The sequence below is a fragment of the Poecile atricapillus genome, chromosome 35 (assembly GCF_030490865.1).
Source record: "Poecile atricapillus isolate bPoeAtr1 chromosome 35, bPoeAtr1.hap1, whole genome shotgun sequence".
Lineage (NCBI taxonomy): Eukaryota > Metazoa > Chordata > Aves > Passeriformes > Paridae > Poecile > Poecile atricapillus.
In genome coordinates, this window is record NC_081283.1 from 748,591 (window position 1) to 880,965 (window position 132,375).

Here is a 132,375-nt window from a genome sequence, read left to right on the forward strand (position 1 = left end):
CCTAGTGCAAGATGATCCAGAGGCTGATGACGCCAAAGGAATTAAGTCCCTATGGTAATGGCACATGATAATGAAACATAACTCCCTAGAAAAAGTTAGTGCCAAAGCTGTTAAGGGGATGCTCAAGAAGCTCAGTAGGCCTAGAGAAGGAAGCGATGACTGCCAGGTGACCGTGGCAATAGCTCCGGACTGGAAGGCCGGCTCCTCGGGCAAAAATCATTTGGAGGTTCTCTCCTAAATTTGCCCTAAACCAGGACACCACGCCTATACCTTAAGCTTGCACCCACCTGGACTCTGGCATCCTGGGCCAGGATATTTGTCAAGTGGACCATCTAAAATAAAAAAAAAACCAACAGGGGATCCCATGCCCCTCCTTCTGGTTCCCACACTCTGGAAACTGGAAGTGACAGGCTTGGAAGCCAGAACTCAGAACTGGTTGATATTCCCCTCTTTGCACCAGTGAGTTTTCATGGCAGGGGAGGGAGGTACCATGAATGGGAACCCTTCTCCTTCCAAACCAAGAGGGAACTGTGCAAAGCTCAGAAAGAGTTTGGGAGAAGGAGTGACTATTTTAAAGGCTTGCTGAAAGCTACCTTCTCTACAAACGAGATGGTCCCCTCCGACCTAAAAGAATTGTTTTCCTGCCTCCTTTCCTCAGCTGAGTTTAAGCTGTGGAAACAGGGGTGGAAGAGGGCGTTACAGACCATGCTTCCTGAGCTATTGCACAATGAAGATACTGCAGCTGACGCAGATGAAAACCCCCTCACTTTAGATCACCTGTGTGGCAAAGGGAATTGGGCTAAACCTGAAGAACAGGCCAGAGGTTTGCCTCGGTCTGTTCTCATTAAGATCGCGGAGGCCACCGAGAAGGCTCTTAATTCAATGCCTGAGGAAGAACCACAGGCAAGCTTCCTGTCAATTAAACAATTCCTCAATGAACCCTTTGTTAAGTTTATGTAAAGGCTGCAAACACAGGTGGAGAGACAGATAGAAAGACCTGTGCTACAAGAGAACATGCTTTTAGAAGTAGCGAAGAACAACGCGAATGAAGTGTGCCGCAAGATCATCCTCAGTCTGTCTCTCCATCTGCCTCCCACCTTAGAGATGATCATAAAAGCTTGCACCAAGAAAGCTCCAGTGGTGGGACTCAGCCAGACAGCACCAGCATCGGCACCAAGGAGGACACCAGCTGCAGCTGCGATACAGTGGACACTGCTAAGCCAGCTGCAGTGTTACCGCTCTGGACAATTGGGACATTTGGCAAGGGAGTGTCCAGCTTTAGGAGCGCAGTGCGAACCTGTCCCGTGTGAAGCGACAAATGGGACAGGTCTCGCGGGGGGGCGGGGAGCTCAAAATACCAAAACATGGCCTATTAACCAGACGCGACATCTACCTAACATCACAGACATCTTCTTCCGGTCCCAGCACTGGAAGGTAGTTGCTGGACGACACTTTGATGGATTCAGGACCAGCCTGTAAGTACATTTCCTTTGGGGACACTAGACACACACCCCCAGAGATTGAGATCTCTCCGATCACCTTTCCGGGGGGTCTGGAGAACCTCACTCTCTTGGCACGCTGCACTCACCCACCCTTCTTTTTGGCAAAAGGCCAAATTATTGCACAAGTAATACCTGTCCCAGAAGAAATCTCAGTAGATGACCATGCGCCAGGCGTCTACTGGGTGGAAGTTGTGGGTGAGAACAAACCTATCATCAACTGCAGCATCAAGCAGGGTGCAGAATCATTAAATATGAAGCGTCTGCTTGACACAGGAGCAGATGTGACGATCATCCCCAAAAGGAGGTGGCCGTCACATTGGGAGTTGCAACCCGTGGCCGGCAAGATTCAGGGTATAGGGGACACACAATTGGCACGAGTCTCCAAGAGCGTGGTACAAATTGCGGGGCCAGATGGGCAATTGGCAAATTTACGCCCATTTGTTGCGGACTATCAGGTTCCCCTGTGGGGGAGAGATCTCATGTCCCAATGGGGGGTGAAAATAGAGATCCCAAAAACCCCTCGGGATTTTTAGAGGCGGCCACTGTGGAGCGCCCTTTCCAGAAATTAGATTGGACAATGGATACAGCGGTCTGGATTGATCAGTGGCCGCTAAAAAAAGACAAATTAAAGGTGCTCAATGAACTCGTGGAGGAGCAATTAGCTAAAGGGAACATAGTTGAGACAACCAGCCCTTGGAATTCCCCAGTCTTTGTAATCCGTAAGCCGGGGAAAGACAAGAGGCGGCTCCTTCACGACCTTCGTGAAATCAACAAAGTCATTGTAGACATGGGACCTCTCCAACCTGGGATGCCTACCCCAACCATGCTCCCACGAAATTGGAAATTGGCAATTATTGATATTAAAGATTGTTTTTTTCAAATTCCCTTACAGCCTGACGATGCCCCACGGTTTGCCTTCTCAGTGCCCACCCTTAACCGAGAAGCTCCAATGAGGAGATTCCACTGGCGAGTGTTGCCACAAGGCATGAAGAACTCGCCCACCATTTGCCAGTGGTATGTTTCCTCATTGCTGTCTCCCGTCCGCGCCAAAGTGGGGGAGGTCATCATCCACCATTACATGGATGATGTCCTGGTGTGTGCCCCCCATGACAATCTACTGGAACGTGCGCTTGACCTGGTGGTTGAAGTTCTAACCTCCGCAGGATTTCAACTCCAGGAAGAGAAAGTTCAAAGGATGCCACCCTGGAAGTATCTGGGCCTACAGATCGCTGAGAGGACCATTGTTCCTCAAAAATTGGCTATTAACAGCGATCCAAAAAACCTGGCGGATCTCCACTCCCTGTGTGGGACTTTGAACTGGGTCAGGCCTTGGCTGGGCCTCACTACTGAGGACCTAGCCCCCCTCTTCATATTACTGAAGGGGGAGAAAGAGCTGAGTTCTCCCAGGTCTCTGACCCCAGAGGCATGGAAAGCCCTGGAAAAGGTACAGGATGCATTAGTAGAGAGACAGGCACATAGGTACAAGCTGGACCTGCCATTCGAATTTATTGTACTGGGAAATCTGCCACACCTGTTTGGGCTCATTTATCAGTGGGACCAAGACTCAAGGGATCCACTCTTGATCATAGAGTGGGTTTTCCTAAGTCATCAGAGGTCCAAAAGTATCACGAGGCCGCAGGAGTTGATGGCTCAGCTTATTAGGAAAGCTAGGGCAAGGCTTCAGGAGACGTTTGGGTGTGACTTCACATGCATATGGGTACCGGTCAGTCTGTCTCAGACAGAGCGTCCCCAGATAAACTGACCAAGGAGATGTTTAACCAATTGCTGCAGGAAAATGAGACTCTCCAAATTGCTTTGGATAGCTACAGTGGACAGGTTTCAGTCCACACCCCTGTTCACAAATTATTTAATTCAAAGTTCAATGTGATTCCTAAAGAGGTCAGGAGCAGAAAACCTCTCAAGGCAGTGACAGTTTTCACTGACGCATCCGGAGCATCCCACAAGTCAGTAATGACTTGGATGGATCCTCAGACTCAGCAGTGGGAAACGGATGTTAAGTATGTGAAGGGATTTCCACAAGTTGCTGAGTTGGATGCTGTTGCCAGGGCCTTTGAGAGGTTCCCCGAACCATTTAATTTGGTGACTAATTCGGCCTATGTAGCAGGAGTAGTAGCAAGAGCAGAAAATGCAGCATTGAAGGAAGTCTCAAATCCTCAGCTTTTTGAGCTGCTTTGGAAACTGATATATGCTGTTTCTCACCGAAAGCAGCCTTTCTTTGTTATGCATGTACAATCACACACGGAGCTCCCTGGCCCGGTAGCCGAGGGAAATGAAAGAGCGGATTCCCTCGCTGCCCCTGTTGGAATGGCCCAACTTCCTGATGTGTTCCAACAGGCTAAACTGAGTCACCAAATGTTCCGTCAGAATGTGCCTGGTTTGGTCCATCAGTTCCATCTAAGGCGAGATCAAGCCAGAGCCGTTATCGCCACATGCCCACAATGCCAGTCATCGGCAATGCCATCCCTAGGCTTGGGAGTCAACCCCAGGGGTTTGGGTAGCTGTGAGGTGTGGCAAATGGATGTCACGCAAATCCCAGAGTTTGGTAGGTTCAAGTATGTGCACCTCTCTATTGATACCTTTTCTGGTGCAGTCCATGCCTCTGTCCATGCAGGAGAGAAAACTGAGCATGTCTGCAAACACCTCATGCAGGCTTTCTCTGTGCTGGGGGTTCCCAGGGAAATCAAAACAGATAACGGTCCAGCATATGTCTCCAGGAAGCTGGAAGATTTCCTGCAGGAGTGGGGAGTGGAACATAAAAGAGGCATCCCCCATTCCCCCACAGGCCAAGCTATCATTGAGCGAGCCCATCAATCACTCAAAATGGTCCTGGCCCATCAAAGAGAGAGCATGAAAGGCTGCACGCCTCAAGATCGGCTGTGCAAAGCCTTGTTTACCATCAACTTTTTGAACTGCTCTTTTGACAACCCAAACCCTCCAGTGGTACGCCACTTTCAGTCTACCAACTACAAGCTGCAAGAACATCCTCCAGTGCTGGTACAGGACCCAGAGTCCCAGAAAATCTTGAGACCCTTTAAATTAGTGACCTGGGGGCAGGGTTACGCTTGTGTCTCCTTGCCCCAGGGACTGAGGTGGATCCCACAACGGTGGGTGAAACCTTACGTCCCAAAACACCCTAACAGGCCACCAGAAAAGAAAACAGTTGATGTCATGCTTCAAAAGGCTCCTACCAAACCCCAACTAGGAGGAGGAGGAAACCCCGAGTTCCCTTTTTTACTTTGATTTACCTTTCATATATATGTTCATCCATAAATACTGATATATATTTTCCTTTTATTTTAGAAGAAGGATATTATCATATCCTGATAATGAAAGCCCTGATCATCCTCTGCCTACTACTCCTGGTGACCCAGAAAGCAGCATGGATTGTGCCCCAACCCAAGCAAAATGTCTGGGTGACTTTGGCGAAATCCCTGCACCGTGACGACCTGTGCCTTTCCACCAGAGCATCAGGAAATCCGATGGCTACCTGCCTGGTGGGGATACCTTTGAAGCCCACAGAATTTCCTGATGCCATGATCTCCTTATTTAAAGATATCAATCAAGGAAAGCCAGCTCATCACGTTGCCCGATCCTCCCCTGCCTACAAAGTAAGGAGACCAGTCAAAAACCCTCTCCTCCTCTGGAGAGACTGGCAGGAGAAACTGGAAAAGGCAGCCAATGAGCCACAAGAATTTGATTTGCTTAATTCTTCCCCCGCATGCTTTTGTGTTCATTTTAAGTATCAACCCCCTGACCCTGTCCCCTATTCCCAAGTAATACAGGTCAACAAGCAGTTTCAAGCTGCACAGTGGTGCCAAAACATCACCCACGTAAAAATGGCCTCCACCCTTGATTCTGCCCCCTGAAAATTAGAAAAAGGTTTATTTTTGATTCGTGGAGACCAGGCATGGGCAGGCATCCCCTCTCGCCTCTTAGGAGGGCCATGCACTTTAGACCGGTTTGTCCCTGTTCTCAGTCAATGTGACTCAAATTGACAATTGGACTACAAAAAACAATTAGGCTATCAAAAAGCGCAGCATTGAAGACCTAGACCCAGACTGCGACTCTGAAATTTTTCATTGGAACAAGCTAAAACGAGCTGCAGTATCGTCATTTTTGCCCTGGGTGGCCGCTGCAAAAGCTCTGGGAGAATTGGGACAGTTAGAGTGTTGGGTGGTTAAACAGGCCAATTTAACGTCAACCGCGCTAAGCTACCTCCTCGAAGACGAGGAGCTTACCAGGCGAGCCACACTGCAGAATCGTGCAGCCATCGATTTCTTGTTGCTCCTGCACAACCACGAGTGCAGGGAATTTGAAAGGCTATGCTGCCTGAACCTATCCTCCAAGAGCCCCAGCATCCACCAGACAATCAATGAAATGAAAGGCATGATCCACCAAATCAGGCAAGAATCAGAAGACTGGGTCACCAACATTTTCTCCGGCTGGGGAATGTCAGGATGGCTCTCCTCGATTATTAAGTCTATCTTATGGGTTATCTTCGTTATTTTTATGGTATTAGTTACGTTTGCATTATTGCAAAGATGTTTAGTCCAATATGTTTTCAGTCTTTTTTCTGCCCCACCACAAGTCAATAGTATTAATTTAAATCCTTCCTCCTCCTCACCTCCTCCCCCATCAACCTGTGAAGATTGGTTTTTAAAGGAGACTGTGCCCTCTGCCCCCCCAGACCCTACACCCTGTTCCTCCTCTTTCTAAAAAAGAAAGGGGGGGATGTTGTGGTTCGTTTATTTTATTTTGTTAAAAATGTGTTAAAATTTGTTGGTACGTTCTTGTTTCCCCCCTGTTGAGTGTAATGGTCTAGCCCCAGTTGTCTATCATATAAACCCCTCCCCTTTTTCCTGAATGTTCCCCGTCAATCACCTTTACCCTGCCCCATCTCCCCATCCATCATCCCCATCCCACCTCTCCTTCCAGCTCCTTCTATGTACCTCATCCCTTCCTCGATGTGTTATTGGTTATTGTGTTATGCTCCCGCCTTCTTTGTATCCCCATTGGTCCCTGATATTGTAGCCTCCTCCCCTTACTCCTCCCTCTGTGAACCCTGATTGGACCCTGGACTGTGCCCACCCCTAAATAAAACCCAGTGCACAGAGGTGCTCTGGGCTTTCCTGTTCTGTTTTGTCCCAGTCCACATCCTTGTAGCCATCCCTTCGCCCAAATAAACTTGTTCCTGGGAAGTACAGCGGATTGAGCCTCCTCCGTCCTTTCACCACTACCCACGACACCTGAATTGGCAGAGCCCGGCAGGGGTCAGGGCTCTGTATGTTCTGCAGTGGGGTCGCCTTTCCCCTGCAGTTCCTCACTCCTGGCAGCTGCCCGTGCCGGAGTGGCACCACAGAGCTAGCCCAGAGCTCCGGTGCGGCCAAGGAGCAGCGTCACCCCTGGTGCCAATACTCAGCTGTGCCAAACGCTTTTCATCTTCAAAATTAAGTGAAAAGCTGAACAATAAGGGAAACATAGAGAAGAAAGTCAGGCCGTAGCTCAGACTTGGGGTGCCAACTCTCCTTGTTGCCATATTCCTCTGGCTTCCTGCATTCGTATTGGGTTTACTAGGTTCCTATCCCTCTGCAAAAAGATTTGTCAAAGTCATTCAGATGCACAAGGAAAACAACCTTTCCAAAGTTCTCATTTCTCAAAGCAAACTGCCTAGAGTCTCACAACAGCGGGCATTAAGACAAATGACTAGAAAACTGTGAGACACCTTTGTACTGCTCCCACTGTCTCTGCCTGACTCTGGACAGACCAGCCACAGTCGCTCTGTCTGAGGTGTGGCTCTGGTAGCTAAGCAAAACAAAACATTACCTGTAAAGTCTTCTTTCTGCTCCATCTACCCCCCAATCTATTCCACAGGACAGAGTAGTTCCAGGCTAAACACAAACAACATATTACACTACAAAGAGTATGACACAAGGATAGTAGAAAAAGAGATCCCAGCAAAAAGAATAACGCCAAGGAGTGAGACAACACCAAAAGAGATGGCCAATGGTATGGCGATGGTGGATGGAGGAGGCTCTAAGGAGCTGAATAAAAGACTTCAACAGAGTGACAGTTAAAAATAACTGTTGGTCACGATGATCAAGATCTACATTCTACATTTAGAATGCTCCTCATATCCATACAATCTTAAAAGTCTGTGATGGAAGAAAACAAAGAGAAACACCTGAGGAAGTTAAAGCTGCTGGAGGCTGATGGGAGTTTTTCTCCTGGCCAATAACTGGCCATTTCTGAGAATTGACAGTAATTTTGACCATTGAAAAGTGAGATCAACCTTTCAACACCACCTTAAGACCTAAGCCCAGGAATTTCTTTGTCTTTTTGTTTCCGGCTTTGAAAGGCAGCAGAACTCCATCTGGCTCCCACGCCCTCCCCAGGCCGTGCATCCCAAGCAGGGGCTGGGCTGGGTCTGCAGTCCCTGGGCAGGAGATGGGGCCTGCAGGGTTTCCCCCAAGCCCAGACTGGGGTCAGGCTCTGCTGCAGCCTCCCGGGTGGCTGAAGCTTTTCCCAGGGGGGCCCCGGCTCTAAGCACCACTGAGCTGAAACCTGGCAGCATGGACACCTACAGCTTGAGCAAGATTTTAACCCTTTTCCCACCCAGACGAGACTTGCAGATTCAATCCTTTTGCCAGGAAGAAGGCAAGAAAAAGTGATCAACAGGTAAAGAGACAACATAAACTATCAAAGACAGTGAAGAAAGGAATTAAGCTTCAGATGGGGAGAGAAGTAAGGAGATGCTTTAATAAGCTGAAATACTCTTTTGTTAAAGCTATGGAGATGGACAATAATGTTCTGAAAAACTTTAATTCATGAGAGGGTATTTTGGGGGTAATAGAGTATTTCAAAGTGTGGATTGGAGCAAAAGTAATTCATTGATAAAGCTGAGTAAATGGTGAAGTAGTTGTGATCTTACGTGATGGCTGGAACAGGAAAGGAGAAGTGAGAGTTGTTGAAAATTTGTGGCCTTTAAGAGGCAAAGAGGAAACTTCTGTTTCCAGAGATGCTCACAGAGACAGATGAAGAGAACTTTTGCCTTTGAATAACTCATCCTTAAAATGACACCCCTTGCCTTCATGGCCCAAAAAACACACCTCAGAGTGGTGTGAAATGGGAGGAAAGAACTGATGACAGAGTTTCTGGGCAGCTGGCATCAGAAAAATAGAAAGCCATAAGAAAATGGTTTTCTTGTGAAAAACTCCATAGTTTGGCAGAAGATAAGAGTCTTTTTCTCTACAAAGACTGATGAAAAGACTATAGCAAAGTTAAGACTGTTTTAACCACCAGGTTTTTTTGTCTCTATGTTGTCATGTGAACAAGAGAATGGTTGGGTAGTGGGGAAAAAGGATTTCTGCAAGTTTTATCCTGGTTTCTTTTTCTTGTAGTTTTGTTAATAACTTTCTTTATTCCTTTTAAGTTTTAAGTCTGTTTTGTTCTTCTTCTAATCTATATCTCACAGCAAGAAATGAGTAAGTTTTCTAGTGATTTTTTTAGCTAGTGCTTTAAAACCACAGCAAAGTCCCACGATGTTACAGCACATGGCTGGAAAGGATGGATGGTGATACAGCTGGGAACGAGGCCTCAAAAGATGTCTGACTCAATGTTTCTGAGATGAGACCCCGAGACCAGGCTGAAAAAGAATGAAAAGGAACAAACGATACCGACGTGGTGCTGAGAAACATGAATGTTCAGGAATTTAGAGATGATGGCTGATGGTTGTGATAAGATCCTCCAGGGGAAAAGGCAGAGATATCTGATCTGAGGGATCCCAAAGACACGCTAGACAACACAACACAGACTGGACAGACTGGAACTGCTTTGAGCTGCACACCCTTCACCAGCAATCAAAGTAGAGCCATTTCCTTTAGCTGTCCTAAGAGGCCCCTTAAAGGATATCCCTTTCCCTTTTGCTAATTTTCAAACCTGTCCCAAGAATTTCCAACCCGCTATCCTATTATCATCCTATCTCCAGGCCATGGCCCCCGATTTACCTTTTGGATGACGGCAACATGAATCCATGTTAGACCTGAAATGAGTCTGCCTCGGAAGGTGCTATGATTGCTGGTTAGCCTCTTAGTCAGCTACAAGAAAGAAAACCAAAATCAATAGATGAGTTTAGTGGCATATGGGCTCAATACCAACAAGCTGGCTACCTGCCCTCTCCTAAGTGTGCCTAGGTCCTAGAGTCTAAGATTATGGCTGTTACTATGATTCACAACTGGGTTAGTGAGAGGCAAAGTTACATGGCATTTCTTTGAGTGCTGTGGATGCACTTGTGTGCTGTGAAATGTGTAAACGCATCTACTGTGGTTGTGAAAAGCCTTAGGGGGTCCTCAAATGGACACCATTTCCCACTGTGCTGCCTTCAAACCTGCCCAACAGTAACTCCTAACCAGGTGCCCCACTCACCCTCCCTCTCCTGGTAACAATTCTCAACTTACTCCTCTAAAGCCTTAATTTCAAACTGTGGGTACGGAGGAGCCCGCTGGGCCCGAGATACTGGCCCTCCCCTGGAGAGGAGATACTTCTCTGTAAGAGCGACACAATGTCGCTCCCAGGGGTCTTTGAGTTAGTTATGTTAAACTGTTGTGTTTCATTGGTGTTCCCCCCTGCTGTCCCACCCCGATACAGGTATCTCGGGCTTCCCCCCGCCCCTCTCCTTCCCCATAAATATCCCGGGTTTTCCTCTGTTCGGGAGATTCGCTGTTACCAGCACCCTTTGCCGAAGCTTTGCCTGAATAAAGGCTTGTGCCTCGGTGGAACGCTGGACCAGCTGTCTCGTCCCTGCTTCCTGTGTTGCCTGCCGCCGCCGCCACCGAGCTGAGCTGAGCTGAAATCACTATACTATTACTGAGCTGAGCTGGAATCACTGGACTGCTCGAAGCTGCTCGCATGCGCTTCGGGCCAGCCTTTCTCAAGGCTGCTTCTGGAGAAGTCGCGGTGTTCCGGGCTTTCCGCCGCCGCGGCAAGTGGCGCCCGACCGTGGGGCTTTGAAGAAGCCCTGAAGAAGCGTCCGCCCGCACCTTCAGCTGCGAGGCGAGCCGCCGTTGGAGCCGCCGCCCCTCGAGGAAGCTTGCTTGCGTTCTAGCAAGAAGCGATCCAAGAGGCTGCGACCGGGACCCTCGCTGACCATCTGGGGCAAGGGAAAGCCCCTGAGGACCGGTCGTCAGGTGACCACCCACCCAGCAGCTTTGTTTTCGCCCGCCGGCATCTGCCGAAGAGAAATTGTAAGTGTATCCCGTGAAAGGTTTTTTCTTCGGGCTTTTTTTCTTTTTTTTGCTGTTTTACTGTTGGGTGGGGAGTGAAAAAGGATGGGGAATGAGTCCTCTGTATTGAGGCTGACCCCACCTGAGAGGGACTTTTATATCCAAGTTGTAACTACCTTAAAAGTGGGAAATTTTAAGTTTTCTAAAGGGGATTTAAAAAGATTTATTCATTGGGTTTTTAAGCATTTTAAGATTAATTCGGACTCTGCTAAATCAGGAATTTTTTGGGATAATGTGGGGAGAAAGTTATATACAGTTCAAGCTAAAGGGGATTTTTCTGTTGCAAAGTTCTTTCCTGTGTTTCAAAATATTATTTTCTCATTGGAAAAAGAGGGAAAAAAAGAAGAGGGAGTTTTGGGTCCCCAGTTAAATCCCCCAACCCCGTCAGCCCCTCCAGGTGTCCCTGAACCCCTTTCCCTATCTGAGAGCCAGTCGGCGGGTGGACATTGCCCCCAGGCACAGGGCTGCTGCCGTCTCCCTGACACCCCCCCACCGTCTCTCTACCCGTACCAGGGTGGCAATGGCCATGCCGCTCTGGGTCTTTCCTCTACCCTTTCTCCTATGCCCTCACACCCGGTTGTGTCCCCCCCAGTTCCTAGCGTTAGCACAGATGGCGCCGGCAGCGTGGCCAGCCCCGCCATTTTGTCCCATTCACACCCCGGTTTTCCCGCCCTCGATGCCCAAAATGGCCGCTTTCCCACCTTCACCCCTTCTCTTCCTGCCGCGTCCTGCTCCTCCTCCCCCCCCACTGCGTCGTTGGGTGTAACCGCGTCGGGCCCTCCCCCATCCATCGGGAAACCCCTCCCCATCGCGGACCCCGGTCCTGTCCCTTTGTGCCGGGGCCCCGTCCCCAGCGGCGCGCCCGCTCCAGGGTCCCAGTGCCCCGGAGGTCGGGACGGCTCCGGCCGGAGAGGGGCCACCCCCGCTTCCCCACGCAGCCACAAAAGGGCCAGCTCTAGACACCCGAGCCGGCCCCGCGCTGCCAGCAAGCACCCCCCATCTCCACTAGGAGATGAGAGCAGTGAATCTTCTTATTCAGATTCTGAGTATGAAGATCACTGGGCTGAGGTGCAGAGGGAAGCCACACGGGCGGGGAACTCAGCTCTGTCCCAGAAAATACTTGCCTTTCCTGTAATAATGAGGAGAGACAGGACAGGGGCACAGGTTGCTGCATGGGAATCCCTTCACTATAGGGAACTGCAGGAACTTTGCAAAGCTGCCGAGGAACATGGCAGGAGTTCACATTTTTTTAAACACTTGTTGGAAGCCTCCTTCTCTGCCCACGTCATGGTCCCTCATGACATCAAAAATATTATGAACTGCCTCCTCTCTCCAGCAGAATACATGTTGTGGGAGAGGCAGTGGAAAAAACATTTAAAGCAATTGGCAGATGTTTATGCAAGAGATGCTAACAGACCCAATTTTACTTTAGAGCAATTAGCAGGAGAAGGAGATTTCCAAAAGCCCCGAGATCAGGCCAGGGATCTGCCTGAAGCAGCTTTACAGGATATAGCTAATGCTGCTAAGATATCTCTTTTTACCACCCCTGATGATAAAGTGCCAACGCAGTGCTTCACCAATATTAAGCAGGGGGCAACTGAGTCTTTTATTAAGTATATTGATAAGTTAAAAATAGCCATTGAAAAACAGATAGAGAGCCCTCAGGCACAAAAGGAATTATTAGTAAAAATAGCAATGGCCAATGCTAATCAGGAGTGCAAAGCAGTTTTGCGAGCCCTCCCTCTGGACCCCGAACCAACCATAGATCAGATAGTTGAAGCCTGCACCAAACACTCCTCTGCCTCAAGTGAGAATACAGTGGCACTTGCAGTGGCTAAAGGAGTGGCAGAGGCGATATCTGGAGCTTATGCTGCAGACCCCAATAGAAATTGTTGTTTTAATTGTGGTGAGCCTGGACATTTTTTCAAAGACTGTCCGGAGAGACATTCTATACAACCGCCAGCCCACCAACGATTCCCCAGACAGAACTGGCATTCGGGAAACTTCAAGCAGAGCGCGGGACGGCCCCGCACTTTGACATCAAATCAAATGCCGCACCGCTCCACCCCTCCTGCCAAACCCACCATCCTGCCTCCACGGGGACCCCAATATTAAACCCAGCAGGTGGAGCGCTTCAGATGGGAACCCGCCGTCAACTGGTAACTAGACTCTCTTTATATATGAAAGGTGACTGTGTTTACAAAGTCCCCACAGGGAAACGTGGACCACCAGGCGGTCCCTCCAACATCTTAATACTTGGGGATCCAACTAACTGTCCAGGACAAATTCATGCTGTTCCTGAAGTCCAGACTATATACCCTGGAGATGAAATTTCCATCTCTTTGACCTGCATAGACCCTCCTTATTATTTAAAGGAACAGACTCCTGTGGCACAGGCCTTTTTACTTCCCAGTGACTGCCCAGATCATGTTCCCCTCAACCCCAGTGCTATGTGGACACAGGTTGTGGGCTCCTGCAAACCCATTGTGGACTGTAGCCTGTTTTGTTATGGGGAAAGGATTCAGCGCCCAGGAATGCTAGACACTGGAGCAGATGTTACCATCATCGCCCGCTCCGAGTGGCCAGACAATTGGGAATTACAACCTGTAGCAGGCATGATTTCAGGAATTGGAGGGATGATAGCCTCCATGAGGAGCAAACGGAATATTGTCATCGAAGGACCTGAGGGACAAATGGCAACCATCAGGCCATTTGTGGTGAGAGCACCAATCACCCTCTGGGGACGGGATCTCCTGTCCCAATGGGGAGCTTCTCTGAGGATTCCCAGCAGGGATTTTTAGTGGGGATCACTGAGAAGCGCGCCATGCCTACCATCCCCCAACTCACCTGGAAACAGCACCATCCAGTGTGGGTTGATCAGTGGCCCCTATCTGAGACCAAACTGCACGCACTGGAAGCCCTCGTAGAAGAGCAGCTTGCCAAGGGCCACATCACTGAGACCAATAGCCCTTGGAACTCCCCTGTCTTTGTCCTACGCAAACCAGGCAAAGACAGGTGGAGACTCCTTCAGGACCTCCGGAAGATCAATGATGTCATTGAAGACATGGGCCCCCTCCAGCCTGGCATGCCCTCCCCTTCAATGCTCCCCCGAGATTGGAAGCTGGCTGTCATTGACATAAAGGACTGTTTTTTCAACATACCCCTCCACCCTCAGGACGCCCCCAGATTTGCGTTCTCGGTTCCCTCTCCAAACAGACAAGCACCTTTAAAGAGATACCATTGGCTAGTCCTTCCTCAGGGGATGAAAAATTCTCCTACCATCTGCCAATGGTACGTGGCCCGCATCCTGTCACCTGTGAGGACCCTGTTCCCAGATGCCGTCATCCTCCACTACATGGATGACATCCTGGTTTGTGCTGCTGACGATGACTATCTGCACCGGACTTTACAAAAAACTATCCAGACAATCGAAGACGCTGGATTTGAGATCCGTGAGGACAAGATCCAGCACACCTGCCCGTGGACCTACCTGGGACTCCAGATCCGTGAGCGGACCATCGTGCCCCAGCAGCTGAGCATCAAAGACGACCCCAAGACCCTGCGGGACTTGCATCAGTTCTGCGGGTCCATCAACTGGATACGCCCTCTGCTTGGGGTAACAACAGAAGTCCTTGCACCCCTCTTCAACCTGCTCCGTGGCAGTGAGGCCCTCGATTCACCACGCTCCCTCACGCCGGAGGCTCGAGAATCCATCACCAAGGTCCAGGAGGCCCTGTCTTCACGGCAAGCCCACCGGTATGAGCCCAGCCTGCCCTTCCAGCTGGTTGTCCTGGGTAAGGCCCCGCGCTTACACGCACTCATCTTTCAATGGGACACTGCATTGAAGGATCCTCTCCTTATCATCGAGTGGATCTTTACACATAACCAGCCCACTAAGACTATCACCACTCCACAAGAAATCATGGCTGAACTCATTAAAAGAGCTAGAGTCCGTCTCCGCACTCTCACAGCCTGTGAGTTCACCTGCATCTTCCTCCCATTGGCAACTGGAAGTTTGGAGCCTTTGCTCCAAACCAATGAGAGCCTTCAGTTCGCTCTCGATAGCTATTCAGGCCAAATTTCTATACACCCACCTGGCCACAGACTTTTCAAAACCACATTTAATCTGGTCCCCAAATCATTACAGAGCAAAACACCGCTCCAGGCCCTGACGGTTTTCACAGATGGCTCAGGGAAATCCCACAAGTCAGTCATGACTTGGAAAGACCCCAGGACACAGAAATGGGAGTCTGATGTCCAAGTGGTCGAGGGATCACCACAAATTGCTGAATTAGCAGCTGTTGTCAGAGCTTTTGAAAAATTCCAAGAACCTTTCAATCTCGTGACTGATTCGGCTTATGTGGCTGGAATAGCTATGAGAGCAGAACATGCATTTCTAAAAGAAGTCTCTAACCCAAATTTATACAAATTGCTTTCTGAATTAGTATATCTTATCTCCCACAGAAAGCAACCTTACTATGTCATGCATGTGAGGGCGCACACCGACCTCCCAGGTGCCATTGCCGAAGGAAACAGGAGGGCAGACGCCTTAGCCATGCCTGCTGCAGCAGCCAATGTCCCTGACATTTTCGCACAAGCGAAATTGTCCCACCAGTTCTTCCACCAAAACGTGCCTGCACTGATGAGAATGTTCAGACTACCCAGAGACCAAGCTAGGGCAATAGTTGCCACCTGTCCTAATTGCCAATCATTCCAAATACCGGTCGTTAACTCCGGGGTTAACCCCCGAGGACTTAACAGCTGCCAGATATGGCAAACCGATGTCACTCACGTCCCGTCCTTCGGGAGAGTCAAATATGTACATGTCTCCGTAGACACCTTCTCTGGTGCAGTGTTTGCCTCAGCCCATGCAGGAGAAAATGCCAAGCACACCATCCGACATTTTCTCCTTGCTTTTGCTACCCTGGGAGTCCCAGAACAAATTAAAACAGACAATGGACCTGCTTACACCTCTCACAAATTAAGAGACTTTTTCAATGAGTGGGGGGTGAAACACACCACGGGCATTCCTCATTCCCCTACAGGGCAATCAATAGTAGAAAGAACCCACCAAAACCTAAAAAGAGTCCTTGATCACCAGCGAGGAGGAACAGAGATCATTCCTCCCATTGAGAGGCTCTGTAAGGCTCTATATGTCATGAACTTTCTAAATTGCTCGCCTACAGAGCCTGACCCCCCTGTAATACGGCACTTCTCTAACTCAACTCATGCCAAACTCACAGAGAAACCGCCAGTGCTGATCAAGGATCCTGAATCACAACGGACATCAGGACCCTTCCCACTGATTACCTGGGGGAGAGGGTATGCGTGTGTGTCCACACCATCAGGACCTAAGTGGCTCCCAGGGAAAAATGTAAAACCTTACTTAGGCCCTACAAACCCTGCACCAGATTCAGAATGTTCAAAGTCTCCTGAGACCCACACAGGTCCAGAAAAACAGCAGCCCACTGCAGCCTGGAAGCGGAGACGTCGTCGGAGTCCACAGAACCGACCTGCCACCAGACCAACAACCAGACAGAGGCCAAACCGTCCTGCTACCAGAGCTGCAACGAGACGACTGCCAACGTCACGCCTGACACCGTGACAGTACGCAAATCTTCTTAACTCCCTCCCCCTTCCCCTTCTTGCCCTCGTTGCCTAGCCCAAATTGCCAGCTTACACCCAAGTGCACCTCTGCTGCTGCTGGTGTCGAGTCTTGTGTCCCCAATACACAGAATAACCTTGCTTATAATTGTTTAGTTTTTTGTTTTTGTTTTTTTTTTAAAGAGGGGGGAGACGGGAGAGGAAAGGGAGAAAGAAAACAGCTCCCCCCCTCTCCAAAAATTAGAGCTAATCTTCTATGTCCTGTTGTAGAAAATGGAGAGCAAAACCATCCTTGAGTTCCTGATGTCCCTGATTATCTGGATGCTCCTGAAAACATCAGCTGTGGATGCCTGGCTAGTAGCACAGCCCCAGGAGAACGTGTGGATCACCCTCGCAAAGACACTCCAACAAGAACACATGTGCTTGTCCACGGGCAGTGCCACCAACCCTCTAGACCTTTTGCTCCTGGCCCATGGACATGGCTGTGAGGAGTTTAACGGACTGTGCTGCTTTGACCTCTCCAGCCCCAGTGAAGGCATCCACGCCCGCATCCAGAGACTCCAACACACGGTCCAGGAACTCCAAACTGAAAAAGAGCCCCAGTGGCTTGAGGACCTTTTTGGGAACTAAGGGCTCAAAGGATGGGTTGCCTCCCTCCTCAAAAATATTTTTTTTTCTTGGGTTTTCCTAGTTGTTATTATCTTCCTAAGTATGTTTTCATGTTTTAAGAAGCTATCAGCTAACTCTCTAGGGGATGCCTTTTTAATAAATAAAGAAGTGGGAGTTGTGGGTACGGAGGAGCCCGCTGGGCCCGAGATACTGGCCCTCCCCTGGAGAGGAGATACTTCTCTGTAAGAGCGACACAATGTCGCTCCCAGGGGTCTTTGAGTTAGTTATGTTAAACTGTTGTGTTTCATTGGTGTTCCCCCCTGCTGTCCCACCCCGATACAGGTATCTCGGGCTTCCCCCCGCCCCTCTCCTTCCCCATAAATATCCCGGGTTTTCCTCTGTTCAGGAGATTCGCTGTTACCGGCACCCTTTGCCGAAGCTTTGCCTGAATAAAGGCTTGTGCCTCGGTGGAACGCTGGACCAGCTGTCTCGTCCCTGCTTCCTGTGTTGCCTGCCGCCGCCGCTGCCGAACTGAGCTGAGCTGAAATCACTATACTATTACTGAGCTGAGCTGGAATCACTCGACTGCTCGAAGCTGCTCGCATGCGCTTCGGGCCAGCCTTTCTCAAGGCTGCTTCTGGAGAAGTCGCGGTGTTCTGGGCTTTCCGCCGCCACGGCATCAAACGTTATCTTTGACACCAGGCAGATCCTTTTCGTGACACGATGAATCTGCTGAAAAAAATCAGAAGTGTCATACTCAACACAACCTAGAATTTCAAGAAGCTGCACTCCAAAAAAAAAAAAAAAAACCAAACAAAAAAACAAAAAAACCAACAAAACCAGAAATTATAAAAGCACCTTACCACCCCTAAACACACAACCCAAAATCGTGAATTTAAATACTCCCTGTGTACAATACCCTTTTCTTTACAGTCTCTTCAAAGCCTTTGTTGCTTTAGATGCCAAAAAGCATCTGCTAAAAACAAGTTGGGATAAGCCAAAAGAATGTCTTCACTGAAATGAGAGGAGAGCTCTTACCCCAGCTGATCCCAAAGAGGGAATGAAGCCCCTTAGCAAAGGCTGGGGTCAATATACCCCTAATTGAGCCCACCTCTCATTCCCACCGTGCCCAGGAAAAGGGAGGAGACAAATCCCACAAGGTATAAAAGCCTGCAGATGAGATGCAGCTGTTTGGCTCCTCTGACTTAATTTCAAGGTGAGTAAAGGGCTTCGTATAGAAGAAAACTATAACCCTAAACTTCTTCTGTGAAAGAGCAATACTTTCTTTTTTGCTACAAATACTTTGAGCAAAAAACCAGAAAACTGGTAAGAAATAAAACTTTGTTTTGGTAGTAGAGCTAGGTAAATCGGACAATTTGTTGTTAACTTACATAATTGTTCCTTAATGACCACTAAGCAGAACTCCACATGTGACTAAGTAGAATGGAGAAGAATAGTAATGATATGAAGGGTGTACGGTGACCTCTTATCTGTATTATAAATATAATATAATATCTCTATTATAAATAAAAATAAGAAAAATAATACACTCCTGGGTGGTGTTATTGTTATATACATGCCAGGCTTACTTTCATCTGAGATATTTGCTCCTGGGACATGAGTAGAAGTGCCCTGAAATGCAGTTTTAAACCCTTAAAATGCTAAAAAAGGCAGAGCTTCCTTTAAGTGAATCCCTTAAAATGAGGAAATGGGGCAGTTACCTCCACTTAAACTGATGCAATGTCAAATAAATGGCTTCTCCCCTATAATTTAATCCCCTAAAATACTGGGAAGATAAGGGTTTTCCTCACTTTAAATCTCCTGTGATGGAAAAAGGGGGGGTTTTCCTCTCAATCCAAACCCTTAAAAATGAGGGACAGTTTAAACCCTAGGACAATGAAAGGGGGGGAGTTACTCTTAATTCAAAGGCATGAAAAAGCATGGCCAAGGTTTTCCCCTTCTATTTAAATTGGAAAATAATGGAAAAAGGGGATTCCCTGTCCATTAATGCCCATAAAAGCATAGAAAAGGCAGGCTTTCCTTGCATTGAGACAAATAAAATTGCAAGGAAAGTGGATTTCCCCACAATTTGCACACAATTATGGAAAAGGAAGATTTTTTCCCCTCAATTTAGCCCCCTTTTCTCCTAATAAGCCCTCTCTTTTCAGGGAACGCTATAAAGTCCCCCTGTCAAGGGACTGACAAGATAAAAGGGGAAAGTTGAAAAGCTCTCCCCTGGGACCCCGCATGCTGCCCTGCCTGCTCAGGTGCTTCCCATTGGATTAAGGGGTTTCCCTCGGCATTTTCTTGAAGCAGTGCTCCATGCTGGGTGCATGCAGCTGCTTCCCAGCCCCTGTTGGGTGCTCTAAACGTGGTTCCGGGAGGAACATTCAAGAAGACCCTATTGGACCCCCTGGAATAGGAGCTCCCTCTGCAGGTATGCACTGGTTGATCCTCGGAAAAGAGATGGACACGCCTGGAGGTGCTGCACCTTGCAGAGAGGGGAAGAAAGATCCTGCCATGTGATTCCATCCCCTGCCCAGCCCTTTGTCTGCCCCAGAAATACTGGGGTGCCTTGCTTCCCCCATCCAAAAGTTGGGCTGCCCTTGAAGTGCCAAGTACCTCTGACAAACGGACATCAGGAACCTGGGGGGTGAGTTTTCTTTCCCATGGAAAAGGGATGCAATTTGTGTCCAGGACCCCAGTGGCCTGAAGCAGGCTTCTGCCTCCGAAAATTACGAACAGAACAGGATTCCTCCCGGACACAAGCTGCTCCCACCTATAACCTGGGCTGCCCTTGGAGTGCCAAACGCCTCTGACAAACTGCCATCAGGAACCTGAGGGGTGAGTTTTCATTCCCACAGAAAAAGGGCAGCTGTTCATGTCCAGGGGCCGCGAGCAGGCTTCTGCCTCTGATAATTACGGATGGAGCAGGATTCCTCACGGATACAAGCTGCCCCTACCTAGAATTTGGGCTGTACCTGTAGTGCCAAACGCCTCTGAGCAGCTGACCTCAGGATCCTGGAGGGGGTGAGTTTTGTTTCCCATGGAAAAGGGCAGCTGTTCGTGTCCAGGGACCCGTGGCCGCAAGCAGGATTCTGCCTCTGAGAATTACGAACAGAGCAGGATTCCTCCCGGACCCAAGCTGCCCCCTCCTAGAACTCGGCCGGCCAAATGCCTCTGAAAAACTGACATCAGGAACCTTGCGAGGGGCGAGTTCAGCTTCCTATGGAAAAGAGCACGCCTCCGACTCCCCCCGCGTCCGCCCAGGGCGCCCCTCCCCCCCAAAAAACCCTCCCCCGGGAAGGAGCCCACCCCCCAAAAAAATTAGGGAGGGACAATAAGGACCTCTCACCATGAGTGGTGAGGTGGACTTGGGGGAGTCGGGGGGGGTGTCCAGGTCAGTCTGGTTTGGGGGAACACTGTGGGGGGGATATTTTAGGGAGGTTGTGGTTCAGGGACGCTGGTGAGTTTGTGGGATACACGGCGATATGGGGGCTACTGGGCGATTGGGCGATACTGGGGTGACTGCGGAGACTGGGGGATATTGGGGTGTCAGTGATAATGGAGAGGATGGGGAATTGGGGGAGTCTGTGTGGGCTGGGGAAACTGGAGGTTAATGGGAGGATTGGGAAGTACTGGGGGAACTGGGGAGACTGGGGAATTAGGGGGACACTAGTGGGCCTGGGTGGTACTGGAGGATGCTGGAGGACCGGGGGGTGCTGGGGGATACTGCAGAGAGGGACTGTGGAATTGCAGAGATTATGGAGGGGTTACTCAGGTTTACTGGGGGGAACTGGGCGAATGGAGGGACTGGAGAATACTGGGAGGGACTGGACCACTGGAAGAACTGGGGGCACCAGGGGATTAGGGGTTAATGGGAGTGACTGGGGAATACCGGAGGTTTGAGGGATTGAGGGTTACTGGGGGGACTGAGAGACTTGGGGGTACTGGAAGTGACTGAATGATTGGGGGGCGGATCGAAGATTATTGGGGGATTCTGGGGGGACTTGGGGCACTCTAGTCTAGGCAGTGGGCCCAAGACTCACTCCCCACACCCCCGAACCGCCCCCGAAGCTCCCAAACGATTCCCGGAGCCCGCCGCGCTCGGCCCCAGGCCGCGCCCCTTCAAGCGGAGGCGCGCCCCGGGCAGGACACGCCCCCTCCCTTCAAACCAAGCCCCGCCCCCGTTGCCAAGGCAGCCGCTGTGGCGGGAGCAGAGGCCACGCCCCCCGGCCGGGGCCGCTGCGCCGCTCCCCAGCCCGGAACCGCCTTGGCGGGAGCACAGCGCGGTGAGAGCGGGGCGGGGGCGCGGGAGAGAACGGGGTCTAGGGGGAAGAACGGTGGGGATCCGGGCTAGGGGGGCACCGAGGGCACCGCGAGACCGTGGGGACCCGGAACAAAGGGCAGTAGCCACACGGCGGGGACATCGGGAGGGACATCGTGGGGATCCAGGACAGAGTGGGGGCACTGGGGTGACACTTGGGAGTGTAAGGCCCAGGGCGGGGTGGGGTGCTCTAGGGGGACACTGGGAGGGCTCAGTCCCGAGGCAGGGTGGGGACACCGGAGGCACCTCGGTGACCCATCTACCTCCAGTTTGTGGAGCACAAAGTGACCCCTTTCCACCCCCACCCCGAATTTTTGGGGCCCAGGGGTGGCCCTCTTTTTTCTCCACTTTTTGGGCTGCGTGGTGACCCCTCTCTCCCAACCGTTGTGTCCTAGGAGTGACCCTACTTCCCTGCGAGATTTTTTGCCCTGATGGCAAAGGACGAGCGAGGGACGCTGCTGGAGGTGCACCAAGCTCTCCCGGAGGAGCAATTTGAGACCCTCAAGTTCCTGATGGAAGGGCAGGTTCCTGCCGGGCTTTTGCGCTCAGCATCGCGCCCTGAGTTGTGCCGCATCCTCCTCCAGCGTTTCCCGGGGAATTCCCTGCGTGTAACCGCCGGGTTCCTGCGGCAGCTTGGCCGCCTCGACCTCATCCAGCGCTTCCAGCTGCCCCTGGAAGAGCAAATCCCGGAGGAAACTCCCTGGGAGCCTAACGGGGACACCCCCAAGGTGAGGGGGGACCCCACTTCAGGACGTCTTCCTGGTGGGATTCCAGCTCCACCTATGAATCCCCGGCGCTTGACGGAGAAGGAATTGATGCTAGTCGCCAAAAGACTGGGAAAAGAGTGGCAGGAAGTAGGAATTCTGCATCTAGGGCTGGAGCAGAGCCGGCTGGAGCAGATCCAGGAGGAAAATCCCGGCAATCCCGTCCTCTGGAATTTTGAGATGCTGCGGGAGTGGTGGCGGCGGGAGCGACAGGAGGCCACGGTGTCCCGGCTCCTATCCTGCCTTGAGCACGCCCGGCTTAATCCTGGAATTCTCGACTTCCTCCAGAGCCTCCAGGGGGATTGAGGGACCTTCAAACCCCATTCTGTGGGGAGAGTGGTGTGATATCAAATTAATGTAAAATTGGGACCATTAAATGCTGTTTTATTCCATGAATGTGGAATTTTGGGATCAAGCGCTGATTTATTCCTGATTTAAAAATTCCAGAAGGAAGTCTAGGCTCTGCTCCACTTCCTCAGGGATGGAGGCAGCAAGTTTTGCGGTACTCTCCCAAGAGTTTTCTGGGTGCTGACAGATCCCCTTCCATACAAATTCCAACCTCTGTAGCTTCAAGAAGTCATGGGAATTTCAAGAGAGTCACAAGGCCACAACATCCTGATTCCAGAATCCACAACCCCCTCCGGAGCTTCCAGGGGAATTGAGGGACCCCCCCTACACCCCAAACCCCATTTTGGGTCGGGGAGTTCAATTATTATCAGATCAGGACCATAAAATGCTGGTGTATTCCATAAGTGTGGAATTTTGGGGACATTTCCATTTTGGAATATGGGGAGATAATCAAGACTCTGCTCCCCTCTTCCTCAGGGATGGTGGGCAGGTTTGGGGGTCTTTCATTGGAGTTTTTGGGAGTGCTCACAGATCCCATCCCAATTCCTGGATCTCATCCAGGAAGAAGTCCAGGTCCTGGCGGGTGACAGCAGGATTGGTGATAATTTGTCGGAAAAAGTTGACCCGGGATCCATGAGGTTGGTATCCCACCATCATGGAGCCCCTCCGGATCATCTTTTCCTTGATGGCTGGGGCCACCTAGGGGGAAGCACCATTTCAGGAGGATTTTGGTTTTATTTTTGGGTGATTTTTTTGCAGGATTTGGAGGGCTGTTGTGGAGGGGAATTTGGAATTCTGAGCTCACCTTTCCCAGTTTGTCCCAGAATTCCGGAGAGCTTTCTTGGCCCCGCAGGCTGGGTGGGATGAACCAGAAGCAGAGGTTGATGAATTCCGGCTGCGGGGAGAGGAAGAGGAAGGAGATCATGGCCAATCACCCAATTCCCAGAATTTGATGGGGAATCAGAACTCCAGGAATTCAGCCATGTGTATGTAATTGTCTGGGACGAACCTGCAGGATTTAATCCTCCAGGATTTAAAACTCCAAAAGGGAATCTTCCAGGATGATTTAAAACTCCAGGATTATTTAAATCTCTGGGATTTAAATTTGAGGATTTAAATCTCCAGGGTTTCAGCCTCTGGGGTTAATCCTCAGGGATTCAAACTTCTGGAGAATGATTTAAAACCTCCAGGATTTAAACCTCTGGGATTTCAACCCCTGGGGTTATTTAAACCTCTGGAATTCCAATCTGCAGGATTTCAGACTCTAGGATTTAAACTTCTGGGATTTGTCCTCAGGGATTTAAACCTCCAAGATTTTAACTTCTGGGACAATTCAAATATCTGAGATTTCAGCCTCTGGGATTGAAAACTCTAGGATTTAAGCCTTGTGGATTCAAATCTTCAGGATTAATCCCCTGGGAGTTAAACCTCCAGGATGATTCAGACCTGTGGCATTCCAGCCTCCAGGACTCTTGGGTGTCCACATCCCATATTCTAGCATCATCCCTACCTCTGTCACCAGCTGGAATCCCTCCCTCCTCTTCACCTGCTCCAGCAGATACCTGGGGGGGAAAAAAGGGGTGAAGCCCAGTTTGAGAGGTGGAGGGTCCCCCCGATCCCAGGGCTCACCGAGTAGCAGCAAATGCCCGCTCCACACGCTGTCCCAGTCCCCAGGTTCCCACGGCTTTCCAGAGGATCCAGAGCTTGAGGCCGTCGGCGCGGCGGCCACACTGGGGGCTCTTGTCCCCTGTGTCCAGGGACACATCATAGAACTTGTCCCGCTGGAACAGGTACGAGGCCCCCACACCGTGGCAGCGCTGCAGGAGCCCCTGGGAGGGGCAGGGGGCACCAAAATTAATGAGGGGGCCCAGGGAGGCATCCCAGAGGCAGGAATTCAAGATGGGGGGCACCTACAGAGCTGTCACGGAGCAGGAATGCTGAGCACTGCAGCCCCACCATCAACAGCTTGTGGGGGTTCCAGGTCACTGAGTCGGCTCTGGTGAGGGGAAAACAACAGAGTTTGGGGGGGGCCTGTGGGGAAAAGGGCATCCCCAAAAACTCAGAGGGGGAAGCATGGGAGCCTTTTTTGGGGGCAGGGGGAGGGACAAACCTGTGGATGCCAGCAAGAAGGTGACGGAGTTGGGGGGAGAGGAGGGCACTGCCCCCCCATGCCGCCTGCAGGGAAAGCGGGATCAGCACCCACAAGGGGATCCTCGGGCACCCCACAACCAGAGACCCCTCCTGAACTCACATCCACGTGCAGCCACAGCCCATGGCGGGCACAGACGTCGGCGATGGCGTCCAGCGGGTCGAAGGCACCCAGGACAGTGGTGCCACTTGTGGCACACACGAAGAGGGGCTCTGAGCCCTGGGGAGCATTAGGGAGGGGTCTGGGGGTGTTGGGGGGTGCAGGAGGCATGGAAGGGGGTAGAAGGCAGTGGGGTACAGGGAGTTGAAGGTGGCCAGGATGGTGGCACAGACAAAGGGGCTCCATGTCCTGGGAGGGGCCATTTGATTTGGGAGGGTTTGGGGGGAATCTAAGAGGGTTTGAGGGGGATTTGCAGAGGATCTGAGGGGGTTTGGGGGGGACCTGGGGAGGCTTGAGGGGGATTTCAGGGACAGGGGGACACAGAGGGTTGAAGGTAGCCAGGATGGTGGCACAGACAAAGAAGGAGGTCTGAGTCCTGAGGGAGCATTTGGGCAAGCTTTGGGGGTGATTTGAAGGGGATCTGGAGGGGTTTTGGTTGACCTAGGAAGGCTTGGGGGGATTTGGGCAATAGGGGACAGCGGGGCACAGAGGGTCAAAGGTGGCCAGGATGGTGGCACAGAAAAAGAAGGGGCTCTGAGCCCTGGGTGGGCATTTGGGGGGACTTTGAGGAGTCTCAGGAGGTAGATTGGGGGGATCGGAGGATACTGGGGGACATTGGGGGTGCAAGAAACAGGATTCAGAGGACTTTGGGGCAGATAGAGGACTTCAAGGGGGGACAGGAGGCCTGGGAGGACAGGGGACATTGGGTGCATTGGAGAGTTGAAAGGACGGGAGGGGGGAATTGGAGGAGATTCAGGTTATTTGGGGAGATATTGGGGGAACATGGGGGGGTTTTGTGGACATGGAAATGGCTTTGGGAACACTGGAGAGGCTTTGGGGACTTAGAGGGGTATACATGGACATTGAAGGAGCTTTGGGAATACTGTGAAGGCCATTGGGAATACTGGGGAGGCACTGAGGAGTTTGACGGACTTTGGGGACACGGGGGGGTGCAGCCTCTCCTGACCTCAGCTTTCACCCTCTGGATCTCCTTCTCCAGCTCTTCTGGGATCATCTTCCCCCTGAGGGGAAGGGAGATGGATGGAGACAAGGAGGGACCCCTTGACCTGGGGCCCCCCAGGACCTCCCAGCACCCACCTCTCATCTGTCCGCACCAGGTGAACATTGTCTGTGCCAATTCCCAGGAGAGCAGCTCCTTTCAGGATGGAATAATGGCTCTGGACAGGAAAACAGGACCAGGATTGGGGGGACCCAGCAACCAGATATTGAGTAACCTCAGGGACCAGACTTGGGGTAACCCCAGATTTTGGGTAATCTCAGGGACCAGACTTGGAATGACCCCATGGATCAGATTTCGAGGTGACCCCAGGGACCAGGTTTTGGGGTGACCCTATGGATCAGGTTTAGGGCAACCTCCAAGGATCAGCTTTGGGGTGACACTAGGATCAGGTTTTGGGATGACCCCAGATGAACCTCTGGATCAGGTTTTGGAAGGGGGAATCTCAGGGATCAGGTTCAGTGTGACTTCAGGGGCCACATTTGGGATGACCCCAGGGACCAGGTTTGGGGTGACCTCATGGATCCAAATTAAGATGATCCTGAGGATCAGGTTTTGGGGTGACCTGGAACCCCCCACTCCCACCTCCTGGGATGCAAACAGGCCCAAGCGAGGCAGGTCCCAGTTCCCTCTGCTCCGGCTCTCTGGGAAACGCTGGAATCGCGCCACGTTCATGGCCAACATGTTGGACATAGAGCCCCCTGCCCAGGGACAGGGACCTCTATGTCATCCGTGGGGCACCATGGACAGGCTGCCAGGGGTAGAGGGTGGACAGGGATAACCCTCAGGAAGGGTCTGAGATACCGGGAGCAAAGATCCCATCACCGCTGCTCCACCCCACAAGTTCTCGGAGCTTGGCCAGGACCTGCTCCTCCATCAGCACCAGCACTGGGGCCACCTCATATGTGTATCTGGAAGGGCCCAGCAGCAGTCAGAGGGTTCCCCTCCACCTGAAACCTCAGAACTCCAAACACCTCCCCCCAGAGCCTCAGCACCCCAAAACACAGCACCCAAAACCCTCTCCCCAGAACTCCCCCTCCATCAGCACCAGCACTGGGGGCTAGATCAAGGGAGTCAGGACAGGGTTTTGGAGGTCCCTCTCATCTGGGCTCCTCAACACCCCCAAAATCCTCCCCCCAGCACCTCCCACTCCATCAGCACCAGGGGCTCCTCATGGGTGGATCCGGGGGAGGGGGGAGTCCCCCCACATGCCAGCCCCCACTTGGGGGTGTCGGGAGCTCACGGGCTCGTGTTGAGGGTCTCGGTGAGGAACCGCCCAGCCAGGGCGTGGTGGTCCAGCCCTGAGAAAAGCTGGTTGAAGAACCGGGGGTGACCTGGGGGGACATGGGGTGGTCAAGGGAGAACATGGGGGGGACAGAGAGAGATATGGGAGGAGATAGGGGGAAATGGGGGGGAACATGAGAGGGTTGGGGATGGCACATGGGGGGTGGGACACAGGAAGGTAAGGGAAGGACCTGGGAGGTTCAGAGGGTGTATAGGGGGGTCATAGGGAGACTGGGGAGGTGGGGAGGGGATATGGAGGGCAGAATGGGAGGTGGGAGGAAATGGGAAAATTGGGGGGCAGGGGGGATATAGGAGAATTGGGGGAGACCAGGAGACACATGGAGGTCACATGGGAGGATCAGGCGTGGCTGGGAGGGAACAGAAGGGACACGGGGGGACATGGTGGGGGGTTCAAGGAGTGGATGTGGGCGGAAATGGGGGGGCACAGGAACGGTCAAGGGAGACACGGAAGATCAGGGGGGATATGGCAGGCACCACAATGTTTGACACTGGGTGGCACCGCGGGCCAACACTGGGAACCGCTGCGGCTGAAACAGGACCGGCTGGGCTGAAGTGGGAGGTGCCTTGCCAAACTGGGAGTTTGTGCAGGGCTGAACTGGGAGACACCGGGCCTGCCCTGGGACTGTACTATTGTGTACTGGGAGCGCACCGGTGCGGACGCTGAGGCGCAGCACGTCCCGGCAGCGCTGCAGGAGCCGCTCCCGCCCCTCCCCGTCGCTCCGGAGCTCCAGATCCAGCAACTCCCGCAGCTCTTGCGGCTCCTTCCAGTCACACACCTGGGAATGCGCTGGGAATGACTAGGAGGGACTGGGAACGGGACTGGAAACCGCAGAGGAAATGGGCTGGGAATGGCGTTGAGAATGGGACTGGGAATGGAAACAAGATTGGGAATGGGATCGGGACTGGAACCGGCTGCCAGAATGGGAATGGAACTGGCACCGGGACTGCGAACAGAATGGGGAATGGGAATGAGAATGGGGCTGGAAGTGGGATTGCAAATGGGACTGGAAATGAAAACAAGATTGGGAATGAGACTGGAAATGAGAATGCAAGTGCAACTGGGACTTACTCCCAACTCCAGTCCCACTCCCAATCCTGTTCAGAGTATAAAACTGGGAATGGAACTGGGAATGGGACTGAGAACAGGATTGGAAATGGGACTGGCTATTGGAGCAGCACTGGAAGTGGGACTTCTGTTAGGAACAGGATTGGGAATGGGACTGGAACTGGGATTCAGAATAGGAATGGGAAAGGAGCAATGTTGTGACCCCTACCCCCTTCCATGTCTGCTTCCAGTCACATGCCTGGGAATGACTGGGAGCTGGATTGGAAATGACCAGGAATGAGAATGGGATTGGGACAGGGAATGACTGTAAATAGTACAGGCAATAAGGAGGGATTGGGGACCCCACCCCCTCCCAGGGGGCTCGTTCCAGTCACACACCTGTGGGGACAGGAATGGGATTGGAACTGGGATTGAGAATGGGACTGGGAATGGGATTGGGACTGGAAATGGGAATGTGATGGGGTGGTACTGAGGACCCCAGCCCCCCGAGTGCTCCGGTATCCCAACCTTCTGTGTCACGTCCATGCTCTTCCGCACGCCCTCCTCCAACAGGATCTGGAACACTTCCTGCAGGAATTCCTCCCCAGCGGCGATGTCCAGACCGGGATCATCCAATGGGATGCTGTCCCCAATCCCAGAGGGCTCAGCCATGGCAGGAGAACACAGGGACACCCTGAAATGCACCAGGAGGGACCCTGGCCCTGAGATTAGCAGAAGGTATTGGGATGGGGGGGTCCCAGGATGAGCTTCTCCTAGAAGGAGATAATTCTGGGATAAAGATCTCCTGGGATCTCCCTGGATGAGCTTCTCCCTGGAAGGATATGCTCTTGGGATAAGGTTCTCTCAGGATCAAATTCTCCTGGAATAAGGTGATTCCAGAATTCTGTTATTGTGGGACAAGATGATCGCAAAATTAGTTGTTCCCAGGATGGCTTTCTCCAAAGATCAGGCTCTCTGGACTCAGGTGCTCCCAGCTCCTCTCACCTCTGCCAGCTGGAATTTTCCAGGATCAGGTGCTGCCAGGACCAGGTTCTCCTGGGATGAGGTGATCCTGGGACCAGGTGGTCTCAGAATTAGGTGCTCCCAGGAGAAGCTTTTCCTGGGATCAGGATCACCTGGATCAAGCTCTCCCAGGGTTAGACTCTCCCAGCTCCTCTCTCTCCCCTCCGCAGAATGGAATTTTCCTCTGGCCTTATCGCCAAGGGACAAGGAGCAAAGTCCAGGACTCAAGAAGGGGCCCGGAGGGTTCTGGGGACAGGGGGCAGAGTCAGGACTGTGTCCCCAGATCCATGGTAAGAGGGAAGAGTGGTGACCCCATATGTTCTCCAATTCCCAGTGTCCCCACAACCCATTCCCAGTGTGACCCCCACCGATTCCCAGGGTCCCCAAACGTATTCCCATCGTCCCTGCTGTCCCCAGTGTATCTACCCCTATCTCTGGTGTATCCCCCCAGCCTGTCTCCCCCACCACTATTTGGTGTCCCCCTTGTCCCCAGTGTCCCCATTCCCTCCCAGAGCCCTTCATTCCCAGTGTGCCCCCAGTCCCAGCGCTCCATTTCCAGTATCCCCCTCAATTCCCAGACATCACGAGGAGGGCCAGTACCTGCCCCGGGGGGCAATAAAGGGGTACAGAGAAAAGGAGGAGAGCAGCCCTCAAAAGGAGTCGCGGGGGAGACCCCAAAGGGAGGGATGAGAGTGAGGAGGGGCCCAAAGGGGGGTTGTAGTAGGGGGTCCCCAAGAGTGGGTCGCGAGTAGGGGCAGCGGAGGGGGGCGCCGGGAGAGGATTGTCGGGTAGGACGGTATCGTTGCCGCTCCCGGGAGGTGGGGTCGGGCCGTAGTCAGTCCCGCTCTCGGTGAGTCAGGGGGGATGCAGGGGGTGGGTTCCTCTCCTGGGGGTGGGTCGGGGAGGGTCGGGGGCTCTCGGAGGGGGTCCAGGCCGTGCCGTTGCCATGGCAACTGCCCTCACCCACGATGGCGGCGCAATGCTCGGCGTCCCGCCTCCTCTGTGGGCATGCGCACTCCTGCCTTCACGTCCGCCTGGCGCCCGTCGGTCCCGGAAGCGGCGGCGGGGGCGGGGGTTTCCGGTTCCGGGTGGCGGCGGCGGCGGCGGGGGGGCGGTGGGGCTGGGCTCGGGCGGTCGGAGCGCGGAGGGGCTGCGGCAGGTACGGACCGGTCCCCCATGACACCCCCCGCGGGACCCTCCGGCACCCTCGCGGCGACCCAGGCCCCGCCCAGCACCGGGGGGCTGTTCCCACCGGGGATGAGGGGAGGGGAACGGGCTAGGGGTGGGAGGGGGATGGGGAGGGATTGGGAGGAGTTGTCGAACGAGAGAGGCGACCCCGATCCCCGCTGTGGCCCCTCCCGGTGTGACCCTTCCCAGGTCTTTCCCTGGTTGTGACCCGTCCCCGGGACACCGCCGCTGGGACCCCCTGGTAACTCCCCCCTTCCCTCCCTGAGATCTCCCCGATGTGACGCCCCCTGTGCCCTCCCCCTCCCCGGTCACTCCCGGTCTGACCCCTCGGAGACTCCTCGCTTTGGTGACCCCCCCGTGTTACCCCCCGACCCCCGCAAGCCCCGCCGATAACAGAGTCCGCCGGGATCCCCCAAAATCGTCCCCAACCCCACCTCCCCCTCCCCTGGGACCGCCCCCCCGGAGTCACCCACCCCCGGGACCCGCTTTCGCCCCGTTCCGCAGGGACACCCCTTGTTCTTGGGATTTCCCCCCCAGTGTCATCCTGTCCTGGGACACCCCCCCCCAAATTACCCCAAATAAGAAATCTGTTCCCCCGCTATCCCCCACTCTGAGATACTTCCCTTTGGGCCCCCTTTGACCCTCCCTTTTCCCATTGTTTTTCCCTCAGGCGGATCCCCCTGGATTCTGCTCCATCCCTGCAGATCCAGCGCCCGCCCAGCTCGGGGGGTCCCGGCTTTGGGGGGGGGGGGCCCTGCCCTGTGTCCCCCCCCTTCCTGCCCCAGTGGCCCCCCCAGGAGGAGGAAGAAGAGGAGGAAGAGGAGGAGGAAAGGAGGAGGAGAAGGAATGGCGGCACCGTGGCGGGTACTGGAGCCCGCCCAAAAATCCATAAAAATTTACTGATCCCACCTTTTCTTACCCCAAACGAGCTTTACCTGGGCGAGAAGTAAGGCCAAAGGCTCCCACAGCATGGCTCAGGTAATGAGCCCCCACCCCCTGCATCCTGACACCCCCAGGCCCAGGAATTTGGGGGAACAACAGCCCCAAAAAAATGGGGAAAGGGAAAGAAGAGGGGAGGGAGCCGGAGCTTCCCTCCCCCTGCACCAGGGTGGGGGGTGCCTCCCCATCCCCCCATCCTGCTCCAGGAAGATATTCAGGGATTATTGCCATTTTCCCCAAGATTATCCTGATTTTCCCCAGAAATATCCTGAATTTTCCCCCTAGCCCAGAGGGCCTGTCAAGCCTCAAAAAAGGAGGTTCAAGCTGCCCCTCCATACTTGGGGTTGTTCCCAGTCTTCTCAGGATTATCCCAAAATTTTCACAGTATTATCCCAAATTTTTCCCAGTATTACCCAGTTTTACCCAAGATTTCCCAAATTTTCCCGGTAGCTTTTAGGGTCCCAGGAAAGGTGGGTCAGTAGTTTAGTAGGCAGTTTGGGGGTGTCTTTACCTCCCCCCATCTTCCCCTCCCCACTTTCGGGGTTTTTCCAGAGTTATTCCTGAATTCTCCCACTTTCCGCTGGAATTGTCACAGTTTTCCCTGAAATAATCCAAATTTTCCCCAGGATTATCTTGAAATTTCCTGTTATCCATTAGATCCTTTCTAGGCTGGAAGAAGGGGTTTCAAACCCCAAACACACCTTGGGGTCTTCCCAGAGTTACCCCAGGATTATCCCAGTTTTCTCCAGCATTCCCCAAATTTCCCTGGTAGCCTTTAGGTCCCATCAGGCCTCAGATAAGGGGTTCAGCCCCCACAAACTCTCCTTCTTTGGGGTTCTTCCCAAAATTATTGGGGAATGATCCCAAATTTTCCCCATAATTCCCCGTTTTTTCCCTGGGATTATCCCCTCATTGTGGTTATTTCCCATTAACCGTTAGGTCCCAACAGGCCTCAGAAAAGGAGATTCAGCCTCCTCCATTCCCAGTTTTGGGGTCTTCCCATTTTCCCTTGGGTTTATCCCACTTTTCAATAGGCTTATCCCAAAGTTGGTGCACAATTCCCTTGAATTTTCCCATTTGACCTTAAATCCTCATTGGGCTGAAAGAAGAGGGTTCAACCCCCTCTGTTCCACTTCAGGGTCGTCCCAGAATTATTCTAGGATCATCCCAAATTTTCCATGACATCATCCCAAAGTTTTCTCAGGATTATCGCAAATCTCCCTCGAGATCATCTCAAAGATTCCCCAGATTATCCCTAATTTCCCATCAGGGCCCAGAAGCAGGGGGGTCCTGCCCCACTCCCCACTCCAAGGGGCACCCCAGCATTCCTGGGCTGTGGGGCTGATCCCAGGGGTCCCTTCCTGTTCCAGGCGAGTCTCCTGGCCTGCGAGGGGCTCTCGGGCGTCTGCCTCGTCCCCACCGTCGCCAGCAAGAAGATGATGCCCAAATCCGGCGGGAAACAGGATGGGAGCCGGGAACGGGGCTCCAGCCCTGACCTCCTGGTACGGAGTGGGAACCCCTGGCTGGGATCTGGCACCTTCCACTGGGTGATCCTACCTTTAATTGGGGAATTCCACCCTTTAATTTGGGGGTTTATGCCTGTAGTTGGCTTTTCCAACTTTTAATTTGGAGGTTTCCAGCTTTCATTTCCTTTTACTACCTTTAGTTTCTTTTTTTTCTTGCTTTTATTTGGGGGTTTTGGACTGGTTTTTTCCCTGCTTTAATTTGGGCTATTCTGCCCCAAATTTGGCATTTTCCACCTGTAATTTGCCTCTTCCTCCTCAAATTTCAATTTTTTCTCCCCGTATTTATCCTTTTGCATTTTTTTTTTACCTTTTCCAGTTCTAATTTTGCTTTTTCCTGCTTTAATTTGGCTTTTTCCTCCTTTAGTTTTCCTGCTTTAGTTTGATTTTCTCACTTCTCATTTGACCTTTTCCTGCTTTGAGTTTTTTGTCCTTTCATTTCCCATTTCTTTGCCTTACTTGATTTTCCTTCTTTCACTCACCCTTTCCTGTCTTTAATTGGACTTTTGCTCCTTAATTTGGATTTTTCCTCCTTTATTTGGCCTTTTCCTATCTTGGATTTTCCTGTTCTAATTCTATTGTTTCCCTTTCAATTCCATCCCCTTATTATCCCCCAACCTCCCCATTCCCTGCTCATCCTGAACCCCCCTCTCCAATTTCCTGCTCCTGTTTAACCTCCCCAATCCCCCCCCCCCAATTTCTGCCCCCCCAATTTCTGCTTGCCCAATCCCCCCTTCCCAATCCCTCCTCCCCAATTCCTGCCCCCTTCCCAATCCCTCACAATTCCTGGTCCCCCAATCTGCCCTGCAAATTCCTTTCCCCTTCCCAAACCTCTCCCTGCCAATTCCTGATCCCATAATCCCCCCTTCCCAATCCCCCTTCCCCAATTCCTGCCCCTCCCACTTTCTGTCCCCCAATCCTCCCTTTCCAAACCCCACCCCAATTCCTGCCCCCACCAGTCCCTCCGCCAGGATCCTGACAAGCCCCGTGCCCACAAGGACGACGATGCTCCTGAGGCCTCCAACCCCAAGAAATCCATGAAAAAGGCAGGTTCCCTCCCCCAGCGGGGGGGTCCCCCCTCGATTTTGGGGTCGGGGGGGGGTCAGGGGGCCATCTCGGGGGCCGCTGACACCCCCTCGCCCCCCCCGGCAGCGCCGCAAGCGGGTTCCCGGCGCCGAGGGACTGCAGAGCTCCTCCCGCCGAGGATCCCAGGTTTGCCGCCGCGCCGCACGAGGAGGAGGAGGAGGAAGACAATCTCCCAAACTCCGGCAGGCGCAGGACGGCCGGGGGGGGGGGAAATTTGGGGGCTGCTGGGGGTCCCCCCGGCTCTGAACCCCGAAATCCCCCCCATTTCAGATGGTGGTGATTGAGCAAAACGGCTCCTTCCAGCTCAAGAATTTCATCTGTGACCACTGTTTTGGCGCTTTCCGGAGCAGTTACCACCTCAAACGGCACATCCTCATCCACACTGGTAATGACCCCTCGTTAATGAACAGCCCCTCCCCCCAGCCCCCCGCGCTAATTCCCGCCCCTCTCCCCGGCGCTAATTCCCGCCCGGAATTCCAGGGGAGAAGCCATTCGAGTGCGACATGTGCGACATGCGCTTCATCCAGAAGTACCACCTGGAGCGGCACAAGCGGGTGCACAGTGGGGAGAAGCCCTACCAGTGCGAGCGCTGCATGCAGGTATTCCCGAGAGAATTCCTGTGGGAATGTACGGGGCACCTCTGGGATCCACAGCACCAGCCCCAGAACCGACCCCCTCCTTGTCCTCGCAGAGCTTCTCCCGCACGGACCGGCTGCTCCGACACAAGCGCATGTGCCAAGGCTGCCAGACCAAGACCCCTCCCGACTCCCAGCTCTTGCTGTGAAAATCGGGAAGTTCAGGGGGTGTGGGAGGGGGGTGTTTCCTCCCACACCCCCCCACATCACCATGCTCTGCCTCACCTGGATTTCTCAGCCCCTCTAAGGATGGGGAAGAACCCAAGTGCTGCCAGTGTGGAAAAACTTGGATCGTTCCTGCCCTCCGGCCTAAAAACTTGGATTATGATCCCAAAAATCCTCTTGGAATCTTCGAGTGCCCCCCCCCTACCATCATTATACCCCTGAATCCACCCCTCCCCCTCTTAGGAAGGACTGGAAACCCCCAAACTGCCCAAAGTCCCGTCGGATCTGGGATACCTGTGCACAGGTAGGAGGGTCCCACTGGGAATAGCAGCATCAATCCCTGTCTTCTTTGGGAAAAGGAGGAAAACTGAAGATGTTGGGGGTGCTTCAGCTTGGGGGGGCACCCCCATTTTTTGTTTTTGGAAAATAGGAAAAAGGAATTCGGGGGCTCCCTTTGAGCAGTGCATCCTGTGGGATGCTCAGCGGTACTTCCCATTTCATCTGGAACTCCTTCAGATTTTGGGGGGGTTTCTCCTACTTCTGTGTGGTTTTGGGGTGCTGCCTATGTCCCCCCATGCTGGGAGGTTTACACCCTGGGGCAACAGAAGGGTAACTTTGAGGGCCCCCCCAGTTTCCTGGCAAATGCCTGGATCAGGGGCTGGGGGGGGGGGGGGGGGGGGGGCAGGAGCAGCCACAAGCCCCAAAAAACACGAGGGGTGTCCCTGTTCCCCCCATCACATACTGCTCCAAGGGGCAAGAGAGATATTTGTGCCCTCCCCATTTTTGTGACCTGAACCCCCTTTCAAAACTGTGGGAGTTTTTGGGGGACCCAAATTTCTGGGACCTCCCCCAGTGATACTTCAAGAAGGACTTTGGCTCTGCTTAGCCTATTTCCCCAAATTTGTGGGGCCCAGGGGGGGCAGTTTGGGGGCTCTGGCAGGGGCTGGGGTGCTGCAGGGGATTGGGAAATTCAGCGGGGGGGGGGGGGGGTTGGGGCACTCCAGGGCCCCCCACCCGTGAGGGCTCCCAGTGCTGTTACACACACCCCCCATCCAGCTTCATTTTTGGGGTGTTGGGATTTAGGGTTTAATACAGTTATTTTGCTAAGGGGAGGGGGGGCACCAGGGTGTAGCCCTGGGGGGGGGGGGGGTGGGGGTGGGTGTCACTTTTAAATCGTAGTTTTTTCTAAGGGTCCCCAAATTTTGTGTCCCCCCATTCCACTGTGTCCCCCCAGTGTTTCCCCCCCCCCCCCACTGTGTGTCCTTCCCCCTCCTTTAGGGTTTATTTAAATAAAAATTTGGGTTTTTGCTTTTTTTAACCACAAATTTGGGTCCTTTGGGGGAGTGAGAGAGGACCCCAGAACCCACTCACACCAAAGTGGGAAGGCTTACATTGGGAATATGGGGGCTTTTAAACTGGGGAGGGGCCCAGAGGTGCCCCCCCCCCCTTTATTGCTGGGGGGATACCCTCAATTTGGGCAGGGTCCCCAAGTACCCCCCTTATCCCTGGAGGGGTCCCTAAGTTGGGGGTCCCCAAGTACCCCCCACGTACCCCAGAGGTGCCCCCTCGCTTCGGGGGGAATCCCAGGGTTCCCCTCTTCCCCCCAAGTCCCTTCTACAGCCCCCTTCCAAATTCACGACCTGCCCAAAATTTCCATAACTTTATTTTGCAAAAATAGAAAAGTCCCGTGTCCTCTCCCCAGGATGGGAGGAGGTGGGTGGGCTGTAAACATGGCAGGGGGGCCCCCCAGGAAGGGGGGAGTTAGCAGGGGAGCAGCAGCGGGGAGGGCCCCCTTTCAGTGGGGACCCCGATGTAAACGCAGAGGAATAAATAGGGGTGAAAGTGCAGCCCCAGGGGGGATACCCCTCTGTCTAGTGTAACAGGCTCCCCCTGAGGGCTCTGCACCCCCAAATTCAGGGAGGACAATGTAGGGGGAGCAGTTGTAGGGAGAGCCAGTAAGGCCAGACCTCATCATCCAGCCAAGCTGGGGGTAACAGATTAGGGAGGGCAGTTGGGTCTGGGTAGAACCCCAGGATTTTAGGGTCACCCTATGGCTTGAGCCCCCACCCTGAAATGGGGGGGGGGTTGTGGGGGCAACTGTGTCCCCCATCTTTGGTCTCTGTAGTGTTTGGGGAGGGGCACTGGGCGAGGGCAATTTTGGGGTATCCCTCCCCACCCCAACAGCATCAAAAAGTAAAACCCATGAACAGGCCCCCCCCCATATAAACGGGGTCCCCCCAGGCTGGGGGGGCTAGCATGTCCCACAGGGGAATGGGGGTGTCCCCCACCCCAAATCCACCCTGTGTCAAATAAAACCATGGGAGGGGCACCCCAGGAGTGTCAGGCATTAATCTGGGGAGTAGGGGCTGGGCCCCCAAACTCCCCTCATGTCCTTCCCAGTACAAGGGGGGGTGGCAGCAGAGTCTGAGGGGGCTTTGGCGTGAAGCTGAGGTTTGGGGGGGTGCCCCCAGACCCCCTCAGTTTAAGGCAATAGCTTTGTTCTGTCAGTCTCTGTCCCCTTTCCCCAAATTCGGGGGGGGGCACTCTGGGGAGTTCTCCCTCCTCAGAGCAAAAGGGGGTGCCCTGGAAGGCAGCTCTGAATGTTCCACCCCATTGGGGAGGGGCATTCGAGATCCCCCCTGAGCTGGGGGGGGGGGGGGGGGGCTATGGGGATTTAGGGGGGCCAGGGGGACTGTCCTGGGCGGCAGGGGGGTCTGGGGGTGGGGGGACGCCATCCCCCCCCACCTCAGTGAAGATTTCGGGGTTCTCCAGCATCTCCCGGATCAGGGGGGGCATCGGCCCTGGGATCTCTGTGCGCAGGGTGATGGCACGCTCTGCCCCTGGGGGAGCCAAAATGTCAACACCCCCTGAACTCAGGCCCCCCTCAGGGCCCTAAGCCCCTCCTGAGAGCTGGACCCCCCCTCCAAAAAAAGCTTCAACACCCCCTCAAATTCCAACACCCCCCAAAACCCTGAACCCCCAAAACCCTGGACCTCTCCAAGACCTTGAACTCCCCCAAAATGAACTTCAATCACTCCAAAACCTTGACACCTCCCCAAGAGGCCTTGAATCCCACACAAAAACGAGCTTCAATGCCTTCCCAAGTTCCAACAGTCCCCAACTTTCAAAACCCTGCAAAAGCTTCGGTGCTTTCAAAACCTTGAACCTCCCCAGATAACCTTGAACACAACCAAAATGAGCTTCAACCCACCCCCCATCAAAACTTTGAAACACCCCCAGAACCTTCAACTGTCCCACCCTGAGAGTTTCAACTCTCCTGGTGCCAGGGGCAGGTTTGGGGGTGTCCTGGAGGCTTGAGGTGTCCTGGGAGAGTTTGGGGTTCACCCTCTTTGGTGGTGACTTTGAACAGCATTCGGGAAGATCACTGTGGCTAGGGGGGTTTGGGGGCTTCTGGGGTCCTGGTGGGATTGCTGTGGTTTGGAGGGTTCCCAGGGATCTGGGGGTTCCTCACCCTTGGTGCTGATGCCACGCAGGTCAGTGATTTTGAGCAGCATCCGGGGAAAACGCTGTGGCTGCCGTGGGCGCCGGCGCCGGGCATAGACCCGGAGAGCCTCGAGCAGTGGCTCCTGCAGCCGCTCCACATGCCGGGGCTGCTCCAGCTCCATCCGGTCTGGGAAGAGAGGGAGAGATCACCTGGATAGACACAGTCCCCGTGTCTCCACATGCCCATCTTCTGCCCTAGAAATCCCCATGTCCCCCTGCTATCACCTCGTGTCCCCACCTCTGCAGCTAAGTGGCCACAACTCTGTCCCTTGCCCCCCATAACCCTGATATGTCCCATGTCCCCCTGATGGCCCCCATATCCTCCCCCACAGATGAGGCAGATGACACTGAGCAGCCCTGTCCCATGTCCCCATGCCCCGCACGTCCCTCTGATGTCCCGCATGTCCCCACCCCCACAGATGAGGCAGATGGCACTGAGCAGCCCAGTCTCGGTGTCATCGAGCTGCAGCGGCAGAAGCTGCCCCGCGAAGGCAAACACAAGGTCAGTGAGTGGCCCAAATCCCGCGTTGTGCATCTGGGTCCGGGTCAGTGTCAGCCCATCCGAGAACGTCATCGTGTCCTGCTCTGGTGTGTAGCGGGTGCAGATCCGCAGCATCTGCAGGGCAGGGACCCAGAATCACCAAGGGGCACCAGAATACATCCCGGGGCACCAAAAATCCACCCAGAGTTAGCCCATCCCATCACTGTGTCCTGCTCTGGAATGCAGCCAGTGCAGATCCACAGCATCTGCAGGGCAAGGATCCCAAAATCCACCCAGGATCTGCCCATCCTGGAGGACTATCATGTCCTGTTCCAGCTCTGCCACAGGACAGACACAGCACCGGGGGGAGGCTGGGGTCAGGGACGCCCCAATATAGTCCAAAAGCATCTTATGGGCCCCAAATTTTCCCACCAAGCAGTCCCGAAACCCACACAGGCCATCCCAGGAGACCTCCCAGCCCCTCTCCAGGACATCGGTCTGTGGGGTGGTGAGGTCAGAACCACCATGGGCCACCCCAAGCCCCTTCAAGGAGGCCCCAACCCCCCTGAGGAGCCCCCAAACATCCTGAGGAGCTCACCCAACCCCTGGAGATGCCCAGCCCTCACCAGGATGTCAAGGCAGGCAGCCTTGAGCAGAGTGATCTGGTCAGCCATGCTGAGCCCTGTGAAGCCCGGGAGCCGCTTCGCAAACTCCACGATCTTGATGATGCACTTGGTGGCCAATTCGCTGAACTTGTCCCACAGCCCCAGGTCCAGCTGTACCCGGTGGTCAGCGCTTGAGTTCTGGGAGCACAGAGGTGGCCCCAGCTCTGTTACGGGGATTGTTCAGGAGCCCCTGGGACCTCCTGCAACCTCACCACCCTGAACTTGTCCCACAGCCCCAGGTTCAGCTGCAGCCAGTGGTCAGTGCTAGAGTTTTGGAGGGCATGGGCTCAGTTACAGGGGTTCAAGGTGTACTGGGACTCCCTGAGACCACTGGTACACTGTGAGACCCTGGTCTCAGTAGCCCACAAGTCCAGCTGCCATGTGGTCAGTGCTCATTTTATGGGGGACACAGGCTCAGTTATGGGGGTTCAGGACCTGCTGGGAACCCCTCTTCAGTGATCCCCAGGCCCTGGACTCAATGCCAGCCCCAGGTCCAGCTGTCCCCTTACTCAGCACTTGAGTTTTTGGGGGTCAGGGAGTGCAGAGACCCTGCTCTGGGCTCCAGGGTCAGCATCACTCCCATCAGTAACCCCCCAAATACCCCCCATAACCCCAGTGCTCAGTCGCAGTGCACCCCTCCCCCTGAACTTGTCCCCCAGCCCACCCAGTGCTCAGCACTCGTGTTTTGAAGGAGTCAGGAGGGAACAGGGACCCAACTATAGGTCTGAAGGTTGGGGTCCCCCCCAAAGGGACCCCCCCAAGACCACCTGGGGACAGAAACCCGGTGCCCCACTCTCCCGCAGCCCCAGCTGTCCCCAGCGCTCATGTTTGGGGGGGATCAGGACAGAGCAGTGACCCTGCCCAGATCCGAGAGTTGGAAAGAGGGTTGGGGTCTCCCCTCAGTCCCCCCAGACCCCCAGCCCTGCTCACCGTGGTGTACTTGCCCAGCTGGCCCAGAGAGGGGAAGGTCTCCTGGTGGGCTCTGCTGACCCTCCGCACCAGCTCAGCCAGCTCAGGGCTCAGCTCATCCCCCCCCAAATCCTCCTTCATCTCCTTCTTCCTCTTGTTCCGGTCATTCTGCACAGCTGGGGGGTGGGATTTGGGGGTCAGAGGCATTGGTAGAGCCCCTTAGATCCCTCCCAGGTGGGGTTTCCTCCCCCCTCTCCCAAAAACCTCCCCAAGGGACAGGAACATCCCCACCCTGAGCATCCCCAGGACCCTGAGACCCCTGAGTGAAGCTTTGAGGGGACCTCAGTTTTAGGGGACTCCCCTGCAGGACCAAGAAGGGGGAACCCTCACACCCAGCAGTCCCCTTCACAGCCCCAAACCCCTCCCAGGAACATCCCCAGGTCCACTGAGACACCACCAGAGCCCCTCAGTGATGCTTTGGGGGACTCCCCAACTTCGGGGAACCCCAGCCCAGACCCCCTCGCACCTTCCTTGGACATTCCGACCTGGAAGCACTTCTGGAGGCGGCAGAACTGGCACCGGTTCCGGGTGACCTTGTCAATCTGGCAGTTCCGCTCCCGGTGACACGTGTACACCATGTTCTTCTGGATGCTCCGCCTGAAAAAACCCTGGAGTGGGAAAACGGGGTGTCAGAGGGGGCCAGGGCATCCCCAAATGGGGGGCACCAGTATCACATCCCCAGGGATCCCAGTAAGGCAGGATGGAGTTAGGTGGAGTTCCCCAGTGGCTCCCCAGTATCCTAAGGTGGGGCACAGGGCTTGGGGGGCTCCCATTGTCCCTGAGAGGTCCCCAGTGCCTGGGAAGGGGTCCCCATCCCCCAGGGGTGGTCCCACTCATCCCACAGGGTCTGTGATATCCCCAAGTACCCCCATTACATCTCCCCAGTGCTTGGAGAAATCCCACTCCCCCAAGGGGTCCCTATTCCTTGATTAGGTCCCCACTGCCTGGGGGTTCACCTTTTCTTGGGGCAGATCCCCAGTGTCCCCGGGACCCTCCAGGGCCTCCTCCAAGTGCTGGGTCCCCACTTCCCTCACTCTCCTCCGCTTCCATCACAGGGTCCCCACTGTTCCCCCCCCACCAGGGTTTCCACTGTCTCAGGGGCGTCCCCCTGCCTCACTGAGCCCCTGGCCCCCACACACCTTGCAGCCCTCGCAGGAGCTCACTCCGTAGTGGTACCCAGAGCTGCGATCGCTGCACACAAAGCAAGGCTTGTGCACACGGGGGGGAGGCAGTGGTGAGGGGGGGGCCGTGTCCCCCAAAACTTGCCCAGAGGAGGGCTCCAGGGCTGGGGAGGAAAAAGGCAGGAGTTAAACAGTCCCTCTCAACCCCTCTCCAAAGGGACCCCAGACCTGTCAGGTCTGGGAGAAACAAAAGTGGGGGTGGGGGAGGGAGGAATGTGATTAGGGGGGTTTCACTGTCACCTCCACGGCCCTAAAACCTGCATTGCAAACGTCCAAAATCGGGGGCTGGAATCCAGGGGTGCCACCATGGGGGGAGGAGAACTTATTAGTGTGCCCCCCCCCTCCCCTCTGACCCCTACCCAAATCCGAAAACCTGGGGTGGGGATGTCCCCAGCTTCCCCAAAACCCAAAATTATGGAGAAGGAGAGTCCCTAGTCCCCTTAAATCCCCCCCTGCGCAGTGCCGGGGGGTAACACGCGGGGGAGGGAGGAGCCCCTCCCGTACGCAGTCCGGGCGGCACCGGGGGAGGGGCAGCTGGTTTCAGATTTTTTTTTGGGGGTGGATTTTGTGTGTTTTGCTAAAAAAAAAAAACAACCAAAATTGCTAAAATCGAGGAAATTCCTGCCTCGAGCAGCGCGTTTGTAACCGCGGGGGAGAGGGGCAGCAAGGGGGACTCCGCCCAGCGCGTGCCACGGGCACCCCAAAATAACCCGGAGGAGCGGGAGAGACTCCCCACCCTAAAAACGGAGCCGAAATTGGGGACCACACTCCGCCCCTCGGCACAGGGACCCACCCGTCCATACCCCAGGTTTGGGGAGGGCTGGTTGTGACTCCCCCATCAATCCTGGCGATTCCCCGCGGAGGGTTGGGGCTGAGGGGGGTTTCATTTGGGGGGTGCGGGCACATTTGGGGAACCCCACTGTGCGTGTTTTCTCTTAAGGTTTGATTTTTTAAGGGGGATGAACCCAAATTAAAGCATAAACCCCCAAAACAAAGCACCCCAAAACTATCCGGGGGGAGCCACGACGCTGTGGGCCCCCGCAATGTTTTGTGCCCGCGGTGCCCCCTCGGGCCTTAAATTGGGGGAGGGCGGCGGGAAAGCTCCTTCGCCCAGGGCGGAATTTGGGGGGGGCGGGGGGGGGGGGGCACGGCGGTTCCCCCTCCAAAACCCGGGGGATGACCCCCCCACCGCCCTGCAGAAAAGGGGCTCTCCCCACCCCGCTCCAAGGGGGCTTCGGGCGGTTTTGGGGCAGCCCCGCAGGGGTTAAAGTGCCACATTGGCAGCGCGGGGGGGGGGCGGGCGCGGCCCCGACTGGAACCAGTTGGGCCGAGGAACTGGGAGGGGGGAGGACACGGGAGGGGGCAACGAACCACGGCCATAGGGGAAAGGGGAGGATTTAGGTGGATTCTCTCCACTCTCATCCTGTTTGTACCTAGATTTGCACTGTGGAATCCCCAGGACACGCCTCGTGCCCCTCCCCAAAACCGGGTGCCTCTTTCTACCCCCACAAAGGAGTCTGCGTCCCCCCCAAAAAAACAAGGTTCGGGGCCCCCGAGCCCCCCAAAAGGGCTCCTGTGTGGTCCACGTCCCTGTGCCCCTGTGTCACTGACTCCCAAAAAACGGGTCCCTATTTCTGCCCCCTCAAAGTGCCACGGGACACCGCGACCTCTCCCCAAAACAGGGTCCAGGTCGCTTGATCCCCCCAAAAGTGTTCACGGTCGGCCCAGTGCGGTCCCCACGTCCCTGGGTCCCCCGCAAAATGGGTCTGGGACCCTGCCCCCCTCGCAAAACCGGCCCCCCACAATCCAGGACCCTCCCGAGGAGAATTTGGGGACGTCGCCCCCTTACACATGGCCCCCCCACCGCGCACACGTCCCCCGGACATCCCCTCGCGTCATTCCCATACACGCTCAGGTCGGTCCAGCACCCACGCGCGTCACTCTCCCCACCCCCCGCGTCACCCCCGAGGTCACCCCCGGCCCCCCGGATCACCGTCACCCTCCTGTCACGGGCGTTTACACACTCGGACACGCTCTCCACCCCAGCTCCTGGCACACCCACGCACCCACTCGCCGACACGGAGCCGCCCCCACGCCCGCACCGACCGGCCCACCCACTGCCACTGCCACTCTCCCTTACACTCATTTGCGCACTCGGGTTCATTCTCGGAGACCCCTCCCCATGGCCCCGACCCCCCCACGCACTCCCCACACCCACTCGTAGACGCGCGCCCGGCCCTCTCGTGCGGTTCCCCCCGCGCTGCCACAACCCCCGCACGCTCACACTCACTTGCACACTCATTTGAACACCCAGAGGGGCTTCCTGCCACCCCTCGCACCCACTCGCGACACGAACACCCCTCACGCACCCACCGCACACTCGCACTCACACCCATTTGCACACTCAGTTCACACCTGAACGCGCTTCCCCACCCCCTCTCACCCCCACACCCACTCGCGAACACTCGGACCCCTCGGGCGCTCCCGAACCCCCTCATCTCCCCCCCCCGGTACCTCTGCGGGCGGGGCCGCCGCAGCCGGCGGGCACCGGGACCCTGCGTAGAGCGCAGCCCCCGCGGTTCGTCACGTCGTGCAGCCGCCGAGGCGCCGCCGCCGCCGCCTCCACACAGCCGAACATGGCGGCCCCGGCCCCCCCCCCACCCGCCCGGACCCCCTCGGCCTCGCCGCGGTTGGCCCCGGTCGCGATCGGCCCCGAGCGGCCCCGGAGGGTGCGGCTGCGGGGGCGGGGCCGGTGGGGGGCGGGGCCTGCCCGGGGGCGGGGCATGGGCACGCTGAGGCCGAAGAGGCGGGAACGGGACGCGGCCTGGTCGAGGGGTGGGAGCTTGGGTGGGAGGAGGCGAACGGGGAGGGGAAAAGGGGCGGGGCTTGGATGGGCGGGGCTACAGTGAGAGCTGGCCCGGCGGAGAGGGCGGGGCTCGGAAGAGGCGGGGCCTTGCGTGGCTGGGCTTAGTACGAACGGAGCTTGGCCTCGGGCCGGGCACGGGGCAGGGTTTGAAGGGCTGGACTAAATTTGAAAGGGGCGTGGTCCGAGCGAGGGGCGGGATTCATGGGCGGGGCTTAACGGTGACTGGGCGGGGATTGAGAGAGTGGGCGGGGCCTGGGGGCGCGGACACGCGGTGCCGTGTACACACGTGTCAAATGTGTCACACTGTATCAGACCTGTGTGTCCCCTCCGTGTGTCCCTCCTCCCTGGGGGACCACCAGCCCCTCCCAGTCCTCATGTCAGTCCTCCCAAGTCCCCGCGTCACCCTCTTCCGTATTCCACCCAGTGCAGTCCCAGTCCTCATGTCACCACCCGTCTCCCCAGTCCTCCCAGTTCTTCCAGTCCTGTCCCGTTCCCCATCACCTCCCCAGCCCTTTCCAGTCTCCTTGTCACCCCTCAATCCTTCCCAGTCCTACCAGTTCTCCCAGTCCCCCACGTCATCTCCCCAGTCCTTCCCAGTCCCTTTCAATCCCCTTTTCACTTCCTTCAGTGTGTCATTGTGCACAGCTGTGTGTCGGCATGTCTAGGTGTGTCCAGGTGTGTGTGAGCATATCCAGGTGTGCATAGGTGTGTGTGTGTGAGTGTGTGCAGCCGTGTCTGGGTGTCCCTGGACGTCTCCGAGTGTGCGAGGGCTGTGCTAGCACCACCTGCCCGACTGCATTCCTGGGGATCTGCATGAGTAACACACCTGTACACGGGATCATTGCACAAGTCACACACTTTAACACGGGGTGTTCACGTGTCACTGCATGTGTCACACACCCTTACACAGCCTCCAGCGTGCACACACATGTCTGGGCACAGGGACAAGTGTGCGGGGTGTGTCCCTGCATATCAAACACACACGCACGCATCCCCATGCCCTGACACTCGTGTAAACGGCCCCCCCTCCGCCGTGCTGCAGTTTCCCGAAAGGAGGGGTTGGAGTGGGGGAGGCGGGAATGGGCTAATGGAAAAAGTTTGGGTGGAAATTCCTCTCCCCGCCCCTCCCCCACTGCGGCTCAATGGCCCCTTTGTACGGCCCTGGCCCCTCTCCCGCCACGCTGGGACCCGGCTGTGTGTCTGCCCCGATCCCTGTGTCCCCCCCATGTCTCCTCACAGCCCCTATATCCTCATAATTCCCTGTGAGCCCAAATCGCGTCCCCACCACGTTCCCCCGTGTCCCGCAAGTCTCCAACCTATGTCCCGCCAGCTAGCATCCCCCCGTAATCCCTCTGCCCCCCAAGTCCCCATAACCCCGGGTCCATCCCAATCATGTCTCCCCATTTGCACACTCAGTTCACACCATGTCTTTTGTGTCCCCAGTGACCTCCATAACCCCATGACCCCAATGTCCCCCATGTTCCTTATGCTGCCCCATGTCCCCATCCCCCCTCCAGCCGTGTCCCCCCGGTGTCCCCTGTCCCCCACGTCCCCATAATCCCGTGTCCCCAGTCGTGTTCCCTATGTCCCCTGTGCACCCCTATGTCCCCTGTGTCCCCTGTCCCAAATATCCCCCATGTCACCACACATCCCCATATTCCCTATGTTCTCCATGTCCCTAGCATCCCCTATGCCCTCCCATGTCCCTGTGTCCTTGCATCCCTCCCACCTGTGCTCCTCATGTCCCCCGTTCCCAATTTCCTCCATGTCCGCTCCATGTCTCCCGTGTCCCCCATGCCCCACTATGTCCCCTGTGGCCCCACCGTGTCCCCCGTGCTCTCCCGTGCCTCCCGCCCCATTGCATCCCCCTCATTCCCCGTTCTGTATTCCTCCCCACGTCCTCTGTGTCCCCCCACACTCCATGTTTCCCACGTCCCCGGTGACCCCATGTCCCCTGTGTCCTCATGTCTCCATGTCCCTCACCCACGGGTGCCGCCACGTGTCCCCCCCCCCGCTCCACCCGTTCAGCCGCTTTGACCGGTAAATCCCCGGGAGGGGGCGGGGGTGACCGTGGGGTGCGGGGAGGGCGGCTCGGCCATGGGGCTGGGCTGGCCGCGACCCCGGCCCCGTCGGCGCGGGGGAACCTCCCCGCGCTGTCACCCCCCATGTCACCTCCCCCCGTGCTGCACCCCCGCCTTCTGCTCGCCTCCCTGCCCCTTCTGCTTACTCCCCCCCTGCTGCCCCCAGTGCCACCCGCCCCTCTGCCCCCCGCCCTGCTGCGCCCCCCCCTGCTGCCCCCTGCCCTGTCACCCCCTCTGCCGTCCCGCCTGGTGCTCCCCAGTCCCCTGTCCCCAGTGTCACCCCCCACCTCCGTTTTCCCAGTGCTACCCCCTGCCCTACTGCCCCCAGTGTCCCCCCCCGCCCTCACACCCCCCTCCCTGCTGCCCCCAATATTACCCCCCATCCTGTCGCCCCCCCTGCTGCTCCCCATTTTGCGTCCCCCCCGCCTGCCCCCAGTGCCACCCCCCGTCCTGTTCCCCCCTGTGTCACCCCCGCCCGTGTCCCCAGTGCCGCCCCCCCTCTCGATGCTGTCCCCCCCCGCGCCGCGCCCCCCCCCGGCCCCGCCTGAGCATCAAGTGAGGGGGGTCCGGCCATCTCCGCGCCCCACCAGGAACCCCCGGAGGCAGTGGTGAGTGAGGGGCGATGAGGGGGACCCCCCCTCTTTAACGAGCCTGCAGAAACTGAGTCACGGAAAGGGAGGTTTCACAGTGGGGGTACTGGAAGGGTGGGTCACCAGGGGGATTTTGCGCGGGGGGATTTTCTCGAGGGTCTTTGCACGAGGCCTCTGAGGGCGGGGGTCCCCACAAATGCCCCATGGTGTGTCTGGGGGCGTTCCTTTGGGGTGGGGATGCCGAAAACCCCCCGTGGGGGGGTACTCTGGAGGGTACTTGGGGGTCTCCCATAATCCTCCGTGGCTTGTCTGGGGGATGCCTGTGGCAGGGTGTCTCCGGAACTCCCCGCGGCGCCCCCGGGGCTCTCTTTGGACACCTGTGGGGAGGGGTCCGTGTGTGGGGGCGGGGGGCGGGGGGGGGGGGTGTGCTGCTCTGTGTCACGTGACACGCGCCAAGATGGCGGCGTCCATGGGGACAGGAAGCGGAAGTGGCTCCGCGGAGGCGCCGTGGGGCATCTGCGACGCCGCTGGGGACCGGGGGTACGGAGTCCCTGAGGGGGCCGGGGGTACGGGGTCCCTGAGGGGGCCGGGGGTACGGGGTCCCTGAGGGGGCCGGGGGTACGGGGTCCCTGAGGGGGCCGGGGGTACGGGGTCCCTGAGGGGGCCGGGAGTTGCCGGAAGGGGTGGAAGGGCTTTGGAGAGTCTGAGACGTGTCTGGGGCGTCCTACGGGCCAACTCTGGGGTCGGGGAAGGCTATGAGGAGTGGAGGGGGGCTGTGTGGGGCTGTAGGTGGTATATGGGGGGCTTAAAGAGGATCTGCGGGGGCGAGGGTACTATGGGGGCTGCGGGGGCTCTATGAGGGTCCCATGGGAAGTCTGTGGAGATCCTGTGTGAGGCCTGTGGAGGATCTGGAGCGTTGCATGTGGGTCCTCTTGGTCCCTCTATGGGGGTCTCTGGCAGGTTGTGGGGAACTGGTGGGGTTTTGGGGTCCATGGGGGTTCTGTGGGGCTGGGTGGTGTCTGTGTGGGCTTGGGAGGGGTGGTGTGGACTATGGAGGAGTTGTGGGGGATTGTGTGGTGTATCTGTGGTGCTGGGGGTCCATAATACTTACCATGGTTTGTTTTAGGGGCTGGGGGTCCTTATAACCCTCCATGGATCCTCCTTTTTCCTTCCCCAGGCCCTTCTGAGCCCCCTCCCCACCATGTTTCTGCTTCCTTGCTCTGCCCTTGCCCTCCTCCTGCTTACCTTCCTGGCTCTGGAGCCACCCCCACGCCGCCCCTCACCCTCCAACCCTGCATTCTGCCGCTTCCAGCGGGAATTCCTGCTGGGATATCTCCCGGCGCTGGCTGCGGACTGGCTGCAGGGCCCACTGCTGTTCCAGCTGCTGCATAGCCGAGGCTTCCTGCGCAGCCAGATCGCTGCGCTCTACTCCTGCGGCTTTGCCTCCAACGTCACCTTTGGCCTTGTCTCTGGAGTTTTTGTGGATCGGCTTGGCCGGAAAAAGTCCTGTGTGTTGTCCTTGGGGCTGTGCTCCGTGTCGTGCCTGCTGCAGCTCTCCCGGGATTTCCTGGCACTGGCAGCTGGCCGGGTCCTGGCGGGGCTCGGCACCTCTCTGCTCTTCTCTGCCTTTGAGTCGTGGTACATCCATGAGCACCTGGAGCGCCATGACTTCCCAGCCGAGTGGATTCCCAACACCTTCTCCCGCGTGGCCCTCTGGAACAGTGGCCTGGCCATGGCAGCTGGCCTGGTAGCCGAGCTGGTGGCTGAGGGGCTGGCGCTGGGCCCTGTGGCCCCATTCCTGGTGGCTGTGCCCTTCCTGGCGCTCTCAGGGATCTTTGCTGGGAAAAACTGGGATGAGAACTATGGGAAGAGCCGGCCCTGCGGTAAGGCCTGTGGAGAAGGCCTTCGGGGCCTCCTATCTGACCCACGGGTGCTGCTCCTGGGGCTGGTCCAGGCCCTCGTGGAGAGCATCCTCCTCATCTTTGCCTTCCTTTGGACACCTGTCCTGGAGCCGCATGGGATCCCACTGGGAATTGCCTTCTCGGGATTCATGGCTGCCAGTGCTGTGGGCTCAGCCCTGTTCCGGCGCGGAGTCACTGGGAGGCTCCGGCTGCAGCCGCTGCAGCTCCTGCCCAGCTCTGTTCTACTCCTGGGGCTGGCTCTTCTGGTCCTGGCACTGCCACTGTACCCCCCCTGTGACTTCCTTGCCGTGCTTGTGCTCCAGCTCTCCTGTGGGATTTACTTCCCAGCCATGGCATTCCTGCGGCGCCGGATGGAGCGGGGAGGGGATGCGGCAGGAGGAGCACGGTGGCTGCGGATGCCCCTTGGCCTGGGGGTGTCACTGGTGCTGCCAGCACTGCCTGGGGACCCCATGGGGACACGGGGGGTGTTTGGGGCCGCGGCCCTAGCGGCACTGGTGGCACTGGGGGCAGCTGGGGGGGTCCTGGGCACCACCCGTGGGGATGAGGGGCTGAAGGTAGGGGACGAGGGGCTGCTTGAGGGGGACACTGGGGAGTGATGAGGACACTAGGACAGGGACACTGGGACAGCTCAGCTGGGATGTGATGGGGACACTGGGACAGTTTGAGGATGTGACAAGAACACTGGGGGTGATGGGGACACTGGGACACTGGGACACTGGGACAGTTTGAGGATGTGACAGGAACACTGGGGGTGATGGGGACACTGGGACACTGGGACAGTTTGAGGATGTGACAGGAACACTGGGGGTGATGGGGACATGGACACTGGGACAGCTCAATGAGGACACCGGGGTGTGACTGGGACAGCTTGACAGGAACATAGGGGTGTAATGGGGATGTTGGGGTGTGATAGGAACAGGGACACCAGGATGTGACTGGGATACCAGGACAGCTTGATGGGGACACTGGGGTGTGGTAGGAATGGGGATGCTGGGGTGGCACAGGGACACCAGGACAGCTCAGTGAGGACACCAAGGTGTGACAGGGAGACCAGAATGCGACAAGGACAGAGACACTGGGATGTGACAGTGGCAGAAGCACCAAGACAGCTGTATAGGGACACAGGGACAGCTTGATGGAACACTGGGATTTGACAGGGACAAGGACAGTAATACCTGGCTGGGACAGGAATACTGGGATAGCTCAACAGGAACACCAGGGTGTGACAGGGTCAGGGACATGGGAAGAGCCCATAGGGTCACCAGGCAGTGATGGGGTCACAGTGTCACCCCCATGCTGAGCTGTGAGTGACACAAACTGAGACAGCCAGTGGGGACACTGAGCTGTGGTGGGTCACAGTGTCACCCCCATAGTGGACTGTGGGTGACTGGGACGCCTCTTTAGGCCACTGAACTGCGATGGGTCATGGTGTCACTCCACAATGGACTTTGGGTGACAAGACACTGCGGCACCCCACTGGTGACATTAAGCTGTGACAGGTCACAGTGTCACCCCGATAATGAAGTGTAGGTGACAGTGACACTGGGACACCCCAATGGTGACCTATTGTCACCCCCACAATGAACTCTGGGTGACAACATGGGGACACCGCAAGGTGACACTGAGCTGTGACAGATCACGGTGTCACCCCCATAACAAGGTGACACCCCCAGGTGACACCCAGGCTGTAAGAGGTCACAGTGCCACCTCCCCCAAAGTGCAGCAGGGGGGACAGGTGTGGCCTGTGACTGACCCCGTGTGGTGTCATGGGGGGAGGGATGTGTGTATTAATTACTTAATTTCTAATAAACCCACCCAATAGAGGTGTTTGTGAAGTCGTCCCCCAGCCCCCCAACCCCCAAACCTGGGTCTGGGGGACACTGAAACCCTCTGAAACTGGGGGTGCCCCCAGTTCAAACCAGTGACTCCTAATCCATCCATGTCCCCAGTGTGACCCTCGTGCTGGTTTGACCCCAATCTAAGCCCCCTCAGTGCCTCCAGTATCCTCCAATTCCCCCCAGTCCTCCCAGAAGCCCCCCATTCCCCCTATTTTCCAAGTCTCCCCAGCTCCCCCTCCGTTCCTCACACTTCCCCCGGTGCCCCCAGGAACTCCTGGCCCCCGAATTCTCCCCAGTTGCTCCCACTGCCTGTAGTGTCCTCCGGGGGGCGCCATTGCTCCTCGTGGCCCCATGCCCGCCGCGTCACGTGATCATGACGCACGCGCATTCCCCGCAAGGCTCCGCCTCCTGCCCTCTTCAGCTTCCAATTGGCTGAGGGAGCCGTCAGTCGGTGGCGCAGATGACGCCGATTGGTCCGCGGGGCGCAGTGGGCGGGCACAGGGAGGTGGAAGCGAGCGGGACCCGGATGTGAGCGCGGCCCATGGAGGGGGTGGGACCCCTGGTAAAGCGGCATTGGGGGGCCGGGGGGGGCGCTCTGGGGAGACTGGGAGGTGTGGGGGCGTCTGGAGGACATTAGGACGGGTCCTGAGGAGTCGGGGGGACGGGGAGACTCCGATAAAGGGAATGCGGGAGGGATTTGGGGGTCCTGAGGGGAATTCGGGAAGTCTGGGGGGGTCCCGTGGTGGGGGAGCGGTCGCGGTGCGGGGGAAATGGGGGGCCTGGGGGGGTTCTGGGGAAGGGAGACCCCTGGAATGGGGGGTCCTTGGTGTGTGGGGGCGTGCCAGGGTTGGGATTGGAGGTCAGTTTTGGGCTGGCATGTGTGATTTGGGTGTGCCAGGTGTGGGTTTTGGAGGGTCAGGTGTGTGTTGAGTGGCAGCTTTGGCGGATCGCAGGTGTGATTTGGGGGTGTTGGGGGGGGGGGTGTTCAGGTGAGTGTTTGGGAGGACAGTTTTGCAGGTCTCCAGTGGGTTTTTTGGGTTCAGGTTTGTTTTGGGGGTCCAGGTGTGTTTGGAGGGCCCGACGGTTTTTGGGCGGTTACGTGTATTTTAGGGAGTCAGGTGTGTTTAGGGGGCTTAGGTGTACTTTGGAGCACCACGTGTGTTTTGTGGGTTAATTTTGAGAGTTCAGGTGTATTTTGGGGAGTTAGGTATGTTTAAAGGATTCAGATATGATTTGGAGGATTGGTTGTGTTTTGGGGGAAGTTTGTGGGTTCAGGTGCGTTTGGGAGGACAATTGTGGGGTGTCAGGTGTGTGTTTAGGGTGTCAGGTGTGTGTTTGGGGCTCAGTTTTGGGGGATCCCGGGTTTTGGGAGAGGTTCGTGTCTCATTCGGGGTGTCAGTTTCGGGTGTGTGGGCTCCGGGCCCCCCGTCCTTTCGGAGGTCCCAGCGTTGCCTCCCCGCAGGAGCACCCCCGCCATGGATGACCTGAACCTGCACTTCAGGTTCCTCAACTGGCGCCGGCGGATCCGGGAGATCCGGGAGGTGCGGGAGGGCCGGGACCGGGACCGGGACCGGGGCCTGCGCTGCCAGGAACGCGCCCGACACATCCTGGTGGACGGGGACACCCTCAGGTACCCTGGGGGGGAGCGGGGGCAACCGCAAAAGGCGGCTGGAGGGCTCCGGGGAGCGAGTGAGGGGATGGGGGAGGCCTGGGGGCACATGGAGGCATGGAGGTGGCTGGGGGGCGGGCAAGGAGGTGGAGGAGGCATCCAGGAGGGTAGGAGGGGCTGGGGGTTCCCTCTGGGGAGGGGGCTGGACCCACGGAGAGGGGGCTAGGGGTGCCAACGGGATCTGGAAGCATCCCCAGATTTGGGGAGGGGGGGTCTGGGGGTGTCTCAGCCCCCCCCGCCCCCCGCAGCTACCGCGGCCCCTCGGGCGAGGTCGGCTGTTACGTGGCCCCGCGGCCACTGACCCGTGACAACAACTACTTCGAGGTGAGCCTGGGGGTCCGGGGGGCGTGGGCTGTCCCGGGGGGGGTCCAGAGCCCTGACCCCACCGCCCCGTGCCCAGGTGTCCATCGTGGACAGCGGGGTCCGCGGCACCATCGCCGTGGGGCTGGTCCCGCACTGCCACAGCCTCGAGCACCCCCCGGGATGGGGGCCTGGCTCTGTCGCCTACCACGCCGATGATGGAAAGTGAGTGTAAGGATAGTGGGGATTGTTGGGATAGTGGGGAATGTCGCGATAGCAGGGAGGTGTTGGGGTAATTGCGAGTGCTGAAGAATTTCATGATGTTGGGAGATGTCGTGATATTGGATAGTGAGATGAAGGATAAGATGCTTTTGGATATCGGGGTCCCAGAATAGTAAGGGGATGTCAGGATATTGAGGGTTTGGGACCTCGGGCATGTCGGGATATTGGGGGGAGCCGCGGGGGCAGCAGGACTGGGAGGTGTTGGGAGCTCTGGGGCCTGTCACGATATTTGGAGTCTGCTCCAGGTTTGGGGTCTCCCATTACTGACACCCGCTCTCCCATTCTGAACCTCTCATTTTCGGGGTGCCCCCCATTTTTGGCGTACTCCAGGCTCTACAGTGGCCGGGCCAAGGGGCGCCAGTTCGGCTCCAAGTGCAGTTCTGGGGACCGGATCGGCTGCGGCGTCGAGAGGGGCTCGTTTGGGGCACCCCCAGCCCAGGTTTTCTTCACCAAGAATGGCCAGAGGGTGAGGGGACCCCCACCCTGCCCCAGAGCACCCTCAAAATTCACCTGGGCACCCCTAAACCTCCCAGAACCCCCCAAACAGGGCATTCTTTTGCCCCTTCCCCAGCTACTCATTACAAAGAATGGACAGGAGATGGGGGAACCCCCAAATTTTCTGAAACCCAAAAGCCTCTAGAGATCCCCACTTCCCACTTTGGTGTTTCCCTGAATCCCAAATGGGGGGACCTGGGGGGTGCCCTTGTTCCTGAGTCCCCTGCACCCCCCTGACTCCCCTTAATTGCAGGTGGGAGGTCTGGGGGTGCCACTGTCGCCCCCGGGGCTGTTCCCAGCTGTGGGGCTGCACTCGCTGGGGGAGGAGGTTCGGCTGCATCTGCCACCACCCGGTCCCCCCGAGGATGAGGGGGGCGCGATGCTGGTGGACAGCCTGGAGGAGGAGTGGGGGAGGCTCCATGACGTGCGGCTCTGCGGCTCCGTGAGCACCCGGAAACTCGGGGGTTTCGAGGGGGTCAGGGGGCCGGGAGAGGGAAAAAGTGGGGCTGGAGCCTCTCCCAGGTCTGGGGGTGGCCCAGGGAAGTAAGAAGGGAGCTCAGAATGAGGACTGAGGGGGGGAGTCCGTTGGAAGAGGTTGGATCCCCTCCCTGGGCGCAGAGGTCAGAAATTTATGAAAATTTATGGGGTTATGGGGTGGGGAAAATTTGGGCCTGGGAGTTCGGGTAAGGACAGTTTTGGGGAGGGGACAAGAGTTGTCCCCAGTCCTGGGGAGGGTGAAATGGGGGGCCATGACAGGGGGGCGGGGTAAAGGAGGTCACAGCAGCGACATTGGGACTCGAGGGGTTCTTGGGTGCCCCTCAAATCCCCTGTGTGTGCCCCCCTCATGACCCCCCCTCAGTCTTTGTGATCCCCCAGATTCCCCCGGGACCCCCTAAACCCACCCAGGTGTTGTTATTAGGTAGAGATGGGGATGAATTTCACGGATCTGGGGCTGGTCCGGATTAGGAGGTGCCCCTTTTTCCCCCCGTCTGAACCCGCTCCGCGCCCCCCCCAGGTGTTGGAATACGTGGGGAAAGGGAAGAGCATCGTGGATGTGGGGCTGGCCCAGACCCGGCGGCCGCTCAGCCCCCGCAGCCACTACTTCGAGCTGGAGATCCTGGACCCGGGCGAGAAGTGCTACATCGCCTTGGGCGTGGCCAGGAAGGTGCGCGGGGGGCTCGGAATTGGAGTCGGGGGGCTGGGGTGGGTGGAGATAACTACGGAGCTGGGAGGGGCGGGGAAGTGGGGTGGTGGCCCGGGGGCTTACAGGGGGAGTAAAGGGCGGATGGAGCCTCCTTAAGGGTTGAGAGTGGCCAGTGAAGGTGGGGAGGGGGCTCAGATTTGGGGGACCGGGGTTGGGGGGAGGGGGCTAGACCTCTCCACGGGTTCGGGGCTGGATGGAAAGATGGGGAGGTGTCAAAAATGAGAGTTTGGGGGGAAAAATTGGGGCCCACAGGTTTGGGGTGGCTGGGCCCCCCACATTGCCCTCACCTCCCTCCCCTGTGCCCCCCCAGGATTACCCCAAAAATCGTCACCCCGGCTGGAGCAGGGGCTCGGTGGCCTATCATGCGGGTGAGCCCCCCAAAAGTGGGGGAGACCCCCAAAATGGGCGGGACCCCCCCCCCCAAATGCAGGACCCCAATAGTGGGACCTCCTTCTACTCTTTCTCCCCCTGAAAGCCCCTTTCCCATTTTTACCCCGTATTTTGAGTTGCAGCCCTATAATGAGGGTCTGGGGATCTCCCCCGTGACCTTGAGGGTCCCCCTTAACTTGGGGGATCCCCATGACCCCTCCTCTTCCCTTCTCCCTTCCTCCATCTTTTTTTCCTTCATCCTCTTTCTTTCCCAGCCCAGTTTCCTCCTTTTTTTTTGGGGTGCACTCCCACCAAGAGTCTGAGGGGTGGCTTCCAGCCCCTTGGGGGGGTCCCCATGGCCTCTCCCTTTCCCCCCTTTTCCCTCCTTTCTCCCCCTTTGCCCTTTCATGCCCTTTGCCCTCTTCTTCCTTCGGCTTTTCTCAGGCCTATTCTCCTCCTTTTTTTGGGGTGCACTCCCATGGGAGGGGTCCCCCTCATGATCTGAGGAGTCCCTCCTGATTTGGGGGTCCCTTTGTGCACCCCCTCATCCCCAGTTGTCGCCTTCTCCTCTTCCTTCTCTACCTGTAACCCCTTTCTTTGCCCATTTCTTCTCCTTTTTTGGGGTGCACCCCCGTGGAGAGTTTCTGGGGGTTTCCCCCATGAACTGCAGGATCCCCCTAATTCGGGGTCTCCCCCCAGATGACGGAAAGCTGTTCCATGGCAGCGGGGTGGGGGATCCCTTTGGCCCCCGCTGCTACAAGGGCGACGTGATGGGCTGTGGGATCATGTTCCCTCGGGATTACGGCCGGGACAGCGAAGGTATCGTGGGGCTGGGACCCCCAAAGTCTGGGTGGGCCCTGGGGGGGGTCCCTCACCCTTTTCCCCACCCCAGGTGACAGCGATGATGCCTCGGAGCCCCCTGAGGTGAAGGTGAAGGTGCGCAATGTGATGTACCTGGAGGAGGAGGAGGAGGAAGAGGAAGAGGAGGAGGAAGAAGAGGATGGGGAGGACATGGAGCAGGAAGGCAGGAAAGTCGTGGTAAGGGTGGGGACACCTCGCCAAAAAAAAACCTGTACCCTGAAAAACTCTTCCACCCCAAAATTCTTCTTTGTCCTCCATTGGGATCCTTTTGAATCAGTCTGGGGGCTCCAGCAGCCGGATTTTGGGAGGTTGGGGGTGTCCCGCCCCCACTCATATTTTAGGATGACCCCCTGTTTGTCTATGATCCTCACATGTATTTGTGTTCCACCCCTGGACCCTCCATCACCCCAAAATCTCCCCCACAACCCCCACTGGCTTCTCTTTACTGTGACTCATCACTTTGCCCCCACTTTTGTGGAGATTGGCTTCTCCCCGCTCTCCCCTTGTAGTTTGGGGTGACCCCCAGCATGTCTTGGTGCACCCTCAAAAACTCTCCCCAAAATTCCCCCTTCACCCCACTTTTGGCTCATCTTTCCTTGCCTTATTCCCCCCTGTACCCCTGGTTTTTTTGGGGGCATGGGGTTTCCCTGGCCCCCTCCAAATATAGGGGTGACCCTCCCAATTTGTGCCCCCCCAGGTGTTCTTCACGCGGAATGGGACAGTCGTGGGGCGTAGGGAGGTTGGGGTCCCCCCTGGGGGTCTCTTCCCCACCGTGGGGATGCTCAGCACTGGCGAGAGGGTCAAGGTGGACCTGCACCCTCTGAGCGGATAAAGTGGGGGCCAGCGTGGGACTCCCAAAACCTGAAACCCTCTGGTGCTCCCAGACCCACCCTGGGCTCCACCAGTGCACTTTAGGGTGTTTCCACAACAATGGAGACCCCCCCAAGGTGGTATTTGGGGGTTTCACTCCTGCCCCCGCCCCCATGATTTTGCCCTTTGGGGACTCTTTGGGGGAGGTTCCCCTAATTTAATCCCTCCATTGGCCCCTCAAAAGTACCCCACTGTTGCCCCCCCAAGGTGGTTTTTGGGGGTCTCAACCATGGCCTCTGCCATATTTTTGGGGAGCCCATTCCTGCCCCATCCCCATGTTTTTGGGGGACTCAATCCTGCCCCCCCAATTATCCCAATGACTGCTTCAGGTGGCTTTGGGGGTCTCAGTCCTGTCCCTTCCACCACTGGTGAACCTTGTGCGCCCCCCAGAACCCCCCAAATCACCCTTTTGACCCTCGCCAGTTACCCCAACCCCTTCCACTCCACTGACTCTCCAGTGCCCCCCCAGATCACACCTGTGCCCCACCATCTCTTCCAGCGCTCCACATTCTTGGGGGGCTCCAGGGGGCAGAATTAGGGGTTTTCCCCCCCCATCATGAATGTAACCTGGCCCTTCCGATCCCATGGGACCCCCCAGACCCCCAGTTCTTTGGTGGGGGCCGGGCTGGTCTTGGGGTCCCCTTTGACGTTTGCACATGGAGGGGGGGGGGTGTCCCCACGCCCCGCCTCATTAAATAAACTCATTTCTTACACCAAAATAAATGTGGATTTATTTGGGTTCTCCCAAATAGCAGGGACGTCCCTGTGCCCCCTTTTCTACCAGCCCTCCTCTCTTGAGAGGGCAGTTCAGGGGGTGCAGTAGGTTTTGGGGGACCTCCAAGAGAGGGTGGGAGGGTCTGGGGAGTGTTTTTGAGAGGTTGGGGGAAGGGTCTCGGGGGAAGTCTGGGGAGAAATGCAGTAGGACTGGTGATGAAGATGGTGGTGAGGGAGATTATGGGCATCCCCTTGTGCTCCCCAAATCGGGGGTGTCTAGGAGAGTTTGGGAGGTCCAGGGATGATTTTGGGGAAGCCTCAGGGGGGTTTGGGGGTGTTCAGGACCTTGGTGATGGTGCTGATTATGGCGGGGGGCTTGGTTATGTGTGTCCCCCCGTCCACCCCTTGGAATGGGGGACTCTGGGGGTTTTGGGCATCCCCAGACGTTTTTGGAGGTCTCAGGGGGTTCTGGGGGTCCCTCAAGGTTGTGTCCCCAGCAGGACCTCGGTGAAGATGGGGCAGAGTCCTACTGGGTTTTGAGGGTGCCCCTGAGGACCCCTGCCTCGGGGGACTTCGGTAGTCCCCAGATGGTTTCTGGGGTCCCAGGGAGGTCCCTGGGGTCTCAGTTCCGCGTTCCCAGCAGGACTTTGGTGACGAAGGTGACGATGGCCCCCGCCGGCTGCTCGGGGTCCAGCTCCGCAAACACATGACACGCATTGCCCCCCCCCGGTGCTCCTGCCTGCTTGGCCACAAACCCGAAAATCCTGGGGGGGCAAGTAGGGAGGAAGGGGCAAGGCCAGAGTCAGATCTGTGCCGCCCTCCTTTCTGGGGGATTCTGTTCTGGGGGTCTCTCCATGTACCTGGCTGTGGTCCCGTCGGGGTTCGTCCACCTGGGGGGTTAAAGGTGTTGGGAGGTCTGGGAGGGTTTGGATGATTGGGGGTCCCCCTGTGCCCCCCGTGTGCCCCCCCCTCACCTGCGGTCCTGGGGGTCAGTGCCGCAGTGGGTGATGCTGCTCACAGGGTAGTGCCGGCGGAAAAAGAGTCTGGGGGTGGTGGGCACAGGGTGAGGGGGGGGTTTGGCGGGGGCGGGGGGGGCAGGGCAGGTTTCTGGGCCAGGGTCGGTGAATGCCGAGGGGTTTGGGGGGAAGGTCGGGGTTGGTTTTGGGAGATGTCAAGGTTTGGGCGATCAGTTGCTTGGAGGATTAAAGGTTTAGTGGGCTTGGAGGTTCAGGGGTGGGGGTTTGGGGGCATTTGAGAGGGTTTGAGGTGCTGGTGTTTGGGGGTTGGGAGGTTTTGAGGAATTGGTGGTTTTTGTGCGTTTGTTTAGAGGGTCGGTGTATGAGGGGATTTTGGTTTGAAGAGCTCTGGATGTAGGGGTTGGGTGGTTTGGGGAGGGTTGGGGGACAGGGGTGATTGGGGGGTTAGAGGGGTCTGGGTTTGGAGGGTTTTTTGGCTTGGGGGTTCAGGGGTCCCTCACTTGCGCTGCCGGTCCGTCAGGGTGATCCCCTGTGTTGACACCTTGAAGTGCACGGGGCTGGAGGGGGGCTGGGGAGACCCCCCCGCACTCGCGATCCCCTCCAGGAGGGACCCCACCGCCTTGGCCACAGCCTGGGGCCCAGTCAGGGCCTCGGTTCCCACCGAGCCCAGGAACAGCACAGAGCAGGCTGGGGGGTCAACGGGGAGGAAGCTGCCCAAAACTGGGACAGCCTCCCCAAAACCGAGCCCAGCTCCCGCAGTGCTCGCAGTCCCGATGCCAACCCCACACAAATGACCCAATTTCAGTGCCTGCACCATCCCAGTAACTCCCCCCCATCCCAGTGCCCCCCACTCCAGCATTCCCAGTACCACCCCCAGTGCCCCTGGTACACTCCAGTGTCCCAAATCCCATCTGCCCCAGTGTGCCCAGTTGCCCCAGTACCCCCAGTCCCACCTGCCCCCTGCCTCAGGAGGGCTCCGGCCGTGCTGACATTGGGGGGTCCGGGGGGGTCCGGGGCCCCCTCCTGCAGCTCTGCGGAAGGAGGGCACAAGGTTGGGGGGCAGCCGGGACTACCCGGTGCCCCACCAGGAACTGTCCAGAACCCTCTGGCAGAGAAAATTAGGGGGCTGGGGGAAGTTGGGAGAGATTTAGGGGGCTGGAGGAGTGTCTAGGGGGTTCTGTCTGCTTTCTGGGGGGGTCCCCACCGTTTAGGAGTGTCCCCACAATTTTGTGGGTTCCCGTGGTTTTGGAGCTCCCGTGGTATTGGGATTTTACGATTTTGGGGTATCCTTGCGCTTTTGGGGTGTGCCAGCAGGTGTTCAGGAATGTCCCCGCAGGGATTTTGGGGTGTCCCCACTGTTTTTGAGGTGTTCCTTCTTGGATTTTGGGGGTTTCCCTGGGGAGCTTTTGGGGGAGCTCCCAGGGTCTTTTGGGGTGTCCCCGCGGGGTTTTGGGGATGTCACATGGGAGTTTTGGGTTGTCAGTTTTTGGGTGTTCCCGCAGTTTTTGGGGTGCCCACCTGCGTGGGGGATGCGGAGGGTGCAGGGTAGTGAGATGGGCGTGATGGAGTGCTGCAGCACCAGCGCCGGGAGGCTCCCTGTGGAGAACAGGGGTCAGGGCACCCCAAAACTCCCGCTGATTCCCCGAAGCCGCCACAGATCCTCCCGGATCCCAACCCTCCCCCGACCCCTCTAAGCCCTGAATCCCCTTGAGACCCCACTGACCCCCATAGCCCCTCCCACTGACTTCCCCCCTCACCCCCTCCGACCCTCAGAGACCCCTCCAGATTCCCCTCGAGCCCCCCTCACCAAAGTAAGGCTCCTCGGGGCACCCCCGGATTTTGACCCCTCGCGGGCCCGTCTCGATCAGGAAGTGCCGGACCAGCTGCTCCTGAGGGTCCCCTGGGGGGCCGTGGGGAGTCAGACGCCAGGGAGACCCTTGAGACCCCCACCCCACCCCCCACGGCATCCCCCGATGCCTATGGGGCATTTGAGGGGTGTCCATGGGGGGATCTGGGAGGGTTCTTGGTGTGTCCAGGATGTCCAGCCTCACCTGGCAGACCCCCCCCCACCCCCCACGAGCCCAAACACTGCATGGGGATGGTCTATGGGTGGTTTTGGGGGCAGCTGGTGGGGAATCTGGGGTGGTTTTCAGGGGTCCCTGGGGTGTTGGGGGCGTCAGAGCGCTGCGAAGATGCCCGAGATCCCACCCCCGCCCCCAAATATTCTATAGCGGGGGAGGTGGATCTGGGGCATGCCGGGGGTGTTTATGGAACTGGAGAGGTCTGTGGGGTTCGGGAGAGATTCGGGAGGGTTCATACCCGCTCTGGCGGTGGCGCGGGGGGGCGGGACCCCCACCCTGAGCGCAAGCCCGAACGCCCCTGGAAAGCTGCTGCTGCGGCGGACGAGGAACGAGCCGGGAGGGGCCGCCTTGAGCAGGGACACGGCTGGGGGGCACGCGGGGGTCACACGGAGGGGAGGGGGCACACGGGGGACCCACTGACTCCCGCCACCCATAGACCTCACCCGGCACTCCCCCATAAATCCCACCCCGATCCCCACCGTTCTCCCCCCCAGCCCCCCATAGCCCCCTCGACCTCCCTCCATGTTCCCTTGATCCCACTCAAACACCCCCCCAGGCCCTCAATACCCCCTAATAACCCCCAAGACGCCCCAAACCCCATCCCTTCCAAAACCCCCTAGGAGTTTCCGGCCCCCATGGCCCCCCCACAATCCCCCGGGCATCCCCAGCGCCCCGTTCCCCCCACCCCCCCCCGTACCTTCCTCCCGGGACAGCCCCGGTTTGTACCAGAACTTGGTCGTGTCTTGCACGAAGGTGCCCCCGGGAGGGGTCCCGCCCGGCCCCGCCCCAGCCGAGGGGTGTCCCTGGGCCCCCCCCGGGCTGCGCTGGGGTGAGGAGGGGTCCCGGGGTCCCCCCGGGGCCGGGGGATGTCGCTTCTCGGGCAGGGGCGGTTGCGGGGGCGGGGGGGACCCGGGGGTGCCGGTGCCGGGGGAGGGGGCCCGGGGAGACTCGGGGAGGGCGCCGGGGGCGTCCGTCCAGGGGAGCCCCTCAATGGGGCTGCGTCGCCCTGGGATCACAGAGAGAGAGGAGTTCGACCCCCGGAAGTTCTTTTTGAGGGGGCCTCCAAAAACCTCCCTCCAGTGGCTCCTTTGCCCCCTGCCGCTCCCCAACACCCCCCGGTTCCCCCAATCACCCCTTTAATCCCGCCAAACTCCCCCGAATCTCCCTCAGTTCATGCCTCAGCTCCCCCAAGGCGCCCCCAGCCCCTCTGTGGCCACGAACCCTCCCCAGAAGCACCCCAACCCCTTTTGACCCCACTCAATCTGCCCAACACCCTTCTAGACCCCCTCCAGGAACCCTTTTACCTCCCACAGATCCCCCCCCCATGACCCCCCAATAGCCCCTTCAATGCCCTATAACCCCCCCAAGAAGCCCCCACAGCCCTTTTACATCTCCGTGTCCCTAATACCGCCCAGGACCCCCATTAATCCTTTTGCCCTCCCATCTTTACCTGTTGGCTCCTGGAGCTCCCCCATGGCGGGAGGATCGTAGCCCCCTTTTCCGGGCGGGTGTCCCCGCTCCAGCCCCAACCCGGGGCGGCCGCAATGGGGGCAACTTGGGGGCTCCAGAGGGGGCGCGGGGGGTCCCTCCCAGCCATGCCTGCCATACATTGGGCGGGTGGGGAGCGGGGAGACGCCCCCCCAGCCCTGGCAGTCCTGGCAGGGGCAGAGGGGCGAGAGCCCCCCCAAAAGCAGGTACCCCCCCGCCACTGGGCGCCCGTAGCCCCCCCACGGGGGGAACCCCTCGGACAGCGAGCGCTGCACCCCTCGTTTTGGGGAGTCCCGGGGGGAGGCCAGGCTGGCTCGTCGGCACAGCGGGGGGCACGGGGGGACCCAGGGGCTGGGGGGGGCCCAAGGGCTCGGGGGACTGTGGGGTACTGGGAGGCTGTGAGGTGCGGTGGGGCTGTGGGATATCTGGATCCCATGGGATGCTGTGGGGCTGTGAAGTGAGGGGATCCCGTGAACTACTGGGGGGCTGCAGGATGCCGGGGGGCCATGGGAAATCAGGGTCCCATGGGGGGCTGGGAGTGCCTCGGATATTGGGGTGATGTGGGAGATTGGGACCCCAGGGGATACTGGAGCACCATGGGGTTTTGGGGGGCTGTAAGATGTTGGGGGGCTGTGGGGGGCTGAGGTCTCCTGGGATGTAGGGGTCCCATAGGGTGTCAGGGTCTCATGGATTACTGGGGTCCTGTGGGATATTGGGGGGCTATAGGATGTTGGGGGCTTCTGGGCTGGTGGGGGGCTATGGGGAGTGTGAGGGCCCTGGGATGTTGGGGATCCATGAGATGATGGGGTCCCATAGGGTGATGGGGAACCATGGGATGTTGGGGTCCCATATGGAGTTGGGGTCTCCAGGGATGTTGGGGTCCCAGCTGGGGGGCTGTAGGGTATCGGTGACCCCTGGAATATCAAGGTCCCCTGGGATACTGGGGTGCTGTTGGGCAACAAGGTGTTCTGGGACAGTGAGGTGCCATGGAATGTCGGGGATCCCCGGGATATTGGGGTCCTGTGGGATACTGGGGTCCCATAGGGTGCTGTGACCCCATGGAGTGTTGGAGTCCCGGGGGATACTGGGGAGCCACGGGGTGCTGGGGTCCCGTAGGAAGTTGGGGACCCCTGGGATGCTGGGGGGCCATGGAGTGTCAGGGTCACGTGGGGCACCAGGGTCCCGTAGGGTTTTGGGGTGTCATAGGGTGTGGGGGACCCCTGGGATTTTGGGGCCCCATAGGATGTGGGGAAGCTGTGGGGTGTTAGGGTCCCGCAGGATGTGAGGGGGCTGTGGGGAGTAGGGGTCCCCTGGGAGGGGGAGGTCTTATGGGATATTGGGGTCTCATGGAATGTGGGGGTGCCGTGGGTTATCGGGGTTCCAAGGGATATTGGGGTCCCGTAGGATGTGGGATTCCTGTAGGGTGCTGAGGTCCCGAGTGGTTCGGGGGTCCCATAGACTGTGGGGGTCCTGAGTGGTTCAGGTGTGTCAGGGGGCTCCTCCCCTGGGCCGGGGGTCTTGCGGCCCCCCTGCACCCCGAACCCCCCCAGCAGCTGCTCCAACTCCCGACGCTCAGCAGCCGTGGGGGGTGGGGGGCGGCCATGGGGGGCTCCAGGTGGGGGCGGGGAGTCAGAGTCCCCCCCGGGTGGGGAAGGTCCCCCCTTCTTCTGCACACGGGCGTAGGGGCTCCCATCCAGGGGACCCCAAGTGTGGGAGAGCTCTGGGGGGCGGAAAGGGCTGTCAAAACCCCTCTCCCCGCACCCCCGAAACCCAACCCGGAACACCCCGGGACCCCCTGTCTCCTCCCCCATCCCCTTCAGGCCACGGGGACCCCTCCCGTATGCCCATATTGCCCCCCAAAACCCCCTGTGCTCCCCCAGTTCCTCGTATTTTCTCCAGGCCTTCAACTCCTCCGTTGAAGATGGGGACCCCCCCCCCCGGCCTCCCCCAAATCCCTGCCCTCCCATATCGCGGGGCTTCCCTGAAACCCCCGAACACCCTCAGTCCCCCCAGCCCCTCAAATCGCCCCAGCCACCCCTGACACTCCAGGTCACCCCAACACCCTCCAGCACCCTGAGACCCGCCCCGAGTGCCCCAAACCCCAGGCTATGGGGTCCCTCTTCCGCCCCCCATGCCTTGGGGACCCCGCCGACCCCCTCTTACCCTCGGGGCTGTCCCAGTGCCCATCGTAGGAGTCACGCCGAACCGCGGGGTCTTGCACCCCGTAATCGATGGGGGAGGCGGGGGGGCCGCGTGGGGGGACCCAGCCTTGGGGGAGGAGGGAAGGAGGGGTGGGCAGTGAAAAGGGGGCCCGGCGGGGTATCCCCGGGCGTCTCCGCCCCCCAAAACTCACCTTCGACCCTCTCGGGGCCTGAGGAGAAGATGAACTCGACGGTGGCGTCAGGAGGGAAGCGCTGGTCTGGGGAGGCATGACGGGCGGTTTGGCGGGGCGTGGGGGCGTCCCCATAATCTGCATCCCCAAATCCCCCCGTATCCCCCCAGTCGCCCATTCCCAGCTCTCATCTGCCTCTGCACACCCAAATTCCCCCAGGTCTGCACTCCTTGTTCTCGTCTGGGGGGGCACAGGGGAACTGGGGCGTGTCCCCGTAATCTGTGCCCCCAAATCCCCCTGTGTCCCCTCTCCTGGCACCCTCCGAGTCACCCCAGGACTCTCCCCCCAACCCCCCCCAGCCCCCTAAGCATCCCCAAACTCTCCCCGTCCTCTCGTGCCCCCTCAAAACCCGAAGCCACGCAAAGCCCGCAGTTGCCCCAGCTCCCTCTGATCCTCCCAGCCCCTCGCACTCCCCCGCGGCCCCACCTTGCCAGGCCAGGTCGAGCTCGTCCCGGCGCAGCCTCAGGCGGGGCCCGCGCAGGGTCCCCGTGTGGAACTGAACCCCAAAAACCGCCTCGCGCCCCCCCCGCCGCCGGTGGTAACAGCGCACCTGGGGGGACACGGACAGGTGAGTTGGGGGGAGCCACACACACAAAGGTCAGGGGTGGTCGTGCCTTCCCCGCACGCCACCCGCGAGCTGCCCCACGACCCTCTGAGAACCCCCCGGCCTCCCCCCCTCGTCCTCCGACACCCCCCCCTCACCATCACGTCCCCCTTGAGCAGCAGCGCCGGTTCCAGGGTGACACAGAGCGACTGCGAGGGGGGGGCGCTGCTGGGGGAAGAAAGGGGGGGGCATTTGGGGGGGTTAAAGTTTGGGGAGCAGGCTTGGGGCAGTCAGTTTTGGAGGGCTGTCACGATTAGGGGTACTCCCTGAAACCCCAGCACCCGCAGAGCACTTGGGGAAACTGGAGGGAGTCCCTGGACCCCTCCAAAGAGGGGGTCGAGGTTCGCATTCTGACATGGAGGTTTGGGGGGTGGGGTTGTAAATTTTGGGAGCGCCCCGGGACCCCTCAATGGGGGGGATGTGAGGTTTGGGGGAGGGGCCGGGACGCCCCCAACAGGGACAGCAGGAGGGAGTGAGGTTTGGGAGGCCTCGGGGACCTCCCGAGGTGCAGGGGAGGTCAGATTTGGGGTGGGGGAGGGTGTTACTCACTAGACCCCCGAGGTGTAGACGAGCTGCAGTGATTGGTAGATCTTGAGGAAGGGGCGGCAACCTTGGGGGAGACACGGGGGTATCACTGGGGGGCCCTGGGGGGGTTCTGGGGTACCCCCCCGCCCCAAACTGACCATCAGGGGGGTCGTAGGCGGGCAGGGGGGGCAGCAGGACGTGGTGCAGGAACTGGGGGGAGCTGTTCAGGCGGAGTCGCCCCGAGAGCAGTGCCCCAAAATCCTCTGTGTACCTGCGTGGGGGCAGGAGTGGAACCCCAAATCGCCCCAAAACCACTCCAAAAATCCCCTCAAAATGACCCCAAACACCAACTGAAACCACACCAAAAATCACCTCAAAACCACCCCAAAGAATCACCCCAAAACCATCCCTGAAACCACCCTAAACCCACACCAAAAGTTACCCCTAGAATACCCTAAAAGCATCCCAAAAAATCACTCCAAAACCACCCAAAAATCGCCCTAAGAAACACTCCAAAAATAACCCCAAAACAACCCTCAAAAACCATTCCCCAAAATCACCCCCCAAAACACCCCAACTCCCCCAAATCCCTTCATGACCTCCCCTGACACCCCCTCCCCCCAGACCCCATAACCTCACCACTGTCCCCAGGACCTCTAAAGCCACCCGGGACCCGTCCCCCTTAAATCCCCCGACCTGCGCTGGGAGGGCTGCAGGACGTCCCCCAATTTCTCCTCACAGAACCTCCTCATACTCAGCGCGTTCAGCTCCTGCTCGGGGCTGGGGGGCCAAAAGTGGGGGTCAGGGTACCCCCAAAGCCCCCGCGACCCCCCGGGACCCCTAAGACTCCCCCAAGCCCCGCTTAATTTCTCCATAGCCCAAATCCTCCCCATGACCCCCTTAAACCCCCCATGACCCCCCTCAGCCTCCCCATAGCTCCCCCACCCCTGACCCCCCTGGGCCACCCTTGAAGGCAAAAATTCTCCTTTCGACCCCCACTCTGCCCCCCCAACCCTCCATAAACTCATATAAACCCCCCCAGCCCCCCAATAACCCCCTTAAACCCTCCAAGCCCCCCCCTTAATCTCTCCGATTACCCGAAGACCCCCGGTGCCCCCTCACCTGCCCCAGACGTTGCTGTAGTGCAGAAATGCCCCCACTACCACCCCGACCGGGGCCTTGCTGCCCTGGGGGAGGGTGGGGGGACGGGTGAGGACCCCCAGTACCCCCCCGTACCATTTCATATCTCCGAGGGCCCCCCAAATGTCACCCAGAGCCTCCCCAGTACCACCCAGTGCCCCCCCCACAGCCCCAAGTACCCCCCAGTGCTTCTCGGTGTCACCCCCACTGACACCCCCATTGACACCCCCGTGCCCTGCAGTACCACCCAGTGTCCCCCACAGCCCCGAGTGCATCCCAGTAACCCCCAGTACCCTCTCCAGTGTCCTCACCAGTGCCCCTCCCTGCCCCCCAGTACCACCCAGTGCCCGCCCAATTGCCCCGAAGACCCCTCCCCATTGTCCCCAGCCCTCAAACTCCACGGAAAGCCCCCTCAGAGGCTCTCAAACCCCCCCGGCCACGCCACCTTGCAGAGCAGCACGGCCACGTTGCGGGGGTGCCCCCCCAGACACCCTTCGAGCGCTTTACAGACGGAGCAGAGCAGCTCCAGAGGAGGGGCGAGAAGCTCCGGCCACCCGAAATCCAGCACCTGGGGGGGACCTCAGAGCCGGAACCCCAAACACCGCGGGGGGACCCCAAACCCACCAGGATACCCACAAACCTCTCAGGATGCCCCCGGAACCCTCAACCTTCCCAGGACATCCCCTCCCGAGACACTCCCAACCCCGCAGGGACCCCCCCAGGAACCCCCGCACCCCCTGAGACTCCCGCAACCCCCAGGACAACTCCCCCATCCCCCGGCACCCTCCCAACCCCGCGGGACCTGCCCCGGAACCCCCAAAACCGAGCGGAGGATCTCCCAAACCCGCGAGACCCATCCCCGGGACCCCTCCGAGAGCCCCGATGCCCCAGGATGCCCCAAATCTCCCGGGGGGACCCTCCTACCCCCCAAGATACTCCCGGATCCCCCCTCACTTTGGGGTTCAGGCGCGTGAGGTCGCGGCGCTTTCCGGACAGGTTGAAGATCTGGGGGGGCACGGGGGGGTCGGGGAGAGCCCGGACCCACCGAGGCAACCCTGAAACTGCCCTCGGACCCCCCGTCCACCCCTGGAACCCCCAAAATCCCAGCCCCCTGCCACCCCCGGGTCCCTCGTGTCTTGTCCCCCGCCCAAGGGTCCCAGTGGCCCCCGCAACCCCCCTCGACCTCCCCCAGTGCTCCCAACAGCCCCCCCAGTGCCCTCCACAGCCCTCCCGGACCCCTCCAGTTGCCCTCATTGCCCGCACCGTGTAGTTGGGGCCGTGCCGCGCCCCCAGGAGCTTCGCCAGGTGCCGCAGGTGCTTCCCGGGACCCCCCTCGCCGCTCCCCGGGACCCCCACGCTCAGGATCCGCTCGGTCACGAACGTCAGGTCCAGGGGGGGGAACGGGGAGACCTCGGGGCTGGGGGCGCGAGGAGTCCTGGGGGGAAGGAGGGGCTGAGAACTGGGGGCGGCACCCCCAGAACCCAATGGAGAGAATTTGACGCTCTCAGCACTCTTACGCCCCCCTCAACACCCCAACCCTCCCCGAGATCCCCCAGCACCCCAAAACCTCTTGGGATCTCCCCCAAATTCCACCCCCCGCCCACATCCCTGAGATCCCCCAGCCCCTCCAAACCCCCCGTACCTGGGCAGGGTGCTCCGCTGAGGGACGCTGTCCAGCGAGGAGCCCTGGGGGTCGCGGGGGTGCCCCAAAAACGAGGAGGGGGCAAAATGGGGTCGGAGAGACCCAAAACATGGGCCGAGTTAAGGGGTGCCCCCAAACATGGGGTTGGGCGTTCATGTGGGACCAAGACGGGGGGGCAAAGGATGGGGTCAGGGTAGTCCCCAAAACAGGGTGGGGTCGAGGGAATAGAGGGGCTTTGGGGGAGACAGGGGGTGTCCCCATAACAAGCCCGTGGGGTCAAGGGTCAGGGAGGTCTCCAAAATGTGAGGAGGGTCGGGAGGGGTAAGGGGGAGTCAAGAGGGGTCAGGGAGGGGTAAGGGAGGGGACCAAGGGGGGGTGTCAGCGGGGTCCCCAAAACACAGCACAGTCACGGCGGTGTCAGGGGTGTCGGGGGAGGTCGAGGGGTCCCCAACACCTGTGGAGGGTCAGGGGGGTTTTGGGACTCCAGCAGAGGGGTTTAGGGAACACTCCCGGGAGGGGGGCTGGGGATACCAGGGGGAGGTTAGGGGTCACGGGGGGGTCAGGGAGTCGAGGGGGTTTTGGGGGTTCCGGGGGGTTCGGGGTTCTCACCACGCGCTCACTACGCCGCACCGGGGCCGTGTTCCGCCTCTGGAGGGGCACAGTGAGGTCTGGGGGAGCCCGACCACCGGGGAGGAGGCAGGGTCCTGCCCGGGAGGGTTTGGGGGTCCCGAGGGGGATGTGGGGAGTTCAGGGTCCAGGGAGAATATCGGGGGCACCGGATCCTGACAAGGGTGTTTGGGGCTCCCAAGGGAGAATCCCATCTCCTGCTTGGGGGGCTTGGGGGGGGTTTTACCCCTTCTGTGGGGTCCCTGATTCTGCCCAGAGAGTTTGGGGGTCCCGAGGGGAGTTCGGGGGGTCCTGCCTGGGGATGCTTCGGGGGTTTCAGATCGTGCCCGAGGGATTTGGGGGTCTCGAGGGGGGTTTGAGGGGTCTCGGTTCCTGCCCGGGGGGTTTGGGGAGGTCGCGACCTCCCACACTCACCAGCTCAGGCGGGGGCAGAGGTTGGCACGGTGACGTCACCTGAATGGGGACACAGGGGTCATCCCAAATGGGACTCCAGCCCCAAATGGGCCCTCCGCCCTTGGCTGACGCCCCCGCCCCCCGTCGTACCTTGCTCTCACATCTCTTGTGGGCGGCGACTTTGCAAACTGGAGAGGGACAACGGAGACATCAGCACCCTCCAGGGCCCCCTCGGGGACCCCAGTACTCCCTCCCCAGTAACCTCCCGCTGCCCCCAGTAACCTCCCGGTATCCCCAATGACCCCTCACTTCCTCCAGTAAAGACTCCAGTAAACTCCTCAACGCCCCCAGTAAACATCCAAGTAAGCCCCCAATGCTCCCAGTAACCTCCCAGTGCCCTCCCAGCGCCACCAGTAACTTCCCAGTGCCCCTCCACTGGCCCCAGTAACCTTCCAGTCCCGACCCCACTGTCCCCATTATCCCCCCCACTCCATTCCCCCGTCCAGCCCTCCCAGCGTGTCCCGGGGGTGTCACCTCTGCACACGAGCCCGTGGGGTCCCAGGGCGGTCCCGCAGCCCCCACAGGCTCCCCCCCGGTGCAGGCTCCGCTCTCGGAACGTGTGCGAGGCGGGTGCAGACGGCCGCGGCTGGGGGGACACGGGGAGGGGGGGTCACCGCATGTTCCCCGTGTCCCCCCCGTGTCACTCCCACGACTTCGCGCGTCACTGCTGTGTCACCCCTATGACGCCCCCGTGTCCCATCCGTGTCCCTCCCATGTTGTCCCCAACGTCACCTGCCATGTCCCCCGTGTCACCCTCTGTGTCTTTTTTGTGAACCTCCCGTGCTCTCCCCGGGTCCCCTCGGTGATCCCTACCCCCTGTGCCGCCCCCTGTCCCTCCCTATTCCCATCGTGTCACCTCCGTGTCCCCTCATGCCGCCCCACTGCATACCCCCCGTCCTCCTCTGGCTCCCTCAGAGTGTCACCCCCTTGTCCCCTCGGTGTCACCCGTGTTCCTCCTTGTGCCCCCCCGGTTCTCTCCATGACTTCTCACAGAGCTCTCCGCGTCTTCCCCGACTCTCCCTTCGTGTCTCGCACTGGACCTCTCGTGTCCACTCCTTGCCACCCGTGTTCCCTCCAGGACGCCACACGTGTCCCCGCATGTGTCCCTATCATGTCGCCCTCTTTGTCACCCCCAGTGTTCCCCCGTGTCCCTCTTCCGTCCTTTCCTGCGTCCCCTGTATCCCTTCCCGGGTCCCACTTGTGTCCCCTCATGTCCTTGCGTCACCTCCCTGTTCCCCTCATGTCACCCCCAGTGCCACCCCCGTGTCTCCCAAGTAACGCCCCCCATGTCCTTCGTGTCCCCCCCACTCCCTCCACTTATCCCTCCCGTGATTCCTTCTCACTCCCGTGTCAACCCCACTCTCTCTCCCGTGTCCCCCTGTGTCCCCCCCGGGTCGCTCATGTCCTACCCGTGTCTCCCAGTGTCCCCTCGTCTCCCTCCCCGTGTCCTCCCCGTGTCGTCCCGCGTGTCCCCCCCGTGTCACCCCTGGCCCCTCTGGCCCCCGGCCACGGACATCGAGTCCCGCAGGAAGCGGAGCAGGGACAAGCCCAGGAAATGTCCCCCCCTGGGACCACCCGCCGTTCCCACGGAGGGGGAGGGGTGTGGGAGTGTGTGCCGGGGGAGGGGGACAGCGGAGGAAGGAGCGGGGGGGGCGTGGGACGGAGAGGAAGGGGCGTGGGAAAAAAGGGAAAAAGTGGGAAAATGGGGAAAAGGGAAAGTGGGGGCGAGGGGTGAGCGTGGGAAAATATGGGGGGGGGTGGGGGCGAGCGGGGGGAGGGTCAGACGCGACTTTCCACCCCGGCCACCCAGCGTCACGCGTGGGAAGGGGGCGGCTGGAGCGGAGCTCGGGGGAACCCCGCGGGGGCGCCACAGGGGGGGTCCCGCCGCTTCTCCCCCCGCACCCAGCCCCCCCTTTCCCGCACCCCACGAGGGACCCCCACCCACACAGGGACTTCCCCCCGGTCCTACCGTGTCGGGGCCATCGCGGCGACCGAGCGCGCGCAGCAGCGTCCCCATGGCCCCGGGGGGCTTCATGGAGGGGCTCCACGGGGGCCTCGGGGGGTCCCAGGCGCTCCCGCGGGAAGGTTCGGGGCTCCCCGTGGGTCCCGCGAGCGGCTCCGTGGCCGAAGGCGCGCGGGGAGGGGCCGTTTCCGCGAGCCCGGAGCCGCTTCCCGTGCCGGGGGGGGGGACACGGACACGGGGGGGACACGGGGGGGACGACACGGGAACGATACGTGTGGCCACGGGGAGGGGACACCGGGAGGATCATAGGGGAGACAAGGAGGGGACACGGGCGACGCACAGAGGAGACACAGGGGGCAGGCACGGTGGGGGGACACGGCGGGGACACGGACACGGCGGGGACACGGGCAGGGGACACCGGGAGGATCACAGGGGAGACAAGGAGAGGGACACAGGGAGGGCACGCACGAGGTGACATCTCCCCCTGCTGACGCTGCCTCAGTTTCCCCCTTTCTCCCTTCCAGGATCCCCCAAAATTCCCCCCGAGCCCCTCCGGGACCTTCCTGGCCCTGCCTCCGCCCTCTTCATCCTCCTCCTCCCACCGCCCTGCCGTTAACCAGGGACTCCCAAGCTCGGGGGGAAAAGAGGGGTGTGACCCACCCCACGGGGATCCCTAAAGTCGAGAAGGGGGAAGCTGAGACTCCCCCACGGGATCCCCAAATTCGGTGGGAAAAGGGGATAGATCCTCAGCCCCTGCAACCCCCAAACTCAGGGCAGGGGATGTAGGTTTGGAGGGGCTCGAGGGACCCCACACAAGCCCCGAATGGGCTCCCCAGGAGAGTGCAGGGACCCCAAACCCCTGCCTTGGAATGCTCCTGTGGCGAGCTCGTTTCAAGGGGAGGAACTGGGGAGGGTGGAATGAGGGTACAGGGAGTTTTGGGAGGCGTTGGGGTGGCGCTTATTGAAGTGGGGGCATTTTGGGTTGCAGGGGGGGAACTGGGGTTCAGGAGGGGAACTGGGGAGGGGCTTTTTGGGGTGCAGGAAAAGGATTTGGGTTTGAGGGTTTTGGGGTGTATAGAGGGGACTGGGGGGCCTGATGAGGCGCCTCTCCCAGTGGAAATTGTCAGGGTCCCCTTCTCCCAGCCCCTGGGGTCCTCGCAGTCCTTGGGGCCCTTCCCCCCACCCCGCCCCGGCCAGGACAAACCCCCCTTTGTAGGGCCAGAGCCGCCGCGGGGGGGGCCCGCATTCCAGCGGTGGGGGAGGCGGGTTCCAGCATTCCAGCGGTTGGGAAGAGCCAGGAAAGAGGAAGGGCCGGGGGGGCATCCCAGGGCTCAGTTCTATGCCTGTGCCCCCAATTAATTACCGTTAATCAGCAAGGGCAGAGGAGGAGGAGGGAAGCAGAAAAAGATCAGGATGAAGGTGAAGGAGGAACAATGACAAAGGAGGAAGAGGATGAAGAATTAGGGATGAGGAGGAAGGAGATGGAAGAAGGAGGAAAGTGAAGGAGGAAGAAGGAAAAATGGGAAGGACAGAGGGAAGAAGGAAAGAGTAGGAAGAATGAGGTGGAAGGAGGAAGGTAAAAGGGAAGAAGATGGAATGATGGAGGGAGGAGGAAGAAATAAGGAAGAGGAAGGGGGGAGGAGGAAGAGAGGATGGAAGGAGGAGGATGAAGGAGGAAAAGCAGGAATAAAAAAGGAATAAAGAAGGATGGGGAAGGAGGAGTCAGTGGGACAAGGAAGAGGAAGGAGGAGGAATGGAATGACAAAAGAGAAGGATGGAAGAAGAGAAGAAGGGAAAAGGAAGCCCTTCACCAGAGAGAGGAAGGCCAATGATGGGACAGGAAATTCCCCCTGGGAGGCTTTGCCTGGGAGGAACTGCCCCGTTTCCCTTTGAGGGGGGTAGGAGAAGGGCAGAAGGATTTAGGGCTTTCTGGATCTTTTTAAGCTCATTTTATTGGAGAAAACAAAACAGCCCCCAACCTGGGGGAGAACCCTTAAACACCCCCCTAGGGACTCCAGAACTCCCCCAGGACCTCCCAAAACCTCTGGGAAAGTTCTTTTTACGCTTTTACAGCCCACTCCAAATCCCAAAATCTCAGAATTATCTTGAGGCTCTGGGTTAGAAATGCAGGTTTTCCTGTGTAAAGGGTGGGGTTTGCATCCCAAAAACTGGGTAGGGGAACTGTGGGGACACCTGTGAGCAGGAGGATGATAAAGGTGCCCAGGCGAAAATCAACATTCCAAATGGGGGGTGGAGGGGGACCCCAGACCCTGAAGGATTTGGGGGGGGATTGGATGCCTCCCCAACCCTGTTTTGGAGGAGCTCCAGTGAGTGGGGTGGGAGGAAGGCCAGCTCTTCTTCACCCCTTATTCCATTGAAAACATGGAGCTGGGGCTGCTTTTCCTTTGAGAAAACTCTGGGAATTACCCCTCCTGCCCCACCGTGCTGATTCTGGGGTGATTCCCGTGCGTTCAGGGTGGGGTTTTCCGGGATTTAAGAAGCCGTAGCTGAGGGAATTGATGAGTTTTAGGCTTTATTTCCATCTCGCCTGGATCAAGGTTGGGATTTTTGGGAATCTCCAGAGGTTCCCGTGGCGGCTGAGGAGGAGGAGGAGGGGGAGGAAGCTTTTACTCAGCTCCTTCTTCATCATCACCTTCATCCTCCCCATCCATGGAGAGCGCGGCATATTTGCTGGCGTGGCTGAACTGCAGGGAAAACCAGGAAAAATTCCCAAAAATAGGATTTCAGGGGGATAAAGATCCCCAGGGGCTCACACATCCCAAAACCAGAGGTCACAGCCTCCCAAAAGGGGCCAGAGACATCCCAAATTGCTGGGGTGGTTGAGCTGAGAGGGCCAGGGGGGTCATTATTGGAAAACAATTTCCCAAGCCCCCCAAAAAAACAAGATTTGAAGTGGATGATGACCCCCAGGGCATCATTCACCCCAAAAAGGGGGGGTCATAGCCCCCCCAAAAGGGGTCTCAGACTGCCCTTTTGTACCCCAGACTGCTGAACTGTGGGGGTGGGCAGAGGGAGGAGAGCAGTGAAGCAGAAAATTCCCAAAGTACCTCAAAAAATGAGATGTGAGGGGTTGAAGTCCCCTGGGAGTTCATTCATCCCAAAGAGAGGTCGCAGCCCCCCAGTTAACTGGAGGCATGGGGAGTCAGTTACGGTGGAAATTCCCCAGAATCTCCCAAACCTGGGATTTGAGGGGGGTCCCTCCCTCCCCATTTTGGGTCCCCCTGAATCCTTACAGAGGGGGGGGTCTCCTCCAGTTTCTTTGGCTCGTGCTCCTTCCGGGGATCTCTCCTGCAGGGCAGAGGGCAGAGATCAATTCCTGGGGAAATTCCCAGTGCCTGGGGGGGCTTCCTGGTTCCTGAGGGGGGTCTGGGGGAGGCCTCACCTCTCAGGGTCCCCCATTCCCACGGGGCCACGGCTGCAGCTCCGGCCCTTGGAGCTGTTCTCCCGGACCCCCTCTGGCTTCAGTTCCTCTGCTGGAAAAGGGTGAAGGGGAGTGTCACAGCTCCCAAAAGCCCCTGAGCGCCCCAAGCCCTCCTGAACTTCCCAGCAAGGCCTTGACATCCCTGGAACCCCCCCAACCCCCTTCAAAACCCCCACAAAATCCCTCAACCTCCCAGCTCCCCCAATACCAACCTCCCCCCGAGCCCCCCCAAAGCCACCTGAGCTCCTCCTAACACCCTCTGAGCCCCCCAAATGCTCCCAAAACTCCCCCAAATCTCCAAAACCATTCTCACCTCTCCTTTGGGGGGTCCTGGGGGGGCCTCCGTCATCTCCAGGGGGGGAGGGGCCAGGGGGGCCCCCACTGGGGAGGCAGAAAAGGGGGGAGGGTCATCAGGGGGGTCCCTGGAATGGCCCCATTCCTAGGAATGGTGGGATGGTGCACAGGAATGTTGGGATAGGGCCTGGGAATGTTGGAGTTGAGCACTGGAATATTAAAATGGTACACAGGGAATTCCTGGGAATACTGCGATGGGGTACTGGAGTATCCCTGGGCCCTGGGAATATCAGGATGGAGCCCAGGAGCACACCTGAGAATGGTGGGAGTGAGCACAGGAAGGTTAAGATGGGCAGAAAAGCCTCCATGGGCTGCAAGAGAGTTGGGATGTGCCACAGAACACTGGGCTGGGACACAGGAATATTGGGATGTGTGGCAGGAACACCCCTGGGCCACTGGGTGTCACAGTGACTCCATGGAATAGGGCACAGGAACATTGGGATGGGGCACAGGAACTCTGGGATGTGCTGCAGGAATACTGGGATGGGGCACAGGAACATCCCTGGGATACAGGAATATCGGGATGGGGCTTAGGAAAGCTGGGATGGGCAGCAGAAATGCTGGGATGCACTACAGGATCATCCCTGGCAATGTTGGGGACCCCTTCTCCCGGCCCTTGGGGTCTTCCCCCAGGGAAAACCAGGGACCCACAGAATGCTCTGGGCTGGAAAAGCATCCCCCACAGGCCACTCCTTCCTGGGACACCCACCTGGTTGGGGAGGGTTGCTCTGAGTCGGAGCTCTGCGAATTGCCAGGGGGGTTCTGGCTGCTCCGCTTCATCCAGGCATTTTCCTTGGGAGGCGGTGCTGGCATCACCTTGGGCTTCTCCTCCCGGGATTTGGGGGGTGGTGAGGGTGGCTCCTCCTCTTTTCCTAGGGGCTCATTTTCCAGGGATTTCTCACTCTCCCTCCTCCGTGTGGCTGGGGGGACACAAATCCGTGTGGGAGCTGCTAGACACCCTGGGCTGGGATGCTCCATCTGCCCCAGATCCCAACTCACTCCGGCCGGTGGGGCCAGAGCCCACAGACGTTCCTGAGGGTCCTGTAGGGCCGCTCTGGGAGGATTCGCTGCCTGTCCGGGATCGCTCCTGGTTCTCCTCACTCCGCCAGCTTGGATGCCTGGGATAGGGTGGATATAGGATGAGAGGCCTGGGAAATGACTGCCTGATCCCACCTTTCCCATACAATCAGCACCACCTCACACGAACCACTTATGAAGGGATCATTCACACACATCCCACTTACTTTTCCATGGGGACCATTCCCTGTCCCTCCCAGCTCTCTGTAGGGATCAGCCCTGAATTTCCTGAGGAATCATTTCCATCCAATCCCACCTCCTTGTGGAGATCATTCCCTCCCCATCCCCCTTACCCAAGAGACCATTCCCTACCCTTCTCATCCTTTGGATGGGATCATTCTTGCCCATTCCATCATTACCAAGTGGTCATTCCCTACCCATCCTACCTTTCCCAAGAGACCATTCCCAGCACTTCCCACGGGATCATCTCCATCCCACTCCCTCTTTCCCAAGGCACCATTCCCACCTTTCCCGGGGCCGTCTGTCGATCCTCTTGTCATCCTCCAGCTGCCGCTGGAGTTTTTCCTGCTCCTTCTGGAGCCGCTCCTCCACTTCCCGCTCCCGAGCCGCTGTATCCACAGGCTTGGCCCCCCCAAAGATGGAAGCAGCCCGGCTGGATTGGGCAGCGGGAGCTCCGGAAGTTTCCTCTTCTTTGGGAGCGCTGCGGGGCTTCAGGTTGAGCTTCGGTCTCTGGGTGGGACCTGGGAATGAGCCGGGAGATCCTGATGGGCACTGATCCTGCCTGCACCAGTACTGGGACTGACAGGATAATCCCCGATCCATCCCACCATTCCCAAAGGACTACCCCTTCCCCAGTCCACCTCTCCTGAGGGATCATTCCCACTCTCTTTCACTTTTCCACGAGGAACATTTCCATCCTAATCCACCTTCCCTGACAGACCATTCCCTGTTCTTCCCACCTTTCCATGGGGATCATTCCTATCCCACCCTTTCTCAAGAGACCCTTCCAATCCCATCTCACCTTTCCCAAGCGACCATTCCCATCACATCCCACCATTCCCAAGGGACCATTCCCTATTGCTCCCACCTTTTCCAAGGGATCATTCCCATTCTATCCAACTTTTCCCAAAGGAACAGCTCTGGTTCCACCCCACCTCTGTCCTCACGGCGGAAATCATCCCGGCCGTAATCATCCCGGGAATTCCACCGATCCATGCGGTCATCCCGCCGGTCATAACGATCCTCATAGCTACGGTAGTCATCATCCCGGCGGTATCCGCTTCCAAAGGCTCTCCGGCCACTGCCTATTCGGGAATCGTAGCCTGGGGAATGAGATGGTTCTGTCTGAGAGTGACTAGGGATAATGCAGCCCAGATTCCCAGTGACAAGAGTCTGGGAATTTGGGGGATTCCCAGTTGCTGGCCATGGAGGCGGGTGTCACTCCCAATCTCTCTGCCCCTGAAAATCCTTAGGAATTCCCACCTCGGTCGTAATCCCTGCTGCGGTCATCATAGCGATCCCGGCTCCCAAAGCCGCGATCCATGTCCCGCCGTGGCCCGTCCCGATACCGGTCATCATAGCGATCACGATATCCTGGAAGTGGAATGGGGTTTTACTGGGATAAGCACAGATTCCACGAGGAAGGAGGAAAATCCTGGTACTGCTCCACATGGGAGAGAAGGAGGCCCCATTTAGCCCTACAGACTGCGAATGAGCTCAGGTGGGAATGAAGAGTTTTGGAAATGAATAAGCTTGGGGTAGGAATGAGAGCTGAGAACAAATGAACTCCAAATGTGCATGGGGAATGAACAAGCTCAGGGTGGGAATGAGTTCTGGGAATGTATTAGCTCCAGGTGGGACTGAGTTCTGAGAATGAATGAGGACCAGATGGGAATGAACAACCTCAGGGTAGGAATGAGCTCAGGTGGCTCCTAACTTCAGGCAGAGCAGTGTCAGGTGCTCCTGGATCCTGGGACAATGCTGGTTCCCAGGACACAGGGGAAGGAGGGAGTGCCTGGAATGCTGGGCCTATTCCCTTCACTCACTGTCCCCAAATCCATCGTCACTCCGGCGCGGGGGGAAGTCATCGAAGGCATCGGGAGCAGCTGGACGTGCACGCCAGTCGCTCTCAAACCGCTCTGAGTCCCGGAAGCGATCTCGGTCTCTGCCAAAGCAGCGATCGTCCCGATCTGCCATGAGCCAGGGACACAGAGAGAGCAGAGACAAGGAGAGGGAAAGGTAAAGAAAATTAAAAGTAAAGGAAGGAAACAGGGCAGTGTTCGGGCTGCACCCTTGGCCACTCTCCCTGCATCCCGACCCTGCTCAATCCGTGTCCTCAGCTGGACGCTCACCTTTATCCTGAGCTTGATCCGCCACATCCACTCGTATCCTTCTGTTACCTAAAGACTGGAAACAACAGTGGGAAGTGAGTGTTGGGCTGGGAATTCCTTCTCCATATCCCACCTGATCCTCCCCTCTTCCAGCTGGAAGCCATTTGACCTTTTCCCATCACTCCAGGCCCATGTCCAAATGCTTCTCCAGGTCCTTGGAGCTCCTTTAAGCCTTAAGGTCTTGGAAGCTGGGATTTGACTCACCTCTTCATTAAGGCTCAGGGCCTGGAACAGGGAATCAATATCCTCGAATTCTGCGTATCCGAAACCTTTCAACCTCTCAGGATTGGTGGGTTCCCGTGGAAGCCGCACGGCACTTATCTGTGAAGGGAGGGAAGGCAGGGAAGCTCCCCTCAGGATGTTGGCCTCCAAAGGGGAATGCAGAAGGGTATCAGGATCTGGGACGGAGCAACTCATGGATATCCAGGGATTGAGGAGGTTCCTCATGCATGAGAAGGGAAGTGGGGAGTCCCACCAATATCTTTGGATTGAGGGACTGGGAAGAGAATTCCAGCTCTGGCAGCTGCATTGGGAACAATGGGATGGGTATGCTCTGCAGGTTCCAACCTGGCTCAGGTAAGCAGGAGCCATCTCAGAGCTCATCCCAGTGGAAAACAGAGCTCATCCCAGTGGAAAACCAGCCCTGGATGTGTCCAGCACAAGTCCCACATGGACAAAGGGTAGCCCACAACCTCCTTTCCCTGGATTTTGGCTCCCAAAGTGTGGGAGCTCCTTGCTCATTCCTGGTCAGAGTCCTAGGAAGTATCAGGAGCCACCGACATTCCTAAATGACATCCCAGGGGGTCATGGGGTCCCCAGAGCATCCCTTGAATTTTTTGGGGATGGATTTCCTGATGGGAAACCTCTTGGAAAGCCAGGATCTATCTTGGACCAAAGGAGAATCCACAACACATCCATGGAATTATATTTAAAGGATAACAAATGCCAGGAAGAGGAAAAAGGAATGAGGAAGGCCAAGGTGTGTAGCTGGAGAGGGAAGAGCAGGATTGGTTCAAATGTGAATAAACTTGGTTTTCCCCATTTCGGGACTAATTTCCCTGTGGTTTCAATACCTCTGTGTGATCCATGAGCTTCCTGATGCTGTTTTCTTTGACCTTGGGAGCTGCCCTGCCCCACCCCTCCCAGTCTAACCTCCACCCGATTCCACAGGGAAACCCCCCCACTGGAGCCTCCTCAATCCCACTGGAGGAGCAAAAATGGCTGATCCATGGCTGAGGAATCACGGGATTCTCTCAGGATCAACCTACAGACTCCAACATTCCAGGAAAATCCCGTGGCAATGGATATGGGTGTCCGATAGAGAAGAGCTGCACCCCAGGTTCCCATGGCATTCCCACCGTCTGGAATGTCACTCACATTGAGCCCTCGGAAGAAATCCTTGATGGACTCTTCCGTGACATCGTAGGGCAGGTTTCCCAGGAATGCCGTGTACGGGGGGGATTTGGGGAGGCGGCTTCTGTCGATGTTGGGCTCACGGGCGGCGCGCGGGGCCGTGGGAAGGATGGAGCGGTCGATCGGAGGCGCCCGGTAAACGTCGTCATCATTGCTGTGCCACGTGGTGGAGACTGCAGAGAAATCCGGAATGTGGAGACAGACGCACCTGGCCAGAGCCCACCAGAGCTGACTGGGGCCATCCGGAGCTGGCCACGTCAACTGGAGTCAGCAAATCATCCCAAAACCCACCCAAATGGAGGCAGCTGAAAGCAACTGGAGGCAATGGGAAGAAACCAGAGTCATCCAGACCCAACCGGAGGGAACTGGAGTCCAGCAGAGCAATGGCAACTGTCAGCAGCATTGGTAAATCCATGGAAAAGGTGCCCTGATGCCATCCAGATCAGCCAAGGCAGGGATAGGCAATCCCATGGCATGGCTTTCCATGATTCATTCCTGCCTGGATTCCAGCCTGGCTCAGTGGGAAGCTCTGGTGAATCCAGTCCCTAAAACCCTCAATACTTCATTTCTGCTCCCCCACTTTGCTGGACATTGAGTCTCATCCCTAAGGAAAACTCACATGGCTCTCCCAGCTTCATTATTCCCCAAAAAAGGAACAGCCAGTGGATTTTTCCAGTTGTGGGTGCCACTTGCAGCTAGGAATGCCAATCCAGAACTGGGAATGCCAATCTGGAAGGTGGGAGTTATGTTCCAAGAGCTGGGAACACTGACCCAGAGCTGGGAATGCCCTCCATGATCCCAGAATGCCCCTCTAGGGCATGGGAAGGTTGATCCTGAAACAGGAATGCCAGTCTGGGAGCTGAGAATGCCAATCTCAGAGCTCAGAATGGTGCCCACGGATTGAGAATGCTGCTCCAAGGACTGGGAATGCCAATCCCAGAGCTGGAAATGCCACTCTGGGGGCTAGGAATGCTACCCTGGCTCCAGAAATGCTGCTCTGGGGGCTGGGAATGTCAATCCCAGAGCTGGGAATGCCATCCTGGTTCTAGGAATGCCATGCTCACCTTCCAGGTCATCGGTCTCATCGGCCCAGCTCACAGGTTTGGGGATGTAGGTGGGGCCCCCCCCGCCCCCCCCGTCCTCCGCCAGGAAATCCGTGAGCGTCAGCGTCTTCCCCTTCTTTGGCTTCTTCTTTGCTGCCGCTGCAGGAGAGACCGGAGACACAGATCAGAGCGGGAATGGGAATGGGGGGAATTAAACAGGGAATGGATGGGAATGAGAGGGGGAAAGGTCAGGAAAGAGAAGGAATAAGAGGGAATGAGAATGGGATCAGAGTGGGAATGGTGTGAATGGGAGCGGGCATGGGCAGGAATGAGACAGCAAATGAGCAGGAATGAGCTGGGACAGACAGGAATGAGAGCAAGAATGGGTCAGAAAAAGAGTGGGAATGGAAGGGAGAGTGGGAACAGGTAGGAGAGCAAGGACAGAAACAGGGCAGGGGCAGAGGGGACTGGGGACGCTGGGGTGGGACACAGGACACTGGAATGGGACTGGGGACACCAGGATGAGACATGGGACACAGGGATGGGACATGGAACACTGGGATGGGTCATGAGTAGCAGGGATGGGACACTGGGATGGGACAAAAGCCACCAGGACCTGACACTGGGAGTGGACTTGAGGAGCTGAGAGGCAACATGAGGTGCCAGGATTGGACACAAGGCACCAGAACATGGGACACTGGAAAGGGACAGGAGGCGCTGTGATGGGACATTGGAATGGGACATGGGATGCCAAGAGGTGACAGGAGCCACCTCTTGGGACACAAGGCCTTGGGATGGAGCACAAGGATGGGACACGAGGTGGGACTGGGATGGAATGGGAGGAGCTGGGATGGAACAGAAGCCAGTGAGATGGGAGACGGGGCACTGGGAAGGGACATGGTACAGGACAGGAGGGGCCAAGGGGAAACCATACAGGAGGACATGGAGCACCAGGATGGGACAGGACGCCCTGGGATGGGACACAAGGTGACAGATGGGACACGGGATAATGACGATGGGATGGGATGGGATGGGACATGAGGTGCCAGGAGAGGACACAAGATGGGACACAAGGCAGCAGAATGAGACAGGAAGTGCTGGGATGGAACACAGAGCACCAAGATGGGACAGCAGCCACTGGGATGGGACAGGAGGTAGGACAGGAGGAGTCAAAAGGAGACAGGAAATGTCAGGATGGGACATGAGGAACCAAGAGGAGACAGGAGCCAACAAGATGTGATACCAATCACTGGGATGGGACATGAGGCATCAGGACAGGTCTCAAGGTGACAGGATGGGACACTGGTACTGAGATGTCACAGAAGGCACAGGGACACAGGATGGGACATGAGTCCTCTGGGTGGGATATGGCACTGAAAGGTGACACGAAGTGGTGGGATGGGCCACGAGGGCATCAGGGTGGGACACAAGGTGGGACAGAAGCCACTGGGACGGGACGGAAGGAACCAGGAAGGGATGTGGGACACCAGGATGGAATACAAGGGGAACTGGGATGGGACAGCAGGAGGCACAGGAGGAGCCAAGAGGGGACAGGAAGTGACAGGATGAGACACAAGATGGGACATGGAGCACTGAGATGGGACAGGAGCCACTGGGGCGGGACGGGGCTCCAGACTGGGACATGGGACACCAGGATGGGACAGGAGCCACTGGTACGGGACACACTAGGGGTCAGGAGCCACCGAGCCACCCCCCAGCCCCCTTTATTTGCTCTTTCCACCAGGAAGGCTGTCCCCATCTGACCCCCTGCAGGGACACACCCAGGCATATGCTGTGACCCTCCTGGAAAACTGGGTTATTTCCTGGAAGGCAGATTTTGATTTACAATTCCCCCCAGTCTTCCCTCCTTCCAGGAGGAACTGCTGCCCTCATGCAGCTCTGCCACTGGATCTGGGACCTTTCCCGGCAAGAATGCCACATTTTCCAGGAAAAATCCCTCCAGGTGGAGCTGGGGGCGGGGGGGGGGGTCTCAGAGTCTGAAAGAAATGGTGGATTTATTTCCTTCCTTCCCCCACCAGGTTTTGGGGAAGTCAATTGTGCCCCCAGGGCAAGGAAAACTGATGCATTTTAAGAATATAAGAAAGAAAGGCTTGGAAAAACATCCTTTTTTTTTTTAAGGAGAGATCATGAATTTTCATATGGTCAGAGCTCTGGCCAGAGAGTGGAATAATAATTAGTTAATAAACTGAAGAGCTTTAACAAGGATAAAAAGGATGAAGGTGGAATGCTGGGATTGCTCATGGAATGGCCTGGAAATGTTATTCCATGGAAACACAGCACAGAGAGAACCACCACTGGTATTTTCCCGTGGGAATTGGGAGAGGGTGGTGGTTATGCTATGTGAGATCCCTGGGATGGCTCCATCTTCCCCCAATCCCTCCCTTCCCTCCTACCATGGACTTCAGGAAAGCATGGGGCTGTTCTGGGAATCTTACAGGAATCCCAGCCTGGGATCCGGGAGCCTCAAGAGCCTCAGAGATGCCCCAGGGTGACTCAACCTCCCCCAGGAAACCAGCCTGAGACTCTCCTGGGAATGCAGGAAGCACCTTAGGCCACGGGAAAGCTGAGACAGGGATGGATCCAGGTGGGAAACACCGAACCTTGGGATGGGAAGCACCTTCCAGCCCCCGTGCTCACACTGGTACCGGGACCCCCCAGGGAGAGCCGGGGATCCCGGGAGATGTTGCGGGATCGGGAATGGAGTGGGGAGCAGGGCTGGGAGGGGTCATATCCCGCCCCGCCTCCCCCGTTACTAACCCCAAGGAACCCCAAGAGCACCGCGGGCCCGGGAAGGGGGTCCCGGTGCAGCCCCTGGGAGCAGATGTGTGGGGAGGCAAATCCCATCTCCCCCCATAACTCCCGGTACCGGGGCCCCTCCGACCCCTCCCGTTCGCGGCCACGTGGGCACGTCGCCCCCTCCCGCGCGCACGCGCCGGGCCGCGCCCGGCGCGCGCCCGTCAATCACCAGCCGGGCACGCGCGCCCCCGCCAATGGGAAGCAGGGAGGTGTTGGGGGAGCCCGGCGCGCGCACGTCAATCACGGGCCGCGCGCACACCCCCGCCAATGGGAAGCGGCGGGGGGGAAAGGGCGCGCGCCCGCCCTGAGGAGACGCGGCGGAGGAGGAAGGGGGGGGGGGGGTGGTTCGGTTTTCCCGCCGCTTCCCCCGGTGCTCCCGCCACCGCCTCCCCACCTAACCCCATATCCAGGAGCGGCGGTGCCCGTAACAGCCCCGGGGCCGCCATCGGTGCCGCCATCAGTGCCCGCGGAGCCCCGCGCGGGCCGGCGGGGCCCGGGCCCGCGGCGCAGCGCTCACCTGGGGCCGCCATGTTGGGACGAGGCAGAGAAGGCAAAGGACCCGGATGGCGGCGTCACGTGACCACGAGCGTCGCGCCCTGTCAGGGGGCGGGGCAAAGCGCGGGGGCGTGATCTGGGCTGGGGGCGGGGCCTGGGCCCGGAGAGCCCTGTGGGGGAGGGGCGGAGGGACCGCAGCAGGATCCTCTCAGCGGGGCTCCCGGCAGCGGGGACCCCCGGCACTCACAGCCCGGACACCGAAACGCCCCGACAGCGGCACTCCTCCCCGGGCCCCACGACACTCAGACCCCTGGGCACTGACAGGGGATTCCCCGGTCACTGCGATCCCCGACACCAGGAGCCCCGGACTTGGGCTCCCCCACACAGCGACAGCCCTGGGCACCGCCATTCCCCGGACACCGACACCCCTGGGAGCCCCCCGGGAGCCCCGATCCCGGCACCCCCTGGTACGTGACCCTCTAGGCACCAACACCCCCGGTCTACTGACGCTCCAGTGACCCCCGGGCACCGACACCTCTGAGCACCGACCCCCAAGGAAACCCCGACACCGGGACTCCCGGGCACGAGGATCCCCGCGACCCCCGAGCACCGCACGGGGACAGCCGGGTACCGCAGTGGGACCTCCGCTCCCGCGACACCCGTGTCCCCAGGGAGCAGCTCACGACGGGACAGCGCTCAGAGCTCGGGGCTTACCCCGGGGCTGGCAGGGACAGGGACGTTTTGGGGTCCTCCTGGCTGGTTCTGGGAGGTCGATGCCCCCAGGGACCCCGACATGGCTGGGGGTGAAAGGGGTGTCCTGGGGGGGCATGGGTGACAGGTGTCAGGATGGTGACAAGATGGGGTACAGGAATCCATCCCTCCCCTGACAACCCCGTGCCTCAGTTTCCCCTGGTCTCAGCCCCATATTCCCACCCCTGTTTCCCCCCCGGAAGGACACACCAGCACATCCCATCTCCCATTCATGGGAATCACCACTTTATTTGGATCTGGAGGGGCTCGGAGGCCCCCCCGGCTTTTGGAGGCCGGGGATCCCCCGTGACCCCCTCAGTACGTGCGGACCTTCACCTCCCTGGTCTCGGTGACCACACGCTGGGTGGTCCCTGTCCCTGCCGTGGTGGCTGTGGTCTCTTTGTCCAGGGCATCCCTCAAGCTGCAGGGAGGGGAGGTTAGGGGTAGGGGTGGCTGGGGGTCACCTCCCCATGCCAGTAGTGTCCTCCCCTCAGTGTCAGCCAACAGGTGATGGTGATGGAATGTCCGGGGGGGTGGGCTGGGGTGTCCCAACACTCTGGAGACTGTCCCCTCTGGCTGTCACCACTGTCCCCCAGCTGTTCCCAAATAACTGCTGGGACCCAGACACTTGGACACCTGGGGTTCATGCCCTCTGACATCACCATTGCCTCCATCCCCAGACCATCCTGAATGACAGAGCTGGGACAGTTGATCTCCTGGGATCATTCCCCCCTCGATGTCACTGCTGTTCCCTGTCTGTCCCCAAAATCTTGAAACTGGTGGGACCTGGACACTTCATCACAGGGGGCTCATCCACCCTGGTTGTCACTGTGTTGTCACCGCTGTCCCCTCTCCATGCCAGGTACAGCACCTGGACACTCCATTCCTGAGATTATCCCTTCCCATCCCCTTTCCAGCCCATATCCCCCCTCCTCTGTCTCCATTCCCCCTCACCTCAACTTCCACCCCACCTAAACCCCCCTGTACCTGGATTCCCCCTCACCTGAACTGCCTCCCTTTGAATTTCCCCCATGAGCCCTCATACCTGAAGTCATCCCCCAAGCTTCCTCACCTGAGCTCTCTCTGCTCACCTTCCCCCAAACCTGAACTCCCCCCCCAACCTGAACCCCTGTTCACATGCCCCCCCCACATTCTCCCCCTGCATCTGAACTCCCCCCTTATTTGAACTTCCACCTCCTGTACGTGGTTTCTTTTCCCTCCTCACCTGAACTGCCCATATCGGAACTACACCTCCAAATTCCCCCCTCACCTGAACTTCTAACACCCCATACCTGAATTCCTTCCCTCTCCACCAAACTCTCCCCTGAACCTTCTCATACTCGAACTCCTCCCCCTTACCTGAACCCCCCCAAACCCCTCCCCATGACCTGAACTTCCCCCCAACCTGAATTCCCCCACAAACTTCCTCACTCATCTGAACTTACCCTTCCTGTACCTGAGCCTCCCTCTCTCATCTGAACTTCAACCCTGCTGGTACCTGAATTCCTTTCCCCCCACCTGAACCAACCAGTACCTGAGCCCCTCCCCAGTCCCCCCCTGCTCACCTGAAGCCGTCGCTGCCCTCCAGCAGCTGCCGATACGTCGCGATCTCAGCCTCGAGCCGATCCTTGAGGCCGAGCAGCTCACGGTGCTGCTCATTCTGCCGCTGGAGCTGCGCCCTCACGTCCCGCAGCTCTGCCTCGGCCGTGCTCACCTGGAGCTGCACCTGCGCCAGGTGAGCCCCGGCCCGAGCCTCGGCCTCAGCCAGTGCCGCCTCCAGACCTGCATTCTTGGGGGATTGGATGGGGTCAAGGGAGTTTTGGGCAGGTTCACCTCGGTCTGAGACTCAGCCTGGACCATGGCAGCCTCTAAATCTGTGTTTTCGAGTGTTCAGGGGGGAAGTAGGGGGTTTTGGGGGAGTCACTACCCCTAAAATGGGGGGTTTGAAGGATCTGCACCACGAAAATGGGGCAGGAGTCACCTCGGGCTCAGCAAGTGCAGCCTCCAGACCCACGTTCTGGGGGGACTAAGTGGTTTTGTGGGAGTTCACCCCAAGATTGGTCAATGCAGCCCCCAAACCCATGTTCAGAGGGGATCAGGGGAGGATTAGGGAGTCTTGTGGGGGTTCACCCTGGCCCGAGCCTCAGCCTCAGGCAGTGCAGCTTCCAGCCCTGAGTTCTGGGGGATTTGGAGGGTTTAGCAGGTGGGGCTCAGGACCTTAAAAATGGCCTTTGGGGGCCTGGAGTTATGGCTTGGGGATTGGAAGGGTTTTGGGGCTTTGGAGCCATGGATTAAAGGAAGTTAGGTTTTGGTGGGCAGAGTTGGGGGTGTGAGGCTGTGGATTGAGGGATTTGGGAGAGTTGGGGTTTTTTGGGGAATTTTGGGGTACCTGGTTGCGCAGGGCCTCAAGGTCGATCTCAAGGGTCTGCAGTGAGCGACGCAGGACCCCAACAGTGCCTCGTGCTGTGTCCAGGTCCTTTGTGCTCTGTGTCACCTCCAGGGTGGTCTCCGTGATCTGGGAGGGAAAGGAGGGGTCTGGGAGGGCTCAGGGACACCCTTGGGGTCTGGGGGGCAGCAGCCTTGGTCCCAACCACCATGGACACCCCAAGTCCTGGTGGAGATGTGGGTGATGAGACCATCCCAAGAGGAGCCAGACTCAGGCATGAGGGTCCCACATCATGGGAATCCCCTAGGATGGGCTCCAAAATTGGGCCCCCTTGGACAGAGGCCACCCCAAAAGTGTCCCCAAGGTTCAACAAGGAACCTCCCAGAAAGCTCACCCCAGGAGTCCCCCTGAAAACATCCCAAGTCTCCACCCAGGGGAGACTCCACCCCTTCCTCTCCCCTTTGTGGGGCTTGTTTGGGAACCTCCTATGCCAGCCTGGGGACACCCCGCTCCCACTCCCACTCCCACTCCCACTTCCACTCCCACTCCCTCTAGTTCTCCAGGGATTTTAAGACCAGGGCATTGTCCTGCATATGCAGCTCCCCCAGGACCATTTTGAGGACCATTTTGGGGTGGGACTTGGGTTTTTTTGGGTTCCCCACCTGCTGCCCCCACTGCTTCTCCAGGTCCTCCAGGTTCTTCTGGGCCAGGGTGTCATACTGAGCCCGCAGCTCCCCCAGGACCTTCCCTAAATCCTGCGACCGTGGTGCATCCACCTCCACTGTCAGCGCTGACTGTGAGACCTGCGCTTGCAGGTCCTGCACTTCCTGGAGGCAGAGTGGGTCAGTTTGGGGTCCCATGCCCTCCCCAGGCCCCCCAAGCCACCCAGACCCACCTGGTCATGGTCCTTGCGCAGCAGGATCAGCTCCTCACGCAGGGCCTCGATGTCCCCCTCAAGCTGCAGCCGCGTCATGTTGGTGTCATCCAAGACCTTGCGCAGCCCCATGATGTCGCCATCCACTGACAGCCGGATGGCCAGCTCTGCCTCGAATCTGGCAATGCCACAGAAGTGAGGCCAGAGCCAGGATGGGACATGGAGCTGAGCCAGCCTTATGCCCATTCATAACTTTGTCCTTGTCCTCGGCCTTGTTTCTGTGCCCAACATATCTTTGTCCCCCACCCCTATCATCAGCCCTATTTCCATCCCCAACCCAACACTGCCTTTTCCTCATCCTTGTTCAATCCCTGTCATCTTCAGCCCTATTTCCATTCCCAACACATCCTTCTCCCCATCCCTGTTCCATCATCATCATCTTCATTCCCATCACATCCCTTTCCCCATTGCTGTCCCATCCCCATCCCATTCCCATCATTCTCATCCTCAGTCTCATATCCATCCTCATTCTCATCCCCATCCTCATCTCATCTCTATTTTCAGTCCCATCCCATCTCCTTGTCCCATCCTCATTTCCATCTCCAGCACTGCCTGACCTCATCCCATCACTGTCTCCATCCATGTTCTTATTCCCGTCTCATCCCCTCTGCCATCTACACTCATCCCATCTTTGTCTCTGTCCCCATCCTTATTCCCATCCTTCTCCTTGTCCCCATTCCCAATTTCATCTCCCGATCCCATTTCCATTCCTGTCCCATCCCATTTCTCACCTACAGCTGTCCCCATGCCTGTCCTTTTCCCTGTCCCCCTCCAGTTTCCCATTCCCACTCCTGTTTCCATCTTTGACCTTGTCCTCATCCTGATTTCCATCCTCAGTCCATCCCTATCCCTGTCCACACATGTTCTCCGTTCCCGCTCCTATTTCCATCCTGGTCTTTGTGCACATCCCTGTCCCATCTCCAGCCCCATCCTCGTCTCTGTCACCACCCCATTCCCATCCCTGTACCCACTTCCTTCCCACCCATCTCCATCCCATCCCAATCCCCATCCATTTTCACCCTATTCCCATTCTCACTCCTATTTCCATGCTTGTCTCCATCCCATCTCTCTCATCATCCTTATCCCCATCCCATCCCATCCCATCCCATCCCATCCCATCCCATCCCATCCCATCCCATCCCATCCCATCCCATCCCAACTCCTGTTCCCATTCCCATCCTCGTCCTTGTCCTCATCCCCATCTCGTCTCCATCCTCATCCCCATTCACACCCCCATCTTCATCCTCATTCCTACCCAATCCCACCCCTAATCCCATCTCCATTCCCAGCTTGTTTCTAACTCCATTTCCACCTCTATCCCCATTCCCACTCAGTGCCCATTCCCACCCCTATTCCCACCCTATCTCCACCCTCTTTTCCATCATATTCCCACCCTCATTTCCATCCCCATTCCCACTCCATCCTCATTCCCATGTCATCCCTGCCGTGTTCCCATCCCCGTTATTCCTAGTATTCCCATTATTCCCAGTATCCCGCCCTCACTTGACCCGGAAGTCGTCGGCCGCCAGCCGTGCATTGTCAATCTGCAGCACTGTCCGTGCATTCTCCACTGTGCTCTCCAGGATCTGGGATGGGGACAGGAGGACACACATGGATACAGAGGACACACGGGGGATACACACGAATATAGGGACATGTAGGGACAAATGGACATATGGATGTGGGGACATGGACACAGAGATATGGGGACTGATGGAGGGGGGGACATGGGGAGACACATGGATATGGGGACATGGGGATGGGGGACACGTGAAGGTGGACACACAGACATGGAGACACATGGACAGAGGTGAACACATGGATATGGGGGGGACAGGTGAGTGGGACACATGGGACACGGCGACACAGGGACGCACACAGGGATACAGGGACACGTGTCACTGTCACCGCGGCAAGATTACTTCCCTGATCCCCCTTCCCTACAGGGCCTCGCCCCGGAAAAGCGGCGATAACCCGGGGCGGGGCGGACCGAGGGGTGGGGGTAGGGGTGCCGGTCACCTTGAGGGGGGCTCCAGGAGGGGCTTTGGGGAGGCTGGGAGGGGGGTCATTTACCCAAAAATCGGGGTAAAAATGGAGGGGGGCTCCTTCAACACCGCCCCATCCCGGTGGCCTCGGTCACGTCCTTTCGCCCCACGCAAAAACAGCCCCACGGGGAGGAAACCTCCCCGTGCCCCCCACCCGCGGGGACTTGCAGATCTCCCCCATGTCCCCCCAGGGACTTACAGTCCCCCCACAGATGCAAAGTTCAGTTCTTCACCCCCCCCCCCCCCAGTTAATGTTTAACCCGGACCCCCCCCGCGCCCCGACCTTCTCCCGTAGCTCCTCGATCAGCTCCCATTGGGGGCTCCAGTCGTGGGCGCTGGGCCCCTTTTGGGCCATAAACTCCCGGATTTGGGTCTCCAGGCGCCGGTTCTCCCGCTCCAGGCTCCGCACCTGCTCCAGGTACGTGGCCAGGCGGTCGTTGAGGTCCTGCATCGCCTCCTTTTCGTTTGCCACGGCCCCGGAGGCCCCCAGGAAGACGCTGCCCCCCAGGCTGGCCCCATAACCGGCCCCGTAACCTGCCCCAAAGCCCCCCCCAGCGCTGCTCAGGGTGCGGGTGACGGAGATGCGGGATCCCGCGCCCCCCGCCCCCGCGTACACGCTCGCGGCGCTGCCCAAGGGGGCGAAGCGGCGGCCGGGGGCGATCCCATGGGTCCCGAGGGTCCCGGAGCGGACGGAGCTGGAATAGACGGTGCGGCGGGAGAAGCTCATGGGGACGGTGACACGACGGCGGGAGCCAGAGAGTCGCACGGACGGACGCACGGATGGAATTCCGGGCGGGAATTCTGCCCGGGATTTATAGCCGGGAGCGGCCCCACGGCACCTCCCCACGGCCTCGCTCCCGGGAAGGTGCGGCTGGAGCCGGCCCAGGGCTTTGTTCCTGCGGGGATCGGCCCCACAGCTGGGGGTGGGAGGACATGGAAGGGGATCGACTCCAAAACTTGGGGAGTGGGGTGTGAAGGAAAGGAATCAGCCCCAAAACTCGTGGAATACAGGACAGAGGTTTGGGGGTCTGACCCAGAATTGGGGAGTGCAGGGCAGGGGGAAAGGAATCAACCCCAAAACTTATGGGGTATGGAGTGGGTGGAATGGGGGAAGACCCAGAACTGTGGGGTGGGGGGCAGAGGGAAAGGAATCAGCCCCAGAATTTGTGGGATGAGAGTTGGAGGGATGGGATCGACCCCATAACTGTGGGGTGGGGGACGAAGTAATAGGGGTTGGCCCCAGAACTGTGGGATGTGGGGCAGGGTCGGGATCAGCCCCACACATTTCTGGGTCCCCATAGCCAGCCCCGCATCACCCTACTGACCTTTGCACTGCTGCAGCCCCTGCCTGACCCAAGACCCTGTTTTACACTATTCCTGCCACATTTTGCTCTGTTTTGCTCTGTTCATGTCCCTTTTACTCACTTTTGCCCACTTTTGCCCCATCCTTGCCTTGCTTTGTCTCATTTTTGCCTCATTTTTGCCCATTTCTCATTTTCCCCATTTTCCCATTCCTGCCTCTTTTTGCTCCATTTTACTCCATTTATGCCAAATCTTCCTGTTTTGCTGTTTTGTGGCCCTTTTGCTCTGTCTACCCCATTCCTGTCCCATTTTACTCATTTTTAGCCTATTTTGTCATTTTATCCCATTCTTGTCCCACTTTAACCCTTTCTGCCTGATCTTGCCCTGTTTTACCCTATTCCTATCCCATTTATCCTTTCTTTCCCGATTTTCCCCCATCTCTACAGTTTTTCCAGGTTTCCCCCCATTTTTTTGCTGTTTCTCCCCATTTTGCCTCATTCCTTCCCCTTTTTCTCCCATTCCGTTTTCCCTCATGTTTTTCTTGGCTTTGCCCATTCCTTCTCCTTGCCCATTCCCTCCATTTTGCCCCATTCGTCCCCAATTTTTCACAATTTTCCCCCACATATGCCCCATTTTATCCTGTTGTGCCCTGTCTTCCCCTTTCCTCCCCTTTCTCCCTCCTTTCCCTTCCTTTCTCCCCATTTTCTCCGTGGGGTCCCCGAGGTGCCGGACCCAAGGGTCCCAGGGGGTCCCGCCCGGGGTCCAGCGGCCTCGTCTCCCTTTGAGGATCCCCTGGGACCCCCTGAAGGGCTCGGGGGGAGGGGCGAGGGTGTCGGGGCTGCTCCCATCTTGGGCCTTATCGGGAACATTCCGGGCGTTCCCGGTCAGTGACGTGTCCCACCCGTGTCCCCACCGCCCCGGCGCGTTCCCATTCCTGGCTTCCCCCTGTGTGCCCCGGTCCCCAAACATCCCCCATGTCACTGTAACCCCCCGATGTCCCCACGCTGTGTCCCTCCCGTGTCACCCGGTATCCCCCAGTGTCCAGTCCTCGTGTCCCCCCGAGTCCTCCCATCCCCCCGTCCCCCATCCTCTCACGTCCCCCCGTGTCCCCCCTGTGTTCCTCTGTGCCTCAGTATCCCCAGCTGATGCCGATGGGGGGCTCAGCTGGGACCGTCAAGGGTCCAGGGGGTTCCCGCTGCTCCTTGGGGGGACTCGGTGGTCTTGAGGGGCTGGGGGAGTGTCCTGCAGGGTCTGCACCCTACCCACCCCCCCCGAGGGTTATCTCTGGAAATTCTTTCCTGATAAGACGGACGGACGGGATTTAGGGAGGAGCTGGAGGTAGTGGGAGCCTCTGGGGGCACAGAGGGGAGAGCAGATCGTGTCCCCTCCCGGGCGTCGCAGATTTGGGGGGGCTTTGAGACCCTACCTGTGGGGGCTGGGAAGCCCAGACCTATGGGACCCTCCCCCCTCCGCCTCCTAGTGGAATCCGGATGGATTTGGGGAGGGAGGGAGGGAGAGAGGCAGGAGGGAAGGCAGGAGGGAGGGAGGGAGGAAGGGAGGAAGGGAGGAAGGGAGGAAGGAAGGAAGGAAGGAAGGAAGGAAGGAAGGAAGGAAGGAAGGAAGGAAGGAAGGAAGGAAGGAAGGAAGGAAGGAAGGAAGGAAGGAAGGAAGGAAGGAAGGAAGGAAGGAAGGAAGGAAGGAAGGAAGGAAGGAAGGAAGGAAGGAAGGAAGGAGAGGAGTTGGGCTGCGGGTGCCGCACCCTCTCGCAGCGTGTGCCGCCCTCGTGCCGGGCAAGTCTGGGCTGGAGCCACCAATAGAGCCACCACTGCAAGCACTGGCACCTGTCAGACCCACCTGCACACACCTGAACCTGCTTGAACACACCTGAACTCACCTCCATCCATCCATCCATCCATCCATCCATCCATCCATCCATCCATCCATCCATCCATCCATCCATCCCATGCCTTTTTTGGGATGTTTTCCCTATTTTGCTGCTGAGTTTGGTACTGGGGACAGGCCTTGGTGAGGCCTGGGGACAGGTCTGGGGCCAGATTGGGAGTGATGTGGCTGCAGTTCCATCTTGTGACTCCAGATTTAGGGACAGGGGCTGTGCTCAGGGGTTGAAGAATTGGAGCTGGGGACAAAGACTGGGGGTCAGGGGTCGGAGACACAGGGTTTGGGACAGGGTTTGGGGTTTTGGGGTGGGGGAACAGAGTTTAGGGACACAGGTTTGGGATGTAATTTGGGCACAGGGCTGGGGATAGAGGACTGGAGTCAGGGCTTGGGGTCTTGGATGTGAGGACATGGGCTGAGGACACAGAGCTGGGGACAGGAACTGGGGTCCTGCATTGAGGGACATGGGGTTGGGGACATAGTTTGGTGGTCCACCAAACTATGGGGTCAGGGATGGGGGGCATGGGGATGTAAGCTGGGGACAGGGGCAGGGGTCAGGGATTTGGGATGTGCCATGGGGACATAGTTTGGGATCCTGGGATGGTGACATGGGCAGGGACAAAGACTGGGGGACAGGGGTTGGGGACATGGGTTGGGGGTTTGGGGTCATGGATTGGAGATGTGGTGCTGGGGACATGGACTGGGGGACACAGGGTAGTGACACTGGTCTGGAGACCCAGACTGGGGGATGAGCTGGGGATGTAGGCTTGGGTCAGGGGTTGGGGACTGAGACTGGGGGACCCAGACTGGGGTCAGGGGCCCAAACTGGGTGGACAGGACTTGGTGACGTGGAGTTGGGGACTCAGATTGGGAGATCGGTGTGTGGGGACATGGTCGGCACAGGGCTGGGAACACTCCCTGGGAACACTCGGTGGGTCTCCTCCTCCGGGAGGGGTCGCAGAGTGGGGTGGGGGGCACCGGGACCCGCATTTTGGGGCAAGCCCGCCCCCCGCCCGTCCCGATCCCGGCGGATCCCGGTGATCCCGCGGATCCCACGTCCCGAAGGGGTTAAAGCTCCGGTCCCTCCCCTCCCTTCTCCTCCCCCGGCTCTGGGATAAACCTGGGGACCAACCCGGGAACCAAACCGGGAACGCGCCCGGAACCCGCCTGGCCGCTCCGCCCGGCCCGGCCCGTCCTGCCCCGACCCGTTCGGCCGGTCCTGCTGGAGCCTCCCTGCCCCGAGCGCGGCCTTCGGCTCCGTCCTCCTCAGCGTTCTCCAGCCTCTTCCAACCTACTTCAGCCGTCCTCATCCTCCTGAGCCTCTTCAGCCTCTTCCAACCGTCCTCAGCCTCCTCCAGTCGTCCTCGTCCTCCTCAGCTGAGGACCTTCTCCAACCCTCTTCCAAACTTCCTCCAATCTCCTCATCCTTCTTCTAACCTTTTCCATTCCTCCCTGCAGCCTCCTCATCCCCCTCAGCCTCCTCCAACCCTCTTCCAACCTCCCCGACCTTCATTCACTTTCCAACCTCTTTCCAAACTCCCTCCTATCTCCTTTCCCAGCTTCCAGCCTCCTCCCAATCTTCTCCAGATTCCTTATCCTCCAGCCGACCTCCTTTCCCACTTCCCACTTTCCAAGCTCTCCCCAGCCTCTTTTCCCACTTTCCCGTCTCCTCCGGCCCCGATGTCTGTCTCCATCCCCCGGCAGCCGCTCCGGAGCAGCTCGGCCGTTCCGGGACGTTCATTCTCGTCCCGCTCCTTCACGGCTGCTCCAGCGCTGAGGATGAGCACAGCCCCGGCCTTCGGCCCCTACGGGGGGCTCCGTGGCGGCTTCGGGGGGCTCGGGGGTCCCTCGTGGGTCCCGGTGGCGGGCGGAGGGATCACGGCCGTCACCATCAACCGGAGTCTCCTGGCGCCGCTGGACGTGGCCGTGGATCCAGAGCTGCAGGAGCTGCGGCGGGAGGAGAAGGAGCAGATCAAGACACTCAATGATAAATTTGCTGCCTTCATCGACAAGGTGGGGCTGGGGGGGACGCCGAGGAGGGGTGGGAGCACCCTGGGGACTGGTTTCTGGGGCTTACTGGGGCACCTGGGACATCTTGGGACACCTGGGGACATTGAGACCCTCCTTGGGACGTTCTGAACATTTTTGGGGATATCCTGTACCCTTGGGGGACATTGAGACCTTCTCTGGGGCCCCCTGAATCTCAGCTAGGACATCCCAAGCACCTCTGGGGACATCCTGAGACCCCTGGGGACACAGAGAAACCCTTCCGGTACCCTTCAGGGACCCCCTGGATCAGTCAGGACCTCCTGAGCACCTTTGGGGACCTTCTGAGACCCTTGGAGACATTGACACCCCTCTTGGGGACACTGACCCCCTGCTGACTCTGTCCAAGGACACACAGACTCCAGCTTGCCCCAGGACCCCAAATCTCCTCCCCTGCTTCCACTCTTCTACTTCATGCCCCCCTCCAGCCCAACCCATTCCCCGGGGGTTGATTTGGGGGTAATTTTGGGGTGCTGACTCGCTTTTCCCCCTTTCCCCCCAGGTGTGATTTGGGGGTGGAGGTGATTTTGGGGTGATTTTGAGGTATGGGGGTGCCCCTGCCCCTGCTTTTGGGGTGTGGGGGTAATTTTTTGGTGATTTTAGGGTGACTTTGATATGGAGGGGTTGTGTGGGGCGATTTTAAGGTGATTCTGGAGTGTGGGAGTGCTCCTGACCCACTTTCCCTCAGGTGTGATTTTGTGGTGATTTTGGCTGTTTTTGGGGTGCTGTTCTCCATCTGCAGGTGCGGTTCCTGGAGCAACAGAACAAACTCCTGGAGACCAAGTGGGGGCTCCTGCGGGCACAGCCCCCACCCCGCAGCAGCCTGGGAGGGCTCCTTGAGGGCTATGTGGGGACCCTGAGGCGGCAACTCGAGGGACTCGGGCAGGAGCGGCAGCGGCTGCGTGCAGAGCTCAGCCACGTCCAGGGGCTCGTTGAGGAGTTCAAGGCCAAGTCAGTGTCCCTGAGTGTCCCCCAAATCCTCTGGCTATCCCCATGTCTCCCCAGACCCCTCCACAGCCCCCCAGGACCAACTTGTAGCTCCCCTGGGGCTGCACCTGCTGCTGACCCTGCCTGGGCCACACCTCCTGGAGGAATTCAAGGCCATGTCTGTGTCCCTGAGTGTTCCCCCACATACCCCTTTGTCCCCATCCTGTGTGCCCTCACCCCCATGTCCCTTCATCCCTGTGTACCCCTGTCCCCATGGCCCTTGATGGCCCCCCAGGTCCCTCTATCTTCATGCCCCCACATCCCTGGTCCAAATCCTCTCTATGTCCCCACATCCTCCCATTGCCTTGACCCTTTGTCCCCCTGTCCCCCCTTCCCCATGTCCTCCCATCCCCTGGTGTCCCTATATCCTCCTGTTCCCATGTTCCCATGTCACCCATCCTCATATCCCTCCCTGTCCCAATGTCCCCATATGTCTCCATGTCCCCCTGTCACCATGTCCCCATCCCTACTGTTTCCATATCCCCGTCCCCCCATCCCTCGTTCCCATATCCCCATGTCCTCACCCCATTCCCATGTCTCCTACCCTCAAGTGCCCACATCCTCCAACTCCCATCCCCATATTCCCCCTGTCCCCATGTCTCCCATCCCCATTTCTCCATGTGCCCCTGTCACCCCTGTCCTTGTGTCCTCCTGTCCAGGTATGAGGAGGAGATCAACCACCGCACAGAAAAGGAGAATGAGTTTGTCCTGCTCAAAAAGGTGGGGTAACCCCAACACTGAGGGGGGACCCCGACACGGGGGGAGTCCCTGAGACCAAGGTGTTGCTGGGGGTCCCTGGGGGTGCTGGGAACAGGGGGTGACAGGGGTGTTCCTGCAGGATGTGGATGAAGCCTACATGTCAAAGGTGGAGCTGGAATCACACCTGGAGAGCCTCACAGATGAGATAAACTTCCTGCGGCAGCTCTATGAGGAGGTTTGGGGGTGCCCTGAATTTGAGGATGCCTGGGATTTGGGGTACCTGGATTCAGGGGGTGCTTCCCCACTAAACCCATCCCTGCACGTGTGCAGGAGCTGCAGGAGCTGCGGACACAGGTGTCGGAGATGGCCGTGGTGGTGTCCATGGACAACAGCCGCCAGCTGGACATGGCCGGAGTCCTGGCAGATGTGCGGGCACAGTACGAGGATATCGCTGGCCGCAGCCGTGCTGAGGCTGAAGGTCTCTACCAGGTCAAGGTCAGGAGAGAACCCCTTGCTGCCCCCCAAGTCTTCCTCCTCCTCCTCCTCCTCCTCCTCCTCCTCCTCCTCCTCCTCCTCTTCCTTCCCCTCCCTGCTTCCCTTCATCTTCCTTCATCTTCTTCCTCCTCACCCACCAATCCTCCTCCTCTCTGCCTGCTCCCCAAACCTTCATCTTCCTCCTCTCTTTTCCCCAATCCTTCCTCTTCCTCTTCCTGCCTGTCGAATCCTTCTTCCCTCTGCCTACCCTGATCCTCTTCCCTGCTCCCCCATCCTTCCTCCTCACTGTTTACTGAGCTTTCCTCCTCCCTGACACTTCCTCCTCCTTCCTGCTCCCTAAAACTTCCTCCTCCTTTTCCACACCCCGAGACTTCCTCCTCCTCCCTGTCCCATCCTCTCCCTTCTTCCTAATTCTCCTCCTCCCTGCCCTGAGCCTTCCCCCCTCTCCTTGCTTCTCAAGTCTTCATCCTCTTCCTTGCTCCCTGATCCTACTCTTTATTCCCAAGCCTTCATCCTCCTCATTCCTCCCTGCTCTGTCTTCCTCCTCCTTATACCTCAATCCTTCTTCCTTCTTGTCCTACTCCTCCCTACTCCCTGAACCTTTGTCCTCCTCCTTGCTGCATCTTCCTCCTCCTCCCTGCCCCATCCTCTTCCTTCTTTCTGCTTCCTGAAACTTCCTTCTCCTCCTCCTCCCTGCCCCAAATTTTTCCTCCTCCTCTTCTTCCTCCTCTTCCTCCCTGCCCTGGAGGGAGTGGCTGCTGCGTGGGAGAAACTCTGTCTTGAAACCCAACCAGAGCTGCCACATCCCAGCCTGGAGTGTTCCCCCAGGCATGGGCTCATCGCAGTCCTGGGTGCCACGGGGCAGGGAGGAGCTCCCATCTCCATTCCTGGTGCAGATCCCAGTGCCAGTACTTCCCAGGTTCTTTCATCCCCTGTTTTGGGATGCTGGTAGAAAGTGGGGGGCTTCATCCCACTGGGATCCCAGATTCAAGCCCAGCTGGACCCACCACATCCCAATGAGGGACACCACATCCCAGTTGGATCATCCCTCCCAGCATCACTGCATCCTGGCTCTTTCCTCTGAATTTTTGGGGTGCTGATAGAAAAGCGAGGTTCCTCCCTCCCCCTCCCCATCCCACCAAGACCCTGACTCCAAACCAGACCCACGGTCATCCCAGCTGGGGGATCTTTACTGATATGGCCACATCCCAGCTCTTTCCTCCTCGGTTTTGGTGTTCTGGGGAAGAAAGGGGTCACCTCATCTCCATGCCCCTGAGATCCCAGGTCCCAGATGGAACATCATTCTTAACACAGGCAAATCCCAGCTCTTCCATCCCAAATTTTGGGGAAAATAGGGGTCCTCCCCAATCTCCATTCTTCCAAGATACCACTTCCAAACCCAGCTGGACCCACCAAATTCCAACTGGAGCTACCACATCCCTGTCAAAGCATCCCACCTGCCTCCACCACATCCCAGCTCTTCCCTCACAATTTTTGAGGCGCTGGTGTAAAAAGGGGGATACCCCCATTTCCATCCCCCTCAAGATCCCAGCGCCAAATCAAATCAGACCTACCACATCCCACACTGGACTATCCCTCCAAGTTTGGCCACATCCCAGCTTTTTCTTCCCAATTTTGGAGTGCTGGTGGCTTTGGGGGATGCCCCACATTCCCATCCCCTCTCTGGTGTCTCCAGTATGAAGAGCTGAAGACGGCGGCTGGGAAGCAGGGAGACGACCTGCGCCAGACCCGGAGCCAGATCCAGGAGCTGAACCGGCGGATCCAGCGGATCCAGGCAGAAATTGAGGCTCTGAAAAATCAGGTTTGGGATCCAAGCTGGATGGAAATTTGAAGACATACTGCCTGCCCCTCCCTGACACATCCCCCAGCACCCCTGGGAACCCCCTCACTGGATCCCTGAGTATCCCTTGGGATCTCATCCAGGAAATTGGAGGAGAGAGTGAGGGCTCGGAGATGGGGGGGATTTTGGGTGGGCTGGGAATACTGGGGGGAGGAGGGGGTGAGGGATAGTGAGCTGTGAGGGATACTGGGGAATGAGGAATACTGGTACACGGGGACACTGGACCACAGAGGATGACACGATGTGCAGTGTTGAGACACTGGGTATACTAGGACATGGGGACACTGAGGGGGTGAGGGATATTGAGATACTGGGGATGTTGCGTCACAGAGACACCGGTCCAGGGGGATCCTGGGCTCACTGTCCCATCCCACAGCGCTCTGGGCTGGAGGCGGCAGTGGCAGAGGCCGAGGAACGCGGGGAGCTGGCACTGAGGGATGCCCGGGCCAAGCTGGGGGGGCTGGAGGGGGCCCTGGCCCAGGCCAAGCAGGACCTGGCCCGGCAGCTCCGGGAATACCAGGAACTCATGAATGTCAAGCTGGCCCTGGACATTGAGATTGCAACCTACAGGAAGCTGCTGGAGGGCGAGGAGAGCAGGTAGGAAGCCCTGATCCCAAATCCTGGATCCCTCATCCCATGGGCATCCCACATCCCATTACCTTTGGGCATCCATATCTCACATCTGGTGTCCCATGTTCCATCTCATATCCCATGGGCACCCTGGATACCATGAACTTCCCATATTCCATGTCCCATATTCTGCAAGTATCCCATATTCCATGGGCATCTCACGTTCTGTACCCCATATCCCACGGACATCCCATATCCCACATTCCATATCCTGTGGGTATCCCATATCCCATGGACATTCCATGTCCCATGTCATATCCCATGAACATCCCAAATTCCCCCACTTGACCATGTCCCTTATTCCTGTCCCCACAAAAACACTCCAACCCCCCTCACTTTGGCCATGTCCCTTAGATACCTCCCTGTCACTGCTCCTGTTTACGGGAAAGTTTTGGGGGACAAACCCCCCCCCCCCGATTTCCCCCCCAGGGCCATGTCCTCTATCCCCCCCTCCATCACTGATCCTGTTTGGGGGACTCCCCCAAATACCCCCCAGGCTTGAGGCTGCTGTGCAGAACCTGAGCATCCACACTAAGACTTCAGGGTACCTGGGTGAGTTTGGGGGGTCCCCACAACCCCCCACTTTTGGGTGCCCCCCCATGTGCCCCCCCTCACAGCTAATCCCTCTTCCCCACAGGTGGATTTGGGGGAGGTTTCGGGGGGGAATTTGGGGGGGCGTTTGGGGGGGCTGTGGTCAGCTCGGGGTACTCAGTGCCCCCCCCACCCCCCGAGGCCATGCCCCCCCCCAAATCCCGTGCCATTGTCATCAAGAAGATCGAGACCCGTGATGGGAAACTTGTGTCTGAGTCCTCCGACATCCTGGAAAGCTGAACCCCCTCTCCTCGGGGACCTCCATTTCTTGGCTTGGCCAGCTGAGCTGAGCCCCTCCCTCTCCTGAGCAGACCCTAAATCCTGACCTGCTGAGGCCCCCCCAGGGCCCCACTTTCTGGGGTGTCCTCCATGTCCCCACAAACCAAACCCCGTCTTTCCCAGGGGGATCCTCCATGTTTCCTGTCCTCCCAGGGTGTTCCCACTAAGTCCCAACCAGGCAAACCCCCTTTCCTGAGAGGAGGTCCCCATGTCCAGCCCAGCTGTGCCTCCCCTTTCCATCCTGGCATGTCCCCCCATGTCCTGGAAAGATGAGCACCCCCCTTTCTGGGGGGATCCATGACCTGACCTGCTGAGCTCCCCTGGACCCCCTTTTCCTTCTGAGGGCATCCCCCCAAGTCCAGGCCAGCTGAGCCTTCCCCCTTTCCTGGGGGTCTCTCTGTGTCCTGGATGGTCCCTCATGTCCAGCCCAGCTAAGCACCCCTGGGCCTCCCCTTCTCAGGGTGTCCCTTCATGTCCTGCCAAGCTGAACCCCCTTACCTGGAGTGACGGGAAGGGTCCCCCATGTCCTGACCTTCTGAGCCCCCCCCCCCCCAAGTCCCCTCTTTCCTGCCCGGGGGGTCCCCCCAAGTCCAGGCCACCTGAGCCCCCTTTCCTGGGGGGTCCTGTCCATGTCCTGGGGGGGTCTTGGGGAGGGACCCCCTTGTCCAAGCTAGCTGAGCCCATTCCTTTCCTGAGGGATCCCCCCATTCCCATCATCTGACCAGCTGAATCCCCCCCCAGCCTGGTGTGTCCCCACTCCTTCCTGGCCCCGTCCCTGGGGGTCCCCAGTTCCAGACAGGACACCACACACCCTCCACTGAGAACCTGAGCCAGTGCCCCCCAGTGTCCCCTGGAGGGCTCCAAACCCCCCCCCCCCCATTGTCACCTCTCAGACTGTACGGTGGGAACTGGGGGGTCAGGGCCTCCCCTGGGGGTTCTGCTCGCTGCTGGAATAAAACCTTGGAAATTTGGGAGTGTTGATAATTGGGGGGGAGGGGTGTGTGCCCTGGTTTGGGATGTTTGATCTCATCCCAGGCTGCCTCGGGTGTTTTGGGGTGCCAGGACAATCTTGGGGTGCTTGGTGTGTGGGGTGGAATCCCTCTCAGGGTGCCTGGGGCTGTTCTGGGGTTCCTGAGTCTGTCTTGGGGGACTGAGACCAATCTTGGTGTTCCCAGAGCAGTTTTGGAGTGTCTGAGTCTGTTTGGGGATCTAGAATCTGTTTTAGAGTGCCAGGAATCTTGAGGTGGCCAGATCCCTCCTTGGGGTGCCAGGACCCACCCCAGAGTGCCAATACCTGTTTTGTGTTCCCTGGATCCCTCCCAGGTGCCAGGACTCATCTTGGGGTGCCTGGGTCTGTGTCAGGGTGCCAGAACCCATCTAAGGGTGCCTGGGTTTGTTTTGGGGTACCAGGACTCATCCTGGGGCACCAGGGCCCCTCCTGGGGTGCTTGCGACCATGCTGATGTGCCCAAGTCTGTTTTTGGATGTCCAGCTGTGTTTTGGGGTACCAGGAGCCATCATGGGCTGTCAATATATGTTTGGGGATAAAAGGGTCCTTCCTGGGGTGTCACAACCCTTCCAGGGGTGCCAGGACTTGTTTTGGGATACCAATCCCTGTTTTGGGGTTCCTGGGTCCATTTTTGGATGTTCAGACCACTTTCACGGTGTCTGTTCTCATCACGGGCTGCCTGGGACCGTTTTGGCATACCAGGACCCATCCCAGGATGACAGGACCCGTTTTGGGGTGTCAAGGTCCTTTCTGGGGTTCCAGGATCCATCTTGAAGCGCCATGGTCTTTTTGGGGGTGGCCAGTTCCCTCAGGGGGTGCCAGGGCCCATCTCAGGATGCCTGGGTCTGTTTTGGGGTTCCTGGGACCTCTCTGGGGTGCCAGAACTAATTCCAGGGTACTTGGGTCTGCTTGGGGATAGGAGGATCTGTTTGGGGGTACAACCACCCATCCTGGGGTGTGAGAGTCCATTTTGGGGTGACTGGGTCTATTTTGAAATGCTAGGGTCTGTTCTGGGGTGCCAGGACCCCTTTTGGGATGCCAGAATCTATTCTGGGGTGCCTGGGTTTTTTCCTGGTCTCTCATCCAGGGGTATCAGGGTCTGCTTTGGGGTGCCCGTGTCCCTCCAGGGGGGCTACTGCACCCCAAAACCCCTGGGTACCCTCTAGGGCCCCCCCACTTTGTAGCGGCAGGGAGGGGTGGCAGCAGCCTGGTTTGGGGGTCCTTTCCCCCCCACTCAGCTGGTTTGGGGGTTTCGGGGTCATGCCCTGGGGTGTTTGGGTTAGTGGTGGTAGAGATTTGGGGGAATGGGGCATGGCAGGGCTCAGAGCCGTTTTGGGGGGCTCAGAGCCGTCCTGGAGGGTCTCCACGGGGTGGAGGGGAAGGGCGAACCCCCCCCAAATCAGCGCTGACCGCGGACTTTGTCCCCCGTTAATCATTAACCCAACGAGGCCCGAGCAAGGCGGGAGGGAGGGTTTGGGGCTGGGAAGGGCTGAGTGCAGATTTGGGGATCTCTCCAAGGGTTGGGCGGGCTGGGAGTCTCCAAAGGGTCTGGGGGTGTTGCAGATTTTGGGGTGTCCCCCCCCAGTTCCATCTGCGGGTGGGAAGGGGGTGACCCCTAATTACTGCCGGCAGACGATTAATTAATTAATCCACTCATTAATTAAGGAGTTGAGGAAGGCCTGCAGTCCCACAGTATATGGAGCCCTCAGGTCTCCCCAGTTCGCAGCCAAGGAGTTTGGGGACCCTTCCAAGATGTGCGGGGGGAGTGGAGAGGGGTCCCAAAACCGGGAAGGGCTCCCTCAGACCCAGCGTGAGCACCCCCAAATTCTGGGCCCCTCGGGAGCCCCTGAGATTCGGGGGGGAAGGGGGACCTGAGCTTTTGTGGGGCCTTTGGGGTGAAAGGGGGGTGCTGGATCTCGGGGGCGAGGGGGTAACACAGCCCCCGTTAAAAAAAAGGGGGTGGGATCAGCGGTGCCCGCCCCGGGAAGGTTAAATTTAGGTCACCTCCCTGCACCCCCTTTTCTGCCCCCCCCCCCCCATTTCAACTTCCTCCTGATTCTGTGTCCGGTTTGGGGGGCGTCTCCCTGAGGGGCTCTCCCTGATTTTTGGGGGGCAGGGGGCTGGTTTGGGGGCTCACAGGGTTCTTTGCAGGGGGAGGGGTTTGAGGAGTTTGGGGACCCCAGCTTTCTCCAGCAGCCCTTAGCGCCCCCCTGCCCCTCCCGCCCCGGTGATTTTGGGGTTCGCGGGCGCTGGAGGGCGGCAGAGGAGCGGGAATGGAGCCGCGGCAGGAGGCGGGATATGGCCTCCCCCTCCGGACTGCCGAGGGGGGGACTGGGGAATGGGGATCGGGAATGAGGATCGGGAATGGGGATCGGGAATGGGGATCTGGGGATCGGGAATGGGGATCTGGGGATCGGGAATGGGGATCGGGAATGGGGAGTCGGGAATGGGGATCGGGAATGGGGATCGGGAATGGGGATCGGGAATGGGGATCTGGGGATCGGGAATGGGGATCTGGGGATCGGGAATGGGGATCGGGAATGGGGAGTCGGGAATGGGGATCGGGAATGAGGAGTCGGGAATGAGGAGTCGGGAATGGGGATCTGGGGATCGGGAATGGGGAGTCGGGAATGGGGATCGGGAATGAGGAGTCGGGAATGAGGAGTCGGGAATGGGGATCTGGGGATCGGGAATGGGGATCGGGAATGGGGATCGAGAATGGGGAGTCCCCGCCCGGGCCCGGCTCTACTGAGAATCTGCGGGTTGGGGGGCGGGGGGAGTGGCATGAGGGGGTGGATCTGGGGGCGTGAAGAGGTCTGATGGATTATGGGGGGGTCGGGAGTGGGTCTGGGGGAGTCTGGGTTGTCGGGGAGTCTGGGAGAATCTGGGGGTGGATCTGGAGGTTCCTGGGGGGGGGCAGGAGGTGGGTTTGGGGTTGTCTGGAGGGGTTTGAGTATTGGGGTCTGCTGTGCTGTGGGCGTGCTGAGGTGTCTGGGGGGGAGCTGGGGCTCTGTGCGGGGTCTGGAGGTATCTGCGAGGGTCTAGAAGTAGATAGGGGTGTCGGGGCCCCCAAAGGGTCCTGAGGAGGGAGTTTAATTCCCCCATCACCCAAACCTCCCAGCACTGGAGCTGCGGGTGCTGGTGGTGTCCAAGGAGGGAAACTGAGGCACGGGGACGTCTTGCAGGATTTGACCCCGAACCCACCCTGCGGTTTCATGACCGGGACGTCGAGCCCCCCCCACGGCGGGCGGGGGAGACAGGCTGAGACCTGACCCAGCTCACCCACGGGTGGGGCCATGACTCACCTGCTCAGTGGGCCCCACTTTGAGGGCCTCCAGGTTTGGGAGGGTCCCTGAGCCTTTTGGGGCGTTGAGAGGCAGCCGGGAGGGGCGACCCAGACACTGGGGTCCCTTTGGGTCCCTTTTGGGGGCAGAGTGAAGGGTTTGGGGTGTTGAGCCCAGGCGAGGTACTGGGGGAAATGGGAGTCCTCTGGGTGTGGGGTCGAGCTCAGGGCATTTGAGTTTTCACAGGATTGGGGGATCCCTGCTCCTTTTGGGGTCACCTGGGTTCCTCTTGGGATAGGGGGAGTGGGGTGAGGGGTTTGGGGGTACTGAACCATTGTGGGGGGTGCTGGGACCTCATGAAGGGTGATGGAGGAAAGGGGGGGACCCTGCCCTATGGGGGTCCCCCTGTGTCTGAGGATGAGGTCAAGCCCAGGGGGCTTGGGGGTTTGTGCCCCCCCCCAAATTTTCCTGCTAGGGAACCTGAACCCCCATTTCCACCACTGAGGGTCGGTCCGAGCTCAGACCCCGCAAATCCACCTCCCAAATGGGCTTCTTCACCTCAAACCCCACCTCCCCATGGAGAGGATCCCCAAAATCTGTGGGCTCAGACAGACACTTCCTGACCCCCAAATTTTCCTGGATCAGGGAGTCCTCAACCCCCATTTCTGTCGTTGTGGGACTCCCCCAAGCTCAGCCCCCCACAAATCCACTTCCTGAATGGGCTCCTTCCCCCTAAAACCCACCTCCCCATGGAGGGACTCTCAAAATCCAGGTGCTCAGGCGGGCATCTCTGCACATAGATGTGTCCAGGGTGTTTATGAGGAAGTCTCTGCCCCATAGTGGGGTGTCCCTGCCCCATACTGGGGGCTGGTCCCTTGGCTGCCACCTGGATGGGGTTTTGGGGTGCAGTGACAAGCCGGGGCCTGTCGGGGTAATTAAATCCTGTAATTAGCGTCGGGAGGAGCCACCCAAACTCTTGGTACTTTCACACGCACACCCCTGCACTCCTCCCCTCCCGGCACCCCAAACCTCCCTCTGCTTCCTGACGTCCCCCACAGCCCTCTGAGACTCTGCACCCCCAGACCCAGCATATTTTGAGTCAGTGTTGCCTTCTTAAGTGGGGTGAGATGTGGAGTGATCCTGGGAGTTGGGGAACCCCCAGGAGGGGGGGGACTGGGGAGGGTGGGATGGCTTGGGGTGTGGTCTCATTTTTGGTAGCCTGTTTGGGCTTTGGGGCACATTCCAGCCCTTTAGAAGGTGTTTTGGATTTGGGATACCAAGGGATTGGGGAGGGAGTGATGGAAGGTGGGGGAAGGATGGATACAGAGATACCCTGGGGTGCAGCCCCCTTGTTTCCCACCCTCAGGAATTTGGGGAGGGGGTGGTACTGCACCTGAGGGGCTTACTGGGTCCAACTGCCCCAATCCCAATGGTTTCCCTCAAAAACATGGGATCACCCCCACCTTAAGCACCCACCCTGACCCTTTTATCACTTAATTCATCCCATTTTGGTGTCCTTGTTTGCCTCCCATGTGGGAAGAAACAGGGGGACCTGGGTGTCCAATGAGTTGTTATTCCCGTGGGATATTCACACGGATTCCCATGGGACCCCCAGGGTCAGCCCTACCCCTGCCTGGGGCCCACCCTGGCCCGATAACCCCCAGAAGGGCTCTCACCCCCTCACAGGGATCCTGTGAGGGCTGTCAAGTCCAAGTGGGTGCTCCTTCCTGGGGCTACCTCCCTGATGCTCCGTAATCCTCATTCCCTGGAATCTGTTTCCCAGCACTGGGTCTGGGATGAACTTTCCCTATGGCTGGCCATGATGCAGGGTCCCATCCCTGGGCAGTGGGACAGCAGGAGAGGTGACCCCAATGACATCACAACAGTAATGGGAGTCAACCCACTCCTGGGGCTTGTAAATCCTGGGATTGGGGGTGCCATGAGCACCATGCTGCCAGCTCCGCTCCCACCATGGATCCCAGGGTGCCCAGGTCTCTCGGCAGTCCCAGGGTGCCGCCCGTCTACTGCAACACTTGCTTTGATCTCCCAGGGACCCACCTTGTTGTTCCAGCCGTCACCATTCCTGCTCCCAGCCCTGCGATTTCCTGGGTTGGTGCCTGTTAACAGAGCAGCCAGGAGTTTCCGGATCTGAGGTTTTCCCAGTTGAACCCAGTCCCAGCGCAGTTCTGGGGTGAAAACAGCTGTATTTGGACTGTGGTTCTGCTGCACATTTCCCTGGTTGGGACTGCTGGGTAGCCATGCTGTTGGTCCCTGCTCCCATGGGATACACCAGGAAGCTGGGATGTTGGGGTGCTGGATGGCTGATGACAGTCTAGTTTGGGTGGGTGATGGTAGCCAGTGTTGGGTGGGTGACAGTGGCCAAGACTGAGCAGAGGTTGGTGCCCAACATTGGGTAGGTGATGGTGGCTAACACTGAGGGAGGGATGGCCCTCCATGGTAGAGTGGACAGGTGACACGGGTGACACAGGTGACAGTGTGTTAGGTGGGTTGCCAACAGTGCGTGGGTGATGGTGGCCAGCACTGGGTCAATGATGTTGGCCAACAATGGTTGGGTGACAGTGGCCAACCTTGGGCCCTCAGTTTTGCTCCTGATGCATTTCTATCCCAGCCAGCACTGGAGCATCGAGATGCTCTACCTTGGAGTTCAGGAGGATTTGAGAACCGACCCCATGTCCCAGTTAGGTGTCTCCACCCCTTGGTGGCAGGGCGGGGCATGGCTTTGCTGGCCCAGCAGCTGCTTGGGCAAGTGCTGGGCTGGCCACAGGCCAGCAGCTGGTCCAGTAGCTGGTGCTGGAGCCACCCTGGGAATTCCTGGCAGGAATGCTCTCCACCCGGGCTCCAACAGGTTCATTCAGTTTTGGGGCAGTTCTGCCGGTTGCGTAAGGTCAGGAGGTGCAGCCGCCACCTCCTTCCCTCGTTCAAACTGCTTCTCTTCTCCAGCTGGAAAACTGGGGAACCCTGGAGAGTGGGAGAGGGTTTCCAGGTGGGATTGGGTGTGCAGGATACACATTGTCCAAGGGGAACATCAACTTCCATGTTCCCTGCTCTGCAAATCTGCTGGGGCTGAAAATCCTGGAGCTTCAGGATCTCTGATGCGATTCAGGAGGAAACACTGGGACATGCACCCAGACCTAGATTTGCATATTTTCTGTGAAAAAAAAAAGCGGGGGATGAACAGTCTTGGAGCTGAAACTGGTTCCACAAACCTCTCCCAGTGAACAGGATAATCCAGAGCTGGATTTTATTGGCAGTGGGGGTTGTTTGGTTGTTTGGATTTTATTGGTTGGGGGAAGTTTTGGGGCCGGGATCCTCAATGGAGGCAGCTCAACAACACATTTAAATAAAAATTTAAAGCAATTAAGCAATTAAATTGTGTTACTTTAACAATGGGGTAGGCTGGGAGCGGCTTTGCTGAGTACCACATGCTGTGGAGGGACAGGAGACCCACAGGGATCCTCAGGAAACATCCCCAAATCCCTGGAAGGTTCCTCAGAGGAGGGATGTGATCACCTCTCAAAGTTGTTGGGCAGGGAACAGTCTTGACCCTGCTGGGGTGTGGCCCAACACAGATACATTAGGATATTTCAGTCTCTTCAAATCCCAATGTGTCCTGCCCAGCCCAACACGTCACTCAGAGGGATCCAGAATTATTTCAAAACCCTTTCAGAAGGCTTAAGAAGGTTTTAAAATTGTCTTTATTGACACAAAAGTAGTTTTAGAGCCCTGCCAAACACTAATGCTCTCAGTTGTGAAATAGTTTGGACAACCCACGTCACGCTCCTTGGAGCAGGAGGTTGAAACTGAGTGCATCTGAGGGTGTGCCTGGAAGCCTGGGTTTTTGTTGGAATTCAGTGAACCCAGCCCCTGGTGTCAGGCTGAAAATGACAGATTTAGCTACAACAAGGGTTTCCCTCAAGGGTGTGATGCATCAGAGAGTTCACAGGGCTTTGTGATGAGCGACAGCCTGCGACCCAGGGAATTTGAGTTGGAGTTTGGCTCCAACACCAACAATACTTTTGTTTTTATTTGCTCTTTGGGGAGTGTTTGCAGGCAGGTCATGGTTGTGGTAAAGTGAGGAAGGCGTCCTTTCAAATCTGAAAACAATGAAGAGAATGAAACAACCCCCAAAAAATGACATCTCCACTCCCCCCTGGCACCGACCAACTCCCTGTGCCCATAAAAAGGGGGGACCCAGCAGCTGCTCCCACAGGACTTGGCTCCTCTCGCCTCCCAAGCTCCAGCCTCAGCTCTTTGCTCAGGATTTTGGGGACCCTTCACCATGTCTCGGCAGTCCTGTGCTCTTGGCAGGGGGTTCAGCTCCAGCTCTGTGTGTTTCGGGGGCAAGAACAAGGTCACATTCAGCTCCATGCCCCGCGGGGGATGCCGGGGATCTGGGGGTGCCGGTGGATTCAGCACCAGGAGCCTCTATTCTCTGGGGGGCAGTAAAAGCACCTCCCTGGGAGGATTCGGTGGGGCTGGTGGCACCTGCAGAGGCTTTGGTGGCCAAGGAGGCTTTGGCTTTGGGGCAGGAGCAGGAGTTGGGGGTGGCTATGGTGCAGGGTGCTTTGGTGGCGGCCTCAGCAGTGGCTTTGGTGGCTTTGGTGGAGGATCTGATGGTGGGATGGGGGGCCAGGGCTTCCCTCTGTGCCCCCCGGGTGGTATCAGGGAGGTGACCATCAACCAGAGCCTGCTGGCCCCCCTCAACCTGGAGATTGACCCTGAGATCCAGAAGGTTCGGACACAGGAACGAGAGGAGATCAAGAAACTCAATGACAAGTTCGCGTCCTTCATCGACAAGGTTTGGAGGGGCTTCACTCTGGGATTGGCTCTGGAGGGTGGGAATGACTGTGAGATGCTCATCCAGTGGCACCCAGAGCTGGGAGTTGCCCAAATCCCCATAAACTGAAGGTGTTTGGGGCTGGTTTTAGGGGGAAAATGGACTATTTTAAGGGGAACATTGGGCTGCTTTGAAGGAGAAGGTGAAATTTTTGGGGTGTTTGGGGCTATTTTTAATAAGAGTTTGGGTGCTTTAGGCTGCCTTTAAGGAGAAGATGTGATTTTGGTTGACTTGGGTTATTTTAAAGGAGAAGGTTGGATTTTTTTGGGGAATGTTTTTAAGATGTTAAGATTTGAGGGGTTTTGGGCTATTTTTAAGAAGAAGATGGGATATGTAGTGATTTAGGCTATTTTTAAGGAAATCGTACTTTTTGAATGTTTTGGTCTATTTTGAAGATGTTGGTACTTTTTTGGCTATTTTGAACAAGAAGACGCCAAACTCAAGAAGTTCATTGTATTTCTTCCATTTAGAGGCTCCAAAATTGGGGAGGGGATGTGACCCTCTTTTGCCCACTCACCCCATCCACTGTGGTCCTACCTGTCCTGTAGGACTGGGGAGTTATCAGACATTAAATGAGAATAAAATATGGAAAACACATGGGGAGAAAAATCAATAAAAAATGGGGTTTTGAAGGAAGAACCTGACTCATTCCCCACCTGTTTAGGTCCGGTTCTTGGAGCAGCAGAACCGAGTCCTGGAGACCAAGTGGAAGCTGCTGCAGGAACAGGGCGGTACAGGAACAGGGGGCAGGAACCTGGACCCCTTCTTTGAGACTTACATCAGTGGGCTGAGGAAGCAGTTGGATTGTCTCTCCAGTGAGAAGCACCAGCTGGAGATGGAGCTGAAGAGCTTCCAGGACATGGTGGAGGACTTCAAGACAAAGTAGGTTGTTTGGGATGTCTAGTGGTGGATAAACAGAGAGAAAAAACTCACTTCAAACAGCCAAAAAAATGAAATATTGATAATAATTGTCAATATTGATTTTTTCCCTGATGGTTAGAAAATGTAAAATGCTTTGGGGAAAGTCTGGATGAAAAGTGGTTTCAAGCTTTTTCAAGGTATTTCTCAACTTTTCTCAGATTTTCTCAATATATTGCTTGAATTGTTCTCCTTCCTGAAGGAGGATCCTCCTCTCTTTGTCTTCCTCAAGAAGGAATTCCTTAAGAATCAGTGACATTATGGTTTAATGAATTAATCAGTTGCTAAACCAAACTCTAATTTCCTTATGGGTTTCTTCATGATTCCTTCACATAATATCATTCAGGATTTGAGGATTGCTGTGGAGGGTTGACATGAAGTAAAAAAAGAAAGGAAAAATAAATATTCTTTTCCTGCTGTTACTTATTATAATATATAATTTATTTTTGTCTATAAATATAAACATAAAATGTGTCCAGTTGGAAAAGGTAGAGCAAAGACTGGAGAAATTAATTCACTTGAAGAATTAAAAAAAGACAGTGGGCAAGGAAATCCAGGAATCATTGGAATCCACAAAACCTGGGATCAACCAGAGGTTGTTGGGTAAAAATTGACTTCATATTTGGAGATGAGCATCTGAAAACTTTGAGTCCATTTGGACCAGGGCCAGGAGCTGAACTCGATGATCCCTGTAAGTCCCTTCCAAATCAGGAGATTACATGATACCTGTGAGGAGCTGAAGGTTCTTGGATCTCATAGAAGGAACGTGGAGTGGCTGCAAGCACCAGAACTCACTTAGAGCCAGAATTCCTCTTTCCAGGCTTTCCTCATCCAGACGCTGGAGATGCAGGAGCCAGGGCTTGTCCTGAAAGATGAGGTGCAATTGCCTGTCCATAAATCTCCCTCATGGCAGATCTATTTTTGCTGAGTTTATGAGTCTGAGGCCAGCAATGTTCATTAGTCTGAACTGGAGCCAAGACAAGCAGCCAGATTCCATCTCCCTCCTTCCCATCCACAGGTACGAGGAGGAAATAAACAAAAGGACAGCAGCTGAGAATGAATTTGTGCTCCTGAAGAAGGTCAAGTCCTTTTTTTTTTACCTAAAGGGACTCCAGGAGAGCTGGAGAGGCACTTTGGACAATGGCCTGAAGTGACAGGATAAGGGGAATCACTTTCTACTGCCAGAGGGCAGGGCTGGATGGGATATTGGGAAGAAATTCCTCCCTGTGAGGGTGGGGAGGCCCTGGAATGGATTTCCCAGAGGAGCTGTGGCTGCCCCATCCCTGGAAGTGTCCAAGGCCAGGCTGGATGGGGCTTGGAGCAGCCTGGGATAGTGGGAGGTGTCCCTGCCCATGGAAGGGGATGGAATTGCATTTAAGACCCTTTCCACCCCAGACTATTCCATGATTCCATGAAACTTTAGATTAACTGGTGTGTGCCAGGCAGTTTTTCTCATCCCATCTCTGCTACAGGACGTGGATGGAGTCTACATGACCAAGGTGGAGCTCCAGGGAAAACTGGATTCTCTGTCAGATGAGATAAACTTCCTCAAGTGTCTTTACGAAGCAGTGAGTACTCTGGGGACACTGGGATGGGGGAGGTGCCATACGAAAGATCTGGAAGGGCTAAATCTGGGTTGGATGTCACCTATAGGAGCTGTGCCAGGTGCAGAAGACTGTGTCTGACACCTCAGTGGTGCTGTCCATGGACAACAACCGGAACCTGGACCTGGACAGCATCATCGCTGAGGTCAAGGTGCAGTATGAGGAGATCGCCAACCGGAGCCGCACCGAGGCCGAGTCCTGGTACCGGTGCAAGGTGAGGAAGGCACACACTGCTGGGGTTGTCCAGAGTCTAAGGGGGTGGGAGAGCTCAGACCATGGCAAGATCTGGAGTGTTGCTGGTGCTGGTCCATCCAGAGTGGTCCTTGCTCTTCTTGGCTTCCCTGCGGTGATGTGGGAGCAGCTGTGAGGTCACAGTGGACTCAATCTGCTCTTTCTGCTTCATCCCACCAGTATGAGGAGCTGCAGGCAACTGCAGGCAAACATGGGGACAGCCTCAAGGATACCAAGATCGAGATCTCAGAGCTCAACCGCATAATCCAGAGGATCCGAGCTGAGATTGAGAGTGTGAAGAAGCAGGTGGGGGTTATGTTTTTTGAGTAATGGGGAGGACCTCTTGGTTATGCCCTTTAGAACTTCTCTGAAGGGAAATAAGAGTGGTGGGAATTGTTGGGAGGGACCTGGGAATAGCTGAGCCTGAGTGGCTCTGGCACATGCTGCCCAGAGAAGTTATGGATGCTCCGTCCATGGAAGTGTCCAAGGCCAGGTAGGATGTGACTTGGAGGAACCTGGTGGAAGGTGTCCCTGGTCATGCTCCAGATCATCTTTAACATCCTGTCCAGCCCAAACCATTACATGTTTCTCTAATCTGGGATCATGGTTTAATCTCTCATGGGCTGCCCTTACCCCATTCATCCCACCTATGTCTTGCCCTCCAGTGTGAGACTGTTCAGACATCAATTGCGGACGCGGAGCAGCGTGGGGAGGTGGCTCTCAAGGATGCCAGAGACAAACTGGCTGAGCTGGAGACAGCCCTGCAAAAAGCCAAGGCTGAGATGGCCCGACAGCTCAGGGAATATCAGGAGCTCATGAACGTCAAACTAGCCCTGGATGTGGAGATTGCAACCTACAGGAAGCTGTTGGAGGGCGAGGAGTGCAGGTGGGTGGGATACAGCAAGAATTCCCATGTATCCTGATCAGTCAATGGGAAAAATGTGTGCCACCATCATAAAACATTAATGGTGCTGTCATGAGTCGTGGACCATGCTCCTGTGGTTGTGCCAGTGGACCAATCCTGACTTCATGGAGCTGGACCACTCCAGATGTTCTGGTTGGATCTGACACTCCATCTCTTTTCCTTGCAGGATGTCTGGAGAGTGCCAGAGCTCTGTCAGCATCTGTAAGTACTGTTCCCATGGGAACGTGGTGGGCTGGGATTGGTGCCCTCAAACTTCTTAGTGGCCTCAGAGGTAACCTGGTGCCTTTTGTTCCTCTCTGCAGCTATGGTGGGCGGCAGCAGCTCTGTGGGAGGTGGATACGGCAGCGGATTGTGCCTTGGAGGAGGAGGAATTGGCTTTGGAAGTGGGAAAGGCAGCTGCAACACAGGCAGTGCTGGTTTATGCTTCAGCCTGGGAGGGGGTGGATTTGGTGCTGGGGGTGGATTTGGCTCCCTGGGTGGGGGATCTAACTCAGTGGTGGTGGGGGGATCTGGCACCATCCTGAAGAACAGTGGCCCCACTGGCCGGAGGGCATAGGAAAAGGATCAACCCCCCAGCCCTGGTACCCAGAGGAGAAATGAAGCACATTGCACGATGATCCCCCAGTGACCACTGAGTGATGGGCACTGGTGGCACCTTAAACCACCAATCAAACTGTGGGTAGGAGACAAATATGGCCAAATCCACCTGCTAAAGACTGAGATTCCCAACACCAGCTGAGAACAGCTCAATCCCTTGTGTTCCTCTCCAGCTGCTGGACATCAATGTGCCCAGGTCTCCTTCGGGAGCAGGACCTGCCCATTCATGGGGAACCCCAAACAGGGCTGGGATGAGCCTGTGGAGCAGCACTCTCAAAGCAAGAGTGTACCTGACCACAGGCAGGAACAGGGATGGATCCAAGTGCAGCTCCGAGTGTGGAGGGAAGCTTCGGCTCCTCTCAAGCTCTTGTGCTGGATCCAGCTGTGGTGCAACTTTAATCAGTGCCACTCATCAGCCGCACCTCGAGCTCTAAAACAGGAATTTCCTCCTGGTGCCTTGGCCCAGCTGAAGATGTTTCTCACCCAACTGACTTTTAGTTTTCTTTTTTTCCCCCCAAGTTTCACTCAGGCTGTTGTAGTAAAATGTTTATTTTTACTCAGGGTTCACCTTTTCCTTGGGACCATGGGAACAATCGTGTGTGTATGCTTAAGTCTTTCTCCTTGGCATGTGCCATCCCCCAATAAATACAAGAGGCAGAAACCTGGTGTGGTTTTTTCCCTGACCAAAGAGTTTCGTGTTGTAACAAGTCTCGTCTTCTGATGAGATCTGAAAACATTTCCTGACTTTCTCCTGCCCTTTGAAGTCTGCATTTAAAGGAACTCAAGTGAGGGTGCAACCAGGTCTTCTCTCACCCCTCTCTGTCTCCAAAAATGTGGGGAGTTTGTGAGTTTTGCAGGAATGAGGAGGGTCTCACTAGGGAGGTTGGAGGGATGTTGGGTGCTGTGACAGTGACACAGCTCAGGGTGTCTTTGGTGACAGCCGTAGGAATGAGCCCACTCCTGGCAGAAAGAGACAGCCCCTGGATCCTCCTCTCTGTCCTGCAGGATCTCCGGACATGGCAGAGATTGTTGTCCCACCACTGTCCCCACCAGATCTGAGCAGACTTTCAGACTGTGGATTTTAGGAGACTCTTCCCTTCCTCCTTCTCTTCCTAAGCCCTTTCCATGCTGGAGTTAGCCAGTTTGGGATGTTCCACATCTATCCCACCTCTCCCTGGCCACTGTGCCTGACCAAACAACTGCCCACCCTGTTTTCCGAGGTGGCCCCAGGACTGCAGTGCCACAGCTGGAGCTCCCAGGGACACTCTTTGCACAACTCCCAGTGCTTTAGGAGCATCCTGCCATGGTTGGTATGGGAGAAGGAAGAGTGGTCATCACCCCTCCAAATAATTTGGAGCTAATTCCATGGTATCCATGAGTTTGGAGCCAGCCCTGCAACTTTTCCTACTGATCCCACCAGGGATCCGTGGATTGCTCTTAAGGCAAAACTCCAAAAGTTAACTGAAATGATGGGGAAAACCCCACCGTTCCCCAAAAGCCAAGTATTTGGATCAGTTTTGATCCCCGAACTCTTGCTGTGGTTTTATCTTTTCAGGAGACCTTGAATCACATCCTTGGCCAACCACAGACTGTGCTTGGGGTGACTCATCCCATTTCTCCCATGTTCTATTCTGGCTGAAGACATCCAATACCAGTAGTGACAGGTGGAATGTCACAATGGAATGTCACAATGCTGCCAGCATGGGCTTGTCACTGATGGGTGGGGACATGGTTTGAGAGATGGTTAAACATTCGGGAAGTTGTAAAAGTGACTTGAAGTGGTGTTGAATGAAAAGGCATGGGACTTCCCGTGGAGTCACCCCAATCCTTCGGAGTCACCCCAATCCAAACTCGCTTCCAGCAGTGACTCCTGCCTGAGGAGAGGCAAAGGGCTTATCCAGGAGCACAAAGGACATCGCTAAAACAAACATACTTACAAATCCCTCCCCTTTTGTTCCTGCACCAGCAATTAGGGAAAAATTCTCCCAGGCTGGACACAGGGGTGATATAATTCCTGCCTCTGGTTGGAGGAGAGAAAATGTTTTCTATGGTCTGAAAATAGGATTGGATTCATCAGGGTTTGTCCCTGCCCATAGCAAGGGATGGAGCAAGATGAACTTTAAGGTTCTTTCCAGCCCAAACCATTCCATGATTCTGTGATTTCATGGTTTCCACTCAGTTATTCAAGGCCTGTTTATTTTCAAAGCATCATGGAACAGTTTGGGTGGGAAGTGACCTCTGAAGGTCATTTTCCTTCACTGGGGACTCCAGGAGAGCTATAGAGGGACTTGGAAAGGGTGTGAAATGATGGGATAAGGGGTGATGACTCCAGCTGGAAGAGGGAATGATTAGATGGGATATCAGGAAAGAATTCCTCCCTGTGAAGGTGGGGAGGCCCTGGAATGGATTTCCCAGATGAGCTGTAGCTGCCCCATCCCTGGAAATGCCCAAGTCCAAGTTGGATAGGGCTTGGAGTGATATGGTCCAGTGGAAGGTGTCCCTGCCCGTGTCAGGGGTGGGATGGGATGATCTTTCCACTCCTTTCCCACCCAAGCAATTCAACCTCTGCCCATCATGTTTGAACCAGGAGGTGATATCAATACTCAAATCCCAGTTCTATTTCCTAAGCTTGGCTGGAGTTGTGGCTGTGACTCAACGCTCTGTGTTATCTCTCCATGGTCGCTCGGGGCTCTGCCATTTGCTGACTCGGGAACTCTCCTCCCCTGGGAACAGGAGAACTTTCAGATCGTGTCATCTCACCCACAGAAGGAGAAAAAAATCCCAATCAAAATCCCCCAGTAAAGTGTAACCAGAGTTTTGACAATGCTGAGGGAGGCAGGTCTTGACTGGGCTAGTGGGGGACAGTGCCTCAGCCCCCATTTTTATTGTTTGTATATTGATTTCTTGTCTATTTTTTGATTTATTGCCTATAAAACCCTCTGTCCAGTGCCCAAACCCCCATTCTTTTGCTCTTACAGTGAGGTTTTGATATTATATATATTTGCTTTTTCAAAAGTAGAACTTGATGATCTTGAAGGTCTTTTCCAGTTTTAACAATCCTATGATTCCATGATTTTTCTTAGCCTTATCTACCCCCCCAGTCCATCTCCTTGAGTCCTCCCAGATCCACACAGGTCCTGGAGGAGGGATAAACACAGGGAATGTCACGTTTTCCAGTGGAAATGCCAGTTTAGCTGCATGTCCGGGTCCCAAGGCACTTTTGGAAATGGGTGTCTGGGTGATATTTTTAGAGGTATTTAAACATCTGATGATACCAGAAGTTGCTCGTGTGGATTTTCCAGAAGCTCTTAATTAACATGTGTCCTATGAGAATACTGAGACCTGCACCAGATGGCTGCCAGCACAGTTAGGTTCCTCCAGAGTTGTGGGTTTGGACTTCAGTATGTTCTAGGTGGCTTTAAAATGTTGAAAAGTAATAAAAGATTTGATTTTCTCTATAAAAAAAAGGAAATGAGACTAACTGTTGTTTGACAAGCAAAACAAAAGGGTGGATCTGTGATGGATTGGATTAAATGACTTACAGAGTCAGCCTGAATCATTCCCTGATTCTGTGAAGGCTGGTGCATGCCCAATCCCTGGAAATGTCCAAGGCCAGGTTGGACAGTGGGTTTGGAGCCACCTGGGATAATGAAAGGTGTCCTTGTCCATGGCAGGTGGTGGAACGAGATGGGCTTTAAGGTCCTTTCCAGACCAAGCCATTCTGGAGCTCTGTGATGGACCATAGGCTGAATTCATCCTCATTTGGGGATAGGAACTGGAGGATTCCGACAAACTCTTGCCTTCCTAAAATCTACCTTGGCCAAAGATATATTTGCATATAAACACCAAAATAAGTGAAACAGCTGAGAAGAATGGTGATTCCTCCAAGCCTTGTACTCTCTTCATTTCCACATCTCTATAAATTAGTTGAGCTCTATTAATTGCATTTAAATTGTTCCAGGGCATGTGATATGGGCAACCAGGTTTGGTATCCCTCCTCCCACTCCGTTCCTGGGGCTGTCCCTCCATCTTCCTGCACATCCCACCATGTCAGGCAGTGCCTGGTGTCTGCTCATGGTCCTGAAGCTTTCAGAAAATCCTACGTGGGTTTCCCAGTTAGGGTATTTCCTCACCAGTGCTGAGATTATCTTGGCATGAAGACAGTGGGACATGCTTCAGTCCAACAATAAATGAATTTCCAGTGCCAGCACCAGCGTCTCATCACTGGTGAGGTTTTATTTATCAAAAAGGTACAGAGCCTCATCAAAATGCAATTTGCTGAGCCCTGGCTGTAGATTGAGAAACTCAATTCTCTGAGCCAAAGGCAATTTTCCAAGTAAAAAGAAGGCTGAGGGTGTAACTTAGGTGTGTTTTGGGAATTGTGAAAGCCAGGCTACAACTTGGCATGAGCAGCAGTGCCTGCCTGCAATGGAGCTTTGGAGTGAGAGATTTAAAGATAAACAAAAGCATGGAAACAACCCCAGTGGATGAAAGGTGGAAAAAAAATGTCTGGTGTATCCTAGGGAGGCTTGTGCTGCTCCACAAAGTGTAGCACTCCTTAGTCATAGAGTGCTGGGAGCCGCAGTTGGATCTTTTTTGCCTTTTCTTCTGCATTAGAGGGTGTGTTTCTGGGTAGGGTCAATGTTTGGCAAATTGGAGATGGAAATCTTTAGCCACGCCATGCTGATGAAGACAGGACCTGTCTCCTCCTTCACGCCCATGCAGACCCAGCCCACCTCCAAAAGCGCATAAAAGGGAGCATCCGCTGCCCTCCAGCCAGAGGGACTGCCTTTCATTATTCTACCCACCTCCTCACCCACAAACCTGTCAAGTTCCTCAGCTTCTCCATTCTTGGCTCTTTTGAGGATAACCAGCCATGTCTCGTCAGTCGGTCTGCAGGAGCTTTGGAGGGGGGAGCAGAAGGGGCTTTAGCTCCTGCTCTGCAATCGGTGGTGGCTTTGGAGGCGGCAGCCGGAGCAGGAGCAGCTACAGCTCATACTCTGTGTCCAGGGGCTTCGGAGGTGGAGGACGGTGTGGGGGCTTCGGCAGCCGGAGCCTCCACAACATGGGAGGCAGTGCCAGGATGTCCATGGCTGGGTGCTATGGTGGCGGATATGGCGGCAGGATGGGTGGCTTTGGCGGGAGCTATGGGGGTCTTGGTAGCTTTGGGGGCGGAATGGGTGGAGGAGGAGGAGGAATGTGTGGCTTTGGAGGAATGGGTGGAGGTGGAATGGGTGGTGGAGGAGGAATGGGTGGCTTCAGTGGAGGAATGGGTGGCTTTGGTAGTGGGATGGGTGGTGGAGGAATGGGTGGCTTTGGTGGCCCAGGCTTTGGCATGGGTGGCCCTGGGAGAGGTGGCCCTGGGATCCAGCCAGTGCAGATTGACACAACTCTCCTGCGCCCGGTCCATGTCGAGATTGATCCCCAGATCCAACAAGTTAAAAACCAGGAGAAGGAGCAGATCAAGACCCTGAACAACCAGTTTGCCTCCTTCATCGACAAGGTGAGAGGGTGGGATTGTGCCTGATTACAGCCAAAATTAGGAGTAACTTCCAGTTGCACAGAAATGTCCTTCTAGAGCTAAATCCCAGCAGGCAGAGAAGCTTGAGCAGAGCCTTTTCATTAAGGGAAGAGATGGGAATCTCTCCTCCACACAAGATCAAAGCAATGTCTCCAGGGCTTTCATCTGCCCTGTTGCACCAAGCTGTACTCTGAGGTTAATCTCGCAAGCAGGTTCAACACCTCCAACCTCTGCAGGTTTCGGGCACAGATTCTCCCTTCTCTACCACTCTCTGCCCAAACAACCTCCCATTTAAGTATTAATTTATGTATTTTTCTCCTTCTTTTCAAATCTCTAGGCTTTTAAATCTAGGCTGGAGATGAGATTTCCACACTGCCTATGGTGGGGTGACTTGACTTGGATTAAGGGCAGTGTATAAAAGCTCCTTTGAGTAGAAAATTTTTAGAAATTTCCTTATTTTCCCAATTTTGCAGCTTAGGCACCAACAGAAATTTTAAAAAACAGAGTTAATTGGTTCTCTGATCACCATGCAAATCTTTCTGAGTGATGCAAGAGATTTTTTGGTGGGAGCTGTTCCCGTGTGATGGTGGGTCCTCTTGTCATGGCTCTAGGTCCGATTCCTGGAGCAGCAGAACAAGGTGCTCTCCACCAAGTGGGAGCTGCTTCAGCAGCAAGGCCCATCAGGGCCGAGGAAGAATCTGGATGTGATCTTTGAGAATTATATCCAGAACCTGCGGAGGCAGCTGGAATCAATTGTGGCACAGCGGGGCCAGCTGGAGTCGGAGCTGCAGAACATGCAGCAGTACGTCGAGGATTACAAAACCAAGTGAGTGTGGAGCCAGGAGCAGCTCAAGCAGCTTTTTGGTCACTTTAATTTTCCCCAAATGCTTTTATCATTTCCTCCAACTGTTTTTTATGGTGATAGTGGAGATAGTTTTTCAGCCTTAATATTTTAATTTAGGATTTTTTCCCTTTCTTTTTGTTTCTCACTGCCTTAGGCAGGAAAGTCCAGGAACTCAATTTGCACTTTTCCTTTCCCTAGGTATGAGGAAGAGATCAACCGGCGCACGACAGCCGAGAATGAGTTTGTGGTGCTGAAGAAGGTGAGTCTGGAGGCATCACAAAATAATCCCTCAATATTTGGCTTTACTTGTGCTTGAATGGAAATTGTGGAATTGTTAAGGTCTTCCAGCTGATATCCAGAATTCCTTATATTCAGTTTGCATAACTGAATGACACCATAACTTTATTTTTGATTATTTTTATATATGGTTATAGAATTATATGTAATCATAATGATGTCTCAGTGAATAACACTAAACCCTCCACACAGAAGGCAATTCCCACAAGCCTGAAGGATTCCCAAGAGTTCACAAAACCATTTTCTGTGGGATTTTCCCTTTAGGATGTGGATAGTGCCTACATGACCAAAGTTGAGCTGGAAGCCAAGGTGGGAGCTTTGACAGATGAAATCAACTTCCTCAGGTGCATCTACGAGGAGGTAGGAGCTCTGTCTTCTCTAGGGGGGCTGAAATTTTCATCAGGTGTGTGGTGGCCAGGGACACTGAGGTTGGACAGAGTGCCTGGGTGAATTTAGGCTTGAGATGGTGCCTCTGACTCATGTCTTGGTGGCAGGAGCTGTCTCAGATGCAGACAATCAGCCGGGACCTGTCTGTGGTGGTGTCCATGGACAACAACCGGCACCTGGACCTGGACAGCATCATTGAGGAAGTCCGGCGCCAGTACGAGCAGATCGCCCAGAGCAGCCGGGCTGAGGCCGAGGCCTGGTACCAGAGCCAGGTGAGTCAGGGAGCAGTTGAGACTCCTGGGTGTGGCTGGGTGATTTACAATAATTTATGGCTGGGTGAAACACTTTTTCAAGCTAACGGGGCTGGAGCTCGTGGTTCAAGGAAGGTCTAGAGGAACTGAGCTGCTTTTGAGGGATCTGACTCACTGTTCCCAATGCATCCCAAACCCACCACGGTGTGTGGCACGAACTGATGCCTTCAGAGGCTACCTAGAACAGATGCTAGACCGTGTTAAAGGAATAAAGTAAGTATGTATTAAAAGGCCTTCAAAGGATACACCTTGGGCAGTACAAGAGCCCAGCTGTGGCTCTTCCCAAGATGGATGATGGATCACAAGTTTTCACACTTTTATAAGTTTTGGTTCATTTCCATATTGGAGTTAATTGTTCAATTACAGCTTCAGGTTATGAAGTCCCATCCTCTCAGTTTGCTGCCCTCAATTTGATGTTGTTTATACTTTTTGGGCCTAAAGCTGCAACAGTGTCCTTGGTTCTCGGGCTGGAAAAGGATTGTTTTGTCTGATTGAAATGTGAGGAGAACATGCTAACACTTTATATGAATTTCAATTATATACTAATGCAGTACAGAGTCTGGAAAATATGAAAGCTAAAACTTTAGGCATCAAAACCTCTCAATAAAAATGGCCCAAAATGTACCTTAATGAAAAAATTCTAGCCCAAGTGGCTTTTCAGAAGCCAAGAGATGCTTTTTAGTGTCTCTAAGATCCATTTCAAAGCTCAAAACCTTTTACTTAGTCCGAGATCCACCTTGAACAATGAGCTGTGAATTCATTGGCAGTGCAGTGGGTCCTCATAGAGTCACCCGAGCCTTGAAACTGGGGACAAATCTGCCTAGAGACATCATGTATTACTGATGGGTTGTTCTGTCTTGGTGCCATCAGTACGAGCAGCTCCAGAGTACGGCTGGCCGGCATGGGGACAACCTCCGCAACACCAAGATTGAAATCCAGGAGCTGACCAGGAACATTCAGAGACTGCGGGCTGAGATTGAGAATGTGAAGAAGCAGGTAGGAGTTGGTTGGTATCTTGGGGATGAGATCGAGGACATGAAGAAAGGAAGGGGCTGATTAGTGTCTCAGGGGAAGATGGTAGCATGTTCGATCACAAATGACCATGAGTGGGGCAGAAACCTTCCATCACCCCAAGTCCACTTCATGCAGGTGTTTATTTGCCTTCTGATTTCTCCTCTTGGGGGCCTGAGGAGTGATCATTAGGGACAAAATGAGGTCTGAGAAAGTTCCTGTTATGCTCCCCAGAACCAGCAGCTGCAGGCAGCCATTGCTGAGGCTGAGGAGAGGGGAGAGATGGCCCTCAAAGATGCCAGGTTAAAGCTGGAGGAGTTGGAGAGTGCCCTGCAGAAGGACAAGGAGGAGCTTGCTCGCCTCCTGAAGGAGTACCAGGAGCTGCTGAATGTCAAGATTGCGCTGGATGTTGAGATTGCCATGTACAGGAAGCTGCTGGAGGGGGAGGAGAACAGGTAAATAACTGAACTCCCATTGGGTGTTGTGACCTACACTGGACAGCTGGAATATTGACTATAATCCCAAACCAATTCTTTGGTCTAACAAATAGATGTTGTGATTGATGCTGTGTTTTATTTATTTATTTATTTTGTTTATTTATTTTGGGGGTCAGGACCCATAACAGGCTCCCTAGAGGTGGCAGAGCTGCTGCCCCATCCCTGTCACTGCTGAGTTTTTAATGAACCTCAAATCTGGAGAAATCTCATTGTAAAGAGGAATTGCCAACCCCTTCCCTCCTCTGATTTTTAGTGATTCCAAAGTGGCTTGAGAGGGTAAACCAGGAAAATTGTTTCATAGTGGAAACATGGTTTAAAGTTTTTACAACTACTCTTTTATTGGGTAATAAAAATGTCCAATTTCCTTCACAGGCTGTGCAACGATGGCATGTCCAACGTCAATGTCTGTAAGTATCTGCCCTGAAGTCCTTCAGAAAAAGATTCAGACTGTTTTTTCAGAGTCAGAGCCCGAGACTGGGTAATGGAAACATAACCTGTGCTTCTCTTCCAGCTGTGGTGGGGAGGACGACTGTCTCTGGAGGCAGAGGAGGCATGGGAGGAGGATTCGGAGGCAGCGGCATGGGAGGAGGATTTGGAGGCGGCAGCTGTGGAATGGGAGGAGGATTTGGAGGCGGCAGCAGCATGGGAGGAGGAATGGGAGGAGGCGGCATCTGCGGAGGAGGCAGCAGCTTTGGAGGAGGCAGCATGGGTGGCAGCTGTGGGATGGGGGGAGGAATGTATGTTGGGGGCTTCTCCTCTGGAAGCGGAAGGATGTGCGGCTCTGGCGGGGCATCCTCCTCCGTGCGGAGATGCGTCACTACCACCTCGGTGAAATCTTCGGGAGTGAGATTCTGAGCCCCGAAGATTGACAAGGAAAGAAGCACCTCCTCTCTCCTCCTGACAGCAGCCCAGCCTCCTGAAGCCCAGCTCTGTTGTCCTGCAATGGGATGAACTGTGTCCCTTCCACCCAGCTCATCCCAGTTCCTGGTCCCTCCCGGGGGTTTGGTGGTGATGCCATGGGTGTCCTGGCACTGGGAGCTGCCTGGCAGGAGGGGCTGCTCTGCCTTCCTTGCTGTGTTGTACATTTCTTTTGGCAAATGTGTATAAAACTCCTCTTCCCTCCTCTTCCCTCCTTTTCTGTGTCCCTGGGGTGCTTCTGTATGTATCCATCCTGCCATTCCCTTTGCAGGCCTTTGGGGTCAGGGTGGGTGTGGGGCAAGCAGGACTCGTCCCTTGAGGAGGGGACATCTCAGGTGGTGGCCAGAGGGATGAGCTGGCCCTAGGTGGTGCCTCTGGGCAGTTTTGGTCACTTGGGAGCCCAAGGTGTGCTGGCAGCAGGAGCTTCCCTGGATCTCCAGCTTCCATTCCACTTGTCCCGGTTCTCAGTGACACCTGGGACACTTCACACACCTGGACTATACCTAAGGAGACAAAAATTGTCTTTCAGTGCCTTGGTCCCATGACACAGTGTGTGTGAGATGTACTGTCCCCACCTCCCCCCCTCCTCTGTGGGCTGTCCTCCTTCTTTGGGATGTTGCCATTCCCAATAAATCGCAGAGAATATTCATGATGTTTTGTTGCTGCTTTGGGAGCTACTCTGGGCAGGGTGGGAGAGGGGGTTGTTCTCCTGCCTCTCCCTGTGTTTTGAGGGAGCAGATCAGTGGTGGGGGTAGATCAGGGCATGTGCCCCAGCTCAGATGATGCTTTTGACTCTCACTTGGAGGCACAAGCCTGTATCTGGAATGGAGGGGGTGTGGATCCTCCAGCTGAAATGAGAAATAAGAGCCCAGGTCGGAGATCTGGAATCATTGGAATCATTGAATAATGGAATGGTTTGGGTTGGAAGGGACCTTAAAGACCATCCCATTCCAACCCCCTGCTATGAACAGGGACACCTTCCGCTAGACGGGAGGTGTTGCACCCCTTGGACCAACCAATGTAATTAAGTTGCTGCTTCTGAGGTTCCTTTGGGATCATCTCCAGGTAGAGGAGACTTTGACCTGTGTTAGGTGAAGGAGATGGCACCAGTGTTGTCGTGTGCAGTGGTGAGAGGGCAGGTGAATATGGATCAGGATGCTGGCCAAGCACCTGCCACTGGCTGCAGTCAGACACTTCATCTGCCCCAGTAAGCCATGATTCTAGCCGTGGGAACACAATGGGCTGGGAAGGTGTGATTCATCCCCATCCATGAGCTCAGGTACCATCCTCTCCCTGAGAAGCCAATTAATTCCCCAGTGGCTCATCCATGCTCCAAAAGCAGGAGGGAGAGATTTGGAGCAGCTCAGGAAGAGGTTTGGGAGGGGAGTCTGGAGTGTTTGATCTGAACTGTGCTATGGTTCCTTCACCACCCGGAGAGATCAAAGAGGCAGAAAACGCTGTCAGTGGTGGTTCAGGAGTCCCACAACAGCCTCTGGGAGTTGCTGATATTCTCAGAGTGAATCAGGAAGCTGCAGACTGAGGTCCAGGAAAGGCAACAGGGAATGACCACAGGCTTCTTGGAAGAGAGAATTCTCCCATTGGAAGCCCAGCAGGAGGGTTGGGGAACATGGCTGGGTTTGGCCCAACAAGAAGATGCTGAGAAGGTGCCGAAAAGCTGGTGTTGTGCCAGGAGCACTTTGAGGTTTGACTTGGGGCAAGAGTCACCTGTTTTGATGCTTAATTTTAAGAGTCTGTTTCTCCTCAGCTTTAAAATCCAGAACACAGCATTGTAGTGCCAAGTGAGGAGTTGTTGCAACACCTCCTCTGTGCAAGATTTGAGACAGAAGCTCTTGTCTAGGTCAGATGCGAAGCCGGAGCCTGGCTTGATCTCCATCCATGTTTTCTGCCGAGCTCACATTTTCGCTGGGGTTGATCTTACCATGTTCAACTGTCGGGGTCAAGCAAGGCTGGTACCCTGGCTGGAACCAGCACGGGCGGCTATCCTCAGCCGTGCGGTCCACATCCCACTGCATCAATGTGATGGATGGCAATATGGCAATTTATTGCAGGGAAACTTAACATTTTATAGTCTGGGGTCACTGTGTTACTCCCATTTGCTTACATCACACCTAGGTGCTATTGGCTAATTGCAGAAGGTTTTACTATCCTAACAGAGAGGGGGGTTAGCTAACTTTCCGTAACATCCCGAGTTCTTCAGATCGCCAGGCCTTAAACTACAACATTCAACTCCTCGTGAAAGAGATCTGAAAGATCAGGTTGGTGTTGAGTCTCACCTGGAGGAGGCTCAGGCGACTCCAGGTTTGGAATAATCTGCACATCTTGTCTGAAGACGTCAGAGTGACTCAATCTGGGCATCTTATCTGCAGCAGCTGAGTGTGGTCAGCACCCAGGCATCTGGCTGACTTTGCAGATCTTCCTCCTCCTTGTGGAACCTCCTCGTGGGATGTTCAACCTCCTCATGGGATGTTCCAATGAAGTCCTTGTGACTTCATACCATGGGTTTGGCAGTTGGGAGGGAGGCCAGGAGAAGGGACAACCTGTTTTCTCCACCTAAACCCGAGCCACTCTACAGCTCCCCTGGGCTGCTCATCATGAGCAAGTGTGCTGGGCTGCAGGATGGTCTGGAGAGCTTAAATCTCCATCTAGGAGATGACCATGGAGAAACCAGCCCATCTTGACTGCAGCTGCTTTTGGAAGGGAAGGTGTCCCATCCATGCTGTGGGGATGCTGTCCATTCTCCAGCTGCAGGAACACAGTAACCTTTGACCAACCACTGGTCCCCCTCAAAGCTGGATAACCTTGTCCCTCAAGGGTGGGATAGACATTGGCCAACTCTACCTGAGTCCACTGAGGGTGGGATAACCCTTGGATATGTATTTTTTGGGTTCCTCATAAGTAGGACAATCCTTGACCAATTCTTGCCTGAATCTCTTGAGAGGTGGATAACTCTTGACCAAGCAGGAGTTAGGAGTGGGATAACTCTTGTTCAAGTGTTACTGAGCCCCCAAGGGTGGAATAACTTTTGGCCAACTCTTACCGAGTTCCTCAGGAGTCGGGTAACCCTTGGACAACAGCTGAGTCTCTCCAGAGTGGAATAACCCTCAGCCAACTGTTGACTCCCTTAAGGATAATATTGCCCCCTCCCTTACACCCTATTCCATGCAGGCCAGGGGACTCAGTATACCTGTCCCAGTGACAGACAGGAACATTTTTGTTTCTGATGCCTCATGATAACTTTCAAACCACATTTAGTTGCCTAGATCTCATTGGAGACTTTGAAAATTCCTTCTGAAGGTCTTTGTTCATACACAGGTCTTTTGAATGGCCTTAAATTAATGTTTTAAGTATTTCAAGAGCTAGAATGTGCATTTTCTTTGATTTTTTCATTACTTGTGTTGTGCTGTTGTCTAGGAAAAAGTGAACATTCATTTTGTATTTAATTCATTAAATCATTCAGGTATTCAATTGTTAATATCCAGGTAGACAAAGTCTTTAGAATGCCTCTTAAATAGTATGTACAGACTTGGCTTCCTTTTAAACTAGAATCTACATTTTTGGAATGCATTGATATTATTTGTATTTTCTGTAATTAATTAAAATTTCATTTACATTCAATGCACACAAAAAAGGGGTTTATTTCAGAGTCACCCTATAAAATACATTTCTAAACCACATTCCTAAACCACAATCCTTTCCCAATAAATTATTTGGAAGCAAAAGGTTATACTCTGCCTTGGGGGTTGTAACAGCTCCGTTTCTCAGCCATTTTTTCCATGTCAGTCATCTCATTTTTGCGAAAAAAACAGGTAAATCAGGTCATGGTATTCATCAGAGCAGCAGGACCCCCTCAGCACTTCGAATTGTCTGTCTGTCTCTCCTCTTCCATAGTGTTTGTCTGTCTGTCCCTGACATTGTCACCCTAAGGGCTCCCAATGTGTCCCTTCATTCTTCCTCAAGTTCATTCCCTGTCAACCTCAGAACACTGAGGAGAGCAAGATGATTCGAGTCCTCTTCTTCCCTCTGCTTTAGCATCATCCAAAGCTCCAGCTGGTTGTCCCAGATTTGCAGAGTTGCAAGTGGAGGGAATTTAGTCTACAGGCAGAAGACACTCCCACCATAGTGACACCATATGCTCCAAGGAGATGTTTTTCCTCTCTAGCAGGAGAATATGCTGAGTCTCCTCAAATTTTGGTGTCATGAATTCCCATTCAGGATTGGGAAACATCTCCTGAAACTCCAAAGGCAATTTAACATATAAAAAGGGGATTAAGGGTGTGTGTGAGGAATTGTGAAAGCCATATTATAGCTGGGATTTCATCAAAACTTTGCCTTTCTGTGGAGCTTTGATAGGAAGATCTCTATCTGGAATTATTGGAAGTGACTAATGAGGGCTGGATATCCAATGAGGGGCTGCAGAAAAGGGGATTATGGACAAAATTGATTTCCAAGATGTCATAAAGATATGAGAGTCCACTTAGTCATGAAGAACTGCCTCGATGCTCTTATTTTATTCCCCACTAGATTACAGGGTGTGTTTCTGGGCAGCCCCAAATACGGCAAAGCTCATGGAAAATCTGTCAACAGCCCCATGCTGATGAAAATACTAAATTGCTTTCCACCTTCACGCCCAAGCTGTCCCAGCCCACCTGCAGCAGCAGATAAAAGGAAATGCCTGGAGCTGCTGGAGCCAGAGAAGACTCTGCAGACTTCTTTCTGCCCTCATCAACTCCGTTGGTCTTTCTGCTCTCCTGGATTTTGATTCTGCTTGGAAAAAAACAGCCATGTCTCGCCAATCTGTCTGCAGGAGCTTTGGAGTCGGAGGGAGAAAGGGATTTAGCTCCTGCTCTGCTGTCGGTGGTGGATTTGGAGGCAGTGGCAGCCGGAGCAAGATCAGCTACAGCTCGTACTCCTCATCCCGGGGAGGAGGTGGAGGAGGACACTGCGGGGGGTTCAGCAGCCGGAGCCTCCATAGTATGGGGGGCAACAGAAGGATTGCCATGGGCGGATGTTATGGTGGTGGTGGATACGGTGGCAGGATGGGTGGCTTTGGTGGAGGAATGAACTGTGGAGGTATGGGTGGTGGTGGAATGGGTGGTGGCGGAATGGGAATGGGTGGCTTTGGTGGTGGAATATGTGGTGGAATGGGTGGTGGGGCAGGAATGGGTGGCTTTGGTGGTGGAATGGGCAGTGGGGGAATGGGTGGAATGGGCGGCTTTGGTGGCCCAGGCATCCAACCTGTGCAAGTTGACCCCAACCTCCTGCGTCCGGTCCATGTTGAGATTGACCCCCAGATCCAGCAAGTCAAAAACCAGGAAAAGGAGCAGATCAAAACCCTGAACAACCAGTTTGCCTCCTTCATCGACAAGGTGAGAGTTTAGGACTGGGATTTTTTGGCGGTGGCATGTCAAACAATGCCATATGGCATGGTGTGGAATGGGACTTTTTTCACTTACCAACAGCTGTTGGAGTTGTCAAACCAATGCCTAAGCATCAAGTTGTAATTAGTTAGATTTTACTAAGTAGCACCAAACAATAGGGGAGGTTTTCTGCTAATGGAATATTAAAGAGAACATCTGCAGGGTATTCTGGGGATTTTCTTGCCAAGACATTTCTGCAGTCTCATTTTGGGTGATTCAGGGCAAAGTCATCATTGTAAATTTAATCATCCTGAGTTCTCATTGATGGGATTTTCTTTTTGATGAGACATTCTTCTCAAAATCTCATTTTAGAAACTCCAAAGCATTAAACCTCTTTTCAATACTCTTGGACAATTTTCATTTCACATAGAAGATAAAGAAATAGAGAATCACTCCCAAGAGAATGCATGGGCAGTTAAGGAATAAGAAATTCATCTTTCTAGACTTCAGTGATGGAAAGATGAAGGCAAAGTCCAACCCTAACGCTATAGAAAATTGGGATGATGTTTTCTACTGTCAACATCTCTGTCCCCAAGGGAGAAGTTTAGAATGACTCAAAACTTAATTGTCTAATAATAAATAAATTAAATTATGCTTCTCATGCACTTCAGGAGCTTGAATGCCTGAATGAGACATAGATGGGGAGTGATTCTCTGGGCTCTCAAATCACCTAGGAGTGGGATGTCTGTCTGGCAAATGTTTCATACATCCTTTATTGGCTTTAGGTCCGATTCCTGGAGCAGCAGAACAAGGTGCTCTCCACCAAGTGGGAGCTGCTTCAGCAGCAAGGGCCATCAGGGCCGAGGAAGAATCTGGATGTGATCTTTGAGAATTATATCCAGAACCTGCGGAGGCAGCTGGAATCAATTGTGGCTCAGCGAGCCCAGCTGGAGTCAGAGCTGCAGAACATGCGGCAGTATGTGGAGGAGTTCAAAACCAAGTGAGTGTGGGGACAGACAGGAGGGACCAGCTGGGAGAGCGGAGCTGGTGGGGAGGCCCTACGGGTGGAGTGACCAGAGGTCTCAGAGTCTCACCTTGTCCTGTCCCCACCACAGGTATGAGGAGGAGATCAACCGTCGCACGGCTGCTGAGAATGAGTTTGTGGTGCTGAAGAAGGTGAGTCTGGAGGCACCACCAGGGATAGGGTGAGGGGGGACAGGAGGTAAAGATATGGGAAGGACTCAGCTCCAAGATGGGCAGATCCCAAGAGGAAGAGCCAACAGTTCTTGTGTAATGAGAGGAAGCCATGGTCTAATTCTGAGATCTTTCCTTTAGGACGTGGACTGTGCCTACATGACCAAAGTTGAGCTGGAAGCCAAGGTGGGAGCTTTGACAGATGAAATCAACTTCCTCAGGTGCATCTACGAGGAGGTAGGAGCTCTCCCTTCCCCTGGGTGAAGTTTTAATGAGGGTGTGGTGGCCAAAGACACTGATGTTGGACTGGGAATTTTTGTGGGTTCGATCTGGAGCTGCTGCTCTTCTCTCCCCTCATCAGATGGTGCCTCTGACTCATGTCTTGGTTGCAGGAGCTGTCTCAGATGCAGACAATCAGCCGGGACTTGTCTGTGGTGGTGTCCATGGACAACAACCGGCACCTGGACCTGGAGAGCATCATCGAAGAAGTCCGGCGCCAGTACGAGCAGATCGCCCAGAGCAGCCGGGCTGAGGCTGAGGCCTGGTACCAGAGCCGGGTGAGTTGGGAAGGGGTCAAGGCTCCTGGGACATTCCCCGCTGTTTGAACCATCTGTGTTTTTGGCCATTGCGTCCCTGATGGGTGTCTTTGTCCCCACGTCTCCAGTACGAAGAGCTCCAGAACACTGCTGGAAAGCATGGCGACAGCCTTCGCAACACCAAGATGGAGATCCAGGAGTTGTCCAGGAATGTCCAGAGGCTGCGGGCTGAGATTGAGAATGTGAAGAAGCAGGTAAGGGACTGTCAGCACCTTGCTGGGTAACAGCTGTGTGCTGGGTCAGGATGGGACTGGGTGGTGAGAGGAAAAGCATTCATGAAAATTCATGCCCTTTGGAGGAGATGGATTATTTTTGTATGTTTTCCCTCCAGTTTGTGCCATGAGAATGCTCCAGTAGAGGGTGGGCAGAAGGGATCTCACACTCTGGCTTTCTCTTCCTCAGAACCAGCAGCTTCAGGCAGCCATTGCTGAGGCTGAGGAGAGAGGGGAGATGGCCATCAAAGATGCCAGGAGGAAGCTGGAGGAGCTGGAGAGTGCCCTGAACAAGGACAAGGAAGAGCTGGCTCGCCTCCTGAAGGAGTACCAGGAGCTGCTAAACACCAAAATTGCACTGGATGTTGAGATTGCCATGTACAGGAAGCTGCTGGAGGGGGAGGAGAACAGGTATTTAATTGGCATCTATTTGACTAAATTCTTGACATG

The 132,375-nt window shown here is 56.7% G+C and overlaps 13 protein-coding genes across 33 annotated transcripts in view; 8 read left to right on the forward strand and 5 right to left on the reverse strand.

The window, feature by feature from the left end:
• The first annotated feature begins 21,074 nt into the window (after window positions 1-21,074).
• LOC131590864 (uncharacterized) lies at window positions 21,075-22,857 on the forward strand. Its single transcript, XM_058861215.1, has 2 exons — window positions 21,075-21,306; window positions 21,737-22,857. The coding sequence occupies exon 2, from the start codon at window positions 21,773-21,775 to the stop codon at window positions 22,409-22,411; it is 639 nt and encodes a 212-aa protein (XP_058717198.1). The 5' UTR covers window positions 21,075-21,306; window positions 21,737-21,772; the 3' UTR covers window positions 22,412-22,857.
• CSAD (cysteine sulfinic acid decarboxylase) lies at window positions 22,831-29,278 on the reverse strand. The gene is made up of 15 exons (XM_058861213.1): window positions 29,135-29,278; window positions 28,658-28,823; window positions 27,734-27,860; window positions 27,023-27,113; window positions 26,584-26,690; window positions 26,365-26,480; window positions 25,860-25,939; window positions 25,729-25,783; window positions 24,705-24,821; window positions 24,564-24,628; window positions 24,368-24,449; window positions 24,083-24,282; window positions 23,964-24,015; window positions 23,259-23,348; window positions 22,831-23,152 (listed from the first exon to the last, which is right to left on the reverse strand). Exons 2-15 carry the CDS (start codon window positions 28,799-28,801, stop codon window positions 22,979-22,981), a joined length of 1,500 nt encoding a protein of 499 aa, XP_058717196.1. The 5' UTR covers window positions 28,802-28,823; window positions 29,135-29,278; the 3' UTR covers window positions 22,831-22,978.
• Window positions 29,279-29,320: 42 nt separating this feature from the next.
• ZNF740 (zinc finger protein 740) lies at window positions 29,321-35,831 on the forward strand. 4 transcript variants are annotated; one of them, XM_058861218.1, is made up of 8 exons: window positions 29,321-29,442; window positions 31,011-31,318; window positions 32,650-32,781; window positions 33,762-33,848; window positions 33,955-34,014; window positions 34,159-34,273; window positions 34,369-34,487; window positions 34,580-35,827. In XM_058861218.1, the coding sequence occupies exons 2-8, from the start codon at window positions 31,310-31,312 to the stop codon at window positions 34,670-34,672; spliced, it is 615 nt and encodes a 204-aa protein (XP_058717201.1). In that variant the 5' UTR covers window positions 29,321-29,442; window positions 31,011-31,309; the 3' UTR covers window positions 34,673-35,827. The 4 variants fall into 4 exon arrangements, with proteins under 4 accessions (XP_058717201.1, XP_058717199.1, XP_058717202.1 ...); XM_058861216.1 differs by having other exon boundaries at window positions 29,327-29,442; window positions 31,011-31,204; window positions 34,580-35,829; XM_058861217.1 differs by lacking the exon at window positions 29,321-29,442 and adding an exon at window positions 30,237-30,311 and having other exon boundaries at window positions 31,011-31,204; window positions 34,580-35,831.
• Window positions 35,832-36,335: 504 nt separating this feature from the next.
• On the reverse strand, window positions 36,336-44,222 carry RARG (retinoic acid receptor gamma). Its single transcript, XM_058861315.1, has 8 exons — window positions 44,003-44,222; window positions 41,447-41,592; window positions 40,774-40,915; window positions 40,269-40,423; window positions 39,300-39,476; window positions 38,604-38,808; window positions 38,161-38,319; window positions 36,336-37,528 (listed from the first exon to the last, which is right to left on the reverse strand). The coding sequence occupies exons 1-8, from the start codon at window positions 44,124-44,126 to the stop codon at window positions 37,353-37,355; spliced, it is 1,284 nt and encodes a 427-aa protein (XP_058717298.1). The 5' UTR covers window positions 44,127-44,222; the 3' UTR covers window positions 36,336-37,352.
• Window positions 44,223-46,982: 2,760 nt separating this feature from the next.
• On the forward strand, window positions 46,983-50,930 carry MFSD5 (major facilitator superfamily domain containing 5). 2 transcript variants are annotated; one of them, XM_058861306.1, is made up of 2 exons: window positions 46,983-47,043; window positions 48,203-50,929. In XM_058861306.1, exon 2 carries the CDS (start codon window positions 48,227-48,229, stop codon window positions 49,541-49,543), a length of 1,317 nt encoding a protein of 438 aa, XP_058717289.1. In that variant the 5' UTR covers window positions 46,983-47,043; window positions 48,203-48,226; the 3' UTR covers window positions 49,544-50,929. The 2 variants fall into 2 exon arrangements, with proteins under 2 accessions (XP_058717289.1, XP_058717288.1); XM_058861305.1 differs by lacking the exon at window positions 46,983-47,043 and adding an exon at window positions 47,480-47,565 and having other exon boundaries at window positions 48,203-50,930.
• Window positions 50,931-51,231: 301 nt separating this feature from the next.
• On the forward strand, window positions 51,232-57,398 carry SPRYD3 (SPRY domain containing 3). 2 transcript variants are annotated; one of them, XM_058861308.1, is made up of 11 exons: window positions 51,232-51,347; window positions 52,248-52,415; window positions 52,703-52,778; window positions 52,855-52,979; window positions 53,367-53,502; window positions 53,785-53,973; window positions 54,547-54,696; window positions 55,046-55,103; window positions 55,804-55,923; window positions 55,997-56,142; window positions 56,663-57,398. In XM_058861308.1, the coding sequence occupies exons 2-11, from the start codon at window positions 52,261-52,263 to the stop codon at window positions 56,795-56,797; spliced, it is 1,290 nt and encodes a 429-aa protein (XP_058717291.1). In that variant the 5' UTR covers window positions 51,232-51,347; window positions 52,248-52,260; the 3' UTR covers window positions 56,798-57,398. The 2 variants fall into 2 exon arrangements, with proteins under 2 accessions (XP_058717291.1, XP_058717292.1); XM_058861309.1 differs by lacking the exon at window positions 52,703-52,778 and having other exon boundaries at window positions 51,285-51,347; window positions 52,287-52,415.
• A 278-nt stretch (window positions 57,399-57,676) lies between these two features.
• TNS2 (tensin 2) lies at window positions 57,677-71,638 on the reverse strand. 8 transcript variants are annotated; one of them, XM_058861276.1, is made up of 27 exons: window positions 71,448-71,638; window positions 69,953-70,064; window positions 69,569-69,606; window positions 69,440-69,478; window positions 69,008-69,046; window positions 68,399-68,442; window positions 68,020-68,191; window positions 67,711-67,761; window positions 67,202-67,324; window positions 66,739-66,803; window positions 66,313-66,396; window positions 65,775-65,887; window positions 65,641-65,701; window positions 65,190-65,256; window positions 64,914-65,037; window positions 64,449-64,514; window positions 64,259-64,363; window positions 62,058-63,815; window positions 61,305-61,613; window positions 60,846-60,971; window positions 60,334-60,426; window positions 60,045-60,122; window positions 59,480-59,557; window positions 59,027-59,213; window positions 58,524-58,592; window positions 58,410-58,465; window positions 57,677-58,313 (listed from the first exon to the last, which is right to left on the reverse strand). In XM_058861276.1, the coding sequence occupies exons 1-27, from the start codon at window positions 71,511-71,513 to the stop codon at window positions 57,868-57,870; spliced, it is 4,569 nt and encodes a 1,522-aa protein (XP_058717259.1). In that variant the 5' UTR covers window positions 71,514-71,638; the 3' UTR covers window positions 57,677-57,867. The 8 variants fall into 8 exon arrangements, with proteins under 8 accessions (XP_058717259.1, XP_058717258.1, XP_058717260.1 ...); XM_058861275.1 differs by having other exon boundaries at window positions 65,190-65,259; XM_058861283.1 differs by having other exon boundaries at window positions 58,034-58,313; window positions 58,410-58,439.
• Window positions 71,639-73,957: 2,319 nt separating this feature from the next.
• Window positions 73,958-84,531, reverse strand: EIF4B (eukaryotic translation initiation factor 4B). Of its 2 annotated transcripts, XM_058861288.1 has the most exons (15): window positions 84,456-84,531; window positions 81,143-81,280; window positions 80,043-80,251; window positions 78,870-78,986; window positions 78,627-78,681; window positions 78,321-78,464; window positions 77,758-77,868; window positions 77,430-77,597; window positions 76,781-77,015; window positions 76,237-76,355; window positions 75,947-76,157; window positions 75,197-75,264; window positions 74,845-74,935; window positions 74,696-74,750; window positions 73,958-74,146 (listed from the first exon to the last, which is right to left on the reverse strand). In XM_058861288.1, the coding sequence occupies exons 1-15, from the start codon at window positions 84,466-84,468 to the stop codon at window positions 74,069-74,071; spliced, it is 1,812 nt and encodes a 603-aa protein (XP_058717271.1). In that variant the 5' UTR covers window positions 84,469-84,531; the 3' UTR covers window positions 73,958-74,068. The 2 variants fall into 2 exon arrangements, with proteins under 2 accessions (XP_058717271.1, XP_058717272.1); XM_058861289.1 differs by lacking the exons at window positions 73,958-74,146; window positions 75,197-75,264 and having other exon boundaries at window positions 74,690-74,750; window positions 84,456-84,530.
• An 875-nt stretch (window positions 84,532-85,406) lies between these two features.
• KRT18 (keratin 18) lies at window positions 85,407-91,407 on the reverse strand. Its single transcript, XM_058861307.1, has 7 exons — window positions 90,832-91,407; window positions 90,007-90,089; window positions 88,465-88,621; window positions 88,232-88,396; window positions 87,573-87,698; window positions 86,749-86,972; window positions 85,407-85,604 (listed from the first exon to the last, which is right to left on the reverse strand). Exons 1-7 carry the CDS (start codon window positions 91,273-91,275, stop codon window positions 85,499-85,501), a joined length of 1,305 nt encoding a protein of 434 aa, XP_058717290.1. The 5' UTR covers window positions 91,276-91,407; the 3' UTR covers window positions 85,407-85,498.
• Window positions 91,408-94,803: 3,396 nt separating this feature from the next.
• Window positions 94,804-102,309, forward strand: KRT8 (keratin 8). The gene is made up of 9 exons (XM_058861300.1): window positions 94,804-95,759; window positions 96,535-96,743; window positions 97,439-97,499; window positions 97,618-97,713; window positions 97,809-97,973; window positions 99,670-99,795; window positions 100,211-100,431; window positions 100,961-101,016; window positions 101,102-102,309. The coding sequence occupies exons 1-9, from the start codon at window positions 95,427-95,429 to the stop codon at window positions 101,293-101,295; spliced, it is 1,461 nt and encodes a 486-aa protein (XP_058717283.1). The 5' UTR covers window positions 94,804-95,426; the 3' UTR covers window positions 101,296-102,309.
• A 7,581-nt stretch (window positions 102,310-109,890) lies between these two features.
• On the forward strand, window positions 109,891-114,718 carry LOC131590773 (keratin, type II cytoskeletal 4-like). Its single transcript, XM_058861076.1, has 9 exons — window positions 109,891-110,445; window positions 111,149-111,366; window positions 112,421-112,481; window positions 112,875-112,970; window positions 113,056-113,220; window positions 113,418-113,543; window positions 113,903-114,123; window positions 114,329-114,363; window positions 114,465-114,718. The coding sequence occupies exons 1-9, from the start codon at window positions 109,927-109,929 to the stop codon at window positions 114,716-114,718; spliced, it is 1,695 nt and encodes a 564-aa protein (XP_058717059.1). The 5' UTR covers window positions 109,891-109,926.
• Window positions 114,719-119,552: 4,834 nt separating this feature from the next.
• On the forward strand, window positions 119,553-124,807 carry LOC131590896 (keratin, type II cytoskeletal 3-like). Of its 4 annotated transcripts, XM_058861286.1 has the most exons (11): window positions 119,553-119,858; window positions 119,985-120,262; window positions 120,892-121,106; window positions 121,323-121,383; window positions 121,686-121,781; window positions 121,916-122,080; window positions 122,990-123,121; window positions 123,371-123,585; window positions 124,000-124,034; window positions 124,139-124,168; window positions 124,250-124,807. In XM_058861286.1, the coding sequence occupies exons 1-11, from the start codon at window positions 119,636-119,638 to the stop codon at window positions 124,480-124,482; spliced, it is 1,683 nt and encodes a 560-aa protein (XP_058717269.1). In that variant the 5' UTR covers window positions 119,553-119,635; the 3' UTR covers window positions 124,483-124,807. The 4 variants fall into 4 exon arrangements, with proteins under 4 accessions (XP_058717269.1, XP_058717268.1, XP_058717267.1 ...); XM_058861285.1 differs by having other exon boundaries at window positions 119,553-120,262; window positions 124,139-124,807; XM_058861284.1 differs by lacking the exon at window positions 124,000-124,034 and having other exon boundaries at window positions 119,553-120,262; window positions 124,101-124,807.
• A 4,540-nt stretch (window positions 124,808-129,347) lies between these two features.
• The window catches only part of LOC131590899 (keratin, type II cytoskeletal 3-like), a 4,089-nt gene continuing 1,061 nt past the window's right edge, over window positions 129,348-132,375 (forward strand). For 3 of the 5 annotated variants that reach the window (XM_058861290.1, XM_058861294.1, XM_058861291.1), the window contains exons 1-7: window positions 129,348-129,932; window positions 130,709-130,923; window positions 131,039-131,099; window positions 131,259-131,354; window positions 131,510-131,674; window positions 131,782-131,907; window positions 132,116-132,336. In XM_058861290.1, coding sequence (XP_058717273.1) covers window positions 129,348-129,932; window positions 130,709-130,923; window positions 131,039-131,099; window positions 131,259-131,354; window positions 131,510-131,674; window positions 131,782-131,907; window positions 132,116-132,336 — 1,469 coding nt within the window. Of the gene's footprint in view, window positions 129,933-130,708; window positions 130,924-131,038; window positions 131,100-131,258; window positions 131,355-131,509; window positions 131,675-131,781; window positions 131,908-132,115; window positions 132,348-132,375 lie in introns of all 5 variants that reach the window. The other 2 variants (XM_058861292.1, XM_058861295.1) reach the window with 1 other exon arrangement.

Bases quoted from the DNA above. Each gene is read 5' to 3' on its own strand.
- RARG (XM_058861315.1), bottom strand. From the start codon at position 44,126: ATGTTCGGCTGTGTGGAGGCGGCGGCGGCGGCGCCTCGGCGGCTGCAC. The intron at 40,424-40,773 runs GTGCGAGGGGGT...CCCACCCCCCAG, and splicing joins GGTCGGAATGTCCAAGGAAG to CTGTGCAGAATGACCGGAAC. The intron at 38,809-39,299 runs GTGAGGGCTGGG...CCTGCCCTGCAG, and splicing joins CTGCCTGCCTTGACATCCTG to ATGCTGCGGATCTGCACCCG.
- LOC131590864 (XM_058861215.1), top strand. From the start codon at position 21,773: ATGGCAAAGGACGAGCGAGGGACGCTGCTGGAGGTGCACCAAGCTCTC.
- SPRYD3 (XM_058861308.1), top strand. From the start codon at position 52,261: ATGGATGACCTGAACCTGCACTTCAGGTTCCTCAACTGGCGCCGGCGG. The intron at 53,974-54,546 runs GTGAGCACCCGG...CGCCCCCCCCAG, and splicing joins ACGTGCGGCTCTGCGGCTCC to GTGTTGGAATACGTGGGGAA. The intron at 54,697-55,045 runs GTGCGCGGGGGG...GTGCCCCCCCAG, and splicing joins CCTTGGGCGTGGCCAGGAAG to GATTACCCCAAAAATCGTCA.
- LOC131590773 (XM_058861076.1), top strand. From the start codon at position 109,927: ATGTCTCGGCAGTCCTGTGCTCTTGGCAGGGGGTTCAGCTCCAGCTCT. The intron at 112,482-112,874 runs GTCAAGTCCTTT...TCTCTGCTACAG, and splicing joins AATTTGTGCTCCTGAAGAAG to GACGTGGATGGAGTCTACAT. The intron at 113,544-113,902 runs GTGGGGGTTATG...CTTGCCCTCCAG, and splicing joins TTGAGAGTGTGAAGAAGCAG to TGTGAGACTGTTCAGACATC.
- TNS2 (XM_058861275.1), bottom strand. From the start codon at position 71,513: ATGAAGCCCCCCGGGGCCATGGGGACGCTGCTGCGCGCGCTCGGTCGC. The intron at 65,888-66,312 runs GTCGGGGGATTT...GCCCCCACGCAG, and splicing joins CTGCAGCCCTCCCAGCGCAG to GTACACAGAGGATTTTGGGG. The intron at 60,123-60,333 runs GTGAGGGGGGCT...TGTTCTCCACAG, and splicing joins CCCCGAGGAGCCTTACTTTG to GGAGCCTCCCGGCGCTGGTG.
- LOC131590896 (XM_058861284.1), top strand. From the start codon at position 119,636: ATGTCTCGTCAGTCGGTCTGCAGGAGCTTTGGAGGGGGGAGCAGAAGG. The intron at 121,107-121,322 runs GTGAGTGTGGAG...TCCTTTCCCTAG, and splicing joins GTCGAGGATTACAAAACCAA to GTATGAGGAAGAGATCAACC. The intron at 123,586-124,100 runs GTAAATAACTGA...TCAGAGCCCGAG, and splicing joins CTGGAGGGGGAGGAGAACAG to ACTGGGTAATGGAAACATAA.
- MFSD5 (XM_058861306.1), top strand. From the start codon at position 48,227: ATGTTTCTGCTTCCTTGCTCTGCCCTTGCCCTCCTCCTGCTTACCTTC.
- KRT8 (XM_058861300.1), top strand. From the start codon at position 95,427: ATGTCTGTCTCCATCCCCCGGCAGCCGCTCCGGAGCAGCTCGGCCGTT. The intron at 95,760-96,534 runs GTGGGGCTGGGG...CTCCATCTGCAG, and splicing joins TTGCTGCCTTCATCGACAAG to GTGCGGTTCCTGGAGCAACA. The intron at 96,744-97,438 runs GTCAGTGTCCCT...CCTCCTGTCCAG, and splicing joins GTTGAGGAGTTCAAGGCCAA to GTATGAGGAGGAGATCAACC.
- KRT18 (XM_058861307.1), bottom strand. From the start codon at position 91,275: ATGAGCTTCTCCCGCCGCACCGTCTATTCCAGCTCCGTCCGCTCCGGG. The intron at 88,622-90,006 runs GTGAGGGCGGGA...TGGCATTGCCAG, and splicing joins GCCGACGACTTCCGGGTCAA to ATTCGAGGCAGAGCTGGCCA. The intron at 85,605-86,748 runs GTGAGCAGGGGG...CCCTCCCTGCAG, and splicing joins GAGGGCAGCGACGGCTTCAG to CTTGAGGGATGCCCTGGACA.
- EIF4B (XM_058861288.1), bottom strand. The intron at 76,356-76,780 runs GTGGGAATGGTG...ACCCTATCCCAG, and splicing joins GACAGACGGCCCCGGGAAAG to GCATCCAAGCTGGCGGAGTG. The intron at 75,265-75,946 runs GTGGGTGTCCCA...CTGCCTCCCCAG, and splicing joins GAGCAACCCTCCCCAACCAG to TGGGGGCCCCCCTGGCCCCT.
- ZNF740 (XM_058861216.1), top strand. The intron at 34,274-34,368 runs GTAATGACCCCT...CCGGAATTCCAG, and splicing joins GCACATCCTCATCCACACTG to GGGAGAAGCCATTCGAGTGC. The intron at 34,488-34,579 runs GTATTCCCGAGA...TTGTCCTCGCAG, and splicing joins AGTGCGAGCGCTGCATGCAG to AGCTTCTCCCGCACGGACCG.
- CSAD (XM_058861213.1), bottom strand. From the start codon at position 28,801: ATGGCTGAGCCCTCTGGGATTGGGGACAGCATCCCATTGGATGATCCC. The intron at 25,940-26,364 runs GTGGGAGTGGGG...TTTCCTGTCCAG, and splicing joins GCCTGTTTGCATCCCAGGAG to AGCCATTATTCCATCCTGAA. The intron at 24,822-25,728 runs GTCAGGAGAGGC...AATGCTCCCCAG, and splicing joins TCCAGAGGGTGAAAGCTGAG to GGCTCAGAGCCCCTCTTCGT.